Source organism: Eleutherodactylus coqui, chromosome 1 (genome assembly GCF_035609145.1).
Source record: "Eleutherodactylus coqui strain aEleCoq1 chromosome 1, aEleCoq1.hap1, whole genome shotgun sequence".
Classification (NCBI taxonomy): domain Eukaryota; kingdom Metazoa; phylum Chordata; class Amphibia; order Anura; family Eleutherodactylidae; genus Eleutherodactylus; species Eleutherodactylus coqui.
Genome location: NC_089837.1, coordinates 56574004 through 56718182, shown reverse-complemented (window position 1 = coordinate 56718182; position 144179 = coordinate 56574004). Strand labels below are relative to the sequence as shown.

Here is a 144179-nt window from a genome sequence, read left to right as displayed (position 1 = left end):
GCCTCCATTGCCATCTTGCTCAGCACCTTTGACAGTGGTGGGATGAGGACAATGGAACACCGGTCGTTGGACTTCTGGCACATAGCCCAATGTCATTGATGCATGAACTTTCTAATGGAATGCATAGACATTGTTCAATGCTCTAGGCTTAGGATGTACGTCCAATATCACTCATAGTCCAGAATGGTTCTCTCAACCACTAGGACATGCGACGTTGAACATTTTTGACATCTCAGCCTATACACGGAACTATCTGCTGGCGTGATAATCCAAGCTGTCTACCTTCAAGGATTCTGTCCCTCTCAGTCTGCAACAAGTGGCGATAACCGTCACGTCAACGAACTGGAGGCATCGCACAGTCATAGCACTTTATCAGATTTATTAGGTTTCGTGTGGCTGAAAAGACTTGCTTTCAATCTTGCTTTTATACCATTGAAGCCCCGCCCACATGTCACAGATTGGAGGTAGGTGCTTGAAAATGTGATCATTTGCATATTTTGGCGACACCTTCAACTTCCTTGATTTGCATATCCTTATGGCTTGTCCTTCTGGGTGTTACAATTTCAGTGTTGAGGAGAGTATAATGAATATCTACTATACTTCCCAATACAATATAGCTGCGGCCCCGCACTGCTGCTGCCACCAGGCATGTGGATACACTAAGCTTCAGTAACAGTGCATTCACACTCATCTAGTCCAAGAGGCATAATACATAGTCTCCTTGTGACCCCTAAAGGCCAACAGTGGTAATGCAGTGTGCAAATGTATCAAGCGAGAAAGGACATGTATCAGATCATAATGGAGATCCGCAGCTGATATCACGATTTGTGGTCCTGTTACTTCCTCCATTTCTCATTAACACTGACTGTGTGATCAATGAATGTCAAATCTAACATTTCTGTTATATTACCTGAAGATTTTACCATTATGGGGACACTGCGGCTGTCACTAGTTTACAGGTGCAATCACTGATGTGAAGGCACTGTGACTGGCACCCTGGCAGCACCAGAGGACATATTCAGGATCCTGAGCTAGGGGGGCAAAACAGCCCCAAATCTTTTTTTATGCTAAAGGGGTTGTCTATTTGCAAACGGCCTAGCTTTAGGGTGGGTCATCAATAGGACATTGGCGGGGGGCTGCAATCCAGGACTCCCACCAATTGGGCTTGTGCACTCAGCTGATTTCTGCTCCGTTCCCACTGCACTAGCCAGGCTTGGTGTTACAGGCAAAGTTCCCATTGAAATGAATGGGTGTAAGCAGAGGCGTATCTTGAAGATTCGGGGCCCCAATGCAAAATTTCTAACAGGGCCCCCCAACTATAATGCTTTATTCATACTACTACGCTCCCTATATGAGGAAGATAGGCCTTGTGGACCCCCTAAGGCTCCTGGGCCCGGGTGCAACCGCATCCCCTATAGTTACGCCCCTGAGCAAATGCACAAACACACTCACTGGTGTGGAGCACATGTGCGCACGAACAAGGTAAATTTATTTTTTTCCTTCCCCCTTTAAATTTTGCGCTGTTGTGCGTGGTAAAAACAAAGCTGTAAGATTAGTTCTGCCCTATTTATTCTCGTGTGAGAAAGATACCGCTAGTCCTATCTTTTCTCTAACGTGCTAGTCTAAACGAAACCACTGAAATCAATGGATCCGATTCATCATGTTTTGCAGCGGCCGAACATGACGAAATCACGATCAGCTCTTTGAGCTCTTTTCTGAACTTGGCCACTGCAGTGGAAACAGAGGGGTCTGCTACCTGCAGAGATCAGCTCAGCGCATGAGCACCCGGTCCAGAAAACAGCTGATAGCAACACTACCAGGCAGTTACTATTGATGGCCTACCCGAAGGATAGATTATTAATAGTTTACAACTGGACAACCTTATCAACGCGGCTCCCCTGCCGGTATTCACTCACAGCGCTGCTAGCCGCGCTGATCCCGGCAGCACACTGACGTCACAGTGTGTGCCGCGATCAGCACCGAGCGGAGGAGCAGCGCAGCTTCCAGGAGAAGTAGGAGGAGGTAAGTATATGGGTCTCGGTGTGTGTGGGGGGGGTGTCACTAATACACTGGGGGCCGCTGTGGAGTGTCACTAATACACTGGGGGCCGCTGTGGGCTCTCACTAATACACTGGGGGCCGCTCTGGGGTGTCACTAATACACTGGGGGCCGCTGTGGGCTCTCACTAATACACTGGGGGCTGCTGTGGGCTCTTACTAATATACTGGGGGCTGCTGTGAGGTCTCACTATTACACTGGGGGCCGCTGTGGGGTCTCACTAATACACTGGGGGCCGCTGTGGGGTCTCACTAATATACTGAAGGCCGCTGTGGTGTCTCACTATTCTACTGTGGGCTGCTGTGGGGTGTCACTAATACATTGGAGGCCGCTGTGGGGTGTCATTATTAAACTGGGGGCTGCTGTGGGGTGTCACTAATACACTGGGGGACGCTATGGAATGTCACTATTACCGCTGGGGGCCACTGTGGTATGTCACTATTACACTGGGGGCCGCTATAGGATGTCACTATTACCGCTGGGGGGTGTAACTATTACACTAGGGGCCGCTGGGGGGTGTCACTAATATACTGGGGGCTGCTGTGGGGTGTTACTAATATATTGGGGGCCACTGTAGGGTGTCACAAATGTATTGGGGGCTGCTGTGGGGTGTCACTAATACACTGGGGGCCGCTGTGGGGGTCTCACTATTACACTGGGGCCACCTGTGGGGTCTCACTAATATACTGGGGGCCGCTATGGAGTCTCACTATTACACTGGGGGCTGCTGTGGGGTCTCACTGATACACTGGGGGCCGCTGTGGGGTCTCACTAATATACTGAAGGCCGCTGTGGGGTCTCACTATTCTTCTGTCAGCCGCTGTGGGGTGTCACTAATATATTGGAGGCCGCTCTGGGGTGTCATTATTGTCGGGGGTTAGTCTGCTCAAACAGACTGGTCAGTGATGTTGTCCGTTTCCAAATTGACCTAGGTACGAGCGCTCTGGAGACAAAGCATTGACCCATACACACCGTATAGGTTGAAGCAATGAACTCTGTTTATTTTCTGTATGTCTTGGTTTTTATAGACAGTCGCCCTCGCAGGATGCGACTTGTGGTTAAACAGGGAAAAACTCGTGATCCCACATATGACTTAGACTTGTGATTTCACATATGACTTAGACAAGCACATTCTTTTTAGGGACTGATAACTCTCTGTGGTTAAGCCATTTCTTGACAGACTAAGGAACATCTGCTCTGGTGACCTTCCTGATTCCACTCAGGTCAGGCGTAGAGCTCAAGACAGGAAACCACAGGCTTGTTCCTCAAAACAGTCATCAGTCCTGTTACACATAAAATATCGCAGTATTCATCCTTATTTTTTTCAAATGGATTGCTAAGCAACATATATTAACCCTTTTAGCCCCTATCATTCCCCCATTTTGGACATCAGGAAGACACACGCAGGGTCCAGTCCTATCGCCCGATGGCGCTGACGGCCTAGTCAGGTCCCTGGACAGTATGTCTAACCTTCATCCAGCAAGGGTCGGCCTACACAGGGGCTGTAAAGGCTTTTGCCGTACATTTGCCCACACAAGAGATTATGACTTTGATTACTATATATATACACAACAGCATGACAATTATCTGTACTATACTTTGTAGGATTCCCATGAACCATCCTCCCAGACCAGAAAACCAATTTGCAGGGTTAAGAAAACTAAACCATCCCTGGTCTTTATCCTGTTTTATGCTAGTAGCTATTTTTCCCAAGGTATTGATCCTTTGGTGAATGGATTCTGAGGGATCAGAGAGGTTGAAACAACACATCCCCTCAAATTTCTCACATCCGTGGTTTACCGCGAGCAACAGGTAATCTATGGCGGCTCTATTTTGTAAAGCTGCTTTCCTGACTCCTTGTATGTCTAGTAGGAGAAGGTCCAAGGCCTGTGATGTAGCATTCAGGCCCTTTACCATATCGCATGCCAATCCATTGATTACTCTTGCGTTATATTGTGCCAACCCGGGAACACCCACAATACTGACTGCCAGTGCCGTATGTTCTGTGTAGCTAAGCAGAGTGGGTGGTCCTTCACAGTTGCTATCCAGTCCTTCTACCTCCCTCTTTTGTCTTTTGGTGAGTTGTGGGCTGTTAGGTTTTTGGTACATTAGTATACTTAATCTGGCCAGTGCACACGGCCCACCAGAGATATTACCAGGGATGTATGTGTAAGTCAGGTTACCGCAGGACAGGACCCAGCCTAATGGTAATTTGACGTGCCTAAAATGGCTGGGGCTTCGGACTGTGTGGTTACAGAGCATAGGAGTCTGTACCTTTCTACATTGCTCGACTGTGCGATTACAGAGTCTCTGGGAATCACTAGTCACCCTGGTTCTCTGCGCACAACCTCCCATATGTTCTTTATTACACGTGAAGTTATAGCATACCTCAGCCGGAGCGACATTCCTGACCCGGAAACGAGTCATATTTGACCAAAGTGTATGTTCGACCGCATCACAGTGGGGACAATATTCATATACATTAAGAAAGGTATTTTCCTGAATAACATTGCTCTCCTCCACATCACTATCGTTATGCACTATTGAATATATATCGCGAAGTGTCTTTATTGGGGTGGGGATAGACAGTAAGCAAGTCCGTAAAATATCTTCCCCACTCCGAAGGTTGGGCATGCACATGTGGGAGATATTCAGTACGTCTTTTGCAAGGTATTCCCACATGTTGGGGTGTCCTTCTGCCCAACCAGTCCATCTTCTTCTTACATTGACAGTTGGTGAGGAGTTGTCCCGAAAAGAGAGTAGTCCAAGAAGACAAAGGGTAAATAATACACCTATCCAGACTATCAGTGCTGGTGTCCAGGTTGCCATCCCCCCCCCCACCACCCTGGGTTGGGCTTATTCTCCACCCCCCTCGTGGTGCTGAGGCGTTGGAACTTTCTTGCAGTGTGAGGCATGAATCCAAGTGGGTTTGCCTTCTAACTTGACCGAGGTGGGAGTGGTTAACAGTACCTGGTATGGTCCGTCAAAGCGAGGTTCCAGTGATTTCATGACGTGTCTTTTTACCACCACCCAATCTCCAGGTTGCAGAGAGTGGGATCCTTCCAAACTATCAGGGTCTGGAATAGAAGAGAAAACTAGGTCGTGTGTTATTTTTAGTTTTTGGCATAAGTCCTGCACAAAGGAAGTAACTTTATCATGACCCAGGGATAGAGCTTGTGGGTGATACAGTCCTAGCCTGGGCACGGAGCCAAAGAGAATCTCATAAGGAGACAGTCCTGTTTTCCTATTTGGCGTGGTCCGTACTGAGTAGAGGGCCAGAGGTAGGCACTCGGGCCAAGGTTTTCCTGTTTCAACCATGGCTTTTTGAATTTTTAGTTTTAGTGTACCGTTCATGCGTTCCACCTTTCCTGAACTTTGTGGATGATAGGGGGTGTGGAACGCCTGCTCTACTCCTAAGGCGGACATGACTTCCTTCATTACCTCTCCAGTGAAGTGAGTACCACGGTCGCTCTCTATGGTTTCTGGTACCCCAAATCTACACACTAACTGTGACACAAGTTTTTTTGCAGTGGCCTGGGCGGTGGCCTTCGGGACCGCGTAGGCCTCGGGCCACCCGGAAAAGAGGTCAACGCATACAAGAACGTACTCATACCTTCCTGACCTGGGCAGCTGGATGTAATCTATCTGTAGTCTCTGGAAGGGGTACAAAGGTCGCGGAGTGCACTTCCGAGGGGTCTTTACTACTTGACCAGGGTTGTGTAGTGCACAGATTTCACAAGCCTTGACATATGCCTTTGCCATCCTGTCAAATCCCGGAGCGTACCAAACCTTTTCCACAAGTGCTACCATGGCATTGCGAGAGGCGTGCACCTTTCCATGAGCCAAAAGGGCCATACTAGGATAGGCAGCCGCAGGTAAACACATACGGGAACCCATCATCCAACCTTCATTTCCTTTTACTGCCCCTGCACTTGCCCAGCGCTCCTGCTCTTGCCCTGAGGGGAGTAGGTCCACCTCCTTCTGTGGTGGGACAGAGAGAGTCTGGTCCTTGGCAGGGGGCTCAGGATCCTCCTCCGCTGGGCAGGACCTGGTCTGAACTCTGCACACGGGTGTCCTCCTGTCCAGCAGGGCTGCAGCCTTAGCTGCTCCGTCTGCCTTCTCATTGCCTCTGCTTTCCAAGGAGTCCCCTTGGGTGTGTGCTTTTACCTTTATTATGGCTACCTGCTTTGGGAGCATGATAGCTGACATTAAACTACTTACTGCCTCACCATTCTTTATCGGTCTGCCTTGAGCTGTTAAGAAGCTCCGCGCGTGCCAAATCGGCCCATAGTCATGCGCAACGCCAAACGCGTACCTGGAGTCCGTGTAGATATTAGCAGTGACTCCCCGGGCGAGCTTACAGGCCTCGGCCAGAGCGCACAGCTCCGCTTCCTGTGCTGACATATGTGGGGGCAAGGCGCGGCCTAACAGTACTTCATTCATTGATACTACAGCAAACCCAGTCACAAATCTGCCCATCTCATTCTGGTATCGTGATCCATCCACAAACATTTCAAGGTGGGGGTTTAGGAGAGGTTTATCAGTGACATGTGCGAACCCAGCTGTCTCCTGCTCCATGAGTGCTGCACAGTCGTGCTGGTGTTCTGCGTCAAAGGCCTCCTCCTCATCAGTCAGGGAATTCGCGAAAAGCTGGTCCCCTGTACTTACTCCCCCATTTGAATCAGTGTCACCTAATGGCAGTAAGGTGGCCGGATTCAAAGTTGTGCAACGTTGAAATGAGACATTGGATGAAGAGTGTACTGCAAGTTCCATTTTGATCTGTCTAGCAAGAGACAGATGTCTACGGCTCACCTGTGTCAGAATTCCATGTACGTCATGGGGCGTGAGGACCACAAGTGGGTAGTCTAGGACCACCTCAGAAGCTTTCTCAAGCAGTGCTTGTACGGCCAGAACTGCTCGTACACAGGAGGGTGAACCCCTGGCTACTGCATCAAGATGTGCACTGTAGTATGCTACAGGGCGCTTTTTGTCACCATGTTCTTGTGTGAGGACGGCAGTAGCATGTCCCGCCATCTCAGTCACGAACATCTGGAAGGGTTTATCATAGTCTGGCAGACCCAGTGCCGGAGCACTGGTAATCTGTATTTTCAGCTGATGGAAAGCTGACTCGGCTTCCGGGGTCAAAGCAAATGGCTTAGAACTCAGGCAGTCGTACAGAGGCTGCATGGTCATGGAGGCAGAGCGAATCCACGGCCGACAATATGAAACTAACCCCAGAAATGTCCGCAACTGAGCATGGGAGGCGGGGAGTGGCATGTCCTCCACCACCTTGGTACGTTCTGGCGTGAGGTGTTTTGTACCAGGACCTAGGCAGTGACCAAGAAACACAACATGAGATTTGCAAAACTGTAATTTGTCTTTACTGGCTTTACACCCGCTGTCTGCAAGAAAACAAAGGAGGCTGAGTGAGGCCGCAACGCAGGCAGGTCTGTCCGGTGCACAGAGTAGGAGATCATCAACATACTGAAGCAGGGCCACACCCGGTGGGACCGTCCATGCATCAAGTACAAGCATCATACATCGGGTGAATTGATTTGGGCTGTTTTGTGCCCCTTGTGGTAGGACAGTGCAGCAGTACTGTTTTCCTCGGAACGTGAAGGCAAACAGGTACTGGCAATCGGGGTGTAGGGGGACAGAAAAGAATGCACTGGCAAGATCGACCAGAGTGTACCAACAGGTTCCGGAGGGTATGGTGGACAACAGAGTGTATGGATTGGGAACCAGAGGTGTCTCTAGGATGGTCACCTTATTAATTTCTCTTAGATCGTGAACCATCCGGTAGGTATCAGGTTCGCCTTTCTTGCCTTTCTTTTTAACCGGGAAGAGTGGCGTGTTAGCGGGTGAGACGCAAGGTTTTAAAGCATTCAAGGCACATAACTCTGTAATAGTGGAGGCTATTGCATCTTCCTGTGCCATGGCTAGGGGATACTGGCGAATCATGGGGGCTCTTTCCCCATCTTTGAGATACACCATGACTGGGGGTACGTGGAGACGCCCCAAGTCTGTCTTCCCTTTTGCCCATAGGGTCTCTGGTACTGCTGAGAGAACCTGTGTATCTTCTGGGGTCAACACATATACAGTACAAGAAGGAGGCGGAGTGACCAAGTCTGCTGCCATGAGACAGAATACCTGGTGGTCGGCCGCGGAGGTACTGACATGAGCCTCACCGGAAGGATGGAGCTGAATACAGCACCCCAGGGGTCCCATCACATCGGTTCCCATGATGCAATCCTCAGCGGGTGACACCAGGAAGCGAGTGAGGACTCGTGACCCTTGAAAGGAGACTTCTATGGGTTCGGTCTCACGCATGGGTGTTGGTTCACCGGACACTCCAACGGCTATGGCTATGGAGTCTGAGAGGGGAATACTAAGGTCATTAACTTGTGAGGTACTGACACATGATTTAGTGGCCCCTGTGTCAATTAAAAAGGGCACCTCCTTCCCCTGGATTTTTAGAGGCTGAAAAATTTGTGGTCCACATGTGTCAGTAACTATAAGGGACACGGGGGAAGGAGTGCCAGACCTTCATTGGTAATTGATATACCCGTTGTTTCCCTGTGGGCGGGATGATGTGGTATTGGCCGTACTTCCCTGTTGCCCCCTTTCGTCTGACATGTTCTGTCTAGGGCGTTTAGGGGCCCGACAATTACGGGCCAAGTGTCCAGTCTTCCCGCAGTTATAACACTTACGGGTCTCCCACCTGGGGTCTTTAAGTCGGACTGTGTCCCCCTCCATGGTGTAATGTTTAACCATAACACCCTTTGCGTGGTCTTCTGTGTCCATGACAAATCCTACAGCTTTCTTATATAGATCACGCGGTTTGGCCTGTCGCCAATCGGGGGTACATGCTTTAACGCGGTCGGACAGGCACTTATCTATTCCTTGCATAAAGGCTTCACAAAAAGCAGCATTACGTATGGCCTTTGGACAATCATACAAACCCAGATCTCTGCCTACTTCCTCTAAACGGCCAAAGTAACATTCAATAGACTCGCCCTTGTTCAGTCTACACTGGGTTAGGGCTGTACGTCTTTCTTGGGCTTTATCCTTAAACCAGGCCTTAACCTTGTCCACATATTGAGTACCACTAAGTAATGTCTGGGGGTCATCTGGGCGTTCTTCAAGACCACAAAATTAAGCAATACTATTGTAAAGGCCCAGAGGACATTTTACATTCATAAGACATTCCATGTCTGTCCAAGTGGCAGAGTAGTTTTTCTGTATGACTTCCAACTTTCTATGGAAAGCTGCTGGCTCTGTCTGGGGATCGGGCAGTTGCTGACACAGTGCCATCTGGTCTGTGGCGCTCCAGGGTCGCCATGTAGTGACCGTAGACCCGGGAGTTGGTCTATTTGCGTCCGTGGGTCTGTCATTAGAAGACGATGGTCCGCCGGTGTCCTCTTGTCTGACCGTGCCCAATGGTGGACTCGGTCTGTTTGTTTCTCTATAATGGGTAGTGGAGGTTGTAACGGGGAACAAGGGAACCGGTTGTCTACACTGGTCCCTGGGACGTGGAGTCCCACATACCGTACAGAGTTCTCTAAAACAGGCATTCTGTTGACCACAACGTGGACAATCCCAAGCCGGACCTCTATTTACTTCAGGGCCCGGGGGTCCTGATTGAGGGCTGTAGGGAGGTGTATCCATCTGGGCAGTAGCCTGTGGATACGTAGGGGGCAGGGGCGGCAAATTGGGATACAGAAAATTAAAGGGATTATTTGGAGACATTGGTGGAGCGGCCAGGACGACAGGAGGGGCCAATGGAACCGTAGGGGTTTCCATGGGAACGTCTATTGGTCGCCGGGCCATAGGACAATAAACTAAAATGCCCTCGCCTCGGGACTCGGAGTCCCAGTGTTCGTCTTCTGCTGTTTTAGAGCAGTCCAGGATGGCCTTCATGCCCTTTTCCAAACCCTTATTTCTTATTTCCTTTCTATGCTTATCCTCATATTGTGACCAAAATTCATAATTGAATGTTCCCGCCTTCTTGAGGCCTATACGTTTGTAAACTTTATAGGCTTGTCTGCAAATATCCTCCCCTTCTCTATCTTTAATTATTTCAATAGGAGTCTGATATGTCTTAGATTGTTCAGACCCCATGTTTGACCAGTTTCAACTATTCTTCACTAAGTATGCAGGACGTATATTTCACACAGTAAACTAAGATAATCACTGAGATTATCTGGGAACACACAGTTCCCTGTCCCGGAATAGATTTACAGAACTAAAACGTGGTCAACTTCAAACACTAGGATTCAGGGGAGACCAGACTTCGCCTCTTAGGGAACTTTTAGTAATATTATAACAGATCCAGAGTAACAATATGACTGCCAGAAATGAGACTATAATAATAACAATTATTTCAATCTCCAATACAGACAACATGACTCTTTAAGTCCCAATGAGTGAGTTCTTCCGTCTAGGACAGTTAAATGAACCTTATTCACTCTAAAATATGGGCGGGGCAGAAAATATATTGAAACAGGCAACAACTAACCTCTAGTCCGTTAGAGACACAGATCTAAAGAATCCAGACTGTATAATAGTAAGACAATCTCTTACCTTTACACCGGTGTTTTCAGTCTGGGGTCTCAGGATCCAGTGTCCACGTCAACGGGCCAGGAGTTTGTTTCAGTCTACTGGTTGCGATGTCCCGTAAAGATAAGCCCCGCCCCACGTTTGGGCGCCAAGAACTGTCGGGGGTTAGTCTGCTCAAACAGACTGGTCAGTGATGTTGTCCGTTTCCAAATTGACCTAGGTACGAGCGCTCTGGAGACAAAGCATTGACCCATACACACCGTATAGGTTGAAGCAATGAACTCTGTTTATTTTCTGTATGTCTTGGTTTTTATAGACAGTCGCCCTCGCAGGATGCGACTTGTGGTTAAACAGGGAAAAACTCGTGATCCCACATATGACTTAGACTTGTGATTTCACATATGACTTAGACAAGCACATTCTTTTTAGGGACTGATAACTCTCTGTGGTTAAGCCATTTCTTGACAGACTAAGGAACATCTGCTCTGGTGACCTTCCTGATTCCACTCAGGTCAGGCGTAGAGCTCAAGACAGGAAACCACAGGCTTGTTCCTCAAAACAGTCATCAGTCCTGTTACACATAAAATATCGCAGTATTCATCCTTATTTTTTTCAAATGGATTGCTAAGCAACATATATTAACCCTTTTAGCCCCTATCATTATTATACTGGGGGCCGCTGTGGGGTGTCACTAATACACTGGGGGCCGCTGTGGGGTGTCACTAATACACTGGGGGATGCTATGGAATGTCACTATTACCGCTGGGGGCCACTGTGGGATGTCACTATTACAATGGGGGCCGCTATAGGATGTCACTATTACCGCTGGGGGCCGCTAGGGGGGTGTTAATATTACACTGGGGGCCGCTGTGGGGTGTCACTAATACACTGGAGGCCGCTGTGGGGTCTCACTATTATACTGGGCGCTGCTGTGGGGTCTCCCTATTACACTGGGGCCCGCTGTGGGGTGTCACTAATCTACTGTGGGCCGTTGTGGGGTGTCACTAATATATTGGGGGCCACTGTGGGGTGTCACTAATATATTGGGGTCTGCTGTGGGTTGTGACTAATATACTGGGGGGTGTCACTATTATCGCTGTGGGGGGGGGGTCACTACGATATTATTGCTAGGGCGGAGGTCACTATTATTGGTGAGATGGGGGTCCTATTACCGCTGGTGTATGTTTACATGTGGAGGAAATGGGCAGGGCTCTTTCAAAATAGACTGGGTGCAGATTTTGACTGCTTTTTGGATGCAGAAATGCTGCAGAATTTTCCACAGACATTTCCGCTGAGGACATTCTGCAGCATTTCCGCATCCAAAAAGCAGTCAAAATCTGCACGCTGTCTATTTTGAAGCGGCCCTGTCCTTTTAGAACGACGGGGGTAAAATCATACATAGTGATAAGCCCCGCTCCCTGACATGTTGGCACTTTGCAATAAATAAGTGGGTTTTGGGTTGCAGTTTGGGCACTCGGACCACTAAAGAGATTTCGCCAGTTACCAGAGTCTGAGAGGCGCGCATTAATGTACTGCGATAAGCTGGATGGTTGTCTTGACTAATTGCAGCCACCTGGGCTATTCTGACCAGACTGTTAGGAGGTGTTGGACCAGTGGATGTGTGAGGGCAAACAGGGCAACCAGGCTCAGGACACCCCTGACAGACCATCAGTAGAGAGGAGCATCTGACCAGGCTGTTAGGAGGTGTTGGGACCAGTGGATATGTGAGGGCACAAAAAAGCGACCGGGCTGAGGACACCCCTGACAGACCAATAGGAGAGAGGAGCGTCTGATTTTCTATTTGCAGTGATATCATGACAGCTCAGTAATATGTTCAGGACATCCAGGAGCCACACGGGTTCCTCTCATGGCAGGGTGTTAGGGTGTGCTGACTGGGATCTGTGGATCTAGATTGGTTTCCAGCAGCACAGCCCCACAGGTGTGGAATGATTGAGTTGGCTGGGTGTGGATTTCCCCAGCCAGTCAATCCCCCAGGTCTGTTGCTCATATATACCAGCTCCTCCACTGTGGCTGCTGGTCTTTACCTGTTTGTTCAGGATGTTCATTGTGATGTTCCTGAGTGTCTGTGCAGGTTTACATACGTGTAGTGTGAACTGTGTCATAAGGGGGTCACAACATTGTCACACTTCCGTGTCTGCCCGGTCATCAGATTTATCACCAATAGAACATGTATGGGACCATCTGGGACAGCAACTTCGACAGCCTACGACAGGGGTGTCAAACTCATTTTCACTGAGGGCCACATCAGCCTTATAGTTACCTTCAAAGGGCTGATTGTAATTGTAAGACAGTCTAGTAAGGTCTCGTTCACACAAGCGTATTTGCGTACATAATAAGCAGTGAATAGAAGCCATTGATGTCAATGAGTTCATTCACATGAATGTATATTTTCACACAGCATGACCTATTTTGTTGTGTACTACGCACGGCAATATGCCATTGAAGTGAATGGGCCGCGCAAATACGTGGTGAATGCGCAGGAAACCTGTGTATTCCTTGCATATTTGCGTACCACTTCAATGGGCGCATCTGCGTTCTGTTTTGCGTGCCCAAATACGCAGGAATAAGCAATTTTCGAATACAGCGTATTTGTGCGACCGAAATATTATGCCCGTGTGAACAAGCCCTAATAGTGACCCCTATAGAGGCCGCAGTAGTAATAGTGACTCTTATAGTGGCCTTAGTAAAAATATTGACCCCCATAGTGGCCCAAGTAGTAACACGGTACCCCACAGTAGCCCAATTAGTATTAGTGACCCCCACAGTGGCCCCAGCAGAAATAGCGACCCCCACAGTGGTCCCAGTAGTCATAGCAACCCCCATAGTGGCCCCAGTAGTAATAGTTACCCCACAGTAATATTATCCCCCTCAGTAATATTAACCCCCTCATTAACAATAGTTTCCCACGCCCCATATACTTACCTTCTCCTTGCAATCAGCGCTGCTCCTCCTCTGCTCGCCCTGAGCCGGGGTCCACACTGATATCACTTTCTCCATTGTCCTCTCTCCTGCAGAACTGAGGAGCAGAGGACTCAGATGAGGAGGATCTTGGCTGCACGCTGACGTCAGAATGTGCGCCGGGATCAGCGCTGCTAGCATGATTACCAGCAGGAAGCTGCAGCACCCCAGCCGGCTGGATTCGGCCCGTGGGCCTTGTGTTTGACACCTGTGGCCTATCAGTTTGCAGAATCTAGAGGCTCAGTTACAGCAAATGTGGAGAAATATGACGCAGGATACCATACAGAACATGCCTACCTCCATGCTCGCCCGTATCATATCTTGTATCCAACTTAGAGGCGGTACAACAAGGTACTAGAGCCTCCATGCCGGCCCATATCATATCTTGTATCCAAGCTAGAGGCAGTACAACAGGATATTAGATCTTCCATGACTTCCTGTATCACATCTTGTATCCAAGCTAGCAGCGGTACAACTGGGTACTAGAGCCTCCATGCCCACCCATATCACATCTTGTATCCAATCTAGAGGTGGTACAACAGGGTACTAGACCCTCCATGCCTTCCCCATCTCACATCTTGTATTCAAGCTAGCGGCGGTACAACTGGGTACTAGAGCCTCCATGCCTGCCGGTATCACATCTTGTATCCAAGCTAGAGGTGGTACAACAGGGTACTAGAGCCTCCATGCCGGCCCATATCATATCTTGTATCCAATTTAGAGGTGGTACAACAGGGTACTAGACCCTCCATGCCTTCCCCATCTCACATCTTGTATCCAAGCTAGCGGCGGTACAACTGGGTACTAGAGCCTCCATGCCCACCCATATCACATCTTGTATCCAAGCTAGAGGTGGTACAACAGGGTACTAGAACCTCCATGCCCACCCGTATCACATCTTGTATCCATGCTAGAGGTGGTACAACAGGGTACTAGAGCCTCCATGGCCACCCATATCACATATTTTATCCAAGTTAGAGGCAGCCCAACAGGGTACTAGAGCCTCCATGCCCTCCGAATCACATCTTGGATCCAAGCTAAAGGGGGTACAACAGGGTATTAGAGCCTTCATGCCTGCCCATATCACATCTTGTATCCAAGCTAGAGGTAGTACAATAGGGTACTGGAGCCTCCATTCCCATCTTGGATCCAAGCTAAAGGGGGTACAACATGGTATTAGAGCCTTCATGCCTGCCCATATCACATCTTGTATCCAAGCTAGAGGTAGTACAACAGGGTACTGGAGCCTCCATTCCCATCTGTATCACATCTTGTAGCCAAGCTAGAGGCGGTACAACAGGGTACTAGAGCCTACTTTCGTGTTTTGCTGCAATACATGATCCTTTTGCTCTGATATTCTAACCTCTTCCTTATATCAAGGTTACAATCACATAGAGAAAGTTTCATTCCCTTCTGACAACTTCTAGGGGAGGGATTGGTTTTCAATGAGTGTATTTCAGCCCCCAGACTAGATGTTATCTGCAGGTCAGCATAAGCCACCAGCGACATTCATCTGTAACAGGAGCCATGGCATCACTGTGGGTGCATGACTCCAGTGGTAGGATGAAGACCGAGCATGGTATGTGATGATGTCACATACTGGGTTTACACCGAAGCCCCATGTTGTTTGCGTGTGCCCCTAGGTAAGCTGCTGTGACTGTAACGTCTTTCACCAGAGGAGTGGATCCTCTAAGCCACAACCAGCCTGGCATTGGCAGACTGGGTTCTTAAGAATCTGCCTGTTCTTTAGCCTTAACTCCTGAAAGCATGGACTGGAGGATGAGGTAGAAACATATAAGGTGGGCTGGAGGTCAAAAGAGCTTAGAGGGACTAGATCACCAGAAGTGTTTTGTAGTAATTAAAACCAGATAGTGAAACGTTTTCCATTTTAATCATCATTTTTTATTTTCTGATTGTAGAATATTTTATTCCGCTGTCTGTACATGACTGCGGGGGCGGCCATCTTTCCTGAGCTGCATTTAGAGAGATGCTTTACAGCAGCCTCATGGGCCATTCACACAATGGGCAGGAGGTGACCCAGTGACTTGTGTGGGAGATGTTCTAGATATGATCTTTGACCTGTGCAGACAGTGGAGTAGATGGTCACAGCTTATACCTACTGTGAATGGAGGATCCTGTGTTATCTACTGTAACAAAGTCCTCCAGGGGGTGGGGCGGCAGTAACACACTGGACTCGAAAGTGCATAAAACTTACGTCAGTTTTATTCCTTTAAAGTAAACTTCAGGCAAACAACAGAAAAGTTCATAACATAACATGTGCAAAGATGCGCCACGCAGGGTGCTCAGCGGTTTCCTCAGGTCCAGGCAGTGAGGTTGTACTTCCCTCCTCAGGCTGTCAGGCACTGACTCCCTGGAGCTGCAGTCTCTTATGCCCCAGTAACAGGGTCAGTGCCTACAGCTGAGCTTCCAGAGAACTAGGGTGAAGTTGTGGACTGGACCGCCACCCTGTCCAGACTAAGAGCCTGGGAGGGGGGTATACTCCATCCACAACTTCACCCTTTAACTGCCTACACTACATATAGGTGTCACCTTTCCATGTAATCCTGTCTGTGATGTTAGTGAGATGACTGCTGCAAAGCTTTCTCTGCAGATCAGGAAATATCAGACCATTATGTGAAAAATTCAGAATTTTAGGATTTTGAAAAAATATACGTAGATTGTGACCAAAAAATTGAAAAAAACACCACCAACAATTCTTAAAAAATATGTTTAACACAAAAATGTGATTTATATTATAGGTCATTGTCTGATGACACCTTCCATACAAGAGCCACGGCCAGGAGAAGACGACTTGCGACTACCAGCAGAAGCAATCAAGCGAGAGGTCTGCTAGGTTATCTAGGACAGTGACTGGGGCCATGACTGCCAGTGGATACATGCCTCTGTGATAGTGGAAGCTGAGTAACAGGTGATATCACAAGTGCATTTCAGTGAAGTAAACTGCAATGACATCACAGTGAGTTAGTAAAACTAGTTGTGATGTCACAGTAGCTCACTTGACTAAAACCCATTTTTTGTATCACAATAGCATACTTGACCAAAACAGTTATGATGTCAGAATAGTTATCTGCCTGAAACTAGCTAGTGATGTTGTAGCAGCTGAACTTAAACTCACTGTAATGTCATGGTAACTTGCCTAACTGACACCCACTGTGATGTCACAACAGCTTAACTGACTTAACCCTTAGTTACGTCCTGCAGCGTCGGGTATGTATTAATAGACATCCCGCAGGGATCCCCCTCCATAAAACACGGCTGATGGCTGTTTCTTACAACTGGCACCCACCCACAACAGCTCTGATAAGCAGTGCGACTTATCAGAGCTGTTAACCTATTAAGTACCGCTGTCAATTCTGATGTTCCGGAGTCCCGTACGGTCCCCCAGCAATGAGATCACGGGTTGCTAAGCAGGTGTCATGGCAAGTGGGGCTTTCTGAAAGGCTCCAGAGCTGTCATAGTAGAATGCCTATGAAGCCTTGCCCTTGGGGTAGCTTGATAGAATGCCTGCCTGATCACAGTATGATGAAATGCTATGGAATCACATCATACTGCATGTTCATGTCCCCTCTGGGCACTAAAAAAATAAAAGTAAAAATTTTAAAAAAAAAGGTAATAAAAGAAAAAAAAAACAACTTTCCATATTTATAATGAAAGAATCTAAATAATAAAACAAAGATACATATTTGGTATTGCTGCCTCATTTACCCCGCATGGTGAACGTTGTCAGAAAAAAAAAATGCCATAATTGTGCTTTTTTGGTCATCCCATCTCCCCCCATGTCACATGTACACCAACATGGTACTAATATACACTACAGAAGGTCCCTCAAAAACAGAGCCCCCGCACAGCTATGTCTACAAAAAAATAAAGTTATGGTGGTCAGAAGATGGCGGCAGAAAATAATTTAAAAAAATGTAAGTATCATTGAAAACACAACAGAAAGATGAGCAAACGGACAAACTAACCAACAAACTGACAGAACACAACATAACATGCATTCAGCAGAAACAAGACAGACTGTGCTCTGGAAACCATGCATGCAGACATAGGTTGAATGACCAGCAGCCATGAGCGGGCGTGGTCGGATTATATAACATCAAATTATCGCTGATTGGCTGACCAGTTGAACCACCTCCATAGCAACCAATCAGAACATGCACTACAGGGGATAAAAGAAGAGGGGAACCCCAAGGTATTTCCAACAGCCGACACAAGGTACTTCTGCAGTGACGGCAAGCTGCAACACTTCTCTTCTTCATTGTTGAGAACTGCTTCAAGTCATATGGAATAAAACCTACCCCAAAAAGGTACCAATAATAACTACAGTTTAAAAAAAAAAAAAAAAACACGCCTCACAGAGCTCCGTCTGTGGAAAAATCAAAACGTTCTGGGACTTTGAATGCAATGATGTAAAATGATGGTATTGTCACAATCGTACCAGCCCATAAAAAATAGTACATGCATATTTGTTACATATGTTAAATCTCGATAACCTACATGCGTATTATGCGCCAAAATACGCCATACTGACTTTTTTTTCACGTGCGTAATACACGTATGAAAAAAACGCATATGTGAGTGTCCCAATAGAAATCAATGGGCTTTTAGCACCTTGTATTACGCCGTAATAAACTAGTAAAATATGCCTGTGTGAATAAGCCCTTAGTTATAATGCTCCCCTTGTGGCCATGGGATATGCGGCGCGGCCCCTGGGGAGAGACAGTTGGGAGGCTGACCAGAGATATGAGGTAGTAACCCAGAAACCACTTCAGACCACTAAGCATACTATCAGGAATACTGACCTCTAACCCTCCTTAAGCGCTCCTTCACACGAGTGTATTTGCGTGCATATTTGCGCATACAATACGCTGAAAATAGAGCCCATTGACTTCAATGGGTTTGTTCACAAGCAAGTATTTTGCATGCACAATTGTGACAGTCAAAATTAAAAACGCAGGGTGCTCTATTTGCATTTGGGCAGGAAAAGAGCACATCCGGCACTTATTTAAGCATTTGGCCATTTCAATGGGTGCGGGCATTGATACGTATTTTTTTGTGCGTGCAAAAAGTACAGTAAAAGAATCAGTTGTGCGCCAAATATGCATCATTCATTCCGCAAAAATGCGCACAAATACGCTTGTGTGAATGGCCCTAACACCCAGGTCTAAAGTCATTAAATGGGTTTTCACTATAGATACTGGTTACATATCACTGGTGAGGGTCTCACTGCCAGGACCCCCAGAACGGTCATTTTCCTGGCACAGCCATGCTACAACCACTCCCCGTACAGAGAACTACAGATCAGTGCTGCAGGTCCCTGCCCAGCGGGTTGTTGGTACATCGCTCTGCAGGAAATAACCTGAGGGCACCTTGGTCCATCTGATTAATGATTAGTGGAGGTCCCAGAGGCCTGCCCCCTGAATGTCTGTATAAATCATGTACATGCCTAGTTGGACCACTAGAGGGCTGTAGAGGACAAGGACTGACTACAAAGACCTCAGATGACACCACAGCCTGATAAGGAATAACAACCAAGGTGCCAGCAGCAGAATCCAGAAGACGTCAGTGGTCGGACAACATATGTATAGTCAGAGTCCATGCATCCCATCTGGAATCATACATGTGACAGCACACAGGGGCAAATATTTAACAAGTCGTTAGCCTTCCTGATCACAGCAGCGACGTTTCGACCACAAGGCCTGTCGGGCAAACTAATATACAGAAGTGTCCCTAATATAGTGTAACCCAAAAATACAGAAAACATGCAAGCGGCCCCCAAACCCAGATATACTCACGCTGCGGGCGTATCCTGGCGCCATCAATTCCCATATAGCATCACTCCTCTACAACTGCGCAAATGCGAGAAGTCATTCACTAAATCCCACACCGGCCCGTCTCTACTAAAACCTGACTATCACTATAGATCACACCTGGGCAGGACATCAGAAGTAAATCCCAGGGGGTTAATTGATGGCGCCATATTTGATACACCCGCGGCAGTGAGGGCCGCCCTGTGCATGTTTGTGTATTTGGGGTTACTATATATTAGGGTGGTTACACATCTGTGCTTGGTGTTCCGCTTTCCTACTGCATTGAGGTAGCACGAAAGGGAACGTCCCTATTTCAGGACGAAACCAAACTGCGCCGACGGACCTGATTGACTATAATGGGGCCCGTTCGCTTTCCACTCAAATGCCTCGTTTTTAGCCGGAATAAAAAGCACCACATGCAGCACTTATTCTAATGGCATTTTGTGCCACATCTGCGACCAGAGGTTCCAACGCAGACGTGAAACCACCCTAAGGGCTAATGCCCACGGACGGATTATCGCTGTGGAATTCGCGGTCAGACACCCGCCACGAATTCTGCAGCAATCTCTGTCCATAGACCTGCTGTGGTAAATGACTCTCTCCTGCCCACAAGTGGAAATCAACTGTGATTTTCCGCTCACGGTGGGAATACCGCAGCATGTTCTATTCTGTGCGGAAAATCGCGCAGGTGGCTTCCATTGCAGTCAATGGAAGTCGTCTGTCCCGCGATACTTCCGCTGTGAGCACAGGGTCGGCGTGTCATGCGCTGCACTACGCATGTGCGCTGACTCGCTGGGCGAGACACTCGCGGCAGATCAGGAGAGGTGAGTATGGGGTCTCTGGGGGGCGCCTGGCCTGATTCCTCTGCGAATCCGGCTCTGGTAGCAGCGCCATCCCTGCATACCTGTCATTCAACCATCTTTTCTGTACTGCAGATAGACCTGGCAGCTCGCCGTTGCGCATGTGCTGTACAGATGTTTTTCACATTTTTTTTCCCGTGCCGTCTTCAATGGAAGCCGTCTGCATTGAATCCACATGAAAATGGAGCATGCTGCGATTTTTCCTCTGGAGCAAAAATGACAATTGATTTCCACCCGTGGGTAGGAAGCAGAGGATCTTCACAGGAAGTAAAGGGCGATATTGGCGGCGATAGTGGGCTTGACAAAGACTTTGTGGTTGAAACATTGCTGCTGTGACTCATGGAAGGATGAAGACTTGTTAAATATTTGCCCCCTGGATGCTTTCACATGCCCTTTCTATGACCAGAGCGTGATAAATCAGGCTGCGCCATTCTGGGACTTGTTGTCCGTATCAGTAATAGCTGTAGACAAGTCAGCCGGGGGGGCTGTGTCTCAATACAAAGAATTTATAAGGCTTTCCTAATATATATGTCAGGTTTCAATTGCTTATACTTTTCAAGATCTCAGTTTGCTGTCATTGAATGAGGATGTTCTTGTTTTCATCCAGAGGTTGAAAAACTGTACAGAGCTGATACTTTTTACAGCTGATGATTTGCTACAATGTTGGACCTCATGTCCACGGGCGAATTTTTGCTGCAGAATCCGGAGTGGGCAGTCCGCAGCAATAAGCCTCCATAGCATGCTATGGAAAAATGATTCATCATACACACGAGCGGAAACCAATTGCGGTTTCCGCTCATGGATGAAATATCGCAGCATGCTTCATCTTACTGCATTTCCCATACAGACGACTTTCATTGAAGTCAATGAGAGCTGTCCGACCCTGCGGATTCTGCGGGAAATGCAGGAGTTTGAAAAAAATCGGTACTGCGCATGTGCTCCGCAGCGCCAGCCGGCACGTCCGCACACATCCGCAGTACAGAACTTCAAGACACAGACAGGAACGCAGGGTCGCTGGCCGCAAGTGCAGGCGGATTCCGTGCAGGATGCCCCATGTGGAATCCGTGCGTGCCCGTCTGCATGAGGCCTTATGCAGTCTAGGCAGTCCTCAGTAAAATACATCAGCCGTACAACTCTCTCTGCTGTGCTGATAGTTTGTTGGAATTTCGGTGCGGACCTGCTGCAGAATTCACCCCTTAAACTGAAAGGTTGAAATCTGCTGTGGATCCGCACCAAATCCTGCAAGGTGTGAATGTACCCTACGGTAGATCCATTAAAGCAGTAGTAGTGAAATGGAGACTCAAGCTATGGGCCGTCCGAGGTTCTGTTTGCTGTTTTCAGCAGGTCAGATGGAATCCTCGGTCGAGAAGGATTCCGGACGAGGTGTGAATGCAGCCCTACACATGTGGATTGTTGCTGCAGCTCCTTTGCTGAGAGTCTGTGGACAATCCATGGCGGATATTCTGCTGGGAACAATACCTCCCATGACGTTAGCACTTGATCACATTGGCATTGTTCCATGTTCCTGCTCCGCTATGGCAGACGATAAACAGAATCCACGGTCTGGACAGGATTCACTCACACTGCTGTATTTGGCTTCCGTATTATGCAGATCCGCACCAATTTCGCTTTGTGTGAACGCACCCTCATGATGGAACCGAACAAACCTCACTGATTATATGGCCGCCTGCAGACGGCCGGGTTAGATCCAGCTACGAGAATTCTCGCAGCGGGAGCCGTCCCACGCCCCTGCAGGGACCAGCGCATACTCACCTGCTTCCGTGGCTCCGGCTGTTTGATGTGCCGGCTGCCGGGCAGTTGGCGCATGCGCAGACTGGAGCATGCGGCACGGACAATCTCGGCTGTCTGCCTAGGATTACGTTTGCTATGGCAGCTCCGATGCGCGGAAATTCTGTGGGAAATCCCGCCGCGGAATTTCCGCTCGTGTGCAGGAGGCCTATATTGGGGTCTGTTTGGTTTATTTTCCAGTATGAAATATTGCTGCACATTGCGCTATTTCATTCTGTATTTTAACAGCGATGGAGGATATGAACGGAACGTCCAACACTGATGTGAACGAGCTTTTACACATGCATATTAACATAGGCAGTTTTATACATACATAGACATACACATCACATATGCAGTATTATACATGTGAATGTAGTGGCCTGAAATACCTATATCTGGCCCCTCCATAATTGTCTGTAACTGTCTTGCACACGTCCCTCAGGGGAGGAGTTGGTAGTGCCACTGTGACAACCCTAAACAGCTACCCCGCCATCTCCTCAGTGTTGCACCTTGTGCCTTGGTCACTGCAGGAGATCCCTCTTTTCTGGCATCACGAGCAGGATTCAAACCTCTGAGCCTGCCCTCATACAAGTGTCTTATATCAGTGCCCAAGTATTTTCAGGAGAGTCGAGACTAAGTTTCCTGCCAGGACATTAGAGTGACCAAGAAAATCCCTCTCAGACTGCCGTAGCAAGGATACGTTACATGATAAGAGATGACATTATCGTATTTTTGGACCGTGTAGAGTTGCTGGATCTTCATATGGAGACCAGAGAGGATTACAAGATGGACATTCAAGATGGCGGCCAGACATATTGTTCTATTTCTTTGCAGGACTTTCCTGCCAAACATTCCCCGCCAAGAATTTCCCACCTTGGCTACAGTAAATGTGGGGGAAAGGACAACCCCCACAGACCTGTCTGTCTCCGTAGGCGGAGCAACCTTTTCACCTCAATCTCTAAATCCTGGATGGGGGTATTGACTAAAGCTACCACCCGTTACGGAGTTGTTCCTCGGAGAGAGTAATGGTCATTCAACTTGTCTTGTTTTTCCTGCCAGTCGCCCTTCTTTCTTCTTAAGTACTGCATCAGTGTTGTATTGTCTTGTCAGAGGTAGTGATGGTCATTCCACTGGCTCATACTCTTTTGTCTTTGGGGAGAAGGATGATGTATGTGCCCCATAGCTATATTTGTGAATCCTGAATTCAGTTCAGCCTAGTAGTATTTATTTTATGGTTCTGGCCTAACCATTTCATACACACTGTCATAATAAAATGCTTTGCTGAGAGAGTGACATTTTATAGGTAGTCTGAGAACACTTACATATAAGTAACCGGAGGGTAGGAGCTGTATTTACAAGTTTCACCTTGCACACTCTGAGACGGCACAGTGTTTCTAGAGGTGAACTGGGTTAGAACACTGAGATATCCTGATCCCGGATTCATGCACTCTAATTTTGAGGCGCCGGGACGGCTTATTTTAAGTAGGAGGGGACTGTAGTGGCCCGAAATACATATATCTGGCCCCTCCATAATTGTCTATAACTGTCTGAAAAGTCATGTCTTCACTGTGGATGCCCTGTGCAAATTGTCTTGTCATTAGTTATGTGTATTGCACAGCTGCAGCATGTGAGAGGTTAATGTCTGTGAATGTCTGGTTATGTCTGGAAATGTAACAATTTTTGATGTATGATAGATATATGTGAGTGCAAGGTAAAAATGGAGAGAGATCCTGAGAAGCAGAGAATGAGAGAACCTACTTGACTAAGTCAAAAAAAAAGGAGTGAGTGCTGGCCGCATGGGGGTACCTTCAACCCTCATATGGTGTAGAATGGAAAAAAAAGAGAGGTACCCTGGAAGTCTATTCTCAGGACCCCTACCCTAAGAGAAAGAGTGAGTGAGAAGAAGAAAGGAATCTGCTGTGCAGTGTCCAGAAGCCTTTTAGAAAGTGATTGTCAGTGGAGTGTTCTTGTCCTCCTGTGCGGTTCACTACCAAGTGGGTGGAAGTTAGTGGGCATTGGGCAATCTGGACAGACATGGAGCCCCAGGCGCCCTGTTCCCTGCACCACCTGCTAATATCACAATCAGCTAGGCATCAGCAAACTGTGAACCGTCACTGCCCTGGTCGGCTGGCTTCAGTACTGCAAACAGCCCACCCCCCACAAGTACAGTGGAAGATAGGGGATCGGGGAAGTGAAAAATTATTTAAAAACTATTCAGACGGCCCCATGGGCTGGACGCCCTAGACACTGGCCCTGCAGTGGCAGATATGGCCCAGTCAGTGTTTCCTAATGGGAAAGAAGGTAACAGACCTTTCAAGCATTGCAAAAATCCAACCCCCACCCCCTGTCTCATCAGATACTCATCAGGCCAGGAAAAGTATAAATGCCTCCATAATGCGCTTGTGTGACGCTAGCCTAACTGCGTTTGGTGTTTATATTTGGTAGGACATCTGTCATTGACTGCATTAAAAAACTGAGAGCTGTATCCACAAGCACAGGGCACTTGGGGCTGCGGGATCCTGACTGATGCCAGAAGGATATGGTCTTGGCATATGCTTGCCCATTAAAGTCTATGGGCAATAATCTACATGTGTATTCCAGTGCAATATCTGAGCTGCAGGTTCAAGTCCTCTACAGGGACATAAAAAAGGTAAATAAAAAAAAATAGTCAAAAAATATCTGCGTTACAAAAATCATTTGAAAAGCCCTGCACACTTTTTCCATTTTTTTTGCATCCATAATGACCAATACAGTAAAGTGAATAAAGCTTTTTTCCTGCACGGCAAACGCTAGAAATAAAAGCAAAAAAAAAAGTAGCCAAAATGCTTTTTAGGTCATTGAACCTCTCAAAAAATGGAGTAATCAAAAATATATATTTACCCCAAATTAATACAAATAAAATCTGCTAAGAACAAGCCGTCACATGCTATTGCTGTGGAAAAATAAAAAAGTTTTTGAAAAGTAGAGAAGAAAATCCCCCCCCCCCCCCAAATTTTTGCTCCCTTAAGTACCAAACTCGGCCACATCCTTAACTCCTTAGTGATCAGCTGTAACTAAGGAGCCTTACACTATTCTGCTGTGTTTTGAAGTCAGGCTAGCCTGATGCTCTAATGATTAGAAGTAAAGAGACCGTTTAACCCCAATAGTGATCGTGGCATGTAAGCGGGCGACAATGGGAGGAGGCTCCCCCTGTCATCCATTGGCACACCTCCTATCGTGTTGTGCCATTGGGTACTCATGTAAGCACTACTAAGTTCTGATCTGACAGTAGAACAGTGTAGTGTACCGGCCATCAACAGTCGCATCTTACAACTCACTCGTAGGACAAAAAATATGCGGAAAAAGAAAAAATAAAAGTTTATTTAAAGAAAAAATAAAAATAAAATTCTTTCCCTACTAAACGCCTTTGTTATGAAAAAATAAACATATTACGTATCGCCGCGCTTGTAATGACTCATACTATACAAATATCATGTCTGTTATCCCACATGTTGAATATTGTAAAAAGAAAGTGAAAAAAAAAACAATTCCAGAACTGCTATTTTTCATTCATTCACCTCCCAAAAATGCAATAGAAAGTGATCAAAAAGTCAATTTTACCCCCAAAGGGTAAGAATGGAGAGTGCAGCTCGTAGCTCAGTAAACAAGGCCTCCCATGGCTCATTTTACGAAAAAAAAAATGTTTTGGGTCATGGAAGTCGCAATGCAAATACATTTTTTTTAATAAAAAGGGTTTTTATTGTGCCAAAGGGCAGGCTCACACAAGCATAATTTAATAGCGTATTAAACGTGCGATGTACGCGTGCGTAATACACGGTGAATGAAGTCATTGATTTATTTTTAGACTTGTGTATATACATTGCGTATAATAGGCATGTAATAAAGAACGCAGCATATTGTATTTTACAGTGCGATACAGCCCTACTGTTCTCTATGGGCGTGTAATAAACGCTGTGCATACACAATTATACTGCTTTTGTGCAGCCTTTATACACAACATCACTAATAATAATCTTTATTTATATAGCGCCAATGCAGCGTCCGAGGAGCGGGCCCACAGCCGAGGAGACAGCGGGGTAGAGAAAGGCCTTGTCACGGAGCTGTACCATGTCCTCCTCTGGGGGTAGCTGAGGACCCAACCAAGTACCTGCTGGAGGAGATCACAGGGATAGTAACCGGGGGTTGCCTTAAGTTCAGTTGTCACGCATGACGCCACTGTTCCCTCTTCCTATGCGGAATCCCTTGAATAAAGAATGTAGTCCACACAGAAGAGTTCCTTCTGAACAAAACTGGGAACGGTCGGTTATGTCCGTATATAAAACATGACGCACAAAACATTACATTTTTCAGACAGGACACCACATACCAGACATTAACCCGTTGAGTCCTACAGCCATGCAATACACATAAACTAAATGCATACCACCGACAAGATACCAACAATACAGTGACACAGTTACAGACATAACACATTATGGAGAGGCCCCACTAACCTTGGGCCACTACAGTTCCCCCCTACTTAAGAAAAGCCGACCCCTAGAGCATAAAGTCCGGAGTTGGAATTCCTCAGTATTCTATCCATTATCACTTTAAGAACCATTTATACAGTCTTGGATAGTGTAAGGCAAAACCGTTACACAAATTCCCCCCTTCGGTTACTATTCAGAGTTAACCCATCCCGGTGTACTTAGACTACCTGGGATCTCGTTTTCTCTGCAAAGCCATAATACATGACAGCGTGTAAAGAAGTGGTATGGCCATACCCACTGGGAAAAGCTGTTAGACTGGATGATTCGACCAATGGGGGATGTGAAGATAGAGAAGGGGACCAAGGGCCGAGCCCTGGGGAACCCCAGCAGCGAGAGGAAGTAGAGAGGAGATAGAGCCAGTGAAGGAAACGCTGAAAGAGTGGTCAAAGAGGTAGGAGGAGACCCAGGAGAGAACAGTGTTCTTTAGACCGATAGAGCGGAGCAGAGCAAGGAGGTGGTCATGGTCAACAGTGTCAAACATAGTGGAGGGGTCAAGGAGGATCAGTAGGGAGTAGACGCCCCTCGATTTGGCCATCATCAGGTCATTTGACACTTGCGAGGGCGGTTTCGGTTAAGTGTAGGGGGTCAAGGAGAGAGTTGTCAGAGAGAAAGTGTGTGAGGCAGGAATATACCAGGCGTTCTAGTAGTTTGAAGATGTAGGGGAGGTTGGAGATGGGTAAGTGGTTGGCAGCGTGGGTCGGGTCAAGACCGGTTTCTTTAGCAGAGGGGATATGATGGAGTGTTTGAATGAGGAGAGGAAGGTGCCAGAGGTCAGTGAAGGAGCGGGAAATTTAAAATAAAACAGAAATGAGTCACACGGCACATAACTGCAAGCGTGAGATAAGCAGGGAAAAATCGCTGCCGTACGCTGCGATAGCTGGCTTACACAGCGGTAAAATGCTGCGTTATATGCACACAAATCAACGTACAGGATAGTCCAAAGGTACGGAGACACCTGAATAAGTGGAAACCAGTGGTTGGGAACGCCATCCTGGGCAAAGCTGAGAGGGGCGGTGTCCAACATGGTGGCCATTTGAAACCCTCCATCTTGGAACAATGTAGATGGTGCATGTGATATATGTATCTGATAGACACGCTGCCACCCACAGATTTGCCCCCTTCCCCTCATTAACATGCCACACACAAGATGGCGTCCCCCACCACTGTCTTCCACTCCTTCAGGTGTCTCCATACCTTTGGAGCGCCCTGTAAATTTGGTATTGCTGTAATCGCATTGACCCAAAGAATAATGTCAAGCTGCTTTCACCCCTGCTTTAGGGTCAGTTCAGGGTTTCTGTCTCTCTTCTCCATTTTTGGAGGAAACTGATATAAAATAGAAAAAAATGATACATTTCCGCCCCCCCCATTGACTTCAATGAGGGTTAAAAAAAAACAAAAAAAAAAACAGAATGTAAACGGTTTCCGCTGAAGACTGCGCTAATTTTTCATCCCAAATAATGGGAACCTGAATGGACACAAATGGAAGCCTTTCAGTTTGCTTTCCGTTTTTTTGAAACCCTAATGAAATCAATGGAGAAAACACCTGATCCGGTTTTTTAGGCCTTTATTTCAGCTTCTCCAAAAACAGAGCCGAGAGCTAGAAACCCTGAACTGACCCTCAGGCCGCCTGCACACGAGCGGAAATTCCATGGCGGGATTTCCCGCGGAATTTCCGCCGCTAGAATCCTGCATAGGATTGCCTTAACAAACGCAGTCCTATGCAGACGGCTGCGATTAGGCCATGCGAAATATCACGCGGCAAACAAATCGCGGCATGCTCTATTTCTGTGCGGGGCTTGCAGAGTCCCACACAGAAATGTCACTCACCCGCCGCCGGCTCCGGTCTGCGCATGGCGGGCGCGGGTGAGTACGTGCTGGTCCCTGCAGGCGCTCGGGTCGGGTTCCGTGGTGAGAATCCTCACCGCCGGATCTGACCCGCCTGTCTGCAGGCGGCCTAACGCAGGTGTGACAGCAGCCTAAGTCCGCCTGCACATGAACGATGTCATTTGTGGATGGGCTGGGGGTCGAGCGACTTCCGTTGATTTCAACCGTCCGCTCAGAGGCCGTACAAAAAGTAGAGCATGCTGCGAATTTAAATCCGTTTGCGCAAATCACAATTGTTATCTGCTCATCTGAGCGGACCTGCGAATGTTCTGTCTTTTCAATGGGTGCGGAATACTGTGGATCGCCCGCGCAGGTGACGATCGCTGATTCCGCCTTTCTCATCCGGCCGTGTGCTGCCGACCTAACCCATATTATTATTATTTATATTATGACCAATGGCAAAATGACTAGGTTTCATTTATCTCTCGCAAAAAACACAATCAGAAAGTCGCTTTTACCCCAAAATGGTAGCAATGCAAACTACAAGTCACCCTTCAAAAATCAATACCTCACACCGCTCCTTTGGCGAAAAAATAAGTGTTCTGTGTCTTTAAATTCGGTGATATGTTTTTATTATGGAAAACGAGGCTACATTCACGCGGAGGTGGGGGGGGGGGAGGATCTTGTGTGTGTTTTGCGCATTGCGAGACGCACATATTCGCACGAGCACGAACTCCATTCTTTTGAGTTGGCTTATTGATAGGAGCGATTTTTTTTTCTGTCGCAGCCATGTAGCGAGTATAAAAATCGCAGCATGTTCCATCTTTTGGCGTTCCCTCGCAACGCCTCGCCCGGAGTTTTCTACGGTACCTTAAAAGACATCGCATGGCGCTCGCATACCGTGCGATGTTTCCCATTGAAATCAATGGGAAACACTTGCGATGCTCTGGCATACGTGAAACACCTGCTTTTTGAATAAAAAACGTGTCACATCTGCGTGAAAAACGCACGTTAGCAGGCGCCATATCAGCCCGAGTTTCTCCGCTCGCCGGTTTGAATGTAGCATTAGTATCACGTAATAAGAAAAAACCTATATAGAAATGTGTCGTCGCTGTTATTGCATGGACCTGCAGGTTATAGGTAACGTCTCATTTATACCGTAGGTCGAAAAAAACGTGAAAAATGGTGGAATTACATATTTTTTTCTATGCCCTAAATGCCTTTTTTTAGAGCATTAAACAAAACCTTATATATATACCCCGAAATGATTCCATCACAAGATACAAATGTACAACAAATAACGAAGGCTTCGTTCAGACGAGCGCTGTTATAGCGCAGTTTAGGCGCGTAAAAAGGTCGCGGCTCTACTGCACTACAGATCGCGCCAACCGGTGATTTCCAGCCCTCAGGTCCCGAGATGAAGTAGCCCGCTCACACGGTCGGAGGTGCGAGGTGCGTGTTCTCCAGCTCCCATAGGAGACAGCTCCGGTCCTTTCTCTCTGTGCACCGCAGACCTTAGCTACGAGCATTGCAGTCACATGACCTGTCTTTGGCGAGTGCGAGGATTTAGCGCGTCTACAATTCCTTCGTGTGAACGCCTCCATAGGAAGCCATTGGTTATAGAAGCGCTCTTTTTACGCGCCTATACTGCAGTAAAAACGTCTGAACGAGGCCTAAAAATGTTATGGTTCTCGGAGCGCAACTGCGAAACAATGATGAAAAAAAGCCGGTCATTAAGGGGCAAAAGAGGCTGTAAAGGGTTAATTAGGAATGTGACGTGTTCACAACATGTGATATCAGAAGCCATGGATTCATGAAGCTATGGTGGGAAGCGATGACTCAGGGGGGCACATAGTTTAGTATGAGGGGTCTGCTGTGTGATGACTCATAGTCATATAGTTTATTCTGAGGGTCTGCTGTGTGATGACTCAGGGGGTCATATAGTTTAGTATGAGGGGTTTGCTATGTGATGACTCAGGGGGTCATATAGTTTAGTATGAGGGGTCTGCTGTGTGATGACTCATGGGGTCATATAGTTTAGTATGAGGGGTCTGCGGTGTGATGACTCATGGGGTCATATAGTTTATTCTGAGGGTCTGCTGTGTGATGACTCATAGGGTCATATAGTTTATTCTGAGGATCTGCTGTGTGATGACTCAGGGGGTCATATAGTTTAGTATGAGGGGTCTGCTATGTGATGACTCAGGGGGGCATATAGTTTAGTATGAGGGGTCTGCTGTGTGATGACTCAGCGGGGCACATAGTTTATTCTGAGGGTCTGCTGTGTGGTGACTCATAGGGTCATATAGTTTATTCTGAGGGTCTGCTGTGTGATGACTCAGGGGGGCATATAGTTTAGTATGAGGGGTTTGCTATGTGATGATTCAGGGGGGCATATAGTTTAGTATGAGGGGTTTGCTATGTGATGACTCATAGGGTCATATAGTTTATTCTGAGGGTCTGCTGTGTGATGACTCGGGGGCATATAGTTTAGTATGAGGGGTCTGCTGTGTGATGACTCAGGGGGGCATATAGTTTAGTATGAGGGGTCTGCTGTGTGGTGACTCAGGGGGTCATATAGTTTAGTATGAGGGGTCTGCTGTGTGATGACTCAGGGGGGCATATAGTTTAGTATGAGGGGTTTGCTATGTGATGACTCATGGGGTCATATAGTTTAGTATGAGGGGTCTGCGGTGTGATGACTCAGGGGGGCACATAGTTTATCTGAGGGGTCTGCTATGTGATGACTCATAGGGTCATATAGTTTAGTATGAGGGTCTGCTGTGTGATGACTCAGGGGGTCATATAGTTTAATATGAGGGGTCTGCTGTGTGATGAGTCAGGGGGGCACATAGTTTATCTGAGGGGTCTGCGGTGTGATGACTCAGAAGGTCATATAGTTTAGCATAAGGGGTCTGCGGTGTGATGACTCAGGGGGGCATATAGTTTAGTATGAGGGGTCTGCGGTGTGATGACTCAGGGGGGCACATAGTTTATCTGAGGGGTCTGCTATGTGATGACTCAGGGGGGCACATAGTTTAGTATGACGGATCTGCAGTGTGATGACTCAGGGGGTCATATAGTTTAGCATGAGGGGTCTGCGGTGTGATGACTCAGGGGGGCACATAGTTTATCTGAGGGGTCTGCTATGTGATGACTCATAGGGTCATATAGTTTATCTGAGGGGTCTGCTGTGTGATGACTCAGGGGGTCATATAGTTTAATATGAGGGGTCTGCTGTGTGATGAGTCAGGGGGGCACATAGTTTATTCTGAGGGTCTGCTGTGTGATGACTCAGGGGTCATATAGTTTAATATGAGGGGTCTGCTGTGTGATGAGTCAGGGGGGCACATAGTTTAATATGAGGGGTCTGCTGTGTGATGAGTCAGGGGGGCACATAGTTTGAGGGTCTGCTGTGTGTAGGGTGACACGGCGGTGACTACGCCGCACATGACTCGTGAGGTGATGACCGGACTCTGCGAGGAGCGGCTCTCAGCAGGGGGCGGGGTTCGCGCCGGTTTCATTGTGACGTCAGTGTGGGCGGTCCGCGCAGCTCCTCCCCCGGCCGCTGTCATTGTCGGCTCAGTCTCGGCTGCCCGTCCTGCCGGTGAGTGGCAGCTCTGGCTCAGCGATGGCCACCGGTGTATGTGCCATCCCGTCGCACTGCCAGCCTGCCCTGCCGGAGCTCTGGCACAGCTGTACCCAGCGGGGCTTCTGCTGAGACCTACACAGAGCATGAGCTAACCCCCGACACTGAGCGGCCATGGGGGGCACCCGGGATAGGAAGGGCTGCCGCATCTGCCTACTGGCTGTAAGTACCCTCTGCCATTGTGTGCCATCCGGGCAGGGCCAGCCTCACTGCAGCTGATGGAGGATGCCGGATCCTGCAGTCAGGTGCAGGCGGGGATGATGGGCATGGTTGCTGCAGAACCTCTTTGGGGATGGGTCAGGCTGTAGAGCTCTGTGCTAGGGTCTTGGATTCTACAGCATTACTGATGGAGGAATATGTTGGGGCAATTCTAAGAGGTTCTGCAGCAGTTCGTATGGATTGTAAGAGGTTCTGCAGCAGCTGGATCTGTAGTCAGGTGCAGACGCAGAGCTGATGTTGGATGTGACTGCTGCAGAACTTCTTTGTGGGCAGGTCACACTATTGAGTTGTGTGCTGGTGGTCTTCTGCAGCAGTACGAGGGAATTACAAGAGCTTCTGCAGCAGCCTGCATGAATTACAAGAGCTTCTGCAGCAGCCTGCATGAATTACAAGAGCTTCTGCAGCAGTTTTCATAGATTGTGAAAGGTTCTATAGTAGTGCTAGGTAATTACAAGAGGTTCTGCAGCAGTTTATATTAACTAAAAGAGCTGCAGCAGTGTAAAGGAATTACAAGAGGCTCTGCAGCAGTGATATAGATTGTAAGGGCATCTGCAGCAGTGTGAGGGAATTACAAGAGGTTCTGCAGCAGTGTATATGGCTTAAAATGGGTTCTGGAAACTGTATGATTCCAAGAGGTTCTGCAGCATCTTGTGTTTATTTTTCTGTGCCCATGGTAATTGACAGTCACTCGGATCTACAGATATATTGTTAAGACATATTCTAAGAGGTTCTGCAGCATCCGAGACACCAGGCAGTCCTTCAGCAGGGTGCCTGGGTGTTAGCATGTATACTCTACAGTCGCTGCACTGCCAGCTGTACCAGGCAGTGTGTCGGGCATTACATGCCATGTGTTATATGCCCCGTGTACGGCCTGTGGGGGCACACAAGGCTAGTAGGCGTGACGTACTGTCATCACATCAGATGCCCCCCACCTAGGACCCTACTAGTTCCTGGGAAAGCTGGGTGATGAGCGGCACGGTTCCCATTAGTGCCCAGCGGGGGCTTCTGGGTGAGGATGTTACTCTCCTAGATCACCAGTGGAAATGGTGTTTGTCTCTGATTGCTGCCACCATTCTACTGCCAGTCCTGAGGGTGGCCCTGGTATAAAGGTGGCAGCATGACTGGCATTAATACAGAGGGCACCAAGGCTGGTAGTCTGTGTAAGGTGGGTACAGGGGCCGAAGTCTTCTCTCAGCCGTACACAAGTCTAGTTTTCATGATGAGCAGACACATCCGCCGTTCAGGACTCTGGGAGAGGTGGGTCCTTGTACTGGCAGACATATTGGGTGGCACAGAGACTCCCATCTCTTGAGTCTATCTTGTAAGGAGGGCGACTCATTGCTGCCTGTGGGGGGCTGCCTTTTGAAGGGGTTGTCCAGAGTCAGAAACCCATGGCTGCCTTGTGGGGGCCCCTGCTGGTCTACTGCTGGGGGTCCGTCCTGAGAACAGATCGTCAGTAGTTTACAGAATTCCAAGTCCTCCTCTGTAAATCTTACGGTGTATTCTACGATTTCACCACAAATCAGTGGTGGCGCCGCTGATCACCTCTGCATTATGCGCCGCCCATCCGCTGGGGGCTGATTTATTAGGGACGTGGTTGGCGCTCCTCACGATGTCTCATTACCTCTGTACGTCTTCTGATGGATCCGTCCGCTCGGGTTACATGTCTCCAGCCGCCGGCGGCTCTCAGGGCATGCTGGGAGTTGTAGTCTCACAAGTGTAAATATATAACGGCAGCCAATCATATTCTGTCGTCATTCATATTGTCTGTTATGGAAACCTCTCAGCTGGCAGAGGGGAAGTCGGTGGTCTCCAAAAGGCAAATCACCACCCTAAGGGCGAGCACCCACTGGCGTTTTTTTACCTGCGTTTTGCGTTTTGCGTTTTTCCTGCACAGGCATAGAGATAACATGTGTTCCTGTCCACTGGCGTTTTTTTTGCGTTGCGTTTGCGTTTTTAACATAGGAGCTGTCAGTTGCATATGTGTCCTTATTTTTCTCCATGGAAATTAATGGAAAAGCCGCGAAAAACGCAGCGGAAAGCGGGCGGAAAAAACGCGGCGAAAACGCTGCGTTTTTTTCCCGCGGAAAACGCAAACGCCAGTGGGTGCTCGCCCTTAGGGTGACTGCCCACTACAGGTTTTTTTTTTTTTTTTGGTTTTTTTTTCCTGCAGGGGTCTATGGGACTCGTAATGTTAAAATCACGCAAAATCGCAATTTCACGAAATCCCACCGCATTCGTAATGAGCCGTACTATGAAAATATTATGTGTTACCCCGCACCGTGAATGGTGTATAAAAAAACTGCCAGAATTGTTTTTTAATTTCTTTTAAAAATTTGTCCACCTCCCACAAAAAAAATGCAATAAAAAAATCACAAGCGGTGAACGGTGTTAGGGCTCATTCCCACCAGCGTCTTCACGGCCGGCCGATATACGCTTCCATCCCCTCTCCCCTCACCGACTCTCTGCCTCTCCTCCAGTCCGGCATTTGCAATGCGAGGGGGCGGAGCTAAGCTCCACTGGCTATGGACAAGGGATGTGAGCTTGGCTCCGCCCTCTTCCATTGCAAACTGCTTAAAGGGGAAGAGAGAAGCAGAGAGCCGGTGAGTGGGAGGGACAGCGTATATTGGCCGGGCGTAAAAAAAACAAAAAACGTCTGAATGAGGGCTTAGAAAAAGGAAGAAAAAAAAATGCCATTTTGCTGTTTTTTCTTTCATTTGTCTCCCAAAAAGTCCCCACAAAATAGAAAGCGCTACAAAAGTTGTAGTTCCGCAGCGCGGTGCCGATGGAAACGACAGCGCATCCGCAGAAACAGGACTGCTGACCGCTCCGGGGTGGGAAAATAAAAACACTGGTAACGCATAAAAAAACCTATACATTTTGTGTTACCGAATCGTATCGACCTGCAGAAAAACAGTGGCGTGGCGTGGCGTGTTTACCGCATGGTCAGCGTAAAGGCGGACGAGCGGATGGCGATTCCCAGGGTCATAATGAAAATCTCAGCATGTTCTATTGTTGTGTGGATTCCGCACAGACTGCTTCCCTTGAAGTCAATGGAAGCCGTCCGCCCCGCGCCCGTCCGCGATCAACATTGCAGAAATGTCGCGGGTCCCCGTATCATCGCTTAGCGACGGCGCGGGAAATACAAATATAGAGGGGAAAAAAACCCTCTACTGCGCATGACTGACGGCGAGTGTCCGCAGTCACCCAGGTACACGGGGTCGCCGACTGTAGTCAGAGACAGATTCTGCTGCGGCCCCCGGATTTGGATCGACCCGTTCACGAGCGGCCGGCCTATAGGGTTAATTTTTTTTTTTTACGTAAATGTTTAAATGGTGATAAGAGGCGGCCTACGCTACATAAATAGCGCATTCGTCACGATGCGGCGCAGGTGGCAGCCATGTTGCTTTTCCACCATTAGGCGGTTGCCGTTGCGCTGAAGCCGCCTTCTTTGTACGTAAGTTTCGTGTCTGCGAACTGCACAGAGCGCAAAATATTGTTTGTGGCTTATTGTAATCCTCTAACACGCAGCTAATCCCACAGTCTGTGTAATCCCAGACCTGTCATGTAGAGGATCGTCTCCATCCAGGAACGTAAGGCCTCGCCAAGATGGAGGCCACCTACGCCACGTTACCTGCGTGCAGGAGGCGGGGTCCCAGGCCGCTGCCGGACAACTCTTACCAACGCCAAAGAGGTTGAAAGGTTTTGTTCTGCGATTAGAAAGAAACTTTTTTTTTTTTGTTTGTTTTTTTTTTACCCAGAAACAGCGCCACCCCTGTCTGTGGGCCGTGTCTGGTATTGCACCTCTGCTCCATCCATTTGGATGTTTTCAGTCACATAGCATAAAAAGTGGCGCATCCCCACCGTGGGAATTTCACAACCCAGCGAAGCTTCTATAAACCAGTTGAGTTGTGCGCTGAATCGTGCTGAAGCCACACTTCTCCCAATGGACATCTCTGGAGCAAGTTCAGAGGAGATACTGAACAAGCAGGGCATGCCGGGGGAGGGGTTAAATCTGGAGCCAGCAGAACAGTGAGTGCAGCTCTGGAGTATAATACAGGATGTAACTCAGGATCAGTAATGTATGTACACAGTGACTCCACCAGCAGAACAGTGAGTGCAGCTCTGGAGTATAATACAGGATGTAACTCAGGATCAGTACAGGATAAGTAATGTAAGGTATGTATACAGTGACTCCACCAGCAGAATAGTGAGTGCAGCTCTGGAGTATAATACAGCATGTAATCAGGAGCAGTACAGGATAAGTAATGTATGTACATAGTGACTCCACCAGCAGAATACTGAGTGCAGCTTCTGGAGTTGGGTGTGTGCTGGTTAAGCTCTGCAACTTCCAGGGTGTGGTCAGAGAAGGAGGTTCTGCTGAGTTTGGATCCCAGAGAAGGTGCACTTTTCTGGGCTTTGTTGGACATGGAGTACCGCACCTCCTCCCCCCGGGGCCACTTGGGGGGAGGGAGGGAAGTGATGGCAATGGCGGCATCAGAGTCTTCCGAAAAAACTTTGCCACGGGTGCCAGAAAAGCCAGCAGTCCGCAAGAAGACAGGAGCTGCTGGAGGTAAGAAGAGACTGGGTCCGGGCCGTGGCTGCAGCAGCGTGGCTCCGTTTGTCAGCACGGCAGCTTCTGACAGCACCGGGAGTGAGATGGTTACGCGCAGCCAGACCCGCAGGAGAGCAGGTGAGCCGCAGATACCGGTAAGCACGGGAATGTGGAGTGACAAAAAGAAGGAGGAATCCGTGATTGAGCTGGCCTCCAGGCTGGCTAAAAACATCACCGACTACAACTTTGCAGGGAAAATGTTGGTGGTACAAAAAGGGAAGCTCCGTGACGCCAAAATGTTACTGGAGCAAAAAGCTTCTAAAGACAAACAGGCAGAAGCCAGGTCAGCGATAAATAAGTGCAAAGACTGCATAAAGATGTGGGAAGCGGTGAGGGCAAAGATCCTGGAGGAGAGCGGGCCCTTTAAAGAAAAAATTCTGAACGACGACCGGTTTGCTAAGATGGCGGCAAGGTGCAGTGACCATGAGTCAAGTGATGGTGAAGCCTCAGATGAAGAGTTTGAGGATGTGCAGGAGACCCTGGAGCAGCCTGTGTGCTCTCAAGACTTGGCACCAACGCCCAGAGGCACTACAAGTCCCAGAGGCAAGCTACCTGAAGAGATTGCGCTGCCTTCCACCTCAGGGGAATCTGAGGTGGAGGAAAGAACAGGGAGATTGCAGCTACAGAAGACCCCGCAGCCGGAAGCCTCTGTACATATGGAGGGCTTCATGTTTGGCGACGAGTTGCCAGAGCAGGGCACAAAGATAAAGAGAAAGAAAAAGAAACCGGAGAAGCTGCAGGAAAAGCTTGTGTTCGTTCCTGGGAGCTCTGGTCTGGCTGCAAAGTCGGATCAGAGTTCTGACCCCAAAAACCCCCCTGGCTCGGGCTCTGTGGTGGGCCTGGAGCGGGAAGTTGGGGAGAAAAGGGCCCAGCTGGTCAGACCCCCTGTCCCTGTGCTAGTTGGTAACAAGGGCAAGGAGATCAGTAAGAAAGGTGCAGTAAAGGCCAGTACAGATGCAGGTCGCGGTACCGGAAAGGAGGGTGGCAGCGGTGCCACTAATGCAGCAAGTGCTGCCTGTGATGCGGAGGGGGCTGTGGACCTAAAATCTGGGGTCTCCCATAATTTGGGAGCAGGTCAGGCCGGATCCCGCGCCTCCAGTGATGCGGAGGCAAAAAAGAAAAAAAGAAAAAGTAAAAACACAAGCAAAAATCCGGAGGTTTTACCATCTACCTCTGGAGAGGCCAGGACCCATGGACCACATGATCCAAGGAAAAAAGTGGTAGATCCGGGGATGAATGTGCGAGAGCGTGCGGCAGATGTAAGGGACAAGGCCGAGGGTACACGTTCCTCTGCAGTTGCTGGGCCTCCGGGCACCTCGGGTACCCCTGGCGGCCAGGAATCTGGAGGCCCAGGGGATAAGGTAGTTAGGCCAGAGGGGTCATGGGGTCCAGTCGCCCCTCCGGCGGCGACAACACCTGGTAGGAGTTATGCCAGTGTCGCCGCTGGAGGGGAGGGGTCCTCCTTGTCTCCAGGCTCTAGGGAGGGCGTTTTGCAACAGCGTCTCCTGGAGGCTTTACGGAAGGGGGAGAGTACAATCACAGTTGGAGGAAGAGAGGTGGATCTATCTCTCTGGAAAGAGAGACATGGCTTGGGTGCCTTCCGAGAGCAAAGGGGGGAGACCGTATGGTCCCTACCGACACCCGGGCAGGACGCAGGTCGTAGGAATGTGGTCCGTCTTCGTTGGAGAGGCAATGATGCATGCCCCCCGAGGGCAAGGGTAGTGGAGCTTCTGCTGAAGATGGGCTTCAGGGCGGTTGACATCTTTGCCCTGATCCATCCCTACGGCACGTCTGAGTTTGACATCAGTTTCGTTCGCCCAGAGGGCCTAGAAATCTTCTGGGGGAATTACGAGCTGGTGAAAAACGAGCCCGGTTGGCGAGACTTTGCCATCCAGGTGGTGTCTCGCCAGAACGGTATCAAGAAGGTGACCGTTTTGACTCGTAATGAGTCACTTTCTTGCTTTGACATCATGACGTGGCTCAGTAGGTACGGAGAGGTGACGGAGATGCCCCAAAAGAACAGGGATGAGCACGGCATATGGTCTGGGGCCTGGACGTTCATGGTCAAGCTGAAGCGTTCAGGTAACTCAGTGGCACACATACCATCTGCAGCCTTCCTCGGCAGGGATCGTATCTTGGCCTTTTACCAGGGGCAGCCGAAGCTCTGCCACAGGTGCGGCGACCCCTCACACTTGAGCGCCGCTTGTAAGACCTTGAAGTGCGCTCTGTGTGGGGGTCTTGGTCACCTAGCCGCCTCCTGTGCAGAGATTAGGTGTAACCTGTGTGGTGACCTCGGTCACCCATTTAGTCGCTGTCCGCGCTCCTTTGCCAATGCGGTCTCAGCACCTACGGATGGGGGTCATGATGTGGCCTCCGGGGGTGAGGGGACCAGCAGAGGTGGAGGAGCTCAGGAGCCAGGGAAGAACCGGCAAAAGACGCCTGCAGAGCAGAGGCGTCAGGAGAAACGCAGACGGAGCAGGGAGCTGACAGGAGCACCCACAGCAGGTGGGTCGATGGTGGCCCCTGTTCCAGAAGCAAATCTCGCGGCTGAGGCTTTGAGGGACAGCGATTTAGATGAGGAGGACAGGAGGATCCAGAGGGAGGAGACCAACTCTGCAGATTCCTCCCACTGTGAAAGTGTGGATGGGGAAGGCAAGAGATGGCTAGAGAAACGGCGTAAGCTAGGTGCCACGAGGAGGAAACGAAGGGGGGATTCAAGATCTTCTCCCACCCCGGGCCAAGTACTGGAAGGAAAAGCCTGCTCACCTCCAGTTGGACTCTCCAATAGGTTCCGAGCCCTCCGAGACATCTCTTCCTCCTCTTCTGAGGGGGAGGCAGAGGGCAAGGTTCCTAGGGCAAAGAAAGGGTCAACAGGGGGCGCTGAGTCTCCACCTCGTGGAGGCATAGTTCCTTCCGGGGTGGAGGCTACTCTGGAGCCTGGAAACAAGGACGACGGGGTCGGGGGATCCCTTGCTATGGACACATCTGTGTCCAAAAAAAGAGGCAAGGGGATTTCCTCTGACCCCGAGGAAGCGGGTGTGAGGAAGAAAGCCGTCTAATTTAATCACTCATGATGGCGGCACCCACTCCGCTGACTCTGGCATCAATTAACGTTGCCAGCATTAAGTCTGATACGGCTAGATTTGCGGCCTTTGATTTTCTCGGCCGCGTTGAAGCCGACATTTTATTTTTGCAGGAGACCAGGCTGTCCGATTTGGCAGCCATACATAAGGCAAAAAGGGAGTGGAGGTCAGGCCCTTCCTACTGGTCTCTTGCGGCCGAGCCGTATAGTGGAGTGGCGGTCCTTTTTACCGCAGCGGTTGAATGCCGACGAGTTATTGAATTAGAAATGGGAAGGTGCCTGATCTTAGATGTCCTCATGAAGGGACAAGAATTAAGACTTGTCAACATCTACGGTCCCCAGTCAAAAAAGGACAGGAAGAGTCTCTTTATGAGGATCAAGCCCTACCTTTTTACCAGCCGCCAAGTTGTCTTTGGAGGTGACTTTAATGCAGTCACGAGAGCCCGCGATAGGGGAGGCTCTGGAGACAGGCGGTTGACTTTTGACAGCGTCGCACTTAATAGCATAGCTAGTGAAGCTCGTCTGGTGGATGTCCACATCCGGCACACCCCAGGCCACGAGGGGTTCACCTATTATAGAGGTCAGAGCAGGTCTAGAATAGACAGGTTTTATTTGAAGGAGGAAGCCATCTCTTCACCAGTGTCCGTTGTTGAGGTGGAATTCTCCGATCACTGTCTAATATTGTTTTCTCTGAATGTTGCAGAGACCCCCCGGATGGGCAGAGGTTTTTGGAGACTGAATTCATCACTCCTGGAGGAAGCAGAGATAAGACAGTCCTTTGAGGATTTTCTGCAGAGCCAGGTACCATTACTGGATCTCTGTAGCAGTAAGTCAGAGTGGTGGGAGATGTTCAAGAGGAGGGCGGCAAGGTTCTTCCGAGAGCTCTCCAACCTCAGATGCCTGGACAGGTACCGCCTGTACAACGGCCTGAGGAGGAAACTCGAACATCTCGTTTCGACTGGAGGTAGCCGCGAGGAGATCTCCAGAGTGAAATCTTTGCTCAAGAAGTGCCAGTACGATAGACACGCATCCTTGGTTTTTGAGAGGGATTTCGGGAAGTACCGCTCGCCCGACCCTTACAGAAACTGTAGGATGTCAGTGAATAGTAAAGTGGTCACTGGACTGATCGATAGTACAGGATCCCTGAATCGATCCAGATCAGGGATTCTGGAGGTCGTCAGATCCTACTACTCGCAACTCTTGGGAAAGAGGGATCTAGATTCGGAAGTGATGTCGGCTTTCCTGGCTGAAACTGTCCCTGAGCCGGGGGTAGACACCTCTCTTGATGTTTTGACAGGAGAGATCAGAATAGAGGAAGTTAAACTGGCGATTGATGGGCTCCGGCTCAAAAAATCGCCAGGACCGGATGGACTAACATCCGAGTATTATAAGACCTTCAAGGACCTCTTGAGTCCCCTCTTGACGGAGGTATTAAATGAGTGTCTTTCCTCGGGCACTCTGCCAAAGTCAATGAGGAGGTCAGCTTTGATCCTTCTGGCAAAGGGTAAAGACTCGAGCCGTATTGAGAACTGGCGTCCCATAGCACTTCTCAATACGGACAGGAAGGTTCTGGCAAAAGTGCTGTTTAATCGGTTGGTCAAGTTTGCACCCCAGCTCCTCTCGGGGGCCCAGCATTGCTCTGTTCCAGGCCGTAGCACCTTTAGCGCTGTTCTTGGTGTCCGGGAGGCAGTGGAGCAGGGTAGGGCTGGTCACTGGGAGGGGTACTTGCTGTCCTTGGATCAGGCCAAAGCGTTTGATCGGGTTAATCACGAGTACCTCTGGTCAGTCCTTCTGAGATATGGCCTGCCAGTGGGGTTTGTTGATTGGCTGCGAACATTGTATGCAGGGGCTGAGACTTTCCCGCTGGTGAACGGTTGGCTTGGCCGCCCTTTTGAGGTGGGTTCCGGTGTCCGTCAGGGCTGTCCTCTAAGTCCCCTGTTGTATGTGTTTGCGATAGATCCCTTTCTTAGGAGGGTTGATCGTGGACCTATAGCAGGGGTCGGGATGGACCGGGCGGTGCCGGAGGCTACCCTGAGGGCAGTGGCATACGCCGATGATGTCACGCTCTTCGTATCCTCAAGGGAGGAGGCGGAGTTTGTGGTGTCGGAGGTGGATGCCTACTCAGAGGCATCCGGGTCCAGAGTCAACTGGGATAAGTGCGAAAGTCTCTGGTTAGGAAGGGGGGATCCTGTGTTTGATCTCCCGGACACTCTTCCGGTGCCCCAGACTTCAGCAAAAGTTCTTGGCATCAAATTTGGCCAGGGGGATTACCCCATGCAAAATTGGGTAGACAGGCTGGATGGTGCCACTCAGAAGGTAAACCAGTGGAAGGGTTGGTCTTTGACCCTTCGGGAAAGAGTTAGCCTGATCAAACCATACCTGCTCCCTTTATTCATCTACCTGGGCAGCGTATGCATTTTGCCAGAACCTCTCTGGACCCGGGTCTACAACTTGTTCTTCCTAATGTTGTGGGGGAATAGGTTGAACCTGATCAGGAGAGATGTTACATACCGCACGAGGAGACTAGGGGGGTTATCTATGGTCAACCCCGTGGTGTTTCTTGTAGACACCTTTTTTAAGATTAACATAGGCAACCTCTGGCAAGAAAGGGCTCCTCTGTGGGTTTACTCCTGCCGGGGATGGTTTCGGCCCTTCTTCCAGGAATGGGAGACAGGAGGGCGAGTGAAGGACCTTCGCACGCAGCATGGATATCTCCCGGCTTACGCTACCTTGGTTCTGAAGGTGATACGCCGGTGGGGTCTGGGGATGTGGGAGATCAGGACTCTGACGAGGAGGCTCCTCGACGAAAGAGTCCTGTTGACTCATTTCCAGAAGCCCCTGGCGCTCAAGGACTGCCCAAGTCGGGACCTGGAGGGAGGGTTACGTTTACTGAATTCAACCCGGGTCCCCTTGAAGTTTTGGGACTTGGCTTGGCGCTGCTTTCACGGGAGACTGTATGTAAGGGGTAACTTGAAGAGCAGGCCTCTGATTGACAGGGGTTGCCCCCGTCAGGAGTGCAGCGACGTGCTGGAAAGCATGGAGCATTTCCTGCTTCAGTGCCCCTTTAATACAGAGGTATACCAACGGGTAGGGGTCTCCATAGGCTGGCATCAGCTGGCACACCTCTCCTATGCGGAGTGGGCTTATGGAGCCTTCAGAGGCCTTGGTGGCAGGGACCGCTGCACTTTATTTCTAGTTAGCCTAGTGGTCAGGTTCCACATCTGGAGTGCACGGTGCCTGATTTCGACGGAACTGAAAGTCCTCCCCGTGGATACGGTATGTAGGAACATCCTGGGTGACCTGGTGAAGGTGCGTTCTTTGGAGTATGAGAGGCTGGGCACATCTAAAGCTTCTCTCCTATGGAGAGGGCTTGTATTTCGTTAGGGACAGTCTTTTCTTAATCTTCTAGGGGCAGAGTAGGGAGAGAATAGGGACAGGATAGGGAAAGAGGAGGGATAGGGCAGGGACAGTTTTCCATGAAGGGTCAGACTGAGGGGCAGACTAAGGACAGTCTAGGGCAAATTAGGGAGAGAATAGGGACACCTTTTTAAATTCAAGGGATAGAACATTGTGATGTCTGTGCCCGGCTTATCACCTCCAATCCCGGTGGGGGGCTGTGAGTGCACCATGAAGCTTTTTGTTTTGGTATGGGCAAAATGGAATGAAGTAGGGCTGCAGGAGAGCCGACCTTAGGCTTTCGGGTTATGTATATAGTATATATTATGTATGTTGGTTGGAGTGTATTATGCTTTTGTATATATTGTATATTGTATATATTCACGTTCTGGGTGGTAGGTAGGTTGGGTGGGGAGTTGGGGGGAGAGGGATTCACGCCTCGAGCCGTAGCCTGGCACGTCCCGAACATTGAACTCTGGGCACGGACTGGTGGAGCGGGCATGGCCCCCAGGCTGCGGCAGGCACAGTGTGCTATTTCTTAAAAAAAAAACAAAAAAAAAAAAAACCCTGGTGTGGCTTGGCACATCCTGAACTAAGAACTCTGGGCATGGACTGGTGGAGCAGGCTTGGCCCCCAAGCTGCACTGGGGACCCAAAAAAAAAAAAAAAAAACCAGGCATATTTTTAGTTAGTTATTTATGCCAGTTGGCTCGGTCTTTCTGTTTGAATTTGCTTATTTATGTTGTTATTTCAGTTATTTATGTTGTATTTATGTTATTGCTTACATTTGTTCTGTGTGGGTACAGTGCGGTACGGCTGGACCTGGAGTTATAGTTTACAGGGTTTTATGTAGTTATAGTTTCCTTAGTTTTATATTTTAGGTATATACTTGTATATTGTGTTATAGTTGTATATAGTGTTATATGTTGAGTGTGTATGTGTGTGGGTGTGTACGTCGGGGAGGAAACCCGGATATGGACATTTTACTTTGTTTATGGATCACGGACTGTGGGGGAAGGGCCTTATATTGCTTTATATGGTTATTATTGTTACAGTTTGTCTTTGTTGTGTTTTTTACTTTTATAATAAAAGATATACAGGATGTAACTCAGGATCAGTAATGTATGTACACAGTGACTCCACCAGCAGAACAGTGAGTGCAGCTCTGGAGTATAATACAGGATGTAACTCAGGATCAGTACAGGATAAGTAATGTAAGGTATGTATACAGTGACTCCACCAGCAGAATAGTGAGTGCAGCTCTGGAGTATAATACAGCATGTAATCAGGAGCAGTACAGGATAAGTAATGTATGTACATAGTGACTCCACCAGCAGAATACTGAGTGCAGCTCTGGAGTATAATACAGGATGTAACTCAGGATCAGTACAGGATAAGTAATGTATGTACACAGTGACTCCACCAGCAGAATAGTGAGTGCAGCTCTGGAGTATAATACAGGATGTAACTCAGGATCAGTACAGGATAAGTAATGTATGTACACAGTGACTCCACCAGCAGAATAGTGAGTGCAGCTCTGGAGTATAATACAGGATGTAACTCAGGATCAGTACAGGATAAGTAATGTATGTACACAGTGACTCCACCAGCAGAATAGTGAGTGCAGCTCTGGAGTATAATACAGGATATAACTCAGGATCAGTACAGGATCAGTAATGTATGTACACAGTGACTCCACCAGCAGAATAGTGAGTGCAGCTCTGGAGTATAAGACAGGATGTAACTCAGGGTCAGTACAGGATAAGTAATGTATGTACACAGTGACTCCACCAGCAGAATAGTGAGTGCAGCTCTGGAGTATAATACAGGATATAACTCAGGATCAGTACAGGATCAGTAATGTATGTACACCGTGCCTAATACGCGCAAAGACAGAACATTCTGCGATTTTTATTTTTCTTTAGTTTTTTGCGCACATCTTTTTCGCAGTTTGTGTGAGCGGTAACATGGTAGCCTGTGGGAAATTGGTACAGTATATTACGCACGTAAAACCTGCATGCGTAATACGCAGTGAGCCCGGCCTTAGAAGGACACTCCTGGATAGTTTGGATCCACGCGGCTGGTTGTCGGGATGCCCCCCGGATGCCCCTCCACCCTCCAGCTGGTTACTGTGTAACGTGTCATTATTTCTATAGACTAACAATTGTATCTTTGATGCCGTCTTGTGCTGCTGGCATGAACAGAAGCCAACCGTCTCGCTGCCAGATGGCTTCACTCAAACGTATCTGTGGACTATTGTGGAGGAGAATCGTTCCCGTTGCTCTGTATGGGGCGCGGCTCCACGCATTGAGGCTTCGTTCACATTTGCACTGAATGCTTTGTTGGTCAGATCCGGCACAAAATCCTGGATGAAAGGGCAAATGTCAGAAGCTGGGCGGATCCTATTATAGTCAGCGGCGTCCGTGTGGCGCTGCTCGGGTCCAGCCTGTGCCAAAGCGGGTAGGTCCGGTATTGTTCAGCTCTGAGGATGGAGTCCAACAATAGAAATATTTACTGCAGGTGTAAAAATGGTGCAAGACTTAAAATATATCAGAGCGTCGCAATCGTAGAATGGTAGAGTTGGAAGGGATCCCCAGGGTCATCGGGTCCAACCCCCTGTTCACTGCAGGATCACTAAATCATCCCAGACAGATATTTGTCCAGCCTTTGAAGACTTCCATGGAAGGAGAACTCACCACCTCCTGTGGTAACCTGTTCCACTCATTGATCCCCCCACTGTCTAATTTTTAATCTGTGTCTCCTCCCTTTCAGTTTCATCCCATTGCTTCTTGTCTTCCCTTGTACAAATAAGAATAGGGCTGATCCCTCTGCACTGTGACAGCCCTTCAGATATTTGTTGACCGCTATTAAGTCTCCTCTCGGCCTTCTTTTTTGTAAGCTAAACATTCCCAGATCCTTTAACTGTTCCTCATAGAACATGGTTTGCAGACCGCTCACCATCTTGGTAACTCTTCTCTGAACTTGCTCCAGTTTGTCTTTTTTTAAAGTGGGGTGCCCAGAAACGGACACAGTATTCCAGATAAGGTCTGACTAAGGAAGAGTAGAGGGCAATAATAAACCTCACGTGATCTAGACTCTATGCTTCTCTTAATACATCCCAGAATTGTTTTTACCTTTTTGGCTGCTGCATCACACTGTTGACTCATGTTCAGTCTATGATCTATTAGTATACCCAAGTCTTTTTCACATGTGCTGCTTAGCCCAATTCCTCCCATTCCGTTAGTGCTTTTCTCATTTTTTCTTGCCCAGATGTCGGACTTTGCATTTCTCCTTATTAAATACCATTCCATTAGTCGCCGCCCACTCTTTGAGCTTTTTCTAGGTCTCTTTGAATACTTTTCCCTAGTGTTAGCTATCCCTCCTAGCTTTGTGTCATCAGCAAATGTGATCAGTTTCCCAGTAATTCCCTCCTCCAGATCATTTATAACATTCTTGAGCACCCCGGGCCTCGGGCAGAGCCTCGTCTGTGATCTTTAGGACTTTTCTTTATAAGGTCATTATTTATTAGTTCGCAGACAACTCGGAAGCAAACAGAAAAATGGTGCGAAGACATAAACTAACCTTCTTGTTGGACGTTATGGTCTGAGGCTCCATATATCGCACCAGTCATTATATATGAGGTTATATATTTACAGTTATTACCCGCGCATGTTCACCATGATGCTCTTCCTGCCCGTCCCTCACGACTAGCCTACTTATCATTAGGCCGTATTTACATGGATGAGAAAATTAACCCATTGTTTCCAGTGCCATAATTTCCATGGGCATTTTCCCTCCCACACCAGTACGAGATGGAACAACTGAGGCAGGTCCTATATTCGTGTGAATCACGCTCAAGAATAGGACTTGCAGTGTGCGGCGTCTCGCACATCACGGAGCGCATGGGGCGGGGTGTCCGTCTACTGTGTAATGCAAGTTGCCCCTGAAAGTCTCAGGGGTAACCCACTTTGTATGGCCGGCTTCACACGGGCGTATTTGGGCACTCAGAATTTGCACACACAATACGCAGAAAATAGAGTCCATTCTTTTCTTAGAATGTTGTGTTGTACCGTTCCTCTGTTATTCCCCCATAAAATATATGAATTAATTGACAAAAGGTTATAAACATTCCCTTTACAGTCATATGGTGTATAGACATACTGTACCCAAAGAGCAAGGTAACAAATGGTAACACCCATTTGTCATTTATTAATGCATTTCCAGGAGGAACAACACAGGAACATCACAATGCAGAGATCTAAAATCAACACGGCAGGAGAGTTTAATTAAAGAGCGTCTAAAATTAAACAAAAACCATTGCAGAATCCTGACGGCGGTGGTGGAGATTGTGCCGTTGGCTTTCAGAAATTGTTGGCCCAGTGCTGACAGGGCATCGAGGAAGGGGCAGTTAAGGTGCCCGGGTAATGGTGCCGTGCCTGATCCAGGAAAAGCCATGATGTGTGAGCTGTTTGGAGAGTTGGACTGTCCAGGCGATATGTAATACATGCTGAGTTATGAGACGTCTGCGGGGCCCGGGGGGATAACACCTCATAAGGGGTGCAGTCAATATCCGCCTCTGTACCCTCCATTGTGTTTCCTGCAATCTAAGCAGCTTTGGCTGGATAAGTGGGTGGATGCTGCCGTCAGGACATGTGCGGGATTGCTTTGGCTCCGTCCCTTGATTCCTGCAGTATCCAGATGCCATTGTGCCAATACGTCTTCCCCAGAGCAGAAGACAAGGACGTGTCTTCAAGGACGTGCAAGATTGTTGTTGTTCTTAGGGAAGAGTCTTCCCTTCCTCTTCATGTATTGTATTCTGTGAAACCATTGACATTCCCCCAATATGCTGAGACGAAGACGTCTCAACTGATAAGACCGATGATCCAACTATTCAATAATGTCTATTCAATAATGGACTAATATCCTGACATGTCATCAAAATGACTTGGAGTCTGAAAGCTCAGAAACTACGAACCCTTTCTTCTGACGCCCCATGTGCGGAAATCTCCGACATTGGCGCTTGTGTTAATTGTTCCCAGTTATCGAAATATTGGAAGTGAAGGGTGCCAAAAGGATTCGGGCGCTCAAGGTGTAGCTGCTTTGTTCTTGAAATCAGCGGTGGTCCAAAGCCATGGACTTCACCAAAGTGATCTTCTGACTTGTATCCATGGCTTTATCTGTTAGTGACCAGACCGAGGTCAGGACAGGACAAGTACTTCCATGTACAGAGAGGCATGACTGGAGACAACCAGATACATCAAGGTTGAGGAACAAGTCAAGGTCAGGACTGGAGAAGGCGGAAAAACAAAAACAGGAGTCAACCACAAAACTATAGCCGCTTTATAGAGTCTTTCGAGACCTATTGCTCAGGCACCTTCCAAAGACGGAGGGTGTCTTAAATAAAAAGTGAAATATTCGGATTGATTGGGAAAGTTCGGTGATGTATTTTTTTTTGTTGTTTTTTTTTATACCCTCCTGCTTCCGCGATTCAGCACCATCACCTGCTGAAAAGTGTGCGTCTTACAAAATTCTGACTCTACGAGTCTAAGGGAGAGTGCGCGGGAACCTAAAAAGAGTTACATTGATATGCCACACACCGACTTTACCGGGTGACAGTGTTGAATCGCGAGAGCGGGTGAGTATAAAATACACAGCGCCCGGTCTCTGCAACATCTCCTAACAACATTATAACTTAGTTTATGGTGTTATGGGGATGTGACGGGCTCCCTTTAAGAGGTAGACCGACCACACATGCACCCTATGGGTAGATCTGGCAGCCGGGTGTACAAAACCGCATGAGCTGCACCAGAATGATCGAAGCGGCTGACTATTGTGACGGGAGGAGGAAAGAGATGAGGTGAGAGAACCCCCAGTGGACGTAGCATAAGGTTTAATGCAAACCCTTGAGTTACAGATGTGGCGCGCAATAAACTTGCCATTGTCAACAATTCTACATCTGTTCTAAAGTATTCCGACCTGTTCCTATATTGTGTCCCCTTCATACCAAGCCATATGGCATGCGGTGCGGTGTAGTTCTATCTAACGCATCAAGCTACAGTATCCACGAAGACGCTGGATTCGGTTTTGCTAGGCCAGATAGAAAACCCTTCATACACTCGATTCGGTGCACAAGGAGTACCAAAGTCCAATGACTTCCTTGGCCCTCCGGTAAAGTTGTGGTCCCTGCTCCTAACAATCGGTGTGACTTTTGCCATACATGTCCCTTCTCCATACATTCACCATCTCCTGGATCATTGCTCTACAGTCTTTAGTCTCAGATCTTTGTTTCCGCTGATCCTTCTGCCCATTATCACGTTTCTTCTTTACGACTTCAGACAGTTGGAATCAATGTCAATTAGAGGAACAATTTTATGAATTGCAACACATTAATTGCTTGAGAAAGAGTCAAGATAAGAGACATGAAGACAACGTTGTCCGTAGGGTGGCTTCAATAAACTGCAAGGGGAAAAAAATCAAGTAGAGCCGTAATGGGATTGATTTGCTCTTAATTGGATTTTAACTCTATATTCCACGTCCGGGAACCCTTCTACGATGCTGCGGTAGTCATCACCGTGCCTGACGTGGTTAACTCATCAGCAATCGTTCCTTCAAGAACTCTAGGCCACCATGATGACCCCAATACCATGCATGGTTAAACATGCAGTAGACTTGGGAAGATGAGCGGCATAGAGGTGGCTTGACATTGCTTATCTCCAATGGAAAGAATGGGATCAGAAAGAAGATGAATCCATCATGCTCATTCTGTTTCGCTAACACCAGGAATTCACCAAGTGTCTGTCAGGCGCTACAGATCCCGAATGAAAGCGTCAGGAACAGTTTAGTGTATTTTCGTTGCTTCTTATTAGGCAAATGGCACAATGTTTTTGTGCCATTTTGACAAATAGGAGTACTGACCCGTATCTGTCATACAAAGGGAGTATATATGGCTGATAGACCCCTTTAAGTTAATACCTGTGAGTTGCATGATCGAGGCCTTATATTTGGAGCATGTGGTTCTTGTGCTGTGGGTTTGGAGAACTCTGCACATGGCTACCGACAACGTAGAGGATGTTCTCACGAACGTGTCTGCATACAGTCATAGATACCACACGCTATATTTACAGACTGTCTATCCATTTAGTTAGGGCCAAATCGTGGACACTTTATGGCTCAACCCTCTTCACGCGGTTCTGTATTGTTCTGCTTCTTCTAATTCGATCATCTGCATGTTGGTGCCGGCTTTGATAGTATCGGGCCAGCGTTTTCGTTGGCAGCCGGGTCTTCTTTTGCCGTTGACCGCTCCAAGCATTATCGATGCTTCTAATGAGCTAGCTCAAACTATGTGGCCGAAGGATGAGAGTCTGTTTCAGAATTTTGCCCTCCAATTAAAACTTTGGTTTGATGCGGTCTAGGACTATTTTATTCGCGATCTTGGCGGTCCAAGGAATTCGAAGGAGTTTCCTCCAGCACCAAAGTTCTAAGGCATCAACCTTCCTCCGATTCACTTTCTTCAGTCTCCAACTTTCGCAGCCATAAGTTGGGACTGGCAAGATGATCATGTTGACTATTCGGCATTTCGTTGCAATGCTTATGTCTTTGTTTTACCAGATCTTATCCATATGTAACATTACGCCGTGTTCTAGCGCGATTTGGCGTTTGTGTTTTATTTCGGGTCCTGATTCTCCATTGCGGTCAATTTTTTAAAAGACTGTAACGATACAGGGAAAATCAACAATGAAGAAAATGAAGCAGTTCAAGACTTCATATGACACATGTACTCCTATATGTATGTGCAATGGTGGAAACGAGTCAAAATGAGTCATGTGCCATTGATCGGATCATGACGACCCCATCTAACCGACATTGTCATGTTGATGATGAGCGTACCCAAATCTGCAGTCAGCCATGCTGTCCGGTTAATTGATTTGCTTCTATTTTTAGAGAAGCAATCATTTGCACAGTCTGGCTGCCCTGAAGGCTACAGAGAGGGATCAGGATCCATCAAGCACGCTGAGAAGAACTCCAGATGTACTTGGAGGAAAAAATATTGTGCATGTTTGCTTCTTCCTCTTCAGAAAGGTGATGATCATCTCCATAGGCTTTGGAGAACCTCGTAGGGACTTGGTGGATAGTATCCGAACCGGTGTCTTGGAGAGATGTGGATCATCTACGTATGGTTGATGCCTTAGTGCTAGAATTCCTAAGGAGTAAAGTAGTCCTCTCAATGTAGCACCAAACACCAAGACTGGACAGAAGTGGGCCACCATTCTCCCGGAGAGTGCATTGTATATTTAATGGGGACCTGGTACTAAACCAAACTTGCCTTTCACTTCCATCCCAAATTCTTTGAAGGCAGCAGTTGTGCTTCCTCATTTATCCCTCTGTTCTCTGTTGTAGCTTGGGCAGAACATGAGCGATATCTTTTTCATTCTTAATTACTTACTTAGACTTGGATCCCCCCCACACCTTTTGGCGCATCAGACAACAAGAATGCTGTTGTTAGTGGTCAACGGCAGCGGTTTTGACAGCGTGACATGAAAGGTTGACATTGCACAAGACCTCTATAAATGTACGTCCCCAAGTCAACTTTTGCCTTCCCCGTGGAGGCCTCCCATTTTTTGGATTCCGCGAGATAGAAATTCTTGCCAGACTTGTCTTAGGGAGTTGTAGAATGTGCCCAGCGAATTTGGGCGTGGAGTGGTCACATACCAGAGCGGTGGTAAATTTCTTCCTTCGTAACCCGATCATGGTAAGTGATCTTGTGCAGGCAATAGAAGCATCGTTGTTGGAATAGATCGAGTTGCTAGTTGATACGTGAGGTCACTTTCCAAGTTTCAGATGCTTATAGCGCAGTTGAGATGACTATAGGGTTCAGAAGTTGGATCTTCATTTGTATTGGGAGTGAGGCCGTAGTCCATGCAGGACGTAGACGTTGAAAAGTTGACCATGTTTTCCTGATATGACGCTGGACATCATGTTCGGGATCCCCATCATTGGCAAAACGGTTGACCTCTTGCAGTCGCTGTTGTTGGTTGACCATGATTGAGGCATCTGTGGATGCGGCATGTCCAATTTGCATAATCTGTGATTTCATAAGCTTGGAGATAATTGAGTTTGCAGTGAGGAGGAGAGACACGGGACCCCCATTCCATTGGTGGGGTCTCAGCAGTAAAACAACCTGCCCCTCCCTCCCCCAAACAGACTTTCACCACCTATCTTGTGGGTAGGTGGTAAGTCAATCTTGGGAATAGCCCTTAAAGGGCCACTCCAGCCTAAACACTGTTTTCCATCCCTGCCCCATTTCACCTGATTGCCTGTCTCCTCTGTATATTTCAGCCACTTCCATGCAGTGCAGCCCCCTGTCCGATGCTTATCAGGCAGCATCTTGAGGCTGAGATTTTTTACTTTATTTCATAGCTATCCCATGATGCATCAGCACTGCATTAGTTAGAGGCTGTACCAGTTCTCCCTGCTGGGTGACAGTTTAACTATCATTACATTCTGTATTTACCTAAATAATATAAGTATACAGTCAGGAGGATGAGCTGTGATCTCCTCTATTATACCTGTGTGGCAGGAGCTGAGTGATCATCAGCAGTAACTGTGACAGTCGTGCCTGTGTCCCCCTCTAGGCAGTTTCTGTGGTAGGATTCTTATAACAGCATCAGACAGACTGAGAATCTGACTAGAAACTGAACACATAAACCCAAGTAAATCTGGTCTGGTCAGAACGGAGATCACATGATCATCGGAGGAAAAAGGGGCAGGATGGTTCAGACAGACAGAAATAATTGGAGTATGGTAACAGTAGCCCATCGTGTGTGTGTGTGTGTGTGTGTGTGTATGTGTGTGTATATATATATATATATATATATATATATATAATATATAGTGCCCCTTTAAGGCTTTAGATTTAGACATTTGACTGCTGATTGATGGACAACCCCTGCGCCACGTCCAGTCCTCTCCTTTGTTGCCTCGCGGGGGTATCTAAATGAATATTTCTGGGAAAGCAGCATAAAACGGCGCTCTGAGGACCGCGCAAAAGATAAAGCGCACTTCCACCATTTACTTTGACGCTTTCCTGCATTTCGTATTATCGATGGGTGTAAAGGGGCTTTTTGCTGCTTCAGTGTAATGACTGTGAAATGCAGTGTTTACAGCTCCGTGCCGGCATGTAGCCACGGTGGGAGCCGGTATCGCGAGCGGAAATGATTGGCGTGTCATCGGCGTGACGTCTGTATTTACTGCAGGGAAATTGCTGTTTTGGGCTCATGAACTGTTTAGTCATGTGAAGCGGAGGAGATTAGCGGCGGCTATTGTGAAATCAGTCAGCAGGTAGCTGCATGATGATCAGCGGCAAAACAAGACATCATCTGGCCGAGCTGCCCGCCAGTGTGTTTCCGTACACGCCGATGACTCTGCAGGAACCGTCACCCAGCTTTCCTGGGCTCCTGAGTGGTAGATGTGTGCATGCTGAGACTAATCTACTGTATCTGTGGAAAGTGTAAAGAGGACCGTATTCATAGTTTATTCCTGCTGGTCCGACACTCTGAACACTGATTGGACAAGGGGAATGGCAACGCCCAGGCTTCAATCTATCCACAAACTTCCAGGAGGAATAACTGAAGGAAAGGCGACAACGCAGACGTCTAATCACTACAACTGGCTGAACTTGGCACGGATTTAGATGTTCTTGCAATGACTGACTTGCAGTTGAGGCTTCCAAGAGCTGAGTTTATTCTTGATGCAGCTTTGGGTGTGAGAATTAAACCGCGGTACGCCCCTGTCACTGTGGTTTGTCTTTTTTTTTTTTTTTTTTTGGGCCGTAACTTTTCAAGTCCTCGTTCATACGAACGCATGCAATTTTGGTCCGTAAAAAAAAAACGCAGTTTTGACTGCGTGCGTTAACTGTGCGTATGCGCATTTTTTACGTCCGTGTTGCATCTGTCTTCACTTGCGTTTAAAAAAAAACACTGACGGACTGATGTCACGTATTTTTTTCCCACGGTCTCTTAGCGACATGTGTATAGAAAAAAAAAACACTCCAGGAATACACATTCATCTACATGTTTGCTGCATTTTATGCGATCGCGTATACTTTATTTGGACATTTTCCGCCTGTGATACAGAATAAAATAGGTCGCGCTCCAACTTTTTTCCACGTGTCTGAGTACATCAGCGCCAATTAGCGTCCGTATCACGTCTGTAAAAAATATGGACATAAGCCCAATAGAAAATACGCCCATGGGTTGGGGGCTTAGACAGCGTGTGCTATAACTTGGCACAAAAATGGCAACTATAGGGAGAGAGGGGTTCGTTGCGTGTACCTTGTGGTTTGGGGGGGTGGGAGTTCGGGGGGGGGGGGGAGTTCCATGTGAGCAGAGCAGGATTCTCAGAAGGACAAGCGCACTTTCTCGTGATTGCTGCAGTAACGCTTTCTAAGGGCTCCTTCACACTGGCGATCGCAATTTTGCCGTGAGAAAATTGCAGGAAAAAAGACACTATTTAGCAGCGTTTTTTTTAAAATTAATTAATTTATTTTATTGATTTTTCTGAGAATCGCTGATTTTTCTCACTAAAACATGGCTGCCGCTTGCACGTTTTTATCTCGCGATTTTTGCCGTGATTTTCCTTGCGTGACAGACAATAAAACTTTCTAATGTTAAAATCGTCTCCCATGAATATCCCGAGTTGGTGCTTTGCGATGTGATAGAAAGCAGGCTTCATGACACATGGGAGATTGGGAGAAAAAATCGCTACACGCAGAAAGACCGGACATGCCGCGATTTTTTTTCCCCACTCCACATCACGTGAGAGAAAATATCGCAAGTGGGAATGAAATCATTGGAAATCATTGCTTTCATAATTCTGCATTTTCACTCACTCTCACATCGCACGATTTATCGCAAGTGTGAGGCCGCCCTAAGGGTAAGACTCCTTGCACCAGGGCGGTGTCCCCACGGATGTTTGTGGTCAGGTTGAAAAAGGAACTTGGTCCGGCTCACAACTTTCCATGCTGACAAAGTAAAGTCTGGACTGTGTGAAAATAATGTGACTTGTTTCCTCCTCAAGATTCCTTATAGGGACGTTCATTTTTAAACCCTGACGTACCACAACTCCCAGCAGGTGTGTACCCCTCCAGTAAGCTGGGCTATAAGCAAGGCATCCATTGATGTCTGTAGTCAGCCACTGTTCTTGATGGCCAAGTGTGAGTTGTTCAGGCTTAAATAACCCCTCCTTTAAAGGGGTTATTTAAGTGGTCTATGTATGGTTTATGCTTAGAGTTGGTCATCAATAGTATATTGTTCGGCGTCCACTGTCCAGGACTCCCGCCAAATAGCTGTTTGCTGAGCCGATGCCTTCGTGCGCTGAGCTGACTGCTGTAGGAAGCTGACAGCTCCGTTTCCACTGCAGTGGCCATGCTTGGTATTACAGGCAAAGTTCCAATTAAAGTGAATGGGTGTAATACCAAGCCTGGCCACTGGAATGAGAAAGGAGCTGTCTGCTTCCTGCAGAAATTGGCTCAGTACATAAGCGCATCGGCCCAGAGAACAGCGGATCAACAGGAGTTCTGGGCAGTAGACCGCCACTAATCTCCTATTGATGGCCTACGCTACAGATAGACCATCAGTAGTTTACAAGCCCTTTAAACACTTTTACTATTGGGTTTACATTTATGCCCCCTCCCACGACTCTTGCTATAGACAACCCGATGCATCTTTGCATTATATGGTTGGCCATTTGATTTCAGTGGACGCCACAAAATAAATATTGGTAATCGTTGATAATGGGGACTTTCACCAGTAGGATCTCCTGCTTATCTTCAATGGACTTTTTTAAGGAAAAGCGATCATCTAAACTGGACACGTTGGGCAGTTGCAAAAGTATTCCACCCGCGTATCAGCAAAGCTTGGGCAGTAAGCTAATCACAAAGAGATATTCCAATTGGGAGCATTGTCAAAGGGGTCTTGGGAGCAACTGGGAGTTGGCGTTGAAGTTGACTATTCAAGACCACCATAAAACATTAGATTTGTATCTGCTCAACCTGCCGCAACTGGCTGATCATCTGATCTGTACGGGGTGTCTTCTGGATCTTCTCTGACAGTAGATGACGGGAAAGGTATGAATGGAGCAGTTGGATCTGAACTTTCCCCATCCTTCTTGAGGAGATGAGCCGCCACCAGAGGCGTCTGACGCTGGCTTACTCCCTTCTCTGCATTTAGAACACTCACATGCTCGGCCTCTTCCAGGGGTCTGGAAGGATGGTTGTCATTCAACCGATACTACTGGTAGCCCGGCGCCGCTCTCCAATGAATTTCAACAGACAGTGGGATAGGATTTATCCAACATCTCTTTTTATTGTGTCAATTGAAACCAGCAGTTGCGCGTTTCGGGGTAGGCCCCTTCATCAGTCAGGCTGGGTTAAACTTCATCCAACCCAGCTGACTGATGAAGGGGCCGACCCCGAAACATGTATCTGCTGGTTTTAATTGACACAATAAAAAGAGAAGTTTGATAAATCTTATCCAACTGTCTGCTGAAATTCATTGGGGAGCAGCACCGGGCTACTAGTATTGTTTCTCCATTCTGTCCACCAGTTGGTGGCTATATCTGGTCGGCAGAGCCTCCTAGTGAAGTTAATTTTCACAAAAATCTACACTCTTCAGCTTCTTGAGGCTTCTGGTCCCCGGACATGCTTCTGGGCTCCGGACCCTCATACACACCGGGTTTGATCCACCCCTTTTCTATCTCTTTATTCAACCAATACTAACTAATGAGTAGGATCTACAATTCAGTAACTTTCATTCGTTCTAACGAGGACGCCACCTTGGTTTGCTGATTATCTTTCCTTCAAAATGGACACCAAAACCATTCGTCAGGGCAGGGCTCCAGCAATGAAGACCATTGTCTATTCTCTTTCCTAGCCATGTGGCATTACCATATTTACCCCAACTACCAGGGGCATATGGTAACTGACACATGGTAGATGAGGGCTTTGTTACAGATTTTGCCTAGGATGTGAGTGCCGATGCCAGGAGAACAAGCTGCGACCTCTGATTGGCTGCAGCGGTCACCTGATTTCCAATGATCTCATTTGTCACAAAAACGGCCAGGACCACAGCGGGTCTGCCGCACAGGATCGCGACGGCAGAGAACAAGTACACTTCCTTCTCTTATTTTAGCATCGCGGGCACTAAATGGGGTATGCTGTCCGGTGACTGGGCAACCTCTTTAAATGTCAAGGTCCTTTTAAATGGGACGATTACCAGGCCCGAACTTCCTCCTGACTGCTCATTTGCCCAACAGTCATCCACGTAAAGGGACAAACGATCAACTCAATCATCGAATGGTCGCTCAGTTTTAGGAAGCGTAAGACTTCTGGCTGATCGGCGATACATCTTTCCGTATGACCAGGGAGATGTACAGCCGGCCTATGGGGATGAAGGATCATAGAAGGGATCGTTCGTGCCCATAGGCTAGTTCTCGGCCCACGTAGAAGGCAATGAAACAGTCTCCGATACATATTGCTCAGCGCTTGTTATATGGAGCCAAGAACTCGGCCCATGCGAAAGGACCGTTACCCCTCTGCCAACTGCTTATAGTATACCCATTAGTTGGAAACTCCAGTTTTAACGGCATTGCCACTTGTTTGTAAGGCGGTTGGCGCTACAGTAATCAGTAAAGGCACAATACGTTGGCATGAATGGTATCTAGTACACCATTAATATTTTATTGGTCAGCCTTAAAGCTACTGAGTCACTTTAAGAGCCGGTTGTATGGATGATGTTCTAGGCTTTTATACAGTAGTGGTTGTTGTGCGCTCCCCATGGCAACAGCAAGAACACATTTTTTTTCTGTTCTTTCAGCTTTATCGTCTTGCCGAGTCTCAGTTCCCCAATATGTTCTTGTATGCCCCCCCACGCTCGTTATCTTACAAGCGTCCTGATACTGGCGGCAGGATGTGGTATGCGGTTATTTGCAGATACTATTTTTCTCGCTTTCAGCAGTTACTACATGTTCTCGGCTTTGATCTGCCCCTAAACAAAACCATTAAGTTTGTAGTTTGTCTTCGCCGGTAGACCTTGAATGACTGCATTAGACTCCACCCCGATGGGGAACGGCACGGGACGGGTATAGGGCAGGAATGGCAGAAACATGAAATCATATGACCATGGATGAAGTAAAACGGGACTTTCGACCATTAACACTGCTGCTTCTGTGCTTGTCGACTCGATGGCCTTCTGGAATAGCCCGTTAATACAGAAAAAGTTAGGTAACTTTGTTACTGCGTTCTATTACCAGGCAGTTGGGCTTCTGGACTTTTATACTGTCTTTACTGTTCGTTTAGCTTGTTTGGCCCATACGGTAAATGGACTCATTTGCTCAACAAAGGGTAATTTGACCTCCATTCAGCTTTTTTCGTCAGGGTTTCCATTTTTTTACTGCATGCAATAGCGCAGGAGATCATGCGCTACACCATGCAAAGACAATCGGTGAGAAAACTCTGGCGCATGCACTTTTTTTTTTTTGGCAATTGCAAAATATGGGTGACGGCTACCATTAAGTGGCATCTGTTAAATGTGTAAGTCTGAGGTTTCCTGATGGAAACCTTGAACTTACAGAAAAGATGAAGTGTGAAGTAGCCTTAGGTTAGAGCTACACGGCCATTTTGGTTGCATGACATCAAGGCACAAGTGTAGGTTGCACTACCAAAAAAAAACACTGACTTTTCTGCCACTTTTTAGGGGAACTTTTACACGGACCGACAGCCATCCGAGTAATCGCTCGAACAGCAATCATGGGCAACTGTCGGTCCGGGTAAACATGGGACCCAACAGGGCTAGTCAATGAAAATCGGCTCTGTTGTTGGAGTCACTCCGTTTTCAGCTTGCCTAAAAACCAAGCAACTGTTGGCCCGGGTAAACAGGCAGTGGTTCATCCATGAGCGACTGCCTGTTTATTCTGAACGGAGGCGGGAAGCCAGATGATATCTCCTGTGTGAAAGCACAGGAGCAATAAGCACCCAACTGTTGTGTAAAAGTACCCTTTTGGCTGCATTTGTTTTTGTTTTTTTTGTTAAAGCCAAATGATAGACAATTCGCATTCGTGACGGCAAAATCTCATTTGACTTTCAACCTGCAACCAAAAATTCAACAGTTTTGGACTTTTTTCAGCTGTTGTGGTTGTCAGGTGACAACATGACCCCCATTAGATGTGACGTTGCAATGAGATGCTACGACCTTCATGTCATGCAACCAAAGTTGTCGTGTAGCCTTAATCCTATTTGTCAGCTAGTATTCTTCTCCAGAGCTGCATTCACAATTTTATTGGTTATTGGAAATAGCTAGCTTATCTCCAAGAGGTGATTCTAACAGCTTACCGGAGCTCCTATAATGCAGTGAGGTTGTTATCGGGGAAGCTGACCAACTCTTCTATGGGTAGAAATAGCAGAGGACCTCAGCACTTCTTCTTAACCTAAATCTAGTGGCCAGGATCTCTGTAGCGCAGGCCCACTAGTGTTCACCAACTACTTCTGGGCTCCGCTATTTCTTTAAGTGTACGCTATCTGAATATTAGACAATATTCGTGAATCTGCATCATTGTCCTTTCAAAATGGAACTACTGGGTGCAGTTGTAACCAGTAACTGAACCCCGAACATCCGCAATACCCAAAAATGTCTTCTCGAGGTGCAGAATTGGCACGTTTTTGCCCCATGCCTTTTTGAAAATCTTATACGTCTTTGTATCCTGTAAACCCACTCTTCGCATGACTAAGATGGTCAAATGGGTGGTAGTGCAGGAATCCTTTTTCTAAGCAGTCGGTAGATGGAAGATTTTTGGCAAGAATGGGATATACTTCTTTCGACCCTTTGATTGGCACTCCAGTTAGTCACACCGCAGGCATCTTTGTGCAGGAACCTAAAACGAAGTTCTCATTCCATCCCAATGAGGGTGATGGAGGTCCCCTAGCTGCTGCTCAAGATCTGTCCAGTCTCGGAGCTTGATAATGGTACTTGGATGCAGAGTACTACATTATATCCTGACTTTTGGCACCATGAATAAGTCATGTGGAAGTATTCCTAATAGTCCTAAAAGCTCCCTTTGTACGCAAGTGCTGATGTGTCTTATGGGTTAAAGTTGCACCTTTTAAGGACTTCATAGTCCAAGAAGACCATTGAAATCTCCGGGAACCCTGGACCTTATTACAGAATTTCCTTATTTCACATAATGGTTAATCATCTCCCAGGAATGCACTAATGTGCTCATTCATGTTCCTGTAACTAAATTGTGAGGTCATCACGGCTCCTGCCAGTAACAATAGGTTACGACAGATAAAACCGGTGACAAGGGGTATTTATAAAAAATCCGTTGGCTTATTCATTGGTCTTAGTCATAAGTCAACAGGCTGTATTTAATAATTTACTTGCCAATTCTGTTACTGCCAACTCAAGTAAATCTTCATTTACTGAACAGGAACTATAAACAGGAACTTACCTGTGCGTCACTACCGGATGTTGTCCAAAGTGTTACCTTCAGGTAGAATAGAAATCCATATCCTCCGGTTAAAGGGAAACTTAAGGACACATAAAACTTCTTAGAGGGTCTCCAAAAAGTTGGAAGTTGTTGTTGACCTGATACGTCCATGTTTAGCAGTCGTTTGGAAGGATAGGGGGGGATCTACAGGTAGGGTTACCCAAGCCCGAATCTCAGATAGTCTCATACGGTAACTCTCATAACTCGCATCACACCAATTATCTTGAAGAAAGAGCTGGTTCAGCCCAGAAATGTGTTTCTTGCAAACCTAAATTAATTAGGTATACTTCATAATATCTGCTTGAGAATGTTCAAGATTGTTCTGAAGTAGCGTCACCTAGGAAGACCCAATATTTAAACTTGACCCACTTGCGGTTTACTGACTGAAGACAAGACAGCAGCTACAGAAAGCCAAGGTTTTGGGATCGCTAAGATATGCCATCACTTGGTCAGAGGTGGGCATCTGACTGCTAGGATGCCCATCAGTTGTTAGAAGGGGCCATAGCACTATTGTCCAGGACGAGGAACATCATTGTACATGGAAGGAGCTAAGGGGCATCTGCCAATTTGTTCTTCGGTTTGGTGGGAGTTCCAGAGCTTCCATACCTCTGCCAATGATAATATTGCTGCATATCCTAGTGTTATGCCATGACACTATATGATGGGAATACCTCTTACAGGGGTTCTCCGGCACTTAACTATTCATAATTGGTGTTCGATAGTTGATCTGTGGGATTCTACCATTCGGGATCCCTGAGGTTCAGCTGTTGATTGGATCCTCTGGCAGTGCAGATAGAGCCAAAAGCGGACAACTCTGTCCACATTACAGTTGCCTTTGTTAGTATTGCAGGTTTGACTCCCATTTAGCTCAATACATTTGAGGATAGGTCATCAGATGATAAATCCAGGACAGCTCCTTTTTAAAGATGTTTTTTGAGACATAAAAAAAAGGTAAAAGGGCTTAAAATGAGTAAAAATCAAATACTTTCCATCCAGCACTGCAGCCCCAGTGCCTGCCGCATGGAACCTGAAAAAAGAAGTGGCGGGCGGTAATGGGCCGCTCATTGTGCATGTGACCACTCAGCCACTCGCAGCCTTCAGCGACCATATTGAAAAGATATCCATATCTTGTAGACCAGTCAATCAGATCTCCGATATTGCTTTTTGTTCTAGAGCAATAGTTGATGATGCTTAGTAACTTTTCATATATCCTTATGGGTACATTACTTGTGTGTTTTTGGACAGCTTGGTATTCTCCCCTCATGAAAATAATTTCTTCTATCTTCCTTTCAGATTCTGCTTTTCCATCTTGAAATCACAAGAGCAGACCCGGTGCAGTTTTCTGATAAAAAGACATATCTATACACCATTCCTGCGTTGAAGATAAATGTAACATGTGACAAGTGTCCGGCAGGCACATACGTGTCCAAACACTGTAACGCGACTGAGCTTCGAGTGTGTAGCCCTTGCTCCAACGGCACCTTCACAAGACACGAAAATGGGAATGACAGGTGCCATAATTGTAGTCTACCATGTGAACCACCCATGGTCTTGAAAATGCCTTGTTCTGCCTTGTCTGACCGTGAGTGCTCCTGTCCGAATGCAACATACTTCCTCAATGGCACCTGTGTCAATCACACCAGGTGCCCCAAAGGATGGGGTGTGAGGAAAAAGGGAAGTGAGACTGAAAATGTCAAATGTAGGATGTGTGCTCACGGTACTTATTCTGATGTGCCTTCACATACTTTGAGATGTAAGACCCAAACCAACTGCTCAGCTCTGGGCCTGATAGTCCTGAAGCCTGGTACAAATGAAAGGGACAATACATGTGGACCTCTCCCCTCCTCCCCTTCCAAAGACTTCTATGCTCCACCCGCTGAATTTGGTAAGTTATTTGTGATAAGTTTCACTTTTAAGAACTCCTCTGTTGGCTGTTTTGTCTTCAGATTCTGTATTTTTCTACAAAGTTCTTAGTGTTTTCTTCCCCAATCCATTTTGTCTCTCCACCCCTTGTCTATTACCTGAGCCTTTTCCTAGGACCTATTCCTCTTAGTCTCTTCCTCATGACCCATATTCCTTTGCTACTTCTGCTAGATCCATTTCCCTGTGCTTCAACCTCTACATTTATACCTCTATGCTTCATCCCTTTGAACTATCAGTTTGTGCCTTATGTCTTACATTCATCCCTCTGTGCCTTTATCCCCTAGATCTTTTCTTCCATCGCACTTCTTCAAAGCCTTACTCCATTGTCTCTACCTGTAGATGCCTCCCTCTGGGCCTACTCCTCTAGACTCGGGCCCCCTGTGTTGCCTCCCCCTTCTCCTCTAGACTCGGGCCCCCTGTGTTGCCTCCCCCTTCTCCTCTAGACTCGGGCCCCCTGTGTTGCCTCCCCCTTCTCCTCTAGACTCGGGCCCCCTGTGTTGCCTCCCCCTTCTCCTCTAGACTCGGGCCCCCTGTGTTGCCTCCCCCTTCTCCTCTAGACTCGGCTCCCTGTGTTGCCTCCCCTTTCTCCTCTAGACTCGGCCCTCTGTGTTGCTTCCCCCTTCTCCTCTAGACTCGGCCCTCTGTGTTGCTTCCCCCTTCTCCTCTAGACTCGGCCCCCTGTGTTGCCTCCCCCTTCTCCTCTAGACTCGGCCCCCTGTGTCGCCTCCTCCTTCTCCTCTAGACTCGGCCCCCTGTGTCGCCTCCCCCTTCTCCTCTAGACTCGGCCCCCTGTGTCGCCTCCCCCTTCTCCTCTAGACTCGGCCCCCTGTGTTGCCTCCCCCTTCTCCTCTAGACTCGGCCCCCTGTGTCGCCTCCTCCTTCTCCTCTAGACTCGGCCCCCTGTGTCGCCTCCTCCTTCTCCTCTAGACTCGGCCCCCTGTGTCGCCTCCTCCTTCTCCTCTAGACTCGGCCCCCTGTGTTGCCTCCTCCTTCTCCTCTAGACTCGGCCCCCTGTGTTGCCTCCTCCTTCTCCTCTAGACTCGGCCCCCTGTGTTGCCTCCTCCTTCTCCTCTAGACTCGGCCCCCTGTGTTGCCTCCTCCTTCTCCTCTAGACTAGGCCCCCTGTGTTGCCTCCTCCTTCTCCTCTAGACTCGGCCCCCTGTGTTGCCTCCTCCTTCTCCTCTAGACTCGGCCCCCTGTGTTGCCTCCTCCTTCTCCTCTAGACTCGGCCCCCTGTGTTGCCTCCTCCTTCTCCTCTAGACTCGGCCCTCTGTGTTGCCTCCCCCTTCTCCTCTAGACTAGGCCCTCAGTGTTGCCTCCCCCTTCTCCTCTAGACTAGGCCCTCAGTGTTGCCTCCCCCTTCTCGTCTAGATTCGGCCCTCTGTGTTGCTTCCCCCTTCTCCTCTAGACTCGGCCCCCTGTGTTGCCTCCTCCTTCTCCTCTAGACTTGGCCCCCTGTTTTGCCTCCTCCTTCTCCTCTAGACTTGGCCCCCTGTTTTGCCTCCTCCTTCTCCTCTAGACTCGGCCCCCTGTGTTGCCTCCTCCTTCTTCTCTAGACTCGGCCCTCTGTGTTGCCTCCTCCTTCTCCTCTAGACTCGGCCCTCTGTGTTGCCTCACCCTTCTCCTCTAGACTCGGCCCCTCTGTGTTGCTTCCCCCTTCTCCTCTAGACTCGGCCCCCTGTGTTGCCTCCTCCTTCTCCTCTAGACTTGGCCCCCTGTGTTGCCTCCTCCTTCTCCTCTAGACTTGGCCCCGTGTTGCCTCTTCCTTCTCTAGACTCGGCCCCCTGTGTTGCCTCCTCCTTCTTCTCTAGACTCGGCCCTCTGTGTTGCCTCCTCCTTCTCCTCTAGACTCGGCCCCCTGTGTTGCCTTCTCCTCTAGACTTGGCCCCCTGTGTTGCCTCCCCCTTCTCCTCTAGACTCGGCCCTCTGTGTTGCTTCCCCCTTCTCCTCTAGACTCGGCCCTCTGTGTTGCTTCCCCCTTCTCCTCTAGACTCGGCCCCCTGTGTTGCCTCCTCCTTCTCCTCCAGACTTGGCCCCCTGTGTTGCCTCCTCCTTCTTCTCTAGACTCGGCCCCCTGTGTTGCCTCCTCCTTTTTCTCTAGACTCGGCCCCCTGTGTTGCCTTCCCCTTCTCGTCTAGACTCGGCCCTCTGTGTTGCCTTCCCCTTCTCGTCTAGACTCGGCCCTCTGTGTTGCCTTTTCCTTTTCCCTTTCTTTAACCCTTTCCAATCAAATTCGTATCCTGGTTTTCCTAGGGGGCTTACTCTTTTTCTGCTGTTATAGAACGGCGCTATATGCTGGCTAAAGCCAGTACTGCATGAGGTGGCATGTTGGATAGGCTCCGACAGCAGAGAGGCTGGCAATATACAGTAAGAGAACCCCGACGGACGTCTTCCAACATTGGAGCTGTACAGCCTTAAATCATAATGTCTTCAGACAGTGGATTGGAAAGGGTTAAAAGATAATTAGTTTCTACCTCATTGGGGTTTATTGCCTTCCTCCGGATCACCATTGGGGGGTAATAGGCTGAACTGGATGGACATATGTCTTTTTTTCGGTCCTATATACTATGTTATAATGTAAATGTATATAGGTGCTGTGACCAGGAGGTTTTTAAGATTTTTGCTTGTCTTTCTTGGCTGGTGGTTCTGGATTTAATTGCTTTTCTATGTGGCACTACTTGTAATTTTTCGACATGTATTAGTAAGGTAGACCGGGAGCAGCCAAATTACTGTAAACTTTTTGAATCCATATTTATTAAGGCTGGCATTTCATACGATGGTCTTAATTTGCAGTCCGCTGTCAGATGATATGTCAAATGTATTAAGAGACGCATTCCGCTTAATGCATTTGGCCCATCTTGGTCTGTCGGTGTACCACGACCTGAAATCTACGCCAGAAATGAACTGATGTCGATTTCTGCAATAATTTGTCAATTTCTGGTGTAACTTCTAGTACATACAACTTGCTGTGGGCTGCCCTGCCCATGCTGCTAAACCCTATCCGCTTTTTTGTTTTAAAGTGTCAAAGGTGGCGTTAATCAAAATGTGTGACTTTTTTTCTGTCAGAAAACCAGCAGAAGTCTCTTTATAAATCTCTGACCACCTGAAAAACCAATGTGAACCAGGAACTCGGGCGCTCTAGCCCAAGCTTGAGCACCATAAAAGTACATGGACGTTGCTTAGACAGGTACACCTTCCATTAACAGAATAACTGTGTGGAATTTGTCTACAGCCCTAAAACCTTCCAGTCATCAGCAGGAAAGGTGCAAAGCTGTTTTGTAGATTAATTAGTTTATATTTAAATTAGTACACTCATCAACAACCAGCTGCATCCTCTTCTGAAATTTGCAATTGGCCAGAGATGCAGAGTCAATCACATGTTGCCAAACTCATTCCTGAAGAACTCTACCAAGACATCCATAACCTGCCGAAGATGGTCTTTCGAAGCTTTCCTGAGAGATTCATAACATGCCCAAAGCCTCTTCTGTAGAGCCCTACTGAGATATCCATAACATGCCCAAAGCCTCTTCTGTAGAGCCCTACTGAGATGTACATACCATGCCCAAAGCCTCTTCTATGGAGCCCTACTGAGATATCCATAACATGCCAAAAGTTTCTTCTGTAGAGGTCTACTGAGATATATCCATAAGATGCCCAAAGCCTGTTTTGTAGAGCCCTACTGAGATATCTATAACATGCCCAAAGCCTCTCCTGTAGAGCCCTACTGAGATATCCATAACATGCCCAAAGCCTCTTCTGTAGAGTCTTACTGAGATATCCATAACATGCCCAAAGCCTCTTCTGTAGAGTCTTACTGAGATATCCATAACATGCCCAAAGCCTCTTCTGTAGAGTCTTACTGAGACATCTGTGTTGTGTCTATCGTAGCCGTGTTTTCATGTGGCATTGTTTTTCTCTGGAACTAGTAGACCACCCTGTCTGACATGTCGTTGTCTTTCAGCATTTCCAAATTTCGACTGAAGATGTGTCTAGCTGTTGATCACTTTAAGGCCATCTTCACAGTTTGCTCCCAAAACTACAACATGGGTCACATAGACAATTACAATTTTTTTATCTCATTGAAGCTTATGGATCCAATATGGCATAAAAAGCCCAATGGGGTAAAAAAAGCAAACTACAAACAAAAGCATTATTCTCTGCATTCAAGTCTTTAGGATCATTAAAAAATATATTTCGGCTTGCCCTCTACAGTGTAATTTTTGATGCATGGCTTTATGTAATGGAGGAAACGTAAACCTTGTTCTGTATCGCTACAGTGACTGATCACTGGTTACTTGGGAACTGAAGAAAATCCCACTCTGTGTGTTCAGAGAGTTGACGAATCGGTGAAGCCTTCCATGTACGGTTACATCCGATAAGCTCAGATACGCCATTCGCTTGGAACTTCTGTGGAAGTGTAATTAAATGGCCCTTAGCCAACGCTAATCTGCTGAAATGAGATAAATAGTTGTAAGAGTTCAACGCTCGGAAGTAGCACAATTTGCTGCTTGGATACAAGACGCAGTTTTTTTCATTGGCCCATGTCGTGTGTCAGCCTATTCTCATGTACTGATAGTCAATCTATACCCACATCTGGTACGTAGATGCGTCTTATGTAGGACGTAGGTTGACAATATATCTTCTACGATGCCTGATGATGCACAATGTTAGGGAAGGGAAGTGACTACTGCTCTTTATTATATCTGGATCTGAGGCGTTATCACTTCTCAAGTCCAATCAGCTACAAGACCCCTGCCATTCAAGTCAACGGTCTTGAGATCACCGTAGGGTCTTGAATCTGTCTAACACTGCCTCCTATGGAAAACGGGTAGAAGAAATTTCTTATGTGACTAGAGCCAATAGGGATATATAGATTTTTTTTTTTTTACTCCTTTTATATAGTGCCTACATATTCCACATCACTGTACAAAGATTGTCCTCACTTGATATTGGTCTCTGTCCCCATTGGGCTCACGTTCTCGAATCGCCTATTATGTTTTTGGAAACATCCACGCAAACATGGGGAGAAAATACAACCCCCATGCCGATGTTGCCCTTGGTTAGATTTGAACCCCCAACCCCAGTGCTCCAAGGCAAGAGTGTGAACCATTTGTGCCAGAATCCTAGTGCAAAGTAGTCAAGTCGTACTTGCAGAAAAATTTGCCATTTTTGGCCTTTTACTGCCGCCATCGCCATTAAAAAAAAAAAGTAGGTGGAACTTGATGGACGGGACCAGGGAGTCCATGGCACCACAAATTTACTTTAATTTATGCTGGAATTGGGCATAAGTTATGGCATAAATCTACTTCAGTTTATAGCTGGTGTAGATTTAGGACTCTGGTGGACAGATGGGTAGAGATGTGACATATTTTTAAGAGGCATGCGCCACTTAAAGGGGTCGTCCAGCTTTTTGCTATTGATGACCTATTCTCAGAATAAGCCATTGATAGTTGATTGGCAGATCCCCACCTTTCAGCTGGTTCCTGGCATCAGTCAGTGTGGACAGCTCTGGAAGCAGATAGCGCTGTCAACATTGCTGTGCCCAAGTTTGGTACCACAGGAACAGTTCCCATTGAATTCAGTGGGAGTTGCATCTGCAATACCAAACCGGGCTGCTGCAATAATGGACAGCACTATCTACTTCCAGAGCTGTTCACACCGACAGTGGTGCCAGGAATCAGCCAATCGGCGTGGATCTTGAGCAGCGGACCTCCACCGGTTGACTTAGGATGACCTATCCTGACGTGTTAGGAGATCAATATTAAAAGGCCAGACAACCCCTTTTTAATACGTTTTTCACATCAAACTCCAGCAACTTTGCATGAAGATGGATGGATGAAATGCAGCTCTTATGTAAATGTGCCCCCATGCTGTTTATTGTAGCAGGAAACAGCAGGAATTCGGTCTCGACCAAGTATTGTGCTTCTTGCTAAGCTTATGCTGTATCTGTAACATGCAGGCTACACACGGCATCCGTTTTGGGTCCCTGTGAGCAGTGCCAAAGGGGGGATGAGTTCTCCAAATGGTCCATCGATTCGTGGAAATCGTTGATTGTCGAATGTAAAAGTTTCTCTTGTATGTTTACTTCATATCACATCATTTTGACTGGACTTTCCCTTTAAGCGCTAAACTAAAAAGAACTATTAATTTATGCGTTCAGGGTCAATTTTAATTGCTAAACCACTAGTCATTAATTCAGCACAGGTAATTAGGAAATTCTACGAGGGTTTTGTGCCGGGGAGGGTGGCTAATGTTTAAAACGGAATGCTAATGGGGGAAAGTTTTCGAAGTTCTCCTTTACTGCCTCTGTTCCTACACAAAGGTTTACTTCATCTGCACCTTCCGTTCTTCGTTGACTTCTGGTTTCCTAAATTTTCCGTGTGGCAGGTGTGCGGTCTACTGATCACTTGTCTGAGCTGGTTGAAGGCGCAAGTTCTTGCCAGAATAAATATGTGATGTAATAGAGGACTTCGACAAAAGGGGGTTGTATGTGAGCTGCTAAAATTAAGAGCACCTACGCCTTGCCGGGACACTCATGGCTTTCTACGAGGAGTTGGCACTCGGAGGTTGGTCTTTCTGCAGAACATCAAGATTTGGAGAGCGCACACTTAGAAGTTCATTCGTGCTTTTTGCCTTGTAGGACTTGGTGAATGTCTGTGTTAGTCGGGCGTCTGTGTTCCCAGAGTCAATATTGTCTTCTCCTTGTCTTACAGAGCCAACAGATGTTTACAACGATACTGAAAAGAATGAAACAAAATACTTGAACATGACGGAAGATCAGGGCATGGGGCACCAGATGCAGACCCCGGACAGACGGCAACCGCAGCTGACAGATGACCTCCAGCAACCTGGTGTATCGAGAAACGGAGGAGAAGGACTCAAGAACACCGTTTATAAGACCACTAAAAGAGGACCTCCCCGTCAGGTCCCCCACCACTTTGACATCAACGAGCACTTACCTTGGATGATTGTACTCTTTCTTCTGCTGGTACTTGTGATCATTGTGGTTTGCAGTGTCAGGAAAAGTTCTCGCACCCTCAAAAAAGGACCAAAGCAAGATCCCAGCTCCATTGTGGAGAAAGCCGGCTTCAAGAAGTCTTCAGCGTTGACCCAGAACAAAGAGAAGTGGATCTACTACTGCAATGGGCACGGTGAGTCGTGGCAAGATGGGGTCTTGTTCTAAGTGTTTTGCGGGTTGTGTCTTAAGGGGCTTCCGTAAGAACTAGATCGTTACAGTTACCTTCTTGTACGGGGTTGCCAGGCAGCACTTTCCCTAGCAACTAGACTGTCTCAGATTACTTTGGGTCTTGAGTCCAAGATGCTAAACTGAACACGGTGAAGAAGAGGCAAGAAAGCTTGACTGTGATCCAATCATAATGTTGCCAGGGGTTTTATGGGCTTTTCTGTTCATGCCCAATCCTTAAAGGGGCTTTCTAATCTTTAACTATGGAAAGCCAAGATGGGAAGCTACCGCCATGGCTACTGGCCACCCGGACGGAGCCTATGGAAAGAGCTGAGTGCTTAGCGCACTGCTGTTTCCTTTTCATTGAAGTGAATAAGAGCTATGGAAACAACGTTGCGCTAAGCATTCCGCTTTTTCCTACAGAGATAGGAATACCCCTTTAAGCTAAGCCATTGATGTGTGATCGTTGGGGGGACACAACAATGGTGTTAGGGGGTTCATTAAAGGAATGCTCCAGCAAAACTGATGCACCATGTTGACTCTAGTGCGGGACCTAAAGGGTGGAGCATGGCACAGATCTATAGAACAGCAAAGAGAATTTCTATGTCTTGGTCCAGAAATATAGAACACAGTGTATCGGTTTTGCCCGGAGTGTAACTTTTATGAGCAATTTATATACATTTTTTTTTAATACAAATCATGAATTTTGTTCTGGCAGTTTTTCATGAATTCCTGGAACCGACATATTTCTCAGTAGTATTCTTGTATAGCAGTCAGCTCTTGGCTGAATCAGCTTGCAGAGAGTAACGCTGTTTGTAAACCCGCGTCTCCCGTTAATTGCCTAGCACCATGTGTAATGTAATGCTCATTAGCGAGGTGCGATCACAACAGGGTGACGGCTGACTTGTAATGGGCATATTAACCTGGAATGACCGTAAATGTGTCGCTGATGACATCACCTGATGACTGGAGTCCTCCGCTGCCCTTATTCTGTACACTCATGAGGAACCGGTTTGTACACTCCGTGTTCTTCTGACATCGGTTGTGCAGGTACAGGCGCATTCCTATACAGTCGGCCAACATGGGGAAAAAAAGGAGAAGCCCTCAATATTAGGGATCCGACTCTCGGCACTCCCACCAATCAATGTCTGATGGGGCAATCGTCATAGTTTATTGCAACTTCATTGAAGTGAGTGGGGCTGAGTTGCCATATCGGTCGCCGTCGCTACTAAAAAAAATCCAAGTAAACGGTAGGCAGAACTCGCCAATCGTCGGGGGTGTCATAAGTCAGACCGCTCACCAACGTAATATCGAAGGCTTGTCCTAAGTCTAGAAATTCAAATCGGATCACCCTAAAAGTCACCTCCTCACCCTTGGGGGCAGCGGTGATGTTTGTGTGATAGCCACAGTCCCCATTTACTTCCATAGGAGGGCGACCGGCATGCTAAAGTTGCAGTCAGGTGCTGGCATGCAATAAGTCCAAATCGTCGCTCAGTGTGGTGAATGCAAGCGATGGGCTTTCTGTGTAAAACATGGCCGCTAACTAGTGATTCCTTCACTGGGTAATTAATTATCGTCTGGCGTAAACCGGTAATTGTTTGTTTGCATTTCGGCGACTAGCCAATAAACCTTGCAGGAAGGTGTGCGCGGCTGCGAACAGGAACAACAATCGCACTGTAACAGCTTGCTGTAGCGACTATTTCCTGTGACCATTCATACGATAGTAGTCCGTGTAAAGCCAATCTAAGGCTAAGTTCACACAAAGCGCATTTTCTGTCCGGACCTTCCACACAGATAATCTGCGGTATTTACGGTAGCAGTGATGTGGATGGGATTTTCAAAATCTCATAAATAATAGTCCGCCACAGAAATGGAGACGCGGTGCGCAATTTAAATCCACAGCATGTCAATTTTAGCAGTGGATTTGCAGTGTGGATTCCACCACTTAAAATGTCCATGCTGTGGAATAATCGCTGCGGACACGCTGCGACAATTTCCGCCCCGTGTGGACATGGCTTAGGGGTACGTGCAGACGGCGGAATTCATGTTGAATTTAGCTGCTTCAAAATCTGTGGTTGAGCCCTTGACTTCTGCCACGGACCGCACACGGTTTAGCTCCCTGCATGAGCGAATCTGCATGCGAATTTTCTGACGTGAAATCCGTGTCAAAAAGTGAAATATTACTTTTTTTTTGGGAGGGATTTCGACGCAGATTCACATAAAAGCTGCGTTCAAAGGACGGAATTCCGCTTCTAAAATCCCAATCAAAATCCGCGTCTTTTTAACACTGTTCTTTGCGCAGATCCGTCAAATTCCAATTACAGACGTGGAAAATCTGGTTTCCGTGTATGTCCGCACCAAGAAGTGACATGTCATTTCTTTTTAGTTTTTGCGCCGTTTGCCCTTGAAATTCCGAATGCAGATTTTGTCTTTGACAAAAGAAATTTCTCCGGCATGCGGATCCGCGCAAAATATGCATCAAAAAGAGGCGGATTTCAAGGGTGGAATTTCTCCACTGTGAATTTTGCCACATGAGCATACCCTAAAAAAATGAGACTTAGATGCGGAATCCACATGGACTCTGTGGCAAATCCGTGACTAAAATCCCCTGTGTGAACGTGCCCTTGTAGAAATCGTGCAGAACAATATGGACGTAATGTGAAATACACTGAGAGGTCAGTCGCTTATAGCAGACTAGCTGATATACCCGGCTTCGCCCGAGTTAATTTGGTACTGGTGTTTATCTGGTGTTCACACGGAAAATCTTATGAAGTCATGGTTACTTTAGAGATACCGGAAAAACATATGTTCACCATTTTGCATAGTTCTCTGCGTTACCCAGGAAACACCACGGGGAGGTAACCATGCGATGTGTCCTTTATATAAAATGACATCAGGAAGTGAGAGAATTAGATTACGTACATAAAATTTGGACGCTAATTCTTTTGCGCATAGAATTGAACAATCAAGGTGGTACCCATTAGCTTTTCCTATTTATGACGTAATCAATGCTTGTGCCAAATTTCAAGTTTCTATGACACCAAGAAGTGAGAGAATTACATTCCATATGTAAAATTTGGACGCTAATTCTTTTGCGCATAGAATTGAATAATCGAGTTGGGACCCATTAGCTTTTCCTATTTATGACATAATCAATGCTCATGCCAAATTTCATGTTTCTATGACACCGGAAAGTGAGAAAAATACATTCCGCACATAAAATTTGGGCGCCAATTCTTTTGCACATAGAATTGAATAATCGAGTTGGGACCATTAGCTTTTCCTATTTATGACATAATCAATGCTCGTGCCAAATTTCATGTTTCTATGACACCGGAAAGTGAGAAAAATACATTCCGCACATAAAATTTGGGCGCCAATTCTTTTGCACATAGAATTGAATAATCGAGTTGGGACCATTAGCTTTTCCTATTTATGACATAATCAATGCCCGTGCCAAATTTCATGTTTCTACGACATCGGGAAGTTGGAGAATTAGTGGCTAGTGAGTCAGTCAGCCAGGGCTTTCGTCATATATATATATAATATTAATCGACAACGGCTCACAGAATCTCTCCGTACGTGCCGTGTCTGATGAGCGTGCCGCGAAGAATCTGACATCGGCGGCACAGTGGGGGCCGCGCATTAGAACTGGAGATCTGTTAACGAAGACGCGCACATGAGGCCTGAATCATGAAAGGAGTGTAAGCGGTTAATTGGCGCGGGTGCAGCCTGCAGGCTCGGTTCACGGCGGCAGAAGACTTCTATTCGTGCGATCTTTTCTGTGAAGTCGTCCTTGCAGAGAGCGCGGCTCGGAGAGCGTTACTATTTTGGAGCTCTTTGAATAAATGGGCAATTTTAAAAATATAATCCTGTCTGTGGTTACCATGGAAATGGCAGGCAGTAGTCCGTACGGCGGCGCGGAATCTTCAGAGTACATCAGAAAGAACAGGAGCCTTGTATAACATATCGACTATTGTGTTCTAACCTGCTTCCATCGCGGATGCGGCCGTTACAGCTTTTGTGTTACATCAAAGTATGTCAGCTGGAAACCCGAGTCCTAAACCACTGCAAACACTGTCCTTTAGGAGCATGTCCAGAAGCTGTGCTCATCCTGGTCCATGAATAGAATGCCGGAGCGACGGTGCAGACTGACACGGGCAGATCTGTGCCTTGCAGGATGGTAATGTTGTCGCTCCCATCTGTAAGGAGACAATATGATGCAAAAATGATATAATAAGGGCTAAAAACAGAAGTGTAGAATATAACGATGTCATGTGACGTGCGCAGAAGGTCCTTACGGAACACTCCTTTCATCCCTTCATGATCTGTGGGGACCCGGAAGGGAATCAGTAATAGGAGGCGACTGTACAGTCCCAAAAGCTGCTCCCGACTCCAGTCCTAGCTTAACCATTGCATTACTTCATTGTTTCTAAGATCTCTGCTTGCTGTCAGAAGTTGACTTTCACTAAAGCTCTGTTCAAGTCAAGGGAGCAGAAAACGGAATCCCTGCGGAGAACGAATTCGGCGCTATAATGCACATGCTACACCTTTAAAGTCCACACCACAGCGCTTTTTTTCCCACCGTGTGCGGACGGATTTTTGAAAAATCTCATCCGCTTGCTGCTACTGTAAATGTCGCAGATTTTCTGTGAGGGGGCTCTGCATGGAAAATCTGCGGCAGATCTGCCTCATGTGAACTAAACCTTAGGATGTCAGATGGATATATTCTACCTGCACTGTAACATTGTAGCAAGCTGTCCGCAGGAAGAAAGATGGCGGCCGCTCAGGCTCCGTCACGGCTGCCTTGGGACTTTTAGTCATAATTCTGTCTCTGTTCCGTTTTTGGAGCGCAGAATCGGCGTTAAAATGGAAATAAAAGTTTGGGTTTTTTTTTTACATCATTGATTTAACGGCTTTTCAAAAAGACGGAAAGCTCTCCGTTCGCGAACAAATAGCGCAGTTTCCAGCAGTGATGGACGTCCTGAACAGATCGCTGAGCTGTCATTGTCCCTCGTACCACTACCAGGGGGGACCCGACTGTCCCATGTGATGGCTCCGCCAACCATCACACCAGCAGGGGGCAGTGTGCTGCTTCACAGCAAAGTCAGGATTGGGGCGCTCACCCCGGGGTCTCCAGTCACGAACACGGCCGTCGCCAGCGCCCAGATTCAATGCTGAAGACAACCAGTGTCACTCTGTAGCGTCCAGTTTCATCGTTTACGACACCACTGCAAACGAGGCGACGGTGGGGGTCAGAGGCCTACGTGTAATGGTGCCGCGAGGGGCGCAATTGTTTTTGACAAAGAGTATATACTAGAAAGTAGCAGAAATTTTTTTATATTCTTAACCTCGAACCCCCCCCCCCCCCCCGTTACCCCACGGTCACTCGGGGGAAGGAAGGGTTAAATTTACTCCTGTTTGACCAAATTTCGTCTTGTAGCCGCAGCCTAAAAATTGATTGTTTCTATGGGCGACGGCTGCGCCGCTGTGACGGCCTGCCGGTCGTACGTCGGGCCTTGTTTATCACACTTGTCTGTTGCCCATAGCAACCAATCAGAGCTCAGCTGTCATTTCTGAAGCTGCTGAGGTAAAATGAAAGCTGCGCTGTGATTGGTTGCTATGGCTTATACTGCTGAGGTAAAATAAACATCAGCGCTGTGATTGGTTGCTATGGGCAACAGATCCACTTTTGATGAATGCGGCCTATAGACTGTGCCCAGGTGTTGCTGTTAATGGCCGGGCCAGTGTTCTCCTCCGGTTAGCGGAGCAGTACGTCGTATCTCTCTCCCAGGATTTGGGATGTGTAGTGGCCCACCTGTATCGGCGCCCCCTACCCCTTCTCCTCGGTCAGGGCTTTCCCAGCAGCCATGCTATCTGTTAGTTCCGGCTGATTAGCTGGGTGCATGCTAGATGGAGCCGGCCTGAACCGGCCGCCCGTTCCCTTAGATGTGGGTGTACATTGCTATTTGCAGGCTGCGGCTGTGCCGACCGCATGATTCACAGACTAATCCAGGAAATTCCCAGGGAAAGTGACTTCATCATCATCACCATCATCATCATCATCATCATCAACATCATCATCGTACGATTTGTCACTTTTATCATTTTTTTTTTCCATTGTTTTTGATCTAGGGCTCGCTGGTTTCATGCCATTAACCCCTTACTGACCGCCAATATGCCTTTTACCTCCCTAATGGGCATTAAACCTGCACATAGATCTTTTATAAGGCGATGGATTAGCGGACTACCGACAGCCGGGCTCCTGGAGACGCCTCAGATCCGGGCAGTTTAACCCCTTCCGTGCCACAATCATAGCAACTGCAGCATGTAAGCAGATGACATGGAGAGGGCTCCTTCTGTCACCCATCGGCAGCCCGCTGTGCGATTGCGAGGTATCAATGTGTTCCTAAGGCCTCACACACCGGCGCGGGAGATCCGCTGTCCAAGTCGCCTACAGGAAAGCATGGAGCGTCTTTAGCTCCGCGCACACACGCAGATTTCATGAGCGGAAAATAAATCGCAGCATGCTCCATTTTAGCGCAGATTCCACGCAGACGGGCTCCATTTATCTCTATGGAAGCATTCAATCTGCAATTACATTGTGGAACGGGTGCCTCCCTACCAGGAAGGGGTTAAGAAAATTGTAGATCAATGTGGGGGAAGGCAGCATTGGGCTTGCGTTTTTTTATTTTTTTTATTTTTCCCGCGAGGATGATCCGCTGTAAATCCGCGTACATCCATGCAGAAAAACTATTGAATCCGCAATCTCTCGCAAGCATTTTTAATTAATTTACGCAATGACTCGCAGGTCATCCACACGCGGAGTCCGCGCATGCCACCATGTGCATAAGGCCTAAGTCAGCCGGCTTGCCTGACAAAGGCCTCCATGTCTGCCGTGTAACTCAGCCTATTAGACTCCGCCTCCCGTAAAGTTTAATAGGCTGCTGTCATAGACTTGGGAGAATGCACTGCAGTAGTAATGCAGTGTACTATGCTAAGTCCCCTTGAGGGACTAAAAAAAAATTGTTTTAAAAATCAATGCCAAAATTGCTAATTTTCTTTGTTTACCTCCCGAAAAGCGATCCCATAGTCCCATGTACCCCAAACTGGTACTGGTAAAAACTACACCTCTTCCCACAAACAACAAGCCCTCGCAGAGATCCGCTGCCGGACATAGAAATGTACTGGGTGACTGGATGGTGACCGCTGATGAAAACAAAACCCAAAAACAATGGCGCAATTTCTGGGACAGGGATGGGTTTCCATCGCCCTCCTTATCACCCCACACTTTGTCCTCAAAAAAAAAAAAAAAAAAATGTAATAAAAGTCCTAACACCCATTATATATCGCCCAGAGTGCGGCCATTAATATATACAACTCATCCCCAAAAAAAGAACCAGCCCTCCTACGGCCGCGTCAGCGAGTTATGGCCCTTGCAATGCGACAATGAAAATCGCTTGGTCCGTAAAGCAAGATATAGACCTGTCACTAAGGGGTTAACGTTAACCTTTGCAGTACACTTCGAATTCCTCAACTATTTTTCTATTAGCTGTCTGTTTTCAGAGACTTAAAACCCACCCGACCGGTTCCTGCTTCGGCTCTGTTTACATTTGCGCTGTCATTTCCGTTCTGCAACCTCATCGGATGAGAACAACGAAAATGACAAATCGTGTTGGACCCGGCAGAAGATGGGAATGATCGGCACCAGGCAGGTCCCTGTCATTATAATGGGGTTCTTCGCCCGTCCTTCCTGATGCCTTGCACTTGACTGGGCAAAATAGCGCAGCATGTTACGCAATTTCGTCTGTGATTTTTACACCAGCTCTACGCCGGAGGCTCCGAATGGAGATCTCAGCCGTATTCACGTGGACCGATTTATATATGGCCGCAAAAAAAAATCGGACCGCGGTGAAGGATAGGATTGTTCCCTGCCAGTGCCGATCCGATAACACATGGATGGGTATCTGGGTGCAACTGGAGCCCAGAACTGGAGAGGGATTGTCTACACTGATGAAACTACAATGTTTCCATTCACTTACAGCAAGCAGCCACTTTTAAAGTGACGGCGAATTGATGCACAGAAAGTGTTGCTTTCGGAGGAGGACACTGATAGAAGAGTAATAGGCTGGCACTGTGCGCTGCCACATGATGGGATGCCAGGTCAGCAGACTGCAATACTCCTGTTGTTGCACTGTGGTGCTGCAACGTAACGCAGCTCATCTGCAGACCATTGCATCAGCCGGGAGTATTCCCAGTTGTCAGTTTGTTCTTCTGATGAGACTATTACTGATGAGGACGGGGAAGGAGACTGTTTTGCTCTGACATTTACAGTTTGTTTGTACCTTCCAGGCGTCCAATGAATCAAGCAATTTGGCTCAAACCTTGATTGAGTTTCGGTCCAGATCCTTCCAGCAGCCACATAATCTGATAGATGAGGCTTCTGTCTAGCGGGATCCGGGCTGCTTTATGTTCTTCCCAGCAGTGACTACTCCAACCTCGTATTAGGAAGCAGAGAGCGTTGACTCTTTCTGTCCATACCCGATAAAGCCAATGTTGGGGTATTGTCGGGACGACCCTTATCAACTGGCACCTAATAAGCATAATATAGCAACATCTCTGATTTGTAGATTTTGGCAGTTTTGGCAGTAGATTCAGCAACTAGATTGTGACCGTGTTGAGGAGAACTCATGAGCCCCATAGCAAAACTCAGAGTTGGGTCCCTCCAGCTCTCTGACCCCCCCCCCCCCCCCCCCCCAAACTTCCACGAAGACTATTTCAAACTCTCCTCATTCTGCCATTACCTCCAATCAATCTGAGAACCATCTTAATAATGGTGCCCCCTATATGGCCCCACAAAGTAATAATACACCTTCTATGCTCCTCAAAGTGAAGGTGCCCCCTTTGTGGCTCTACAAAGTAATAGTGCAACGGCAACCAGGACATGGAGTAGAAAAAGAAACGTCTAACTTGCGCTACTGCCTGACAGCATGACTCTGTCCAGTGCATAGTCTTACTTCTCCCCTATCTCCTGCTCTCTGTCCAGTGCATAGTCTGACTTCTCCCCTATCTCCTGCTCTCTGTCCAGTGCATAGTCTGACTTCTCCCCCATCTCCTGCTCTCTGTCCAGTGCATAGTCTGACTTCTCCCCCATCTCCTGCTCTCTATCCAGTGCATAGTCTGACTTCTCCCCCATCTGCTGCTCTCTGTCTAGGGCATAGTCTGACTTCTCCCCCATCTGCTGCTCTCTGTCCAGTGCATAGTCTGACTTCTCCCCCATCTCCTGCTCTCTGTCCAGTGCATAGTCTGACTTCTCCCCCATTTCCTGCTCTCTGTCCAGTGCATAGTCTGACTTCTCCCCCATTTCCTGCTCTCTGTCCAGTGCATAGTCTGACTTCTCCCCCATCTCCTGCTCTCTGTTCAGTGCATAGTCTGACTTCTCCCCCATCTCCTGCTCTCTGTCCAGTGCATAGTCTGACTTCTCCCCCATCTCCTGCTCTCTGTCCAGTGCATAGTCTGACTTCTCCCCCATCTCCTGCTCTCTGTCCAGTGCATAGTCTGACTTCTCCCCCATCTCCTGCTCTCTGTCCAGTGCATAGTCTGACTTCTCCCCCCATCTCCTGCCCTCTGTCCCGTGCATGGTCTGACTACTCCCCCATCTCCTGCTCTCCGATCCCCTTACCATACTGGAAGGAGACAAGAAAGGAGTAGGGCTAATCTCTGTACTGATCAACACTAAGAGTTATGGAGGGCAGATGAGTTGGCGGTGGGACGGGGGCCATTCAGCCACAAGCTACGTGATGATCTGCCAATTACAGTATGCCAGTGATGGTGTCCTTTTAAAGGGATCTCCACCAATCAGCAAAATAAATGATGGCAGCATCCCTTCACTGTGGTACATTGTGCTGCAATGCCCATGTGAGTGTGGTTGTGCTTGGTACTGCAGGTAAGCCCATTCAAGTGAATGGGACTAAGCGCAGTTAAGCTGCAATACCAGGCACGGCCACACTCTTTATGAACGGTGCTGTGCTGCAGTGATGGGCTACTGATTGTGGGACCGCTATGGATAGGCCATCAGTGTATAATCCTGCAGACTCCTTCATTCTCCCATGTAACTTTGTAATTGGGTTGACAAATTTCTTACAGAGCGTTCTGTTAGGCGTGGGGAGTGTGACTAATAGGCCGGAGGAGCGGTCACCTCGTTTGCAGTGAAGTTGGAGTATTGTGGATGTCATGAATACCCATTTAAAATTTTAATGTGGTTTCTGGGGTGAAAAGAGGATAAACTGCCAAATTATTAATGGAATTATGTATTCCGAGCGGAGAACCTCTTAATCTCTCAAGCCGTTATGTTTTAGAGCAAATCTTAGCACGCAAAACTGCGGCGAGAACTCTTCCTCTTTTCTGCCGACCTCAGCCGGTTATCCCTCGCCTCTCCTTCCCCTTGTATGTCAGCAGCTGGGTTGCTATCCTTGTAGTCAATAGTAGATGTTTTTGACTCCTATTTTGCAAGGTTCACATTTTTTAATGGGATTTGAAGAGTCATAAACAGCTTGTTTCGGAGAATGTAGCGGCTTGCCTTGTGACATGGGCAGAGATTGCTGTGCGATGAGAGGGAGGAGGTGGGAGGACACGTTGCTGAGTGGTCTCCATCATGCATGGTCATTGATGGGTCCTAGGTTATCCGCCTACAGCACTATTCATTGTAAAGCCATACACTGTAAAGCTATTGGAAAATCCAGCTAAGATTAGGTGCAGATCTGGTGTCTGTGATGGTCATATACATAATGGCCATACACATGAGATGAAGATGGGTCAAACTTGCCGATTTTGGCAGGACTGGCCAACCTTCTAATATGTGTGGTGGTTGTCCCGGGTAACGGCAAATATCAGGGTGGAGGGGTGGGGGCTCTGTATGTTGGATTTCAAGATTTCCGATGCTTCAGCCAAGGATTAAGGGGGTTGTCTGGGCACAATATATATATTTTTTTTAAACTTGATCCAAGTCTCTTAGAACAATAAAACCAGCAGTACTTGCCCATCCTCTTCCTAACTATTTGGCACTGCAACCCTGCTGTCCTCCCGGCCTTTGTTTTGGAGCAGCAGTCCAGAGCCGTTCTCCTGGTATCACCACTTGGATGCTGGGAGCCAAGATGCCAGGAGAACGACACCTGACTGCTGCAGCCAATCAGGTGTTACCTGTTCCAAAACAAAGACTAGGAGGTGGAGTGAAGACTGGTAAGTACCACTGGTTTTATCGTTTTCAACAGATTTTGATAAAGTTTCTAAAAATCGTACTGCACCCGGACAACCCCTCTAATGTGCATGGAAGGTGGTTGAATGAGCATTTGGCTGACCACTATCTAAAGCTAGCCATACACATGAGAGAACGGCCACCTGAAATGCCTGATTTGGGGTAAGCAATAGTTGAAAAGTTCAAGTGACTAATCGTTTGTAAATTATTGCGCCTCTCATGGTTTTTGACTGTAGTTTCCCAAATTTTCCAAGTTGCAGGTATTTGGCATGATCTGCTGAACCCATTCGATCATTTTCCATATTATTCAAGCCCCACTTGTATGAACGATCCCATCGATGAACGATTAATGGATTATGGATGTTGGACATCTTACATGTATGGCCAGCTTGAGGTGTGCGGGCCACAGAAGATGCTACAAAAACAAGCTGGTGGTCTGCAGATATCTTATATCTGTGCCCACCTTAATGGTGCCCAGTACAGACTAGATGAAGGCTGCTTGAGTTCTACGACGAAAGATAAGCCATTACCAGAGGTGTCTCTTTTCACCTTGTCATTGAAAACACACACATCTATCCAGAGAGGTGGGAGGGATAGCTGGCGGCTGAACAAGTGTGTGACTGACAGCTACTGCGTATGTGTGGGCAGCTTAAAGGGGTTGTCCATTTGAGAATTATTGACCTATCCACAGGATAGAACAAGGTTAATACCAACCCGGCCTGCTTCCAGATGTACAGAGCTGTCTGCTTTCTGCTCCGTACACACTGACAGTGGGCCGGTGAGCAGTTGATCGCTGGAGGACCCGAGCAGCTGACCCCTGCCAATCAACTATTGACCTAGGTCATCAGTAGTTCAGAAGTAGACAACCTCTTCAGCATTAACCCTGCCCTCTGTTACTAATTAAATGACTGCTGACCCTGTGTATGCAGCACAAGCTGAAAAGTAGTAGGAACCGTCATCCTATTTTCAGTGAGAATGAAAATGACCCTGCCCATAAGTCTTCTTACAGCAAAAAGACCATGCGGGACCCTCACCCATGAGCCAGAATTCTGGCACAGTGCAACCACCTGGGTATTAATGGTTCATTTGAACTGCTGCAACTCGCCCTACAAGATCTGTTTGCCGGGAGGCGGACCCTTAGCACTCAGCAGATCGCCATGATGACTCCTTTTTTTATAAAATGGATCATTTCCTAGGTCTTATTTTTGCTATATTGATTTTTTTTTCTTCTTAGCGGATATTATTATTAGAATTATTGTTTCAAAAATATTCTATAAAATGTTTTCAAAGAGCGAAGCCGGAGAACGAGGAGCTGGGAGGTTTGGGTCCAGTTTTACATTGCTCAGCATCTGAGTCTCCAAAGTTGAGTCTTTCCTCTTAGAAATAATTGATAGCGGTCATAAAGCACGTCCTGCTCTCATTGTACGGCTCTTAGCTGCACTCCGCTGTAATTGAAGCCATCCAATTATTCTTTGTTCATGGCAGCAGGAACGCTTGGGAGCCTCAGAACGGGTGGCAGTCACTTTCTGCGCACAGAAAAGCCTGACCCCTGAGTGAAAGTCGACTTACTCCACGCCTCGGGGTCCATTAAGAGGTTGGATTTTTAGGACGCTGCCTGTTAATCACAATTTTGTTTGCAAGAGGAACACTGTAGGTTTATCGATTGCAATGCAGAATCCTAATCAAGCCTATCGCCAGCATTGGTGGTCTGTAGGGGGCGCAGTTTTGTTTTGGCTTATTTGTAGTTTAAGTCCAGGGTTGGAAAATAAGGGTCTGATTTTTTATTTTTTTTCCCCACAGAAACAGCGCCACTCTTGTCCATAGGCTGTGTGTGGTATTGCAACTTTTCCTTATGCAACTGAATATCAGAATTGCAATACCGAACACAGCCCATGGATAAGGATGGCGCTGTTTGTGGAGGAAAATAAAAGGCAGTGTTGTTTTTTTGTATTTTTTTTCCGAATCCTCAACAACTATTAAGGCTTGTGACTTTGGTCGCGTGACACCAGTGTCAAATATTTAGTAATCCTGAATGTGACCTTGTAAATACGTTACGACACGATGTCATCGTGACACGACCGTTACACAAAAAGCATCCAAACCTCCTAGAGATTTGGTTGCAGAACGGAAATTACAAGCAACTCTTTCTGCATGGAGATCAATGTAAGACACCTGTGACCGAGACTCACCTTCAAGTGTCTAACAGGTGTTGCAAATCCTAAATCACATGAGGTTCGCTGGCAAATCGTGCCCTGAAATAGTTGCACGACTTCAATGCAACAGCAAGTCACAAACCAAGGCCAGAGGGGCACTGAGGTTTTGGTCACATGACTCCAAAAATGTGTGCTGTATCTCCTTAGGGAGAGCACCTAGAAGGTGTGAGGAGACTCGTAAAGCCATGCATGCTCCTCTGGGAAATTTATGCAAATAGAAAGTTGAAACCATACCTCTATAGCACCACCTATTGGAAGGCAGCATTCCTGCAAGTCATTGTCTAACCTTGTTAAGAAGCCTAGTAGCAACGCCTGGAAATATAAGCTAAAGCCAGAGTCTTTTCCAGAAGGAAGAGATAACCATGTACAGGCAGACTGTTTGGTTTTTTTTTGCTTCTTATCGGTGTCCAGTGGTATGCTGACTGGCTCGGTGAGAGGTCTATATCCATGGGTCAGGAAGGGTATAGTGTCTGCTTAGGGAGAGCAGCTTGGTGTGAGGAGACTTATAAGGCCATCCATGCTCCTCCGTGAAATTTAGGCAAATGGGAAGGTGGAACAATGCCTCTACAGCGCCACCTATTAGAAGGCAGCATTACTCCTGAAACAGTCTGTCTGTATATGGTTCTCTTTCTTCTGGAGAAGACTCTGGCTTTGGTTTATATTCCCAGTCATTGCTACAAGGATTTTTACAAGGTCTGACATTGACTTGCAGGAATGCTGCCTTCCAATAGATGGCGCTGTAGAGGCTTTGTTCCATCTTTCTATTTGCATAAATTTCCCAGAGAAGCATGCATGGTCTAATTAGTGTCCTCACACCTTCTAGGAGAAACTATACCCTTCTTTGCTGTGAGTTCATATACAAATAAGGATTTGTATTACCCATTAGACACTTAAAAAAAGCCACTGTTAGTCCTGGCCAAATCGCACACTACATGTCCCACAGTGTGCTGCAGCAGGGCATGCTCTGTACTGAGCACTGAATCAGCAGGGGCTGCTTAAAGATGTGAGCGTTAAACCTAGAAAGCAGACTTGGCATACTCGTGTCTATTTGTCATCTGCCCAGGACATCTGTGGGGAACAGAAACAAGAGTCTTGTAGAAATTTTCCATAAAAACTGAGGTCCTTCATTGTCTGGCTGCTCTTTGTTCCTCTGGGGTGGGGCTTTAATAAGTGGGTGTGGCATCTCCTTTAACATGACTCTGTGAGCCATAATTAAAACCTCTGGTAGTTTCATTTTGGGTGATATCTGATTATTGCGGTCCATGGTGGCCAACTAGTTGAACATCGTTTGTTCTTTCTTCAGGTATCGACATTCTGAAATTGGTTGCAGCTCAGATTGGCAGCCAGTGGCAAGATATCTATCAATTCCTTTGCAATGCCAATGAGCATGAGATGGCAGCATTTTCCAATGGCTACACAGCGGATCACGAGCGAGCGTACGCGGCCTTACAACATTGGACTATACGAGGGCCTGAAGCCAGCCTGGCCAAGCTCATCAGTGCTTTACGTCAGCACCGAAGGAATGACGTGGTGGAGAAGATCCGCGGCCTCATGGAGGACACTGTGCAGGTACTTGTCTACTCCTATAGGCATGCTTATATGGTTCATGTTCAGACCTGTCATTGCAGACTATTCTTCACCATATGGTGTCCTATTTCTCTTCTGGTTTTGGTACCAATAATGGTCCCTCACCTCCTGTCTGATTCGTCCTCAGCAGCCGCTAGTATCCCTCATTAAGTCCATAGCAATGGGATCAATGTAGCCACTGATTGCTTGTGTCATCTGAGGCGTCTTCACCATGGTGTCCTTACACAGGTGTAAGCACGTTTCAGCCACGTTTTTGCAGGAAGCAGACAGCTCCGTTCTCACTGCAGAGGCCAGGCTTGGTATTACAGGCAAAGTTACTATTCACTTCAATGCCTGCAATACCAAGCCTGGCCATTGCAGGGGGAACGGAGCCATTTGTTTTATGAACAAATCTGCTTGATGCACAGTCCATAGGCTCGGCAAACACCAGATTGGCAGGGGTCCTCAGGATAGGCTGTCAGTAGTTTACAACTGGACAACCCCTTTTAAAGCATCTATTGACTTGAATCTTTACAAAATGATAATACTTGATACAAAGTTGCATGAAGGTGCCCAAGGCATTTTTACCATGTACCAGGCATCTGATAATCTCTGACAATACCAAAAATGACTTATCGCCTGTCCACAGGATAAGTGATAACAATTTGATCAGTCTCCCCGCTGAGAATGAGGGTCCCATGTCCCCCTATTCTCATCACTGCGGGGTCACTGCACTCATCCGCAAGGAATGGAGCGGCGGTCGTGCATGCGCAGTGGGGTTCACAGACATAGCGGACTACAAGCGCTCGGCCGTCTCTGACAGTCTCATTGATGTTGGATGGAGCGGCATTGTGTATGTTTGACCGCAGTCTCCTTCTCATGGGGGGGTCTCAGCGGTGAGACCCCCCACTCATCAGACTATTATCACCCATCTTGTGTATAAGTGATAGAAGTTGTTTTTGACACAAGCCCGTTTTAAGAAATAAATGACCCCAACAGCCCCTTTTGTCGCATGGTGCTTTGCTGCGGAGCCCCGCTGTCCTCTGCGCCTCCGGCTGTAGGTATATGGGGATGCTGACTATATCCATGTATAAATAATGGGCTGTGGTCACATGATGTAACATAATGTTCTGCGCGGTGTCCTCACAGAAATAGCACCGTACGGGCCATATATAGCCGGTTCATGGAGGGGTCTGATCTTCCCTTTGTAGCACAGATCCTGAACGTCTTGCCGCCGAGCTCTTGATGTGAGATGATGACCCGCTGCTCGAGCTGAAGGGTTTGTCACATAGAACAAAAGCTGAAGGCTTCATTGTTGTCTTCTGCAGATGTGATCAAAGCTGTTCCCTCTAAGTGTAGAACTCGGGCCGCATGCTATACAGGTAGATACCGTCTGCTGGCGGCTGTCTTTTGTACTGTCTGCATTTGCGCTGCTCAAAAAAATTGGGTAAACTTAAAGGGGTTGTCCCGCGCCGAAACGGGTTTTTTTTTTTTCAACCCCCCCCCGTTCGGCGCGAGACAACCCCGATGCAGGGACGTACAGACAGCTTACCGGAGCGCTTACCTTGATCCCCGCGCTCCGGTGACTTCTATACTTACCTGTGAAGATGGCCGCCGGGAACCTCTTGCTTCGTGGACCGCAGCTCTTCTGTGCGGTCCACTGCCGATTCCAGCCTCCTGATTGGCTGGAATCGGCACGTGACGGGGCGGAGCTACACGGAGCCGCTCTCTGGCACGAGCGGCTCCATAGAAGACTACAGAAGACCCGGACTGCGCAAGCGCGGCTAATTTGGCCATCGGAGGGCGAAAATTAGTCGGGCTCCATGGGAACGAGGACGCTAACAACGGAGCAGGTAAGTAAAAAACTTTTTATAACTTCTGTATGGCTCATAATTAATGCACAATGTATATTACAAAGTGCATTATTATGGCCATACAGAAGTGTATAGACCCACTTGCTGCCTCGGGACAACCCCTTTAAATTGCATTTCGGGTCTTGCTGAAAGAAATACATGCTCAGTATTAATCTGCTCTCATCTTTGAAGAGAAGCGGCGCCAATGGCAGATCTGCCAATTCTAATGCCAATCGGGCTGCACGGTGCCGGGCTATAAGTGGAGGTCCTACTGTAGATTCCTCATGTCCCCTTCCCGTAGTGACAGTTTGGTCAGAAACATGCAGACCAGTATCCCACTGGAGGTCATTTTGGCAGAGCTCCTGTTGATTCTTCGGTCCTCTTGTTGGGTTGTACCTTCTACGGCCCTGTCCTGCTCGCCCTTGTGTAATGGCAATGTCTTGGTACCTGCTCTCAACACTGTGTGGGAGATACTTTCTTGTGCCGGCACGAGCCATCCTGGAGAAGCAGGACTACCTGTGCAACCTTATTGGGCGGCAGGTAGGCCTCATCTACCAGTAGTGAGGAGGACACCAGTAAAACTCGAGAAGAATCGGTCATGAAGAAGGGGAGAGGAATCGTCTTTGGACACCACCTGCAAAACCACTTCCTTTTTGGGGAAATCGGCCTCCTTTTAGTCACTAGAGTCCGTTTTGTGCCAACCGGTTCTATGGTTTAGCCGATAGATTCTGTTTACCTGTTCCCATATCGGAGCCTACAACGCAGATGTGAAAGGAGGCTTTGTGTGCCCAAGTACTTTATGCTAGGAGCAGCTTTACATGGCGGTCGGATCTGTCCATCTCGTAGAGAGATTTACATTGTGGCTTCACGGTAAGCCGGCAGTTCATTGAATGCAACGAGTGCCGCCGGTTGGGAGATGATTACAGTGGAGACGTGTGCATGGCAGCCGTGGATTCTCCTAATAGATTGGCGTAGCGCTGTTCATTAAACCTTGATTACTCGAAGCAGTGTTCGGCGCGAACATCATCCCGTCACGCTCCATATACCTGGTTTATCTAGCGCCATTTACCGTAAAGCTCATATAAACGTCCTTCATTGAGCAGAAAATTAATTGAAGTCTCCTAAGTTAAAGGGGTTCTCGCGGTTATAACATTGATGGCCTATCCTTTATGCAAATGGGATGAGCTGCAGTAGCGGTATAGCCAAAGCTTCTACATAAGCAATGAAAGGGGTCTTCGTAGTGATGGACCCCACTATCAGTCATTGATGGCTTATCCTGAGGATAGACCATTACTAGACTAGTCTGTGTATTCGTATTGCTTACTAGCACCAACATATTCCAGATTGTTGCCATATGGATGGAACCTCGTGAGAGCTAATTAGCGGCTTTCCCACTGCGGTTCGTAGAGAACATTGAAATTGATGCACTTATGATATTTTATGTAGTATTATCGGTATACACTGATATGCCAAAAGTCATGGGAGAGAAACTCATATCGTGTAGGACTCCTCTGGCTATGCAACATGGCATGGATTCCACAAGCAGACAGACGTCTGAAGGGATGTTGAGCCATGCCATCTGGATAGCCACACACACAGTGCGGCTCCATGGTATTTGTAGGGACAGGATCTCGGAATGGAACTCTCTTATCACATCGCATAAATGCCAAACTTATAGTGTGTTTTTTTTTTTGTTGTTTTTTGTTGTTTTTTTTTTTTGCTGTACTACTTTTTTTTTTTTGGTAGATATTTAATTTTTTTACATTTATTTTCTGCCGCCATCTTCTGAGCAGAACGTTTTAAATTTTTCCTTTAACCTTGTTGTGCGAGGGCTCGTTTTTTGCGGAATGTCCTGTATTTTGTGTTTGGTACCATTTTGGAGTATATACGACTTTTTGATGTTTTTTTTTTCTTTGCATTTTTTTCTTGGAGACGGGGTGATCAAAAAAGCGCATTTCTGGCTTTTTTTTTTTTTTTTTATTCTGACGACGTTCATCGTGCGGGTAATGCATTACTTTGATAGAATGGACTTTTATGGACGCAGCGTCCATAAAATATGTATTTTTGTTTTATGATTCAGATTTTTTTTATTAAAAATATGACAAAATGGGGGGGGGGGTAAACTTTTATAACTGTTTTTTTAATAATAATAATTTAGTAAAATGTTATCGATCATATTTTTACTTGTGATGCTTCGGTCGCTCGTGCAGTATGATGTATTGCCATAGCATTACATCATACTGCGATCAGGCAGTCTATCAAGCCAACCTACGGGGATGGCTTGATAGGCGTCCTGCTAAGACAGCCCTGGGACCTTTCAGATGTCCCCCAGCTTCCATGACACTCGCAGAGCTCCCCGCAATCACATTGCGATCAGGATTGACAGTGGCATTTAAAGGGTTAAGAGCCCCTATGAGCCGCGCAGCTTATCTGAGCTGATGCCGCCGGGTGTTGGCTGTAAGAAACAGCCGGCGCCAGCGTTTTATGAAGGGAGATCGCTATACGATTTCCCTTCATACATACCCCAGCGCTGCAGGATAAAAATGTACGCCCTATAGTGGGAAGAAAGGGGTTAAGCACTAATGAGCGGACACTGCGCTGCCCATTGTGAGCGGTGACGCCTTCTAGGACTTGACATCGTGGATCAAGGAATGTTAAATGCCTGCACAACTTCAGAAATGGCAAGTCCCATCCGTCCAGTACCCACTATCGCACCTCATTCGAACGGCGATCATTCACGCCGTCTTGCCTTGAGCACGCCGGCGAGCGTTCAACCTCACAATGTATACGGGGGCGGGTGTTTCCAAGCCGTAACCTTAGGTAAAGCGGCTTCATCATCAATTTCCATACTGCTATCCCATGACTTTTGGCATGTCCGTGGATGATGATGATGGTGGCTAATCCATAATCTCATTGGGGTAAGTGTCCTATATCTACACATCTCGGCCTCTTGAGGATCCAGATTGACTTTCCTTCCATCACCTGGCAGACCTAAAATTCCAGACTAATTTCCGTGACTCGTCCGCAGCTGCTGGGAGCCGGATCATTTTTACTGTAACGAAGGGCACGCTGCGGCCGCGGGCATCTCCTTCATGCTGCATTTCACTTATCTACCATGACAGGGCCGCTGGCTGGCTTCTTAGAGGAGACGTCGAGGGCTTGGAGAGTCTTGGTGCTGAGTAAACTGAGAACTGCTGCGTCAGACAACTGTCACACTTAATGTTGGCGTTACTGGACCGCTGCGGAGACGGTTTCAAGACCCTAGACGTCTTTTCTGAGTAAAGACCAGCAGCAAGAAGAATAGTTGTAAGGGTTAAAGGGGTATTCCGGTTTCAGCAAATACAGTTATTTTTGATTAAACAGATCGGCCACGGAAAAGTAGCCTGACGCCACACTGTCCTTGGCACTAGTAGAGTTAGTACTTTAATAGGGTTCTAGGTACAGTGGGCATTCTTTGCTGTGACACTGGTAGGGTTAATACATTGTCAGAAATGGTCGTGGGTACAGCAGGCACTGTCTCCTTTGGCACTGGTAGGGTTAATGCATTGTCAGGATGGGTCCTGGGTACAGCAGGCACTGTTTGCTGTGGCACTGGTAATGTTAGTACATTGTCAGCGTGAGTCCTGGGTACAGTAAGCACTACTTGCTCTGGCACTTCTAGGGTTAATACATAGTCAGGATGGATCCAGAGTGCAGCAGGCACTATTTGCTGTGGCACTCATAGAGTTAACACATTGTCAGGATGGTTCCTGGGTACAGCAGACACTGTTTACTCTGGCATTATTAGGGTTAATACATTGTCAGGATGGGTCCCGGTTACAGCGGGCACTGTTATTGTGGCACTGGTAGAGTTAATACATTGTCGGGATGGGTCCTGGGTACAGCGGGCACTGTCTTTTCTGGCACAGGTAGGGTTACTACATTGTCAGCATGGTTCCTGGGTACAGCGGACACTGATTGCTCTGGCACTAGTAGAGTTAATACATCGCCAGGATGGGTCCTAAGTACAGCGAGCACTGTCTGCCTACAGTGATCTGTACCCGTACCTAAAGCGTACGGCCTGCAGCGATCTGTACCCGTACTTAAACCCTACGGCCTGCAGCGATCTGTACCCGTACCTTCGCCGTACGGCCTGCAGCGATCTGTACCCGTACCTTCGCCGTACGGCCTGCAGCGATCTGTACCCGTACCTAAAGCGTACGGCCTGCAGCGATCTGTACCCGTACCTAAAGCGTACGGCCTGCAGCGATCTGTACCCGTACCTAAAGCGTACGGCCTGCAGTGACCTGTACCCGTACCTAAAGCGTACGGCCTGCCGCGATCTGTACCCGTACCTAAAGCGTACGGCCTGCCGCGATCTGTACCCGTACCTAAAGCGTACGGCCTGCCGCGATCTGTACCCGTACCTAAAGCGTACGGCCTGCCGCGATCTGTACCCGTACCTAAAGCGTACGGCCTGCAGCGATCTGTACCCGTACCTAAAGCGTACGGCCTGCAGCGATCTGTACCCGTACCTAAAGCGTACGGCCTGCAGCGATCTGTACCCGTACCTAAAGCGTACGGCCTGCAGTGATCTGTACCCGTACCTAAAGCGTACGCCCTGCCGCGATCTGTACCCGTACCTAAAGCGTACGGCCTGCAGTGATCTGTACCCGTACCTAAGCCGTACGCCCTGCCGCGATCTGTACCCGTACCTAAGCCGTACGGCCTGCAGCGATCTGTACCCGTACCTAAAGCGTACGGTCTGCAGTGATCTGTACCCGTACCTAAAGCGTACGGCCTGCAGCGATCTGTACCCGTACCTAAAGCGTACGGCCTGCAGCGATCTGTACCCGTACCTAAAGCGTACGGCCTGCAGCGATCTGTACCCGTACCTAAAGCGTACGGCCTGCAGCGATCTGTACCCGTACCTAAAGCGTACGGCCTGCAGCGATCTGTACCCGTACCTAAAGCGTACGGCCTGCAGCGATCTGTACCCGTACCTAAAGCGTACGGCCTGCAGCGATCTGTACCCGTACCTAAAGCGTACGGCCTGCAGCGATCTGTACCCGTACCTAAAGCGTACGGCCTGCAGCGATCTGTACCCGTACCTAAAGCGTACGGCCTGCAGCGATCTGTACCCGTACCTAAAGCGTACGGCCTGCAGCGATCTGTACCCGTACCTAAAGCGTACGGCCTGCAGCGATCTGTACCCGTACCTAAAGCGTACGGCCTGCAGCGATCCGTACCCGTACCTAAAGCGTACGGCCTGCAGCGATCCGTACCCGTACTTAAACCCTACGGCCTGCAGCGAGCTGTACCCGTACCTAAACCCTACGGCCTGCAGCGATCCGTACCCGTACCTAAACCCTACGGCCTGCAGCGATCCGTACCCGTACCTAAAGCGTACGGCCTGCAGCGATCCGTACCCGTACCTAAAGCGTACGGCCTGCAGCGATCCGTACCCGTACCTAAAGCGTACGGCCTGCAGCGATCCGTACCCGTACCTAAAGCGTACGGCCTGCAGCGATCCGTACCCGTACCTAAAGCGTACGGCCTGCAGCGATCCGTACCCGTACCTAAAGCGTACGGCCTGCAGCGATCCGTACCCGTACCTAAAGCGTACGGCCTGCAGCGATCCGTACCCGTACCTAAAGCGTACGGCCTGCAGCGATCCGTACCCGTACCTAAAGCGTACGGCCTGCAGCGATCCGTACCCGTACCTAAAGCGTACGGCCTGCAGCGATCCGTACCTAAAGCGTACGGCCTGCAGCGATCCGTACCCGTACCTAAAGCGTACGGCCTGCAGCGATCCGTACCCGTACCTAAAGCGTACGGCCTGCAGCGATCCGTACCCGTACCTAAAGCGTACGGCCTGCAGCGATCCGTACCCGTACCTAAAGCGTACGGCCTGCAGCGATCCGTACCCGTACCTAAAGCGTACGGCCTGCAGCGATCCGTACCCGTACCTAAAGCGTACGGCCTGCAGCGATCCGTACCCGTACCTAAAGCGTACGGCCTGCAGCGATCCGTACCCGTACCTAAAGCGTACGGCCTGCAGCGATCCGTACCCGTACCTAAAGCGTACGGCCTGCAGCGATCCGTACCCGTACCTAAAGCGTACGGCCTGCAGCGATCCGTACCCGTACCTAAAGCGTACGGCCTGCAGCGATCCGTACCCGTACCTAAAGCGTACGGCCTGCAGCGATCCGTACCTAAAGCGTACGGCCTGCAGCGATCCGTACCCGTACCTAAAGCGTACGGCCTGCAGCGATCCGTACCCGTACCTAAAGCGTACGGCCTGCAGCGACCCGTACCTAAACCCTACGGCCTGCAGCGATCCGTACCCGTACCTAAACCCTACGGCCTGTAGCGATCCGTACCCGTACTTAAACCCTACGGCCTGCAGCGAGCTGTACCCGTACCTAAACCCTACGGCCTGCAGCGATCCGTACCCGTACTTAAACCCTACGGCCTACAGCGAGCTGTACCCGTACCTAAAGCGTACGCCCTGCCGCGAGCTGTACCCGTACCTAAAGCGTACGCCCTGCCGCGAGCTGTACCCGTACCTAAAGCGTACGCCCTGCCGCGAGCTGTACCCGTACCTAAAGCGTACGGCCTGCCGCGAGCTGTACCCGTACCTAAAGCGTACGGCCTGCCGCGATCTGTACCCGTACCCAAAGCGTACGCCCTGCCGCGATCTGTACCTGTACCTGTACCCATAGTTGCGCTGGGTGGCAACTTTCACAAGTGCTGTGCTAGAGTGGCAAGGGGGTCTTGTAGGCCCCCCTGGCTTAGGGTCTGGGTTGTAACTGCGACCCCTTATAGCTACACCACTGAATGTGAACTTTTCTAACTTGGTCAGGTCTTGAGGACTTCGTTCTGTTCGCCCCTATGTGGGAAAAGGCAGTAACACCCTCTGCTCACCTCCCTGATGTGGTTTGTGTGGAATTGCTCTTGAAGATGATTCTTACACCTTGCAACATCTCAGGAAGCGGTGTTCTTGGCTCTGGGCGTAGGGTGTTTACGAAGCAAAAGATCAAGATCTCTGATCTATAAATAAGCTAGCCGATTCCACTTTATAGTCAACACACGGCAGCAGGTCTGCGAATGGAGATGTTCTTATTTAGGATCCTGAGGAACCACCTTGGCAGGAATGTCCCTGGAGGACGTCTTATGGGGGCTTAAGACTTGTCACCTATCTACACCTGTTGGTGGAAGAGTCTAGTGCAAGCTCTCATCCCGGCCGTAGGAAGCTGTAACTAGCAGAATAACTTTCCCTGCAACGGCTTCTGGAGACGATCTGTACTATTAAATGGCATATGTTATTGCGCGCTGGGCGCTATCAGGAAGCGACGGCAGACCCGGACCATGTGATTGCGACGCCGCTGCATGCACTCTGCAGCAACTTAACAACATTGTCTGCTGGTGCGGAGTTTGAGTGGTCGGGGGTCCCCCCAGCCGGCCAATCCACTGTTATAGTATACCAGGTGATATACCCGGCTTCGCCCGAGTTACTTTGGTGCAGGCCTTTACCTGTTGTTCGCACGGAAAATGTTATGAAGCCGTGATTACTTCAGAGGAACCTAAGAATAAAATATGTAAAGTAAAGGATGTGCTAAACAGAGGGGCAGCTTAGACATGTGCAGGACACTGATGAGACAGCCAATCACAAACCCTCCTTATACTGAGGGGGGCGACTGCTTAGTATTAACCCCTGCACAAAAGGGCAGATACAGGGTGTCCGGCCACGTGGTATACGTAATGCACCATGCAAGCTTACAACCTATTAATGACGCCATATTTAAATCCAGCAGACTGCCCTGCACCCCACTGGCAGCCTGGAATCCCCCAGCATTGAAAACCGCACTGCATGTTATTGATAAATACTGATAAGTGGGAAGTATAACTGATATTTTGGCCAAATTATGTGAGCCCACAACCCACTGCAAGGGTCCTCGCATATTGTGGGTCCATACCCTAACATTAGTAAAAATCACAGAAGGGGAATTTATAAAACAGACAAAAAGTCACTGAAAGTGGTCATATACTTACTGATAAACTGATGCAAGAGGGCAGGCACATAAATCATGTATAAAATATGTATATACATAAAGGAGCATTAGATTCTCTTCAGACTGCATGTACTGATGTCCCTCTGCAGAATATGCGACCCCCCCACCACCACTCGCCTCACTTTTTACCCTTAAAGATAACGCCCCTTTTTATTTAAACTTACCCCCAGATTGAAGTTGCAGACCCTTCTTAGCCTTTAAAGGGGTTGTCCCGCGCCGAAACGTTTTTTTTTTTTTTTTTTCAATAGCCCCCCCCCCCGTTCAGCGCGAGACAAACCCGATGCAGGAATCAAAAAAAAAAACCAGATAGTACTTACCCGAATCCCCGCGGTCCGGCGTCTTCATACTTACCTTGTGAAGATGGCCGCCGGGATCTTCACCCTCGGTGGACCGCAGGGCTTCTGTGTGGTCCATTGCCGATTCCAGCCTCCTGATTGGCTGGAATCGGCACACGTGACGGGGCGGAGCTACGAGGAGCCGCTCTCCGGCACGAGCGGCCCCATTCAGCAAAGGAGAAGACCGGACTGCGCAAGCGCGTCTAATCGAGCGATTAGACGCTGAAGATTAGACGGCACCATGGAGACGGGGACGCCAGCAACGGAACAGGTAAGTGAATAACTTCTGTATGGCTCATAATTAATGCACGATGTATATTACAAAGTGCATTAATATGGCCATGCAGAAGTGCTTACCCCCACTTTGTTTCGCGGGACAACCCCTTTAAGGGATGCTCCATTCCTGCAGTCTATGGCCGCTTCCTTATGTACTTTACAGCCTTTCAGTATATGCAGACAGAAGTCGGTTATATTCTCCTCGGTATCTACACAGAGAGGTCAGTTATGTTCTCCTCGGTATCTACACAGAGAGGTCAGTTATGTTCTCCTCGGTATCTTCACAGAGAGGTCAGTTATGTTCTCCTCGGTATCTACACAGAGAGGTCAGTTATGTTCTCCTCGGTATCTTCACAGAGAGGTCAGTTATGTTCTCCTCGGTATCTACACAGAGAGGTCAGTTATGTTCTCCTCGGTATCTACACAGAGAGGTCAGTTATGTTCTTCTCGGTATCTATACAGAGAGGTCAGTTATGTTCTCCTCGGTATCTATACAGAGAGGTCAGTTATGTTCTCCTCGGTATCTACACAGAGAGGTCAGTTATGTTCTTCTCGGTATCTATACAGAGAGGTCAGTTATGTTCTCCTCGGTATCTATACAGAGAGGTCAGTTATGTTCTCCTCGGTATCTATACAGAGAGGTCAGTTATGTTCTCCTCGGTATCTATACAGAGAGGTCAGTTATGTTCTCCTCGGTATATACACAGAGAGGTCACTTATATTCTCCTCGGTATATACACAGAGAGGTTTGTTATGTTCTCCTTGGTATATACACAGAGAGGTCCGTTATGTTCTCCTCGGTATATACACAAAGAGGTCAGTCATGTTCACCTCGGTGTATATACACAGAGAGGTCAGTCATGTTCTCCTCGCTATATACACAGAGAGGTGAGGTAGGTTCTCCTCGCTATATACACAGAGAGGTGAGGTAGGTTCTCCTCACTATATACACAGAGAGGTGAGGTAGGTTCTCCTCGCTATATACACAGAGAGGTGAGGTAGGTTCTCTTGAGTATACAAATCATTTTCCTAGGCTTTATGGTTTTTGAGAGAAGAACTATTTCATGTATTGCGGATTTTTGCTACCTTTTTAACACTTGGAATTGAATATTGAAGGTGCGTTCCCCCCCCCCGCCCAAGTTCCAGACATGGAGATGCCCTCGTCAGGGCAATTGCCCCACTTTATAGGTAGGGTTTTCCCGCATTAGTATGTTAGGGCGAGTTGCCCTTCTTTAGTTTTATTATTCATACTTTTTGTTCTCTGCATTAGCTAATGCTTTTAGGACAACTACTAACATCTAACAGTGGCCATTTCCATCCTTGTTCCCACTCATTGATGACTCAAAATCGCCAAAGCAGGCTTGTAGAACTGGTGACCCTCTTCTGTGGCATTCACGTGTCATAATAGGATATATGGGCCGGGTGATCGAGGAAAAAGCTCCAGGAAAAAGGTGTACTTGTGAATGGAAACAACTTGTCGCTTAAAGGGGTCAGAGGAGGATGTCTGGAATCACTCTGATGAACAGGTGCCGCATAGTCGGGGAACTTGCATCTGACTACAACGTTGGTGCTCCAACTAATGTGTCAGAACACACAACTTGTTCCTTAGCACGGATGAACAATCCATTCCGCCGCCATTGTGTCCAAGAGAAACAGAAAGACGAGACCCCAGTGGGCGAAAGAAAGCACAAATTGGGTCATCGAGCAGCAGAAAACATCACCCGGTCAGATGAATCCAGATTGCTGATGGGGAGGGTCAGAATGTGGAGCAAACAGCATGAATCAGTAAGCTGTTCCTGCCCGATGTCAGCCGGCCCGGCCGGTGGAGGTGATTTCTTGACGCGCCCTGGGTCATGTGATATCTCTGGATGGACACCACAACAAATTGCTGCAGTTCCGAAGGCCAAAGGAGGTCCAACGTAACCCTAGAAAGGGGTTTCTAATAAAGTGACCCTTCATTTTATAGGGTGTGTGACTACACAAACAGGGAGTCAAGAATTTTTTAATCATCCACACCTGGTCTCATCACTGGATGGATGGATGGATAGATAGATGTAACAATTAAAGGGCCTCTCTGGCAAAAACACATTTTCCATCCCTGCCCCCCTCACCTGATGGCCTGTCACTCTGGAGGTCTCCTTTGTGTATTGCAGTCACTTCCATGCAGTGAAGCCTCCTGACTGATGCTTCTCAGCCACCATCTTGTTGGCGAAATTTTTTTGGTTTCACTTTAACATCAATCCCATGATGCATCAGCACAGCTTTAGCTAGAGGTTTTACCACCTCTGCCTTCTGAGGGACAGATTTTTTAAAATAGCAATTACAATTATATTCACCTAAATAGGTTACAGAACAGAAGTATACAGTTGGGAGTGTGAGCTGTGATCTCCTCTATTATAACTGTGTGATCATCATCAGTAACTATTACAGGAGTGTCTGTATTTGTAGACCGTTTCTGTGGTATATTAATTATATACTGGGTGGATAACTGCATAGTGAATGAGTTAAGGAACAAATGCCCGGGGTGTCCCTTTTAATGCCTGCAGTGTTTCTGGTTGATCTCCTCCCGGATGTGTACTCTGTAAACAGGCTCTGGATTCCTCCGGCTGAGGTGTGGGTGTTGTGTGTTCTCGCCTCTCTGATGCTATCATATTGTTATATGGTAGTGCAGGTGGGTCTGCTATGGTGAGGTAGGTCCGGCGGGTACACATCCGGTACCGTATGTGGTCATACAAGGAGCGTTGCGGTATATACAGTATGCGGGGGCTGCACTTCCCCTTCCTGGTAACACAATACACCGCCATTTACCTGGGAAGCTGAGACGCGCAATAAATTTATATATCTGATCGTCTATAATTAGATCCCACTCTGTAGAAGTAAGACGTATGTAAAGTGCGGCCACCATGGCTACACAGTCATAATGATTGCGCAGTGATGTCATCAAGGCCAACAAATAGTAATAAACTAGATAAAATATTGCATTTTATACTGTGTTTTGTCATCTTGTTTGGCATGACATCATCAATAGGTAAGCGGTATCGGGAGTCGACATTACACACTTTTAGCAAACTACTCTAGTCCCCGGTTCCAGGTCGGTTTGGGGGCTTTTAGACAATCCGATTTATCGTTTGAATGAGCGAATGGCGCCATCGCTGGCTCATTCGTGGTCTATGCAAGCGGATACATCGCTGACTCGTTCAGTGAGAATCATTCAGTTTTTCACATCCACTATATAAGTGAATGTGAGGGGCGTAACGCGTGCTGGTTAAACCGAACGTTAAGCGAACGAGCCAACGATTGTTTTCATGACTGCCTAAAATGAACGATGAGCACTGCAGCCCGACACAGGGAAGACTCCTCCGACCCGGCCTGCAGCCCGACACAGGTGAGACTCCTCCGACCCGGCCTGCAGCCCGACACAGGTGAGACTCCTCCGACCCGGCCTGCAGCCCGACACAGGTGAGACTCCTCCGACCCGGCCTGCAGCCCGACACAGGTGAGACTCCTCCGACCCGGCCTGCAGCCCGACACAGGTGAGACTCCTCCGACCCGGCCTGCAGCCCGACACAGGTGAGACTCCTCCGACCCGGCCTGCAGCCCGACACAGGGGAGACTCCTCCGACCCGGCCTGCAGCCCGACACAGGGGAGACTCCTCCGACCCGGCCTGCAGCCCGACACAGGGGAGACTCCTCCGACTCGGCCTGCAGCCCGACACAGGGGAGACTCCTCCGACCCGGCCTGCAGCCCGACACAGGGAAGACTCCTCCGACCCGGCCTGCAGCCCGACACAGGGAAGACTCCTCCGACCCGGCCTGCAGCCCGACACAGGGAAGACTCCTCCGACCCGGCCTGCAGCCCGACACAGGGAAGACTCCTCCGACCCGGCCTGCAGCCCGACACAGGGAAGACTCCTCCGACCCGGCCTGCAGCCCGACACAGGGAAGACTCCTCCGACCCGGCCTGCAGCCCGACACAGGGAAGACTCCTCCGACCCGGCCTGCAGCCCGACACAGGGAAGACTCCTCCGACCCGGCCTGCAGCCCGACACAGGGAAGACTCCTCCGACCCGGCCTGCAGCCCGACACAGGGAAGACTCCTCCGACCCGGCCTGCAGCCCGACACAGGGAAGACTCTTCCGACCCGGCCTGCAGCCCGACGCCTCTTCCTTCGACCCGGCCTGCAACTCGACGCCTCTTCCTCCGACCCGGCCTGCAGCCCAACACAGGGAAGACTCCTCCAACCCGGCCTGCAGCCCCGACGCCTCTTCCTCCGACCCGGCCTGCTCCTCCAGACCTCCGTTCCCTCATTCTCAGCCCCTATTAAAGCAACAGCGTGGTCATACATCATAACACAGCACAGAACATAAACTGTTAAAACAAGCCTCTGTCCTCCTTACTTGTACTTTCATATTGTGTATTAGTGTGGCTGTGGGCTCCAGCAGTCAGACCAGTGTAGCCATCGCCCCAGCGTCCCGTAGCCGCTAACTATACCCTCATTGTACTTGGTAGGCATCAGGGTTGGCTTTTGTTCAACCAGCAGCTACCAGCTTTACTTCCATGTTGTGTATTATTGTAATTGTGGGGTATAGCTGTTTGCCAGCTTTAGGTATTTTGTTGGCATCCTGTAGCCTCCACCTATACCCGCATGTTGTGTAGTGGTGGGGCACAGCAGTCTGACAGGTTTGGCATTGCATCAGTGCCATGTATCCTCCAGCTATACCCGCATGTTGTGTAGTGCTGGGACACAGTCTGCTAGGTTTGGCTATTGTATTGGCACCTTGTAGCTTCCAGCTATGCCCACATGTTGTGTTGTTGTAGTTGTCAGACACAGCAGTCTAAGTCTACTAGCCTCCCCCTATACCTCCATGCCGTATTATCGTAGTTAGTGGGCACGGCCGTCTTCCAGGTTTAGATATTGATACAGTTCCTTGTAGCTTCCAGCTGTACGCCCATGTTGTGTGTTGTCATTGCTGGTGGGCACAGCTGGTTTAGTTATTGATCTGGTGCCCTGCAGACTCCAGTTATACCCCCATGTTGTGTGGTGGTGGGGCACAGCAGTCTGCCAGGTTTGGCTGTTGTATTGGCACCTTGTAGCTTCCAGCTATACCCCTATGCTGTATTATCAAACCTGGTGAGCACGGCCGTCTTCCAGGTTTAGATATTGATCTGGTGCCCTGCAGACTCCAGTTATACCCCCAGATTTTGTAATATTGCAGTTGTCAGGCGCAGCGATCCACAGTGTACAGCTCTGGTCACCGGTGCTCAGGAAAGATGTTCCAGTGCTTGAGGGGGTTCAAAGAAGGGCAACTAAACTAATACATGGAATGACGGGACTGGAATACCCAGAGAGGCTATCAAAATTGGGATTATTCACCCTGGAAAAAAGAGACAGCTAAGGGGCGATCAAATAACTATGTATAAATACATGAGGGGACAATACAAGGATCTCTCCCAGGATCTGTTTATACCCAGGACTTCGGTAACAAGAGGGCATCCGCTACGTCTAGAAGAAAGCAGGTTTCATCGCCAACACAGAAAGGGGTTCTTTACTGTAAGAGCAGTGAGACTGTGGAACTCTCTGCCTGAGGATGTGGTGATGGCAAAATCCATAGAGGAGTTTCAGAGGGACTTTATGTCTTTCTGGAGGGGAAGGATATTACAGGATATAGACATTAGGTGACCAGTGGGGTTGTTCCGAGTCTTACATTCAGGTAGGAACTATCAAAGGTTGATCCAGGGATTTGACTGCCATTATGAAGTTGGGAAGGAATTTGTTTTTCCTCAGGGGGGTTAATTGGGTTTTTTTTTTTGCCTTCCTCTGGATCAACAAGGGGGAGGTGGAAACAGGCTGAACTAGATGGACATTGTCTCTCTTCAGCCTAACATACTATGTTAGGATTAGCTGTTGCATTGGCACCTTGCAGCTATATACCCTCATGTTGTCTAGTATTGTTGTTGATGGGCATGGAAGTCCACCATGCAAGGCTTTCGTGCCAGCAACTGGCAGATGCCAGCTTTACTTACATGTTGTGCATTGTTGTAATTGTGGTCTAGCTATTGAGCTGGCATCCCGTAGCCTCCAGCTATACCTCCATGTTGTGTATTATTGGGGTCTGCTGGGTATTGTGCTGGTCCCCTGTAGCCCCTATGTTGTGCATTATTGGGGTCTTCCAGGTATTGTGCTGGTCCCCTGTAGCCCCTATCTTGTGCATTATTGGGGTCTGCCAGGTATTGTGCTGGTCCCCTGTAGCCCCTATCTTGTGCATTATTGGGGTCTGCCAGGTATTGTGCTGGTCCCCTGTAGCCCCTATGTTGTGCATTATTGGGGTCTGCCAGGTATTGTGCTGGTCCCCTGTAGCCCCTATGTTGTGCATTATTGGGGTCTGCTGGGTATTGTGCTGGTCCCCTGTAGCCCCTATGTTGTGCATTATTGGGGTCTGCTGGGTATTGTGCTGGTCCCCTGTAGCCCCTATGTTGTGCATTATTGGGGTCTACCAGGTATTGCGCTGGCTCCCTAAAGCCCCCATGTTGTATATTATTGGGATCTGCCAGTTATTGCGCCAGCAGCCCCCATGATGTGTATTATTGGGGTCTTTCAGGTATATCGTGTATTATTGTAGTGGTCCGGTGCGGCCACTTTGCCGGAGTTGTTGTTCTAGTCCTGTGTATTCATGGCTTGTGCCGTGTATACATTGTCTCCGCTCCGCTGGGCTCCTGACCCACAATCACCTTGAATGCCAGCCGCACGTTGTTGCCTATTGTGCAGCCAAGGTCGTGAGCCGCCGTCTCCACGAAGAGCCTGCCTTCCAACCTCTTATTTCCGGCTCCAACATAGTATTTCTAGCCCTACAATTGCAGCACGTCAGGCAAAAAGAAATGTTCCTGTTCTGCTATTTTCTCCACAGTTGGAATGGAAAGCAGTGTTGGTCGGTACGAAAAATATACACGTTGTGCGGGAGTAATGGATAGCGAAGGGAGCGAGCGCCGCACGCCGCGCCTATTATATTGTCTGTCTCTCCAGTGGCGCTATTGTGTCCTGAAGAGGGAGGAAGGTACGGACGTGGCAGGCGTGCTCGGGCATCAGCCGCTCTTAGGCTGGGGTCACACGGGACATATTCCCAGCGGAAATATCGCGGCTTTGACGCAGCGAAAAAACGCGAGATTTCCACGGGATAAGCACAGCTTCAAAACCCATGGCACTTAGCCGCCGGCTTTGGAGCGGCTTCGCCGCATGGTTTTCCTATGCGGCCGGCTCCTCCATAGAAAAGAGCGAGGCCGCAACAGAAAAAAAAAGAATGGACATGCTTTATCCCAGGGATCTGCGCCGCAGTGCCAGCCTGCCCGCGATGGATTGTCCGCCCCGTGTGGACGAGATATTTGACAAATCTCATCCACATGGGTGGCTAATCCTCTGCAGAGAATTTCCGCGGCAAATCCTCCCTGTGTGAACCCACCTTATAGGAACGCTGCTTACGGTTGGGGCATCTTCTTCTTTTGCAATATATGTTGTCTTTGAAGTCTAGAAGCAGAACGTGATGGAAAATACATTGATCTCAGCTGAGAAGTGGATACAGTTAGATCCCGTCCAGACAATGCTCTGGGAGATGCAATGTGCTACCAGAAGTAGTTGGACACCCTATTAGTAGTCTAATTAGCACGTCACGATTCGTAAACCATGCTACATAAGATGCATACCCTCGGAGGTGTCAGCCATGGTTTGTGATGGGAACCGTCCATCATAAAGAACAATGCATTGGGCCGTCTACAATGGTACAAGGAGTGTCATCATTGGACAGTTGAGCAATGAAAGAATGTTCTATGAAGTAACCGATTACGCTAATCCATCTACACATCAGATGGACGTCCCTGGGTGGGGAGTGTGAGTGTGTTGTGCGAGCAGGTAATTACGGAGGAGGTTCTGTTATGGTCTGGGGTGTTTTACGTGGCATGGTCTCGGTCCATTGGTTGTAGTGGCAAGAACCAGGAACATGGAGGTGGACCCTGAGATTCGAGACAATGTGTTGCTAATAATGTGGTAATACTCTGGGAATGGTCGGCCATACTTCCAACAAGACAACGCGCATTGTCACAGATCCAACGCTGTTTAACGTGGATATGGATGTTCCATGATTGAACTGGCTGCACAGAGTCCCAGCCTGAACCTACCGAACATCTCTGGAATGAACTGGAACGTCGGGTTATGCAATATGAGAAAACTCTAGACATTTGTAAGATGAATGGAAGGAAATACCAGCTGGAGCGTATCAGACATTAGTAGAAAGAGTATGCCAAGGAGAGTATCCAATGTCTTTAGGGCCAAAGGAGCCCCACTAAGTAGTAACGCATATGTGTAAATACTACTTTTGATTCTTACTTCCTCAGATGTCCAATTAAGTTGGGTAGGACTGTGTAATACACCAGCAGCTACAATGTATCAGGCTGGAGTCCCGGCTGTTGAGCTCACAGAGCATTGTCTAGACTGGATACAGTTATATCCACTTCTCAGCTGAGAGCAGGACTGGATATGTGCAGGTCTACTGCCTCTGAATGGAAACATGAGTGTTCACATTCACTGACAGCAAACCATAAAAAAGGTGAGGGGTCCTAAAGATGTTGTGGGATTAAATGCATGGGGGGGGGGGGGGGGGGGTGCTTTCCTTAGGACTGTGAGGCCCAACTGGGATTTTTGTATTTATTAATTTTTTTGAAGCTGTAAATAACCTGGATTCCTATTCCCAATCGTTGTGAAGACTTGTAAAAAGTCACATTTGAAGGAATGCTACCATCCAATAGGTGGAGCTGTAGAGGTATTTTTCCATCTTCCTTATTTGCATAAATTACCCAGAGGAGCTTGCATAACTTTATAAGTCTCCTCACTTACCTTTTTAGGTGTCCCCACACCCTTTTGGGTGCTCTCCTCGGGGAGAGACTATGCCATTCCCCAACCCACTCATCACCTGGGTGTCTCCATACACTTTTTGGGTGCTCTCCTTAAGGAGACACAACATTGCTCCTGGCAGACTGACCATTTGCACGGCTGGATAACATCTCTTAGTCATGGATAACACTCTTAGTTACAGCATTTTCAGCCCACAGCACCAGAAAATTTTCATTCTGACAGATTTATGGCAGGCAATAGTCCGCCGCTGGCCGTCGCGGTGGATCATTCGTGTATGATTACTGAACTAGGGTCAGCTTCAATGGTCCAAATCAGTCATTTTGGCCGACGTTTACCTTGTGTGTACAGGCAGTCTTCCACCTTGTCGAGTCTCCAGCAGGACCGCTCACAAGTGGTGGTCCTCTCCTGACCGGACAGGAAGGTCTGGCTGGACCAGCGGAGGTCTGGCTGGCACTTGTGGTTGTGACTGTTCTGTAATTTTCCAGACCTCAGCAACTTCAGTTGACTTGTCTGACCGAACAGACGCAGCCGCTGAAAAACACATCGGTTTTATAAAGGGAATTACTGTTTCATCTCGGGTCCATTCAGAGCAAAAACTAACATTCCGTGAAATGCCAAAAGTAGAGCAGTAACCCCTTCCTTCGCCTTTACATATGATTGCCATATACAAACTACCGGGCTTGGATAAAAGTGCAATCCTCAGAGTTAACCTGTTCTGTTCTGCAAGCGAACCGGATAAATTTCCTCTGGACCGTCTCTTGTAAAATGCAGTCAGGGGGCACCTTTGGGACGGTACGCCCTAATCGATGCCATCATATACAAGATAAAAAAATCATCCAAAAATTTAGTGGTCCCAAAGCTCAGGAATAACTTCTTGTTAAAGGGTTGATCTATAACTTCTGGTTCTGCTTGGAACGTATGAGGAGCATTCAAGTTCTGAGACCAACTAAATTTTTTCTAAAAAAAACAACTTGACCCATAAAGCTGAAAGTATTGTCACTTCTCCACATAATATCCCTCTTGACCTTCACGGTTTTCACTACATTGACACCGTAATGTAGTGAAAAATGCTTCTTTAGGGGTCTGCTTTGCCGTCCTCCCGTGCCAAGATCGCCCGACACATTGCCACACATGCAGCCTTGTCATAGTTGGTCAACATTCGCGGCACCCACCTGAAGGAAACTTTCCACATCTTCAGATACTCTCTGTGGCATACTTTCTACTAACATCTGATACACTTCAGCTGATATTTCCCTCCATTCATCCAGCAAATGTCTGTTAAGTTCTCTCAAAGATGATACATCAGCATGTCTACAATGGTGCAAGGAGCATCATCATTGGATAGTTGAGCCATGGAACAACATTCTATGGCTTGACGAATTGCGTTACTCTATCAGATGGACATACCTGGGTGTGGAGGATGATGGGGAATGCCTTTTGCCTGAGTGTGTTGTGCCAGCAGTTAAGAATGGCGGAGGTTTCATTATGGTCTGGGGATGTTTTTCTGGCATGGTCTCGGTTCGTTGGTTGTAGTGACGAGGTGTACCCTGACATTCTAGACAATAATGTGCTGCTGACAATGTGACAATACACCGAGAATAGTCGGACATACTTCCAACAAGACAACGTACCTTGTTACAAATCTACCAAGGTCTTGAGGATATAGACTGGCCTGAACCTACTGAACATCTGAGTGACAAAATGGAACGTCTGGTCAGGAAATATGAACAGTCTCCATCTCTTTGAGAGAACTCGCCAGACATTTGCAGGATGAATGGAGGGAAATACCAGTTAAAGTGTATCAGGCGTTAGTAGTAAGTATGCCAAGGAGAGTTTCTGATGTCATTAGGGCCAAAGGAGACCCACTAAGTATTAACAGATTACTTTAGGTAGGATAGTCGCACACAATCTCAAAGCCTGTCCTCCTCATGTGCTGCTGATAAACTGCAAAAAGCTATAAAGCTGTATCAGAGCTCTTCTGTTATGAGCTGGGTCAGTTGGACATGATCATGAAGATTACTAGCCTCTTTCTGTGCCCATTCATTGACAGGAAGCAGAGTTCTTGAAAATGGTGAGGCACTAAGGAACAAGTTAAAAAATCCATTATACAAAAATTAATGGGGTGTTCCGGTTATATTATGTGACATCAAGTTTTAACCTAGCCACGAGATTACCGATAGATCGTGGGGGTCTGACCACGGGGATCCCCACCCATCACCAGAAAGAGGGTCCCGTGCCCACATCATTTGAATAGAATGGCGGCCAGCCCTGTGCGCTGCTGATCCACTCAATCCCTACGGGCCCGATGGCGATAGCCGATGGAAATGAATGGATGAACCTCTGCTCTGTTCACTCCTGGTCATCAGTGGGGTCCTGGCTGTGCTCCCACCGATTAAGCTTGATGTTTGCGGCTATCACACAGCTCACACATTGATTAGGTGACTTATGGATCAGCAGATCGGGGATCGTTCTACAGACACATCCCTTTGGTGGTTTGCTCCTACCCGCTGCCACCACAGTCTTGCCTCTTGTAGTTTTGGGCGCCGTGCCTTATCGTGTATCTGTTGTGGCTCCCAGGTGCGGCATAAGTGGATTAGTCTTGCAAAATGTTTCTCTGTTTCTGCCTGTAATGAAATTACTGGAAGAACAGATTTCATAAGCACGTCTTAATGCACTCGTCTGCCAGAAATACCTGCATTGCAGAGGAATACTTATCGGCTCCGAGTCCGGGGGTTAGGGAAGCTGCTCGTTGGTAAGACGAGGTTCGGGCTGTAAACCGATTGGTAAGTTTGGGGAATAGGACCGAGATATGTAGCACCTCGTTATATAAAGCGCTTACTTCTGAGGTTATAGACAACAGGTTACATTTTTTCTTGCAAGAAGCAACAGGGGAGGATATACAGCGGTACTGAGCTGTAAAGTTTGGCCTGGGATCCACTAGATTGTTTGCAGAGCTCTGACTGAACCATGTTCTATGCCGCATGCTATGAACCATCCTGCAACCTGAACTTTCTGCATACGTGGACTAAACATATGTGATCTTGGTTTGTGGAACATGAGCTTTTTCAACAGTCTCCATGAGGTTCAGGGTGTCTTCTAAGGCTCCTGCAGATCTACTTTGTGCAGAATATAAAATATTCATATTTTACACCTTCATCATCGTCTCTGCTCCGCAGCGTATCACAGCATCGCTCCCCATGACTTATTCATCTGACAGAGAACTTCTTCCCTTATCTGGAGGACACAGGATGAGCCTGCGCCCTTGACGAATGTCACCGGAGACATCACTCACGGTGTTCTGCACCTCATTACTGCGGCCCACGTTGACCTGACATTTTGTCTTCTTGCAGCCAGTCTTCTCCCTGTGGCTGAGCTCCATAAAAGTAGTGTAATTCATAGATTAAAGTTAGATTTAAAAACTTGGCTTCATATAGATTAACTTTTTGCCGAACACTCAGCAATGCTTTAGCAGTGCCCATCGCTATACTGCTGCTGGAAGACCCGTGTATCGTCTATTAGCGAGCATTTAGTCTGGGGTCTTCCATACATCTCCCTTACCACCTTCACATGATGACCTGATGTCATTTTAAGGGCTGTCCTCTCTTGGAGTAGACAAGTCACTGCCTCCCACAAGATCAGCTCACTCCTCTCCTGCTGCTGTCGGTTTCCCCATTGATAAGTAAATGGTGTTGTGTTCCCACCAAGGCCATTGGCATTCACCGGTTATGTGCAGCCCTAACCACTCTATCATAATCACATTAGTGCATCTATAGGTCACTGCTTCCCAAAACATCAGCACACTCCTCTTCTGCTGCTGTTATTGTTCCCATTAATAGTTACATTGTGTTCTTCTCCCACCATCTTCTTGACCCTTCTCCTGGTACATACAGCCCTGTCCTCTCTATTTTAACCCCATTTATGGATACGCCGCTGCCTCCCCAAAAAAATCAGCATTCTCCTCTCCTGCTGCTAAGATCATTACCATTAATAGCTCTTCTCCCAACATCTTATGGCTTGGTGCTGGTGTATTTTGTCTACACCGGAAGTAGTGGGTGATGACAAGGGTAAGGCTGTCTGCCAGCCAGGTGATGCCCCCCTGTTCCTGATTGGCTGCCCAGGTGTCTCTCGATCCTCAGGCTCGTAGGTCCTGGCAGTCGCCACTCCGGTCTCACTTCTCGCTTCGGTGCTCGGCTTGTCAGGGTCTGTCACTCAGCACTCCGGTCTCCCAAGGTCTTGGCACTCAGCAGTGCGGTCTCCTTTCTCACTCTGGTCCTCGAGCTGTCAGGTGCTGGCTGCGATCATTATAGCTACCCCTGTCCTCATGTGGATGAAGCGGTGGACGCTCTTTGCCACGGCCCCGGTAACATCTGGGCGGCGGGGTGCGGGGGGTCGTCCTGTGCTGCTGATAGCTGGTGTAGTCCTCGCAATGTGGCCATAAAAGGGAGGATGCTCCCTGCACAGGCCCGGTAACAGGGGGGGTTGGGTGCTAGTATGTTAGGCGGGCGACAACGTCCTTGCAGCGTGGAGAATTGTTTTTTGCTGCTATGGAGGGTTAGGGTTAGTATTTGTGTAAAGCTTACAATATTTGCAGTAAATACTTCCATTTAATAGCTAATAATCGAAGTCTAACCCTCCATCCCAGCCATAAGTAAATCCCCATGCTGCTAGGACCTTGCTGCAGGCAGCCAATCGGGACCTTTGCGGGTGTTACCTAGCCCTTAGCTGTCATTCTAGGTCTCCACCCATTATTGTGGTGAAGACATAATACAATAGTACCTTGTGGCCCTTCCCCTGTTACATGCAGCCCTTATCTTAACGGAATGAGTGCAGCCCTATCCACTCATAATCAGCAGTGTTTCTATAGGTCACTGCTTCCCAAAAGATCAACATTCTCCTCTCCTGATGCTGTCAGTATTCCCATCATCTGATAACTATTGGATATTCAATCCCACCATCTTATTGGCACTTCTCCTGGTATGTGCGGCCTGCCCTCTCGAACAGAACCAGATGAACGGATGGGTCACTGCTCCCACAAGATCAGCACACTCCTGTCCTGCTGCTGTCCTCATTCTCATCATGTGATGACTAGAGTGTCCTATTTTCTCCATCCTCATGACACTGCCCTGTCACTTTTAACCCCGTATTTATAATACAATCAGGTCATAATTATGCCTGGTTACTTCCTCCCACGAGGTCAGCACATTATTTTGCTGCTGTCATCGTTCATATTATGTGATGACTACAAGGTGTTGTAACCTGACATGACCCTTCCATGGTCCTACGCAGCTCTGTCCTTTGTATCAGAATCTGTGTTGTATCTCTACTAATACAATGATACTTACCCTGCCCGTGAATGGACTGGTCGCTGCCTCCAACAAAATCAGCACGCTCCTCTTCTGCTGTCGTCATTCCCTTGACCCTACAGGGTGCTTTATGGTGGCCCACTGTATCACACAGTCCCTGTCACATGCAGCCCTCTCCTAAGTGACTTTATGTTATAGTTCCCACTATGACAAGATTGTCATGTCCATCTGCTTAAATACTTTGTGCTTCTGTGATTCATATCTGCCATCTCTCTTTTGGTTGGCTGTTCTCATGTGCCCCAAGTACCACATGTATGTGTTTGTACAGGGATACAATGTCCTAAAATAAACCACTAATAATCTAACTAGATGGGCAATGTAAAGCTGCATTGTTTTTATGGTCTATCCTATCTGTCTTATCTTCTCGCCTCCTGTATGCTCTCCTTTTAGCTATTGACCCTTAATTATTCTACCAGTGTGCAGCAGTTTATGGCTCAGACAGGTCGTTAAGAAGGAGTTTATTGCAGATTGTCGCCTACGGTAAGATTAGTGTTCCTGCTGCTGTTTTGCCTCTACGGTTACGATTGCGTTTTATGTATTGTGCTGATTCGCCATCTATATACATAGGGGATGGGCAGTTTTGCATACTTGTACAGCAATGTATAACTTGAGTTTTTACAAGACTTAAATATTGATGCCGTAGCTTTAGGAGAGGTCAGTATTGGGTTGTGGGGGTCTGGCTCTCAGGACCCCTGCTGATCAGCACCATGGGGCAGAACTGAAGTGGAAGTACAGCCCCCCGATTGTGCCAATCAGGACTTGCTGCTAACCCCATTAAACTATAGGTCTGTGAAGATGTAGGTCTTCCTTGTATACAAGACACAGCACTGTATGTTTCATAGCAGCATTGCCCAGTATTGCAGCTCAGTCCTATTCACTTGAACTGGGCTGAGCTGCATAAAGGCCATGCGACCAAGGAGCGTGATGTCACAGGCCAAGGAAGAGACCACTGCACTTGTCTGAGTGTTACGGCCTCTTCAAACAGATGACCATTGGGGAAACAGGGAGTTGGCCCCCTACCAATCGGATATTGATTACTTATCCTAAGGATAAGCCATCAGTATCTAAAGGCTGCGAAAAGCTTTGTACATGAAAAAGCAACACACACACCTCTTACTACGGTAAGTCCCTGCATTACAAAATTACGCACTTATCTGTTTTTTCGCATTGCGTTTTGCTTCTCGTGCATTTAGAAAGCCTCATACTTGGTTTGCAGGCTCTCCTACATCAAAGTTTTTGGCTCTCGGGCCATTCACAGCACTGAACAGCAGGTCTCTATCATGAATGCACACAAGCTCCACTTAGCTTCCCTTCCCCTCTTCTCTTAAAGAGGCTGTGTAGCGTAACCACGCCCACTCAATACTACACAGCTATCTCTCATTCTCTCTCTGATTAGCTTCCGGTTGTTCCCTCTCACTGCTGACAAGTGCAAAAAATTCCCCCAGTGTTAATTACAGCTTTCTGTAATAGTAGCTTTCTCTGCTCTCTGCCATCCCGATCTTCTCCACCATCCCCCAGCTTTGTCATATAGCCATCATATAGCCATCTGTATTCGCTCAGTAGAAAGACCGTGAATGCACGTCCACAGCAGGGTATGAACTGACAGTTTACCACATTGATTTAAAAAAGCGTACAAAGGTATACATAGCCTACGCATCCCTTATCATTATCTTTCAAGTGAATGGAACTGAGCTGCAATACCAGACATGGCCTATAGACAAGAGTGGCGCTGTAATATATTTAAACCCCATGTATTCATCATGGGGTTTAAACATGCAGAAAATTACTCCTTCCAGCAGTTCAGGTGAAGGATCTGATATACAGTAATCCTTATTTCTGCCCTTCATTGCCTTCTAGATCTTGTATGGCCTGTGTAGAGCTGCCGGCAGCGGGCTTGTCCCACCCCAGGTATAGATGGCTAATGAACTGCCCTTGTCTGGCATTGAGGGGCCCAGACTCCTGTATTAAGTCCGGCTCTGGCTGAATCAGTGCATAATTGAGTCTATAATGACATTTGCTCTGACAGAATCGCTAGAGGAGTTCCAGCTACATTTCATATAAAGAGCTACATCTTGATGTCGGCCTTTTCCGCTGCAATTGAGACTTGTATGTTGGGCAGCAAGAAGGATGATTTGATGCTGTTAGTCAGAGTCTATCCGCCTCCTATCTTTTTATCGTTTTATTCTTGGTTAGGACTCCATTTTTTCCTGGACCGCTGTACAACTATTGGGGTATATTAAGCTGGGATCATTCTTTTATAGTCTGGAGTCTTGTTAAGGCATCCTTCATTGCCCACTATGGACTCCCTTTCACAAAATAAGTAGCATCTTGCTCAGAGGTAGTTCTCACGCTAATCACCCCCTTCCTCTTCAGCGTTTCTGGAGATGGAGTCCAGTTCTTAATATTGATGCTCCATTTTTTTCCACCTTGGCCATGAGACTGGTCAGGCATTATTTTTCTATCTAGGTACAAGGATCCTTTAAACTGTAATGTTTTGAGGATAAAGCCACCTTAATAACATCTTCCTCCATAGTCTCTATAACACTAGGTTCCTCGAGGGCGGGGCATCCTCTTGGAAAGCCCTAAGGAGATGCACAAACACAATGAGAGACTGGTTCTTACAAACTTGACTTGAACTTATAGTTCAACATACTGTAAATCAGCTTCACTGGGAGAGTCCATAGGCCTAATTTGGCCTGGAAGGGGTCAAACCCTTTCAAGTCTCTTTCACTGAGTCCAGGCAGTTTCAGCAGTACAATTTGCTAAATAGCGGTTATTCCCTATCCACAGCTTAGGTGATAACTTACTAATCAGTGGGGGCCTCACTGTTGAGACCCCCAGCCTCCTCACTGTGTTTACTGCATCCCATACAGTAAGGAGGAGACTGAATGGAGCACTGGTCATGCAAGCACACTGCCGCTCCATACACTTTCAATGGGACTTCCGGAGATAGCTGAGCGTCAAGCGCTCAAGTGTTTCCTTCAGCCCCATTGAAAGGAATAGAGCGGAGGTAGCACATGGTCGGACAGATCTACATTCATTCTGACATCACTGTGGGAGGAGAAGCAACCCCACTGTGACGGGCAGAGAGGGACACAAGACCCCCATTTTCAAGACTGGTGGGGTGTCAGTGGTGAGACCCCACCAATCGGAAAGTTATTTCCTATCCTGTGGAGGGGGATAATTTTTGATCCTAGTACAACCCCTTTAATTTCTCCAAACGAAGAGACGTCGCACTTGTTAAAGGCGCACAAGCAATGATTCTTAAGGTGACTGTTTAATAATACGGCTCACTTCTATTTTGCCCAGCCTTGGTGTTGGTTGGTAGCTAACGTCGCACCCCACTTTCTCAGACCCTTTGTGGTCACAGTCTCACTGTCTTTCAACTCTCCTTCTGTTGGTCACAACCCTTTACTCCACAAGGGGCTGAGGCACACATCAAGGCCACATGTCCACCATGGCTCCGGCGTCTTGAGCACACTGTGTCACTCTCATAACTTGTCCCAGATTATCGCTGTATTCAGTCTCGGTCGTGTTAGGGTAGTTTTACGCAGGATGGCTGTTGGCACCCAACAGCTGTCCCAAAAAAGTGGTGGTTGAGCGCGCCGGAGATCTCAACCAATATGGTCTTTGAGGCGGTAAGTCCCTAGCACTATATTGGTTAGAGCCACGGCTAACCTCCTGAGAACCACATTGCCAGAGTAACAAGTCCCCGTCACGCAACTGATATGATGGGAGGAATACACTGGTTGGAAGCAGAAACTTTTCCTGATACATGAAACCTAAATGACACAACTGCAGTAACCATACATTATTACCCACGATTAGCCGGCAGGGGGCTCCTCCGCTCCCTTGTAGCTCCGTCGGTTATTTAGAAGCTTGTTATATTTTGCTCCACAATGTGCGGTTGCCAGTTGGATATAATTGGTATTCACTCCGAGTTGTGTCAGACCTCGCTGCCAAGGCACGCGCTGAGATCCTCTATTCTTGGGAGCGTCTGCCCCGCCGGTCTCCCTGTAATTGCTGAGACACGTCTAGAGCCGCCTCGTTCTTCCCTCTTTACATAATACCCTCCGTGTCCTTTTGACATCAATCAAGCTGGTAACCTTCACAGAGCCGCAAGTGTCGAATATTCTGTTTTCCCCTGTCTTATAGGACAATAATGTCTAAATTATTCAGATGGCCCCAACTACTGATTAGGGGGACTATGAAGTGGGGCGTCTTCCTCTGCAGTTGCTTCCATTCTGAGTGGCAGGGATTTTTGCTACACTTGTACTATACTACAGAAACTAATTGGACACCTATAAGCCAGAATCAAAAGTAGTATTTATTTCCATATGTTAATACTTAGTGGGGCTTCTTTGACCCTAATGACATTGGCTACTCTTCATGGCATATTGGCTACCATCGGATACTCTGTGGCATACTATCTATCCGCACTTCAGCTGGTACTTCCTTCCATTCATCCTGTATTTTTTGTATAACTTTGATGCACCATAGTAACATAGCATGTAAGGACATATGTCCAACCAGTTCAATGTTGATCCAGAGGAAGGCAAAAAAAAACCCCAATGAGGTAGAAGCCAACTTTCCCCATTTAAGGTGGAAAAAATTCCTTCCCAACTTGTAATTGGAATATTTCCTGCATCACCGACCCTTCTGAAGTAATTGGTGATTATAACCTGTTTAATTAAAAAAAAACATCCATAATTAAAAAGTGAAGCAGGTTTAGCAAATAGTTTTGATTCAAAATTGACTTTGGGTCTACAGCTGTTATGTAAACTTATGTGTCTCCGTGGTTACAGACGTAAAGCCTGTGCAGTCTGATCCTGCAGCCAGGAGTTGGTGAAATCCCTCTGCTCCCTCTACTGGTGTTTGTAGGTTCTCAAGAAGGAGAGGGAGTGCAGTAAAGGTCATTTACCACTAGTCTGCTGGCCTTCACACCGGTCGGTCGTACAGTCGGTTGCCCCCATGGAGTCTCATCGTTGTTGGCAGCACATCCCCTTTTATTTTATGCTGCATGAAAGATGTGATCACCCAACAAACAAGCCGGATTGTCGGCCAGTTGTACCCGTGTGCCCGGTAAGCGGCCCATGTAAAAGGCTCTTAGCTGACAGTAATGTAGTTGATGTTTTTCATGGCAGTCTGTTGACACTTTTGATCCTCTGATTTCTCCTGTCTGGTTATGGCCCTGGGCTGGAGTTTATACTGGAACCTTGTTAAGAGGGTCATTTTAGGGTTGTTTTTGTCCGTTGCATCTACTGATATTTGACTGTGATATCAGATTAAATGCAATTGTAATGCGTTGCCATGGGCAACACTTAAAATCTCATAATCTCCTCCAGATGTGACCAGATTAGTTGCCAAAGACGACCCTTATACCCTGTAATACACTTGGCAGCACTCTTAATTTTTCCAACGCACAACACTAGTGGCCTAGTGAGCCGTCTTAGCAGACGTGCGATGGGCGGCCCCCCGGTCAACGGCCGTCGTGCGATGGGCGGCCCCCCGGTCAACGGCCGTCGTGCGATGGGCGGCCCCCCGGTCAACGGCCGTCGTGCGATGGGCGGCCCCCCGGTCAACGGCCGTCGTGCGATGGGCGGCCCCCCGGTCAACGGCCGTCGTGCGATGGGCGGCCCCCCGGTCAACGGCCGTCGTGCGATGGGCGGTCCCCGGTCAACGGCCGTCGTGCGATGGGCGGCCCCCCGGGCAACGGCCGTCGTGCGATGGGCGGCCCCCCGGGCAACGGCCGTCGTGCGATGGGCGGCCCCCCGGGCAACGGCCGTCGTGCGATGGGCGGCCCCCCGGGCAACGGCCGTCGTGCGATGGGCGGCCCCCCCGGGCAACGGCCGTCGTGCGATGGGCGGCCCCCCCGGGCAACGGCCGTCGTGCGATGGGCGGCCCCCCCGGGCAACGGCCGTCGTGCGATGGGCGGCCCCCCCGGGCAACGGCCGTCGTGCGATGGGCGGCCCCCCCGGGCAACGGCCGTCGTGCGATGGGCGGCCCCCCCGGGCAACGGCCGTCGTGCGATGGGCGGCCCCCCCGGGCAACGGTTGCCACTGTGGCGGTTACCTCGAGCAGAAATTGTCATGTGATCAGGTGCCCTGGACGATGTTTGTCACACGATGGGCAGCCCCGGGCATTGGTAGTCACTGTGACAGGCTCCCTCAGGCCATAGCATTGTTATATATGCACAGACACACCGCTCCTACAGTAATGGCCCTGATTATCCCATCTCAGACATGATGGCATTTCTCATTTACACTGCGGACTGCTGTGAGCGGAGTGGGGGCTGTCACTGTCATCTTCCCTGGGACACACCCGCCGGCCTGCCGCATTCTGCATATCAATGCTCTCTCCGCCACAGGCAGCTGTCGGTGACAAATGAGAGCACTTACAGTATCTGCTGAGGAGCACGCACCTCTCTAATGGGCTCTTACAGGACAGAGGCGCTGGAAATCTGATATTTTACAGGTTTTTATCCCTCTCCATAATGCAAAGAATGTGTTGAGGCATGCTGGGAATTGTAGTTTTTAAACACCTGGAAAGGGTTTCTAGGACGTGGACCGTATATCTATAAGCAGCCTTCCATATGTAGAAAGGAGACTGGCATAGTGATAGGACAAAGAATAGTGGAGAGCGGCGATACGGCTGCTTCTACTACTCAAATATTGCACGACTGTCTCAGCTTATGGCCCAAGGATGGAGCTGCTTACCTACAAAACTATGCAGATTGTCCTGTTCTTTCAGTCACAAGATCACATGAGGCTATGTAAAGTACGGTATACACTCCCTTCATATCTGATGTCAGCTTTCTTGTTCTCTTCACCTAAACACCTAGAAAGAACATTTTCCTTAGCAGCTTGTGGCCCCCTGCTATATAAAGCACTGTGTTAGAGTTGAGTGGTGGGGTGGAAAGGGGGAGAAATGGCAAGTCCCCCTCTTCTGTGTTCAACAATATAACAGTTTTATAATACTCTCCCCTATGTACGAGAACATAACAGGAATACTGTACAAGAATATAACTACTATAATACTGCCCCCTATGTACAGGAATATAACTACTATAATACTGCCCCCTATGTACAGGAATATAACTACTATAATACTGCCCACTATGTACAAGAATATAACTACTATAATACTGCCCCTATGTACAAGAATATAACTACTATAATACTGCCCCCTCTGTACAAGAATATAACTACTATAATACTGCCCCCTATGTACAAGAATATAACTACTATAATACTGCTCCCTATGTACAAGAATATAACTACTATAATACTGCCCCCTATGTACAAGAATATAACTACTATAATACTGCCCCCTATGTACAAGAATATAACTACTATAATACTGCCCCCTCTGTACAAGAATAACTACTATAATACTGCCCCCTCTGTACAAGAATAACTACTATAATACTGCCCCCTATGTACAAGAATATAACTACTATAATACTGCCCCTATGTACAAGAATATAACTACTATAATACTGCCCCCTATGTACAAGAATATAACTACTATAATACTGCTCCTATGTACAAGAATATAACTACTATAATACTGCTCCTATGTACAAGAATATAACTACTATAATACTGCTCCTATGTACAAGAATATAACTACTATAATACTGCCCCTATGGACAAGAATATAACTACTATAATACTGCCCCCTATGTACAAGAATATAACTACTTTAATATTGTCCCCTATGTACAAGAATATAACTACTATAATACTGCCCCCTATGTACAAGAATATAACTACTATAATACTGTCTCCTATGTACAGGAATATAACTACTAGAATACCGCCCCCTATGTACAAGAATATAACTACTATATTACTGCCCCCTATGTACAAGAATATAACTACTATAATACTGCCCCCTATGTACAAGAATATAACTACTAGAATACTGCCCCCTATGTACAAGAATATAACTACTATAATACTACCCCCTATGTACAAGAATATAACTACTATAATACTGCTCCTATGTACAAGAATATAACTATTATAATACTGCCCCCTATGTACAAGAATATAACTACTATAATACTGTCTCCTATGTACAAGAATATAACTACTAGAATACCGCCCCCTATGTACAAGAATATAACTACTATAATACTGCCTCCTATGTACAAGAATATAACTACTAGAATACTGCCTCGTATGTACAAGAATATAACTACTATAATACTGTCTCCTATGTACAGGAATATAACTACTAGAATACCGCCCCCTATGTACAAGAATATAACTACTATATTACTGCCCCCTATGTACAAGAATATAACTACTATAATACTGCCCCCTATGTACAAGAATATAGCTACTATAATACTACCCCCTATGTACAAGAATATAACTACTATAATACTGCCCCCTATGTACAAGAATATAACTACTATAATACTGCTCCTATGTACAAGAATAAAACTACTATAATACTGCCCCCTATGTACAAGAATAGAACTACTATAATACTCCTCCTATGTACAAGAATATAACTACTATAATACTGCCCCCTATGTACAAGAATAGAACTACTATAATACTGCTCCTATGTACAAGAATAACTACTATAATACTGCCCCTATGTACAAGAATATAACTACTATAATACTGCCCCCTATGTACAAGAATATAACTACTCTAATATTGTCCCCTATGTACAAGAATATAACTACTATAATACTGCCTCCTATGTACAAGAATATAACTACTATAATACTGCCCCCTATGTACAAGAATATAACTACTATAATACTGCCCCCTATGTACAAGAATATAAATACTATAAAACTGTCTCCTATGTACAGGAATATAACTACTAGAATACCGCCCCCTATGTACAAGAATATAACTACTATATTACTGCCCCCTATGTACAAGAATATAACTACTATAATACTGCTCCTATGTACAAGAATATAACTACTATAATACTGCCCCCTATGTACAAGAATATAACTACTATAATACTGCCTCCTATGTACAATAATATAACTACTATAATACTACCCCTATGTACAATAATATAACTACTATAATACTGCCCCCTATGTACAAGAATATAACTACTATAATACTACCCCTATGTACAATAATATAACTACTATAATACTACCCCTATGTACAATAATATAACTACTATAATACTGCCCCCTATGTACAAGAATATAACTACTATAATACTGCTCCTATGTACAAGAATATAACTACTATAATACTGCCTATGTACAAGAATATAACTACTATAATACTGCTCCTATGTACAAGAATATAACTACTATAATACTGCCCCCTATGTACAAGAATATAACTACTATAATACTGCCCCCTATGTACAAGAATATAACTACTATAATACTGCCTCGTATGTACAAGAATATAACTACTATAATACTGCCCCCTATGTACAAGAATATAACTACTATAATACTGCCTCCTATGTACAAGAATATAACTACTATAATACTGCCCCCTATGTACAAGAATATAACTACTAGAATACCGCCCCCTATGTACAAGAATATAACTACTATATTACCGCCCCCTATGTACAAGAATATAACTACTATAATACTGCCCCCTATGTACAAGAATATAACTACTATAATACTGCTCCTGTGTACAAGAATATAACTACTATAATACTGCCCCCTATGTACAAGAATATAACTACTATAATACTGTCTCCTATGTACAGGAATATAACTACTAGAATACCGCCCCCTATGTACAAGAATATAACTACTATAATACTGGTCCTATGTACAAGAATATAACTACTATAATACTGCCTCCTATGTACAAGAGTATAACTACTATAATACTGCCCCCTATGTACAAGAATATAACTACTATAATACTGCCCCCTATGTACAAGGATATAACTACTATAATACTGCCTCCTATGTACAAGAATATAACTACTATAATACTGCCCCCTATGTACAAGAATATAACTACTATAATACTGCCTCCTATGTACAAGAATATAACTACTATAATACTGCCCCCTATGTACAAGGATATAACTACTATAATACTGCCTCCTATGTACAAGAATATAACTACTATAATACTGCCCCCTATGTACAAGAATATAACTACTATAATACTGCCCCCTATGTACAAGAATATATCTACTATAATACTGCCCCTATGTACAAGAATATAACTGCTATAATACTGCCCCCTATGTACAAGAATATAACTAACTACTATAATACTGCCCCCTGTGGACATGTGCTTTAAATGTATGATGTCGGTTTGTGATATGAATAATGACTGCACGGGAAGTCCCCGAGTTCTCTCAGACGTTGCAGAGGACATGTATCCACTTGAATTGACCCTTGTTCTATTACATTCTGCTCAACCTCCTCATTTAGATAGTTTACTCCTTGCAGTGTTTCGCAGCTCAGAAGATGTACTTCTATATTTGCCTCTTTTCTTCACTGTCTACATATTTAGGGCGATGTTAGTAACTGATACTGTATCTAACCATCTGCAGATGTCTCCGTGACCTTATGTTTAAGAACAGCATGCCCACCGAACCATGTGAGATGTGCCCAAAGCTGCAGAAGGAGCCTTGGCTTTGTATCTTGAGTAATAAATAAGTGAATTGTCTAGCACCGCTCATGTATATTTATTCTGTTTGCTTTGACAGATAGAAGATGACAAGCCAACTCTTCAAGTGAATCCTAACCAGCCAATGCCAACTCAGGATCCTTCCCTCAAGGCACCCGACCCTGCCACCCTGACCATAGAACCATCTCCGCTGGACAAGAACAAAAGCTTCTTTGCCGATGAGTCAGAACCTCTCCTGCGATGTGACTCTACGTCCAGCGGTTCCTCTGCTCTTAGTAGAACGGGCTCCTTTATAACCAAAGGTAATTGAATCAGGTTCACTTCGGTGCCCGTCACCTGTGTAGGCATTAGAGCCTGTGTCTTTCTTCCTTGATCTAGAATGTCCTGGCACTGCTTTCCCTAACAGAAGACATGAGGGAACAGTTAGGCTCTTCCCATAGACTAGAGATTTGTCATCTCATCCCACTCCACTACTCCATCAGCCCAAAAATCGCTAAACTTCTTAGGTTGGTGCTAGAATATTCTACCAGATACTCTGCCTAGTGTTGAGGTGTACTGTGCAATATTAAATCTAATGCCTCTTGTGCCCCAAATTCTTGTATCTTCCACCTTAGAATATGTTTAATTGTCATGTGGCATCAAATGTCTGGACTCATCTTAAAGGGGTTGTCCCGCGAAAGCAAGTGGGGTTCAGCACTTCTGTATGGCCATATTAATGCACTTTGTAATGTACATCGTGCATTAATTATGAGCCATACAGAAGTTATTCACTTACCTGTTCCGTTGCTAGCATCCCCGTCGCCATGGTGCCGTCTAATTTCAGCGTCTAATCACCCGATTAGACGCGCTTGCGCAGTCCGGTCTTCCCCCTGGTGAATGGGGCCGCTCGTGCCGGAGAGCTGGTCCTCGTAGCTCCGCCCCGTCACGTGTGCCGATTCCAGCCAATCAGGAGGCTGGAATCTGCAATGGACCGCACAGAGCCCACGGTGCACCATGGGAGAAGACCCGCGGTGCATCGTGGGTGAAGATCCCGGTGGCCATCTTAGTAAGGTAAGGAAGAAGTCGCCGCAGCGCGGGGATTCGGGTAAGTACTAAACGTTTGTTTTTTTTAACACATGCATTGGGTTTGTCTCGCACCGAACGGGGGGCGTATTGAAAAAAAAAAAAAAACCCCGTTTCGGCGCAGGACAACCCCATTAAGTATTTCAGCTACTGATATTTATGGGATAGCTCTTAACTGAAATAGACCAATAAATGCTGTAACGCTGGCACACCCTTACGATCGTGTCTCTACTACTCCTCTAAAACCGGGGCAGAAGAGGGGAAGAACAGGGGTTCGTCCTATTCCCTGTTGATGTGTTCTGAAGGAAACTGATTGTTCTCAGTAAGAGAAACCACATCATCTTGTAGATATGATACCTTTTAATGGCTAGCAAAAATACATGATGTTAGTGTGAGCTTCCGAACCAACGCAGGGTTCTTCTTCAGGCTTAAATTAAATGGATCTGAAGAGGCATGGATATTTATACACACTTATAACATACATACATATGACAAGGGGGGGGAGGGGGTCACAAGGCCAGCAGTCTTATCAGTGCTATAGATGTCTCATACCTCCCATTCACCCATAAATCCTTATGACTAATTTAATCTTCCATTGAAAGTGTCAAAAGTTGTTATAAATTTATGTTCCCAAATTCTTCTATGACTTTGTGACTTGAAACCGCCCTTCAGTATCAAAACTCTCATATCTCCTATGTCGTGTCCATGATTGGAAAAGGCTCGGCCGCAGATAATTCTGTCTTCCTCTGTTTAATTGTATGGCGATTAGATCTCATCCTCGCTTTCAGTTTTTGTCCTGTTTCTCCGACATAAAGCCCACCAACAGGACATTTACTGCACATGATCAGGTACACAACATCAGACATGGAACATGTGAATGTCCCCGGGATCTTATAGTCCTGCTGTGTGTTGGGGATTTGTAACTCAAATCATTAAATTATTCATGAGGATTTATGGGTGAATGGGAGGTATGAGACATCTATAGCACAGATAAGACTGCTGGCCAACAGTAATTCAAGGACCATTTCACTTCCTTATCAGTGCCTAGTTAAAAATGTTTGTGTTTCTGTTGCAGTATTCCTTGACGTGCAAACCAATCACATCCATGTCTGTGCCTTGTCATACGTATGTGCGTCATAAATGTGTACAAATATGCATGCCTCTTCAGATCTATTTCATTTAAGCCTGAAGAAGAGCCCTGCGTTGGTTCAGAAGCTCGCTGTAACATTATGTATTTTGTTAGCCATTAAAAGGTATCATATCTACAAGATTACCTGGTTTCTCTTGCTGAGAACAATCACATTTTGCTCTACTGGCTAACTCGGTACTGAACCTTTGTTTTCATTTTACCTGAAGGAAACGGTCCAGTGATAATGCTCATACGTGTCCTTATCTCCCAGAGACGTGTGTGTGTGTGTGTGTTATACGGGGTAACTACTCACAGCTCTTTGTCATTCACTATACACCCCTTGGTCATGACATTACAATCACCTGCCTAATATTATGCAGGACTTCCTGTTTCCCAGCAGAACATTGCCCATGTCACTGCTTCCACCAGCTTGTCTTCTTCCCATAGGGCATCCTGGTGCCATCTCTTCCCCAGGTAACTGACACAAGGGCACCCAGCCAGCGTCCACATGATGTAAATGTGATTCATCAGACCAGCCGCTCTCTTCCATTACTCCACAGTCCAGTTTTGATGAACTTGTGGCCATTGTAGGCACTTCCAGGGTTGGACAGAAGTCAGCATGGGCTCTCTGAAGGCAAGCTGCGATGCCCTGTGTGGTCTGATACCTTTCTATCATCACCTGCAGGGACTTCTTCAGTCATTTCTACTACAGTCATTCTTCAATGGGACCGGACCAAATGGTGTAGTCTTTACTCCCCATGCACATCAGTGAGCTTTGGGTGTCCATGACCCTGTCACCGGGTCAACTCTTGTCCCACTTTAGATCATTTTTCGTAGGTACTAACGACTACATACTGGGAACAGCCCACAAGACCTGTTAGTTTGGAGATGCTCTGACCCAGATGTCTAGTCGTCACAATTTGGCCCTTGTCAGAGTTGCTCAGATCCTTATACTTGCCCATTTTTCCAGCTTCTAACACATCAAATTCTAAAGCTGACCAATCACCTTCCGCCGAACATATTCCACCCTGACAGAAGCCATTGTCACTGGATCATTGTGAATTTACCTGCCAATGGTTTCAGTATCATCCCTGATCAGTGTACAGCTTAATGAGTAATCCCTTTTAGAGGAGTAGCGGGGACATGGCAACCCAAATGATCAGACATTTATGGAATATTCTGTCGTTATGCCATAAATATGGTTGTTGAAATACCCCTTTAAGGGCTCGTTCACATCGGCATTTCATCCCGCTAGCTACGTAAAATGCTGGACTCCTGTCCGGAAATCGAACAGACCTGACTATATTCAATGGGATCCCTTTGGTTCCATCGTAAGACTGATCTGTTTGGCCATTGGGTGCCGTTTTCCTGCATTTTCCACTAATGTGAAGCAGCCCTTAGCCTTGTTTATAGTTATCTTGGTGCCCACAAAAAGTTGACCAGCGTGGTTTGAGTTGTTTTTGTATGCATTGTACTTTTTATACGGAGGTCGCTACATTCACGTTGATGCATCTTTTTCCCACAGAAAAAAAGGACACGGTACTCCGCCAGGTTCGCTTAGACCCCTGTGACCTGCAACCGATCTTTGATGACATGCTGCCCATCCTCAGTCCCGAAGAGATCCACATCATCGATAACATACCACAGGCCGAAGACAAACTGGACCGTCTCTTTGAGATAGCTGGCGTCAAGAGCCAAGAGGCCAGCCAAAAACTCCTCGACTCAGTCTACAGCCACCTCCCCGATCTGCTGTAGCCTTTGGTAACGTCTAGAATAAAACTGCTTGCCTTGAATGACAGAATGAGCGGGTACCTTGCTTCTCTAGGCCAGTCGTTAACAAAACGTCATCTCCACTTTATCGCATTCACCCAACTTCAATAACCGCGGCATCGATGGGGATGCCGCGCGTGCTGCAAACGTCTTGGATCTCCAGCTTTGTACATATCATGTCCATTTTCAGTTCAAGGGAATTCACGTCACCTTGTTTGCATAGGCGTTGTAGTCCGTTCCACATGACTTGTAGCCGCGGAGGTAACTCTTTGGAGTCTCGAAGGCATTCCACCACACAATATGTCGGGAACCATTACGTTGCATAATGCCGACCACTCTTGGCTCGTTATCTTCTGGTTGTATCGCTGATGATTATAATTAAAGGGTCTGGAGATGATAAGCTGATAACCTGCCCTTCCGAGCTGCTGATGAGACTTACAATGCATGATGGTACGTACTTATATCACAGCCGGTTCTTTAATTCATCATGGACGGAAGGGTTCTAAAATGCTGCAGTCGTCTTAGTCACCACATCTTCACCCACTCACCCTTGAGGGGAAGGGGGGGGGACTCTCACCTCATTGTTAGACCCCCTATCAGTAATATCAGCAGGTATTCTGTTTCGATAAGGCTTAAGATGTTCATTTCTTTTAAGATGATCGTAAAGACGGAAGTCACATTTTGATTTATTGGTGAAATTCTTGAAAAATATTGTAAAAAAGTTATATTTTTGTCACATTTAGTCATCTGGACTAGTTTTTCTCAGGATGAGAGTACCTGCCATTTATAATTTTTTTTTTTTTTCCATGACGAGGTAACCCATTACCCACATGGTGGCGGGATCTATTTTGTGGGCTAAACCAATGCTTACTAGTATGACTTGAGAGTCATGACACCCTCGTTCATGAATGCGCTGGACGTTTGGCCCTCAAAATGGCTGGCTTGTCCCTGTTTAGCCAACAGCTTCACTAAAACTACGTATGTCAAACCCACGGGTCGAATGCGGCCAGCCGTGTTCTCTTGTGTGGCCCGTGAGGTCTGAACACAGAAGAGGCTCTTCTAGATCGGAGAGTCCAAAACTGTGCCAGGAAGATCCACTGGCACACCGTCAACTCGTTTGCGTCCTGCCATTGAGTACCCGTATTTCGACGGCCATCTTGGTCCTACACTACAACATCGGGTGAATGTGGACTGAGGACTTTGGCTGTTACTGCAGCCCCAGAGTCTTCAGCACTACAATCCGCCCTAATAATGCGCAGAATTTACGGACGCTATATTTTGCAATGCTGTTGCAGAATATTCCATCCCGCATGAAATGTCCCTCAGTGCTCTGTCCGAAGGAAATTTTGGGGAACCTTTTACCAGGTTCTGCTAATTCCCATCATGTTTTCTTTTCTCTGACTACTTAGCAGTTTGAAGTCAAGTGTCTGAATTTTTCTGGACTGGACCCTTACTCTAGTCCATCTGCCCCCCCCCCCCCCCCCCCAACACACACACACCTTTTCATCCACCTCGTTATAATCTATTCTGTAAAATACAGTCTTACAATTTAGAAACGGCCTTTTAAAGGCCGCCATAATGGTAATGTGGCCCTCGGTGATAATGAGTTTGACACCTCGTGACTTAAACCTTAATTCATGGATATTCTGCAGAAATGCATTGCTACAATCTGTTTAGGTAATATGTATTTTTCAGCAACTTCCAAAAAGCAAAGACCCAACTTTGACACTTGTTTTCATACTAATCATGGTTTGCCCTTAATGGAGGTATTAACCCTTTCCAATCCAATTTTGGATTCAAGGTTTCCTAAAAGGCTTTCTCTTTTTGCTGTTATACAACGGTGCCATCTGCTGGATAAAGCCAGTGTGTTTGCGCCAGAGAGACTCTGACAGCGGAGTGGCTGGCATTAGACGGTAAGAATACCCTGTCGGATGTCTTCTGACATTGGAGCTGTACCAGTTTCAATCAGAATGTAGGAAGACTTCAGGCACTGGATTGGTAAGGGTTAAGGTAGCAATGCTACAATCATACCCAACTCCCGGGCCAAAAAATAAAAATACAGGACTCCCAACAGCTGCTTGCTAATGGGTTCCAGGTAGCAATAATTAGAAAGAATGAAAACAAAAAAAAAGTTATGATAATATGACACCCATGCCGGATGTTGCTTATATAAACTCCAATGGTTACGACAGGTGGCGCTTCATCCTGCGCCATTGATGTAAGACGATGTCCGTGTAAGCTAAGGCACGGGAACTGTGAAGGGGGTACATTTATTACATAGAACGGAAGGCTATAATAAGCATGGTTGTATAGTAGGAACTTCTCTTCCAATGTGATTATAATCAGTTGTTGGCCGGTGTCTGTTAAAGTGAATGTCCACCTTTGAACAACATCCACAATCCTATCCTGGTTAATATCCTTATAAAACGTTACCTTAAAGTGCCCTCTGGTTCCAGGACACAATATGTCAGGGACCGGAGGGGAAGGAGTTATATTTCCCGCTGCTGACCTTTCTCTCCATTCTGATGCTGATCCACCAATTCCTGAGTACCTTCTTCATTCTTACGAGATTGTTAGACTCTCTGTGGTGGTGCATCGGGAGCCTAAGACATTACTGGCTGCCCTGATTGGCCAGCACTTGGTCAGGTGAGTAGCACTGGCCAATCCGAATGCAGCATTCAGTGTTTAACTACCAATGAACACTGTGCATTGAATAGCAATAGAAGCACCACGGCCATGTTGGAAGAATGAAGAGCGGGCACCGAACGGAGAGAAAGGACAGCATTTGTTGCAAGACTAATTTTTGTTCTTGGACCAATTAACTGTTTAAGAACGAGCTCGGGACTATAGGGCAATGACGTCAATGGGAGCTATATAAATAAAGGAGATTAAAAGATGGGTCACTGACCCCTAAAAAGATAATCAAGTAGTATTTTCTATAAATTTTTAGGGTGTTCAAGGGGAAGATGTTCACTTTGTCAGTATGATTGAATATTGCTCACACCCATATAGGGAGGCTGTCATCACCTTTGAGCCCCATAAACTGTGTTTGTGGGCTCAGATGAGGGAGCGGTGAGTCCGGGGAGCCCTTGTTTCATGCCCCGATCCAGCGCCGTTTCCCTACAAACTTGGCCCACGCACACAATGTGATATTTCAGCTGCCAATCATCGCTATTGGAGAGCGTGTGTATATGACCGTCTGAAAGGAGTCACGCTATGTGTGCGCAGTGCTGAAACGGGACGCCTGGTAAGTATGAAACACAACTCCCCGAACTCCTCGTCCCCTCACCATTGAGCCCCATAACATAATTTATGGGGCTCGGAGATGACAGCTTCCCTTTAAAGAGAACCTGTCAAGTCCTCATATTGTTGGGACAGTATATATATAGCTTAGCAGTTGTGTCCCGGATGACTCCAACCATAAGTTTATTTTGTTATACTTGCCCCCATTCAACCACATGGGCTCATCTTCTTAGATTCAGCTCCAAGCACTGTGAATGTGTCAAAAGGGCGGTCCCCACCTATCACTGTCAATGGGTGACGTCAAGTTGGCTGACTGTGTGAGAACCATACACTTGTCACATTCATAGCATCAGGAGACGAATCCAAGAAGGGTCCGAATGGGAATAAGTAAAAACAAAAGACATGCGTTGTCGTTGGAGTCAGCGGGCCGCAACTGCAAAGCTCCACAGCCGGCCCGCTGACGTGGAGACGTGGCGGGCTTGTACGCAATGCTGACGCTCTGTTACACTGTCCTCGCCCCCTGGAATGTGAGCAATCCCATAAAACCAGCGTGTTTTGCTCCCTATGGTAATGTCACCTGTTACTGATGGTTATCGTTCAGCAGTCTTTGTAAGAGGTCTCCATGTATTGAATATTATGTTCTTTCTTAAAGGGACAGACCATGTCTAGTGGATATTATTACAATCTGTCCATCATCTTCTGGGAAAAATAGCTTTCTGCCTGACATTGCCTGCTAAAGACTCAGACCCTATCATTCCAGCTTCACGAGCAACGGACGTGTCCGCCGAAGCGCTCTGATGATAGAGGTTGATAAAGATGATTTGCACTTTAGAAACTGTCAGCAAGTAACTACTGTATGTCCGAGTTCTCAACAGGCAAGTTCTTGCAGGAAGTTGTCTTGCCACCTTCGTTATCTTTAGAGGGCTCGTCCGGGCTTTACTATTGATGACCCCTCCTCAGGATAGGGAATCTATATTTGATCGGCAGGGGTCCGCCGCTTAGGATCCCCAACGATCAGCTGATATGGGGCCTATTATTTAGGACAGATCCAGGCGCAGACAGCTCTGCCTGTAGTGCAGCGATCTGGTTTGGTAATGCAGGTATTGAATTCAAAGGGAGTTGCGCCTGCAATACCAACCCAGGCAGCGCCGTCTGCTTTCGGCTCTGTCCGTGTGACAGCGGGCCTGGCGTACAGCGGATCAGCCATGGACCCCAGACGATCAACTATTGATGACATATCCAGAAGATCGGTCATCGATGGTAAAGTCCCGGACAACCCCTTCACTCAGCCTCCTCTCATTCATTGCATTCTCAAATTGCCCTTTGAATTATTTAATGTTTTTTTTGGTGCTTTTTTTGACACATGATCCAAAAACTGTCTGACAAGAATGAGATTTGCCTTCGATAGAACTAATTTATGGCTAGATGTTCGTTACTGGACGATGCTTCTCTATGTTCACCTCATGAAGACGAGATATTTACTACGTACTTATCTAACCTTACTAGTAAGCAAAACGATATGTTAAGCATTAAAGCAAATGCGTTTTTTTTCTTGTTTTCTAAGAAAAATATTAAAAAGAAAAAACTATTTATATTTCAAGAGCTGTTTGTCTTATTTAATGGGCGACCACGTAACGGCGTATCTCGTGCGGAGGGCGGGTGTTTGTGCTATGTTTTGGCTTTCCTGTCGTGTCTATATTTTTGGAACATACAGTACTTTTTACTTTTCTGAGCAGCAGATCCAACAAACTCTATGCGGGGATTGTATGTATGTATGTGTGTGTGTGTGTGTGTGTGTGTGTATGTGTGTATATATATATATATATATATATATATGTATATATATATATATATATATATATATAATATTAGTGTGTATGCGTGTGTGTGTATGTGTGTGTATGTATATATATGTATGTGTGTGTGTGTATATATATATATATATATATATATATATATATATATATATATATATATATATATATACATATGGCTTGTCTACACCTTTTATTCCTTCCATGTGTTGCAAAGTAAAAAATGGAGGTGTTAATAGTTTTCATTAATTAACGCAATGCAAAGTGACTAAACTACAGAGAAATCTGAACTAAAGCAATATTTAGTGTGACGGCCCTTTGGCTTCAAAAGAACATCAATTCTTCTTAGTGCAAGTCTACCAAGTCAGGGATTCCGGAGGATTCTAGGCAGGTGGATAATTAATTATACCACACGGGTGATAATCAGGAAAACAGAGAAGGTCCAGCGTTGGGTAAAAAAAACTTTGTCTTTATTAAACAATCCAGACAGACCTGAAGGCACAGAGAGCATGTGCCGTCTTACATGTTTCAGGCAAGCATGTTGCCCTTAATCGTAGACACAGGTGATAATGAACATCATTTTCATATGTAGGTTGAAACATAGTTATTAACTGAAACAGAAACAGCTGTGTAGGAGGCCTAAAACTGGGTGATAAACAGTTAAACTCTGCTACAAAAGTGAGGTTGTGGAAGACAGTTGCATGTCACAGGCCATACATCGTGGCAAGACTGAGCACTTTGCACTCATGGCCACCCTCATGCAACTTTGTATAAAAAAATAAATAAAAGCATAAAAATTCAGCTAAAAGACTGACCCAAGCAGAGGCTGAGAAGCACAATCCCCTCCTAAAAGTAAAGGGTCAAGATGTGCAGAGTTCATACATATCGCTTATTGCTTGCCTGTGTCTACCTGCACATATCTTCACAAAATCACCAAAACTAGACTGACTAAAAATCTCCATAATCAAGATGCCAGTAAACGTCAGAGTCAACTAATGGCTTGTCTAGGTGTAGAGGATAGCTACAAAAGCAAATGCTCATCTTCTCATCCCTTTAGTAGCAAAGAAAAAAAGACCCCTTTATGTTACAATTACAGTTACCTATAAAAAAAAAAAGGCCTGTATCATACCCCATGAGGTTACTGGAGGCTGTACGGGGCTAAGAAGACCGAGGCTGTGATCTTTCTTCATGCTTTCACCTGCAGCTCCTTCCCACTCTCCCCTACACAGACACAGTAAAACTTTTACACTGGGAAGTAAAACTTTTCATTTTGTTTCTCACTTTCAAACAAGTGCTGTGCCCCATATATGTAATACGCGTTACATAGTCCTTGAGAGTAAACTGGTGGAATGATTTTCTTTGTTTCCCATGACAATCGTTCGGCTAAGAGTAATCCCTCCCATTTGCCCCCATTAACGAGTTACTTTGGGGATGCTTGTTACATCAGTAGGGGACTGTTAAAGTAATTGCCTAATTTAGGTGATACTCAAGGGGTATTGTAGCCTTATCAATCAGGTATACCGGTATATAATGTATACCTCAGTGCATTGGAGAAGAACACAATGAGAAACACTCAAGTGATGTTTCCAAACTATTCTGTTTTATTGTTCCAATGCAAGAGGTTATATACTGTGGCATCCCCCACAAAGTAAAAATTCGAAGTCCACTGCATGTGTGATACTTCTCTCTAGGTAAAACATTAGAAAGTTTAATTATGACAAAGCTTCATGCTCAGCGTCTGGGACCCTGTTAGTAAAATTTCACTATAATGGCTGTCTTATGCACACATACCTCTTGCTATGCACACGACACTACTGCATGAAATATAATTCAATACTTTGAACAGGGACTTCCAGTAGGTGGCTGTCAAATGCTAAGTTTAGGATTGGACAAAGTACCCTAGTCTTTTGGAGCCAAGTTGACACTTCTATGAGCCCAATTGACGAAATAAGTGGCTGAGCAGGAAATTAAAAAAGTTGGGCTTGAGTACAAACATGGGGAATGGGGAGGGGCAAGAGAAGTTGCCACAGATTGGAGATGGAATGTGATTGATTACTATGGGCAACTGCTCAATTTTTCCCCTGCATTGCCTTTAATAAATCTGCACCACAGGCTCAATGAGTGAATCTTCTATTGGGTTAGATGTTTCTACACCCTCTCGCCCTCTGGGGTTTGTAGGCATATTCTTACAAGATTTAGGCATGGAATTCTCTGCCTTTAGACTTTTTGAGCATGACAGAAATGCCCAAATATGGTGGTCAGATCCCACCTAATAGAAGAATTATTACCTTTCCATGGTTTTGGCTGAAATACTCCTTCATTACCCAGAAGTGGATGAACTACAGCATATGTATTATGTTGAGATGGCCTGAAGCTCTGCTCTATTACTGTGCATCCATGACCAGTGACTTCAGCTTAGTTGGCTTGTCAGATAGTATACGCTGAATGGCCACCGTACTACCGTAGAGACACCCATCTATTAATCGCATTGGACATCTTTTGGCCTCCAGGACTGCAGCAGTCACCATTTCTTCACCTCTATGAGCCTCACCTGTGGATAACTGACAGGAAATTTGTGTTTCCATGTCTTAGTTAGCCAATTTTTGCTCTATGGAGTCTCACTTTTTGGTTTCTCCTAGACAAAATGGCACTGGAACTGATTGCAGTTATAACCCATCAGTGCTGCGGAATGACTAGTTATACATTTCGACACATAGGTTGGAGCATCAGCATTGTAGTCAGCTGTAATTTGCTTGACTGTGCAGTGCCGGAATAATTCTTGACATCCTACTATGACCCCTTTTGGTGGAGTTGTTACCATTTACAGGAACCCCTTTTGCTGGATGTTCTTCCTCCTCCACACGGCTGCATGAGAAAACCCATGGTTGGCAGTGAAATCCCAGTCCCGACTGGTCTAACACAGATGACCCGGCCTCGTTGGAAGTCCCTCAGATCGCTGGATTTTCCCATCTAACGTGGATTCACATTGAAACTGATCTACGGAAAACCTGTTGCGTAATCCGCGGTCACGGTGAGAATTTCCATACAGGGAGGCTCCAATCGTGAAACGGTCGGGGTCTAATATAATGACCATGCAGTGTATGGTAAATTCATCAGTACTCAGACTTGTGATCTGTCGCTCCCCATTACTTTACACTGCAGCTGTGTTTTATCATAATGACTGCTATGCAGCAGGAAGTCATTACACAGATGATTCCATTACAGGAAAGTATGGCACATTTCAAACCTCAAAATTATATTTTAATGAAGAAGAGGAGAACATTTCCATCAGCTGTTCTTCGCTGCCTCCTATTAGTAAGCAGAATCTCTCTGGCAGCAGATCAGGAGATCTCTGATTCTGATTTCATAGTTCAGATAAAGTAACTAAAGTTTATAAATGACTTTCGCCGCTGTCATCTGCCTTCAGGAACGCTGCAAACTTTTCCGGAGATTGTGCTGTGTCAATCAGGATTAGATTCTGTCTGGTCTCCTCAGCGAGCGGAGATAGCAAGAACGTACCGTCAGCTACTACTGTGTCCTGTCTGTAAAATACACCGCTATACTGTATGCAAATGGGATGCAATGCAGTCAGCTATTTAACAGGGTGCATTGACAGCCATGAGGCTATACCATAAATACCCCCACCATGCTGCACTACTACTCCCATTCCTGGAGTATTACACTATCTTACCAAAAGTAATTGGACAACTGAGCAATAACCAACAGTAGTATTTATTGTCATATGTTAATATGCTCTTGGGTCTAATGACATCAGATTCTCTCCATGGCATACTTTCTACTAACATCTGATACCCTTCAGCTGGTATTTCCTTCAATTCACCCTGCAAATGTCTGGTGAGTTCTATCAAAGAAGATGCCTACTATTCATTTTCCTGACCCAAAGTTCCAGTTTAATCCTAAGATGTTCAGTAGGGTTTAGGTTGGGACTCTGTGCAGACAGTCCAATCATAGACCATCTGTATTCTCAAACCAACGTAAAACAGCGTTGGACATGTTGGAAGCACTGATGACTATTCCCAGAGTATTAGCACAACCGAATCATGATGGAGCTGTGGCTGGTGGTAAGGGCACCTAGTGTAGTTGGCCAGGGAAACCAGAGGTCAAGCGCTTGAACTCCCAGAGCTAGTATGGGTATGCCATCTCGCTCCCTTTGGAAAACATGCTCACCCGGGTCTGTTTCTCCTCCTGGGTGGGCGAGGAGATTGTGAGCATTTTGTGTCCTGGGTCTGGCCAGACTGGGTCTGCTGATGGTTGGGTACCAAAGCTCGGTGAGCACCGCAGGGTTTGGCGGTAGGTTACCAAACCAGGGAGCATAACCATTGCAACAAAACGGCAACAGATGTAACTCATTCTCTAAGCCCGTTAATATCACCGGTACCAAATCACGGTTTATACGGTTTGAGGTTCAAACTTGCTGCCAAGGGAGTCGCAGTCTGTAGGACTACTCACGGCTTCACACACAGCTTTTCTGGGAGGAGAGACTCCTCACAGCCACACCCGCTTCCTAGGGCCCTTTTACATGGGACAACGAGTTGCATTTTTAATAAGGTCAATGTAATGTGTTGTAGAACTTTTATTATTATTTTTTTTTAATTTTGGGGGAGGAAAAGGAGAAAAAAAGAAGAGATTCTGTCATCGTTTTTGGGTTTTGTTTTTACAGCGTTCACCATTCAGTAAAACTAACATAATGTTCTTATCTAGATTAGGTTTATATATATTTTTACTATTTTTGCACAATAAACACAGATTTTTGAAGAAACACAATAGACTCTGCATCACTTCATTCTAAAGGCCCATTTACACGCAACGATTATTGCTCAAAATTTGTTAAAACGATGGTATATGAGCGATAATCCTTGTGTGTAAACGCTGCCAATCATTCACTCTTTAGCTGAACAATGATTTTAAGGTGAGCTTAAAATCCATTGTTCATATGGAAAGAGATAGGAGGCACCTGATTACATTGTATTCATGCTGTCAGCCTGTGACAGCCCATATGAGAACAAAGGAGCTAATTGCAGAGCTCAGACCACCTGCTGTGTTCTGCAAGCAGCTCCTGGAAGCTCATATATATGCAAATGAAGCTAATGAAGTGCTAATGGGCATTAGTGTCTATTAGCACTTTATGCAAAATGATCCCTAGAACTTTCAATCCTTTGAAAGATTGTCTTTGCGTGTAAATGAGCCTTAAGACCCAGAACATTTGAATCTCTCTGACTGTGGAGCTCTGTGACGTCTTGTTTTTTGCGGAAAGAGTTGTGGTTTTTATTGATACAATTTTGAGGTACATGGACCTTTTGATTGCATTTTATTGTGTTTTTGAGAGGCAGACAAACGAAAAATAGGAATTCTGCCGTTAATTTTTTTAAATTATTTTCATGGCATTCACCGTGTGGGATAAATAACTAAATATTTACCTATTTTGTGTTGCTTTCTAAAATTTTTCTTGGGTATTTTAACATTTACAGGAGGTTTTGTGGGGAAAAATACATACTACTTTTAAACTGGAATGTTTTTCCCTTAAACTAAACTTTATTGAACTTTTTGCTGCTGTTTTGAGCCCTTCATGGGGACTAGAAAATGCAATAGTTTGATTGCTAGGATAGTACACTGCATTACTTCTGTAGTGCATTCTATTAAGCCTATGACAACAGACTATTAAACTCTGCAGCAGCTGGGGTCTAATACGTTGTTACATGGTAGACATGGAGGCCTTCATCAGGCCTCCAGCTGCCATGGGAAGACATTAGTACCTTACAACCATACTGCGGGGTGCCGATGGGTGTCAGAAGGATCCCGCTCCCCATGTCATGTCCTTAAAGGGGTTGTCCCGCGAAGGAAAGTTGGGGTATACACTTCTGTATGGCCATATTAATGCACTTTGTAATGTACATTGTGCATTAATTATGAGCCATACAGAAGTTATTCACTTACCTGTTCCGTTGCTGGTGTCTCCGTCTCCATGGTGCCGTCTAATCTTCAGCGTCTAATCGCCCGATTAGACGCGCTTGCGCAGTCCGGTCTTCTCCCTTCTGAATGGGGCCGCTCGTGCTGGAGAGCTGCTCCTCGTAGCTCCGCCCCGTCACGTGTGCCGATTCCAGCCAATCAGGAGGCTGGAATCGGCAATGGACCGCACAGAAGACCTGCGGTCCACCGAGGGTGAAGATCCCGGCGGCCATCTTCGCAAGGTAAGTAAGAAGTCACCGGAGCGCGGGGATTCGGGTAAGTACTATCCGTTTTTGTTTTTTTTAAACCCCTGTATCGGGTTTGTCTCGCGCCGAACGGGGGGGCTATTGAAAAAAAAAAACCCGTTTTGGCGCGGGACAACCCCTTTAAATGCTGCAATTGTTATTGATTGTTGCATGTAAGAAGTAAACTTCCAGGATCTGAAGTTTCTCCATTCTTGGTTGTTAGAGCAGGAGCCTGGCTGTCAGTAGTCAGCTAAACCACCACCTTGAAAAGATGTGTGTGCAGCTTTAAAGCCAATTAGCTATGGTCGGTAAAAAGGTGTATTGACCATTACTAAGGGGTTAACAAAAGTCATGCCTTGAAGGTTGGTCACTAAGGAACTGGGAAGCTGTGAGGTCTTAAAGAGACACTTCATCTAAGGGAAGAAAACCGAAAGAGGTTTGGGGCATATCACGTCTCTTAAACCCTCCTTGATGTATATAATAACTTTTGCTTCACCTACAGAACATAAATTTGGCAGGTACAACAGCCGACTCCGGAGGAGACACTATTCATCCATGTCTGAAATTGTAGCAAATTGCTAAATCACTACTGACATCTCGACGAGATGAAAAACCGCTCTACACGTCCATTACAAGGTGCGGAAATGATAACTCCAAACATACATTAACAGAAAAGAATCATAAAAACTGCAGCGAGATCTCACTCAGCGCATTATGGTTATCAAGAGATTTAAGTGCCTGGGTATTGACTGAGAAAGGAGAAGATTTTTTTCATGACCAGGTCCATTTTTGAGACACAAAGAGAGCGGGGGCGGGATATGGAGGAGATGTGCCGACGGCTGCCAGCAAAGGCACTAATAGGAGAGATGATGACGGAGATGATTATGGGATTAGCTTCTGGCAACGAGGAAGAGTTTGGAGAGGATTTAAAAACTTTACAAGAGTTTAGAGTGAAGACAAAAGGGTCTTTGAAAGCCTCAAAGCTGCAAAAAATTCTTAAAAATAACGCGTTTTCTGTGCCGAAAAAAGGCAGAAATTCATATTAAGTGTCATATAATATGTTGTGTGACTATGGCAGAGGCGGATCTTGAGAAACGTTGTACACACAACAGGGGGCAATATTGGTGGCTGTTATGGGGCCTATACAGCTCATTTCGTGCGCAGGTGCGGTCAACGCTCCATTCATTTCAAAGGGGCTGATAGAAATACCCAAGTCAGTGCTGCTCAGGTATCTTGGCAGTCCCATTGGAAGTGAATGCAGCAGCTGTGCGCTTGCACAACCAGTGCTTCATTTGGCCTCCATCACGGCAGGGAGTGTAGTAACCCCACAGTCTCAACACAGGACCCCAGCGCTTGAAATCGATGGGGGTCTCTACATTGATCAGCAAGTTATTCCCTATGCTAAGGATAGGGGATAACTTGAAATTTAAGGGTCATGGAAAGGGAGTGGTAATGAAAGCAACACCAGACCCTTGGGTCATGGGTGCCCAAATCAAATATGAATCCTATTTTGTTCTTCACTATGAGACCCCTCTTTTCTATATACACCACTGCATACTTGTTTCTTGTCTTCTCTCGTATCATCTTGGATTTGGAAACATGAAAAATGCCAAGTATAGAAAAGTCCTTGGCATAGAGAGGAGTTAATATGCCCCTATGTAGCGCATGTGATAGAATTCTGTATTCATGACATTATCCAACGCAAATGCCAACATGGTCCGTGAAGATTCTGCTTTATAGGCGGGTTTGCCCAACATCACTATACAAGAGTCCTAGACACTGAGTCTTTGTTGTGTGACGCGGCCCATTCACGTCTATTACAACAATGTCATTCCCGGAATAAGAAAACAATGGAGCCATTAAAGGGCCTTTCTGAGGCGGATTGTGTCTGAATGTACAATTTGTTTTCTTCAAAGGGAACGCTCATAATTATAGGAACAAGTTATTTCTGCGGGCAGGAGACCCTCCGTATTATGTGTAGTGTGACTGATGGGGGTGGAATGCAGAACAAGTTGCATACAAAAATGGTGTTGTCGTCAATGTATAGCTAAAGGGCGTGTTCCAACCTTCAAAATCTTTCCCTAGGGTAGCGAATGGCTTAAAATAAAAAATAGCCAATGTGCACTCCTTTAGGTTGGCTCTTGTCCAGCACCGCCAACTTGGTCCCCTCCACTTTGGTGTTTGGTGAAACGGGAAGAAATGACATCACCTTCACCCAGCATTTGAGTCATGTGAGCGATGAACATGACCGCATCACTTCCTGTTTCAGCGGGAACTGAAGTGGCGGGGGCCAGGTGGGCAATGTGAGATGGTAACCATTCCCTGCCCTGGGGCAAGTTTTTGTATAGGTCAGACATAAAGGTAAAGTCACTTGGTGGAAGCACCAAGTCATGACTAACATCACATTGTGACATTTTCTTGGCAGACTGTTTTTGCAAGGTGGTTTGCTATTTCGCTTCCCCAGTCATCTTTTTACCATGGAAGGATTGAAGGCCAAGTCAACCTTTACCTGAACTACGTGGGGATTGAACCCACAACCTTAGGACTGCATTTCTGCTGCCTTAACACTCTGCACCACACGAGGCTCTTTTATAAGTCAGAAAACCCCTTTAATTCTATAAGGGGATCAGATGGACCAGCTTTCATGTCCCACACACATTACTGAGTCTTGGGCAGCCATGCCCCTGTCGCTGGATCATCAGTTTTCCTTTCTTGGACCACTTTTGGTAGGTACTAAGCAGTGCATACTAGGAACACCGCACAAGAGCTGTAATTCTGGCGATGCTCTTACCTAGATATTCAGACATCACAATTCAACCCATTACTTAGATCCTTACGCTTACCCATGTTTCCCGCTTCCAACATCAACTTCAAGATCTGACTGATCACTTGCTGTTTGATATATCCAACCCGACAGGAGCCATTGTGACAAGACAATGTCTAACTAAAAGCATGCACATATTGGGCACATGCCACACAAGCTTCAACGTCAAATTGCAGACACTTCGCTCTCTAGGCATTCAGCCACTGAACACTTGCTACACATGCCACATTCAACCCACTGGACACTTGCCACATATGACTTACACACTGAACACGCTCGACATGTGATGCACATGTTGAGAGGGAGCAATGCTCCGTTCTTCCCTCTATAGCTAAGCGGCTCGCAGCCATCATGGAAACCAGCCATGTTAGTCACCGCTGCCTGACTGTGGACACGGCCAACAGGGACGTCACAGCTACAGGAACAGCCCGCACAGCACAGGGATAGCAGCTAAGCCCCACCCACAGGAAAGGGTCGGAATGTTGCAGGCGATTATATAAATTCTAAGCTGTATCACCGCTTAAGAGAGTGCAGAGATAATGCTGTGTTAGGGCTGAATGAGAAGGAAGCTGGGGGCACAATAGTCTGCAGACGAGGAGCCTTTGAAGCAGCAGCAGAATGATCTTCGAGGAACCCACAGGCGGTTGCTAGAGAGCAAAGGCCTACAGAGAGGGCAGAGACTGCAAGTGCTGTTAGAAGAGCGCCTCATGTTACTGGCTTCAGCAACCAGAGATTGGCTAAGGGAAGCATCCGAACACCAACTCTTCCAATCTTAAGCGACAAAATGTAAGTGAGGCTGACCTCGATACAAGTAATTATTGAGCACACTGACAGAACCGCCACGCAACAAGCCTGTTGTATAGGGAAATGCTGCAGCAGTTATTCAGCAAAGGAACATTGCTCACAAGAGATAAACTGAGACAAAAGTGATACATAAATGTGAGCTCCTGGAAAAGAGACTCAATGTTTGGTAGGGACAAAGCAGGGGCCTTCAGGAGCAGATTGTAGGACAGGACAGGACTACAGGATACTGGCAAATACTTCAGTATCTGGAGCGTGCACCACTAGTGCCACTGAAGGCCTTATGCCTCGCACAAGTGTATTGGAATATGCTGCGCAAAATATGCTGCATTGGTACTGCATATTAATCTTGGCTTTTAATGCGCATATGCTGTGTATGCAAATTGTTTTGGGTGTATTGCTTGCCTATGTATTGCGTATTTTACACGTGCAAAAAAAAAAAACCATAAACAGGCCCAAATTATGTCAGAAGTTGCCCAACCCACAGAAAACACCTTTCCAGTGGTCACATGACCACACAGGTGCTATTTCCTTGTGCTTTCCTGCCATTTGGTAAGAGTTCTGAGGGAGCTGGGGTCTTGAGACGATTTCAGTCACCTTTGGAGAGCCACATGCGATGCTGGTGGAAGAGCCCAAAAGAAAGCAGCAGATGTTCTGGGTTCACCCTTTAGTGTGGCAGCAAGTCTTTAAGGGCCACTGCGCTAGCCTTTACAGCGACCTGAGAAGTTCTCTGCTTTCTGTCATTTGTCGGTGCCATCATTTGCTTGAGGCGGTGCATCCTGGATTGAGCTACGGCGTCACGAACATGCACCAGTGTATTTCTCCTGAAGAGCATCGGCTGATCACCATGTGGTAAACAGATGCTGGTTTTCAGGTGCACTTTTCAATGTAAACTCTATAGTGTAGTGTCGCATCTTCCCTAGCTCCGAGGGTTTGATACCAGGAGGCGGGTTTTTAATTACCGTCTCATGTAGGCTTTGCCTTTTGTCGAATATGTCTTCAGAATTCTAACCAGCAAGTGGCGAGTCTTCCTATATTGTAGATGAGTATCAGCTGGACTCCAAGTAGGGGACATCTTAACAGACTACTTTCTGTCCCCATAGGGAGCAGTGCCATGGCAGATGGACACAAGGAGACAGATGTTAGAGGAGAGAGATGACCTGGATTCTCTCAACTGCATCATTTTTTATGTTTTTAAACCAGTTTTCTGTTTTAGATTTTTCAGTTAGGGTCCTTTTTTTTAAGGTAGGGACTCACAAAACAATGAGGACTCATGACGGAGGCTGCGAGCTTACATATTTTGGCCAAAATATCCTTTTTTTTTAAAAAAAAGCAAGAAGAAAATTGTTAAAAATGTCTTCAGTTAGTTATTACACAATAGAATACTTTTGACTATAAACCAATTCTTCATCACGCCTTTTTTTAATGTAACCCCTTTATGAGGAAGCTTGTTTGCGCCTTAACGACCGACTAATATCTCAGTTTATTTTATTGTCATATTTTTCCTGCGACATAGCCATATTGTTTTTTGCAGGACAAGTTGTATTTTTTAGTATACCGTATATACTCGAGTATAAGCCTAGTTTTTCAGTAAAAAAAAGCCCCCCTTGGCTTTTACTCGAGTGAGGTAAAAAAAGCAAAAAAAAAAACCCCGCAATGTTCACCTTCCAGCCGGCATCTGTGTCCCCGGCGGTGTGGCAAGCTGCTTTAGACTGTCATCTCTCTGGCTCGGTTTTCAATTCCCCCACTGTCAGCGCTGTGTAACTAAGCGCTGTGATTAGATTGAACGTCAGCCAATCACAGCCGTCGCTCAATCACTCACAGCTATTCAGTGAATGACATCACCGAATGGCTGTGATTGGTTTATCAAGCGCCGGCTGTAATTGGCCGGCGCTCGATCCAATCCCAGCGCTTAGTTACACAGCATTGATGGGAGCGGAATTGAAAACCGAGCCAGAGAGATGATAGCGGGGAGAAGTCTGAAGCAGCTTGCCGCACTGCCAGGGAAAGCATCGCACCGGGGACACAGACGCCGGCTGGGAGGTGAGTATTGCGTTTTTTTTTTTGCCTAGTATATACTCGAGTATAGCTCGGCTTATACTCGATACGTTTTCCCAGTTTTTCGTGGTAAAACTTATTGACTTGGCTTATACTCAGGTCGGCTAATACTCTAGTATATAAGGTACATAAAATATACTTTAGAACTTTTATTCCATTTTTTTAGGGTAATTGGGGGGAATAAAGAATTTTTTTTGTTTTGTTGATTTAATTTTTACAGCGTTCAGTGTGCAAAATAAATAATCTGCTAACATTATTCTCGGGGTCCTCACGATTCCGGCGATTCCAATTTTATTCAGTTACTTTATATGTCGCCGTATTGCAATGGCCATAGCATTTTTATTTTTCGACTGAGCTCTATGGGGTTGTTTTTTGTAAGATGAGCTCTAGTCTTGATTTATCTAATTTCTGAGAACTAGAGATGAGCGAGTATACTCGTTAAGGCACATTACTCGAGCGAGTAGTGCCTTAGCCGAGTAGCTCCCCGCTCGTCTCTAAAGATTCGGGGGTGGGGAGCGGCGGGAGAGAGCGGGGAGGAACGAAGGGAAGATCTCTCTCTCCCTCTCTCCCCCCCGCTCCCCACGCAACTCACCTGTCACCGGCGCCGGCCCCCGAATCTTTAGAGACGAGCGGGGAGATACTCGGCTAATGTGCCTTAGCGAGTATACTCGCTCATCTCTAATCAGCACACATAACATTTTGTTTGTTTTTTATTCTATTTTCTTCTTGAGGCAAGATTAACAAAATCTGCAATTCTGGCATGTTTTTTATTTTTAATAGCGTTCACCATGCAGTATAAATGATATGTTAAATTAATTCTGCAGGCCAGTAAAATTACACCAATACCAAATTTATATAGTTTTTTTTTTTTTTTGGCAAAATGAATTTTTTGCTTATCGCTGCAGTAGATGGCTCCATCCTGAGGCCTCGCGCAGGTATCCACAGGGGCGAGGGGAAAAAAATGTGCACACCACACTAGTCAGTTCTTCAATAAACGTATATTTTTTGTAACTTCGTAGTCTGCATCATATTTCTGTAACACGTCACATTCACCACATTTTCTGGTATCACAAACAGGATATGATGTTGGACACGGAGGCGTATAGCGCAGATGCTGACGTGGCAGTGGCAGGCCTCTCAGCTAGTGGCAGAACCCCTGCACGGGACTAACTAATTGGCACTATTCTAAACCACATGACTAAATTTGATGGGCATAAGATAATGGATGATAATTAATTAATCTGTACAATATAGCCCTGAAGTTACAGACTGAACTGCCCCCGAATGCGTTAGCAAAACTGTACTCTTGCAACCTAGAACTGAGCGCCAGACTGTGGACAGTATTATGAAGGTACAAAGATGCCCATGGCGAAGTAGCAAGTGCCAGAAATTTGAGATCTCGATTCTATACAAGGTTCCAAAGAGAGGAAGAGGACATGCCACAATACACCAGAGCTCTGGCCAGTATACAGAAGCAAGACTCCTCCAGAATGAATATAATGGGTCCAATGGACACTGTCCTAAGAGACTAATTTGTCCACAACCTACACAATGTGCCGCTTTGCCAAATAATGTGAAAGGATATCTTGGTTGATCTTTCTCTAACGTTCCATTGATTGCTCATCGAAGCTGTTGCCCGAAGCCAGGACGAGAATGATTGCCCACAGGCCGTGCAATCCCTTCAGGCTGTAACAGACCAACATACAACTCAGAAAGAGATTTTGGAAAAAATTGCCTGAGAGTTCCAGCAGGCATTGTGCTCTTTTTAAAGACGAAATGGCCTAGGTGAAGGCTCAGATGGATTAAACAACCAGGGATCAGCTAAGGGAAGAATCTGAAAAGCTATGTTTCCCATTCCAAGCAACAAACTGTAAGTGAGGTTGGCCTCAATATGAGTAATTAGTGTGCACACTGACACCGCACAACAGGCCTGATATACAAGGAAATGCTACAGAAGTTATTCAGCAAAGGGACACTGCTCACTACAGACATACTGAGACAAATGTGATACACAAATGGGAGCTCTTGAAGTAGGGAGCTTCAACTCTTGAAGAGAGTTCAACTAGAAGCTCTGTTCGGTTATAACACATTGATAGTGTGAAGTGATCATCTATCTCAAAAGGGCTGTTTATCGTATTACATAAACTGTTATTATCTAAATAGCCTTCATGGAGTTAGACCTACAGTGTCTTTTAATAGTATTATTGTTAACTTAGATCCTGCATCAAGTATTGCTATTAGGATTTAGCTAGCCCAGATAGTAGAATCTAGGCTAGCTAAATGTTTGAGCGCTCATTTATATCTATACTGTTCATTACTTATACTTTTGTGTTCCTAAATAAACATTGTATATTTTTGTAACTCCGTGGTCTGCATCGTATTCCTGTTACCTGTGTTGCATCCACCACCCGTCACGCACACACTGAACGACATACTGAGTCAAGTCCCATTATTTTGACCACCAGGATAATATATATAGTAAATTCCATGTGCTGCACAGACAGCAGCTAGACGGGCTCATGGTGCCTTAATAAGGTGCCGATAGGTGGTCTCCGGTATCTGGAGCCATACTGACTGCAGTATATCCCACAATTGCTGAGAAGCTCCATAGAGTGAACACGATGATCAAGGTGGTCCCAAAGATGTTCAATTATATTCAAGTCTTGGGAATTAGGGGGCCAGGGAAGTACTTGGAAGTTTTGGTCATGCTCTTCCAACCACTGTCGGACATTTGCAGCCATGTTAAATTTTGCATTGTCTTGTTGGAAGATCCCATCAGTGTGTATGGATGTACAGAATATGCAAGGA

General features: G+C 47.0%; 1 protein-coding gene across 1 annotated transcript; it reads left to right on the top strand.

Annotated features, from left to right (window-relative positions):
- The first annotated feature begins 32009 nt into the window (after positions 1 to 32009).
- TNFRSF21 (TNF receptor superfamily member 21) lies at positions 32010 to 129262 on the top strand. Its single transcript, XM_066596462.1, has 6 exons — positions 32010 to 32242; positions 62223 to 62814; positions 69566 to 70003; positions 84806 to 85071; positions 120538 to 120760; positions 124175 to 129262. The coding sequence occupies exons 1-6, from the start codon at positions 32195 to 32197 to the stop codon at positions 124402 to 124404; spliced, it is 1797 nt and encodes a 598-aa protein (XP_066452559.1). The 5' UTR covers positions 32010 to 32194; the 3' UTR covers positions 124405 to 129262.
- Positions 129263 to 144179: the final 14917 nt, after the last annotated feature.

Coding starts and splice junctions, on each gene's coding strand:
- TNFRSF21 (XM_066596462.1), top strand. CDS start 32,195: ATGGGGGGCACCCGGGATAGGAAGGGCTGCCGCATCTGCCTACTGGCT. Junction 70,004..84,805: donor CTACTACTGCAATGGGCACG/GTGAGTCGTGGC, acceptor TTCTTTCTTCAG/GTATCGACATTCTGAAATTG. Junction 85,072..120,537: donor TCATGGAGGACACTGTGCAG/GTACTTGTCTAC, acceptor TTGCTTTGACAG/ATAGAAGATGACAAGCCAAC.